The following is a 136,450-nucleotide window of genomic DNA, read 5'->3' as shown; positions in this document are numbered from 1 at the left end:
CTCCTGTGTCGGTGCTGGGGAGGGCGGGTGTGGTCTGGGTGATGATCTGTTAATGCACCTGAAGCAGTCTCCTCTCCTGACCTTCCCTTTGCTGCGTAACCAGCTCCTTCCGATCTGTTACACGGGTCCTCTAGTCTCCCCATAACAGCTCAGTGTCTGTGAACCCGTGCAGTATTCCCTGTGCTTCAGCCCTACCAGTGAAGCTGCATCACTTCATGTTTCTGGTTTGTTTGCTCCGCTAGCGGCCCAGCAGAGATACAAGCAGGAACAGTTCTTTCCACTTTATTGCCATCCTTGTTTGCAAAACGCCTAAAACACCCCTTGCCCCTCAGTGCCCTTCTGCTCTATTGTTCAGTTATTATTAGTCCCTTATTCCCAGTCTGTGCCTCACTGCAAGGAGGAGGCCTGATCGGCTTGGCCAGCTGCTGTCTCTCTACAGTGGTGTGCGTGATCACAGACCACTCTGAACACCCCTCAGTCACAGACCACTCTGAACACCCCCCCAATCGCAGACCACTCTGAACACCCCCCAATCACAGACCACTCTGAACACCCCTCAGTCACAGACCACTCTGAACACCCCTCAATCGCAGACCACTCTGAACACCCCTCAATCGCAGACCACTCTGAACACCCCTCAATCGCAGACCACTCTGAACACCCCTCAGTCACAGACCACTCTGAACACCCCTCAATCGCAGACCACTCTGAACACCCCCCAATCGCAGACCACTCTGAACACCCCCCAATCGCAGACCACTCTGAACACCCCTCAATCGCAGACCACTTTGAACACCCCTCAATCGCAGACCACTCTGAACACCCCTCAATCGCAGACCACTCTGAACACCCCCCAATCGCAGACCACTCTGAACACCCCCCAATCGCAGACCACTCTGAACACCCCTCAATCGCAGACCACTCTGAACACCCCTCAATCGCAGACCACTCTGAACACCCCTCAATCGCAGACCACTCTGAACACCCCCCAATCGCAGACCACTCTGAACACCCCCCAATCGCAGACCACTCTGAACACCCCTCAATCGCAGACCACTCTGAACACCCCTCAGTCACAGACCACTCTGAACACCCCTCAATCGCAGACCACTCTGAACACCCCCCAATCGCAGACCACTCTGAACACCCCCCAATCGCAGACCACTCTGAACACCCCCCAATCGCAGACCACTCTGAACACCCCTCAATCGCAGACCACTCTGAACACCCCTCAATCGCAGACCACTCTGAACACCCCTCAATCGCAGACCACTCTGAACACCCCTCAATCGCAGACCACTCTGAACACCCCTCAATCGCAGACCACTCTGAACACCCCCCAATCGCAGACCACTCTGAACACCCCTCAATCGCAGACCACTCTGAACACCCCCCAATCGCAGACCACTCTGAACACCCCTCAATCGCAGACCACTCTGAACACCCCCCAATCGCAGACCACTCTGAACACCCCCCAATCGCAGACCACTCTGAACACCCCTCAATCGCAGACCACTCTGAACACCCCCCAATCGCAGACCACTCTGAACACCCCTCTCTCTCTCTCTCTCAATTCAATTCAATTCAATTCAATTCAGCTTTATTAGCATGACAATAAAAAATAATTGTGTTGCCAAAGCCCCGGGCATAAACAACTAAAATATATAAACATATATTTTAATATTAAACAGTATCCCTCCTTCCTCTATATTGAATAACTCCCTCCATCCCTCTATATTAAACAGTGTTCGCTGTTTGTCCCTCAGGCTATGATAGGTCATCATGTCTTCAGCAGCCAGTATGGCTGTGTGTTTGTCTTCCCCCAGCAGGGTTTGCCTGTGTCGGCCTTTTTCAGTGGTCAGGTTGTGGTCACTGAGCCGGTATTTGGTCAGGATCTGCCTCTGCTTTGTGTTTCTGAGAGTTACCAGGTATTCTGCCAGGGTGTCATTTCTATGTAGGGTCTGACAGCACTGTAGTTTGTTTTGTGTTTTAGTGTTTGCATCCCAATGGTCCAGATAGGAGTGTTTCAGGTGTTTTATAATTTGGTTTACACTAATTGGAATTGTTTTTGCAGTGCTGTCCTGAAGCTGACTGATGTCAGTGTTGCTCAGCTCAGTGAGCTTCAGGACCAGCTGGCTGAGGGGACTCTCTTCTGAGCTGTTCGCTCTTTCTCTCTCACTCTATCATTCTGTGTGTGTGTGTGTGTGTGTGTGTGTGTGTGTGTGTGTGTGTGTCTCTCTCTCTCGGTCATATCTGTGTGTGTCTCTCTGTCTGTCTGTCTGCATCTTTCTCTCTCTCGTCTTTGTGTCTGCATCTTTCTCTCGGTCATATCTGTGTGTGTCTGTCTGTCTGCATCTTTCTTTCTGTCTCGTGTCTGTGTCTCTCTCTCTCTCTCTCTCTCTCTCTCTCTAACACCGGTCTCTCTGCTTGAGCAGGGGAGCTGCGGCACATCACCAAGCTGAAGCCGTGGAGCCTGTTCGACGTGCTGCTGGAGAAGTACGGCTGGCCGGCCGAGCAGGCGGCCCACTTCACTGACTTCCTGCAGCCCATGCTGGAGCTGGTGCCGGAGAAGAGGGCGTCGGCAGGGGAGTGCCTCACCCACCCCTGGCTCAGCTCCTAGCAGCAGTCCCCCTGAGGCAGGGGCCCGACCCTGCTTCTGAGAGACACGCCCTGTGCCCCGCCCTCCCCCCCCCCCCGCCCACACACACGCACGCTTCCTGAGCGGAGCAGGACAGCCATGCTCAATGATGCAGACGTTCCAGTCTCTCGTTTCTGTGCACGGCGTGCTGGAGGGGAAGGGAGTTGTGAGGGGGGCAGCACTCCCACCCCTCTCTGACACTTTAAACAGGCTCACTTGGTTTTCTCTCTGTCTCTGTGTGTCTTGTGTTGTTGTGTGCGTGTGCTAAAAAAACAAAAAAACAGCGTGTCAGATTTCTGAACCTAGTTAACAAAGAAAATAATTTTCCAAGTGTTTTTGGCAGTTTTTTGTAACGATTTCTGTATATTTTAGCTAATAATGTATTAAATCCTGCAGTGTGGCAGAGAGTGAGGTGGAGGGGCTGGGTGCTGCAGGGGCAGCGGGTGGATCACAGAGAGCACGCTTTTCCACAGGACCAGCAATCATAAGCTGCGTTTGCATGTTCCTGATATTGCCTGTATTTGAATGGGGCTGTTACAGGTTTCTGACCTTGATCGCAGCAAAGCAGTGCATACACACAATTCTGTGATGCCATTTGACTTTCCATTTGAATAAAAGGGAAACAGCAACACGCTAAAGGGGAGAGGGGGGATGGCAAGGCTGTCTCTCACACACACAGCCCTCCACTCAGCTCCTGAGTCGGAGCAGGACGGGTCTCTCTCACACACACAGCTCCTGAGTCGGAGCAGGACAGGTCTCTCACACACACAGCCCTCCACTCAGCTCCTGAGTCGGAGCAGGACGGGTCTCTCTCACACACACAGCTCCTGAGTCGGAGCAGGACAGGTCTCTCACACACACAGCCCTCCACTCAGCTCCTGAGTCGGAGCAGGACGGGTCTCTCTCACACACACAGCTCCTGAGTCGGAGCAGGACAGGTCTCTCACACACACAGCCCTCCACTCAGCTCCTAAGTCGGAGCAGGACAGGTCTCTCTCACACACACAGCCCTCCACTCAGCTCCTGAGTCGGAGCAGGACGGGTCTCTCTCACACACACAGCCCTCCACTCAGCTCCTGAGTCGGAGCAGGACAGGTCTCTCACACACACAGCCCTCCACTCAGCTCCTAAGTCGGAGCAGGACAGGTCTCTCTCACACACACAGCCCTCCACTCAGCTCCTAAGTCGGAGCAGGACAGGTCTCTCTCACACACACAGCCCTCCACTCAGCTCCTGAGTCGGAGCAGGACGGGTCTCTCTCACACACACAGCCCTCCACTCAGCTCCTGAGTCGGAGCAGGACGGGTCTCTCTCACACACACAGCTCCTGAGTCAGAGCAGGACGGGTCTCTCACACACACAGCCCCTCCACTCAGCTCCTGCGTCAGAGCAGGATGGGTGTCTCACACACACAGCCCCTCCGTCGGAGCAGGATGGGTCTCTGACTGTCTTCCTGTTAAACATTATATCTTGTGCTTTCCTCACACACACCCAGGGACATGCAATCCGCAGACAAGCGAAACTCAACCTCCCCAGCACTGCATCCGCGTGGCAGAGCGAGCAGCACTCAGCAGCTCTGTCTCTGCTGAGTGCTGCTCTCTCTGCCATGCGGATGCAGTGCTGGGGAGGTTGAGTTTCGCTTGTCTGCGGATTGCATGTCCCTGGGTGTGTGTGTTTGCATAAGCGGAGCCACTCAGTGATAACTCTTTGCAAGCCTGACCCAGAACTGTGGCCTGCAAGCAGTTTTACCAGATTGAGACCTCTGGTAGTTCTGAGGTGTACTGCAGCTGAGCCCGCTCTTCATAGACCATTCCAAGCCAGAGCTGTGCTGGCCGTCCCCCATCATGAATGGCTCCGGCAATCTTGTATTATAGCGGAGGTATGGTTCTACAGTGACTAAATGGAGTATGATGACAAATAACACTGTAAGTGTAGAGCTGCTATTTTGTCACACAAAAAATCCTTTGTATGGTATTTTATTTTCCTTTCTTGTAAAGTTAACAAAGAGATAATATTGAAAAAAGTACAAGTTTGTACGTGATGTGAAGCTGAAGGGTGAGGGGTGTTCAAGAGTCCTCAATCTGTGGCACAGTGGTCTTCTCATTGCCCCGTTACACACACATTGCATTCCATGCCCCCCAGTAACATTACAAGAAGGGTGCCCTGGTCTGTACCTGTGTCAGGGGTTCACGGTGCCCTGGTCTGTACCTGTGTCAGGGGTTCACGGTGCCCTGGTCTGTACCTGTGACAGGGGTTCACGGTGCCCTGGTCTTTGTAACTGTCGGGGAGTCACGGTGCCCTGGTCTTTGTAGTGTTGTATATAGATATTATTTTTTCATGATGTTAAACTGCATTCCTGGAGCGTGTCTGCTGGCAGCGTAGCGCCCTCTAGTGCGCGGGGGAGTGGCTCCTGATTGTCACCTACCCTTTTGAATCCCCCTAAACTCTCCCTCATTCCAATTGTCCATTTGCCTATTTTTGCAATAACCTAGATGGTGAACTATTTCTAAATGAAATCTCTGGTGTTGTGACAGTAATGTGTGTGTGTTGAGGTGCTCCTGTTTGTCTAATGCACTGTTTGGGGGGTTGATTTTGCCCTCCCCCTCTATGAACTGTGCTGTTCACTGGAATGTGTGTGATCAATTAAACTATTTGCAATAATACTACTAATAATAGTAATAATATGAATGCTAGTAATCTGAATGACACATCTCACAGCAGACTCTCCTGCTGTCACTCTTTCAGCCATGCCGTCCGTTCATCCTGACACACACAGAGACGGCGACTCTTTCTTTTGTGGTTTTCATTGACAGATTTAATAAATTGAAGTTGAAACCAAACGCTGACAGGCTGGAGCTTTGTTCTTAAAGGGAGCTCGTTGACAGGCTTCTGAAATTCAGTGTGCGGGGAGGTGCAGGACCTGCCTGTCATGTGTCTGTTGTCAGTGAGGAAAGGGGAGTCCAGGAGACGCATGGAGTCGCGTGACAGCTGGACTCAAACTGGCTGCACAGTAAAGTACTGCACCAGAACCCACACCCGAGCCCTGCTGCGTTTCAGTCCAAGCTGGGTCTCGTGCCACAGCTAGGAAACGAGCTGATTGCTACAACTGACCTGCTTACAAAAAAGGGCAATACTTCATTGTAGTGATTAGCCAGGTAAATAACATGCACAATAAAGAGTCAGAACAGTACTGAAGAACGCACAATAACACTCACTTAGAAACCACATGCACAACGAACAGAACAGTACTGAACGCAAAATAACACTCACTTAGAAACCACGTGCACAACGAACAGAACAGTACTGAAGAACGCAAAATAACACTCACTTAGAAACCACGTGCACAACGAACAGAACAGTACTGAAGAACGCACAATAACACTCACTTAGAAACCACGTGCACAACGAACAGAACAGTACTGAACGCACAATAACACTCACTTAGAAACCACGTGCACAACGAACAGAACAGTACTGAAGAACGCACAATAACACTCACTTAGAAACCACGTGCACAACGAACAGAACAGTACTGAACGCAAAATAACACTCACTTAGAAACCACGTGCACAACGAACAGAACAGATCAGATGCCAGTTTAAACATGGCTTTGTGCAGAAACACTGGCGTGAAACAGGTCATCATCAGGGCAAGTTCTTTCAACACTGAAAAGCCAGGTATGTGAAATTAAATTCAAGGTGTTTAAACTCCAAATCTATTGCACTTTCTCAATGCCAAACACATGGAGAGATACACTGTCTGCACTGCTCAGAGAAATGATCTGACCCAAACATGGAGCACCAGTCAACACAACCACATGGGTCCAGCTTGCATTCGCCTCGTCACACTGCTACATGACTTTATATTTCAACAGGACATTATGAGCACAAGAACACACTTGAAGGTGACAGACACAAGGCACTTGGACCGAGTTACATACATATAGAGCAGGGGTGGCCAGCCCAGGTCCTGGAGAGCCACAGTCCAGCAGGCTTTATAGGTAACCCTTAAATCATCCACTTCTGAACAATGTAAGTTAGTGTTCAATTAAATCAAGAGGGGTCGGCTGCTGATATAGAGGCTAGCGCAGGAATGCTACAGATCCCCAGAGCTAATCTCAAAACATTCTGCTCCAGAGCTTTCTGCTGGTATGCCCCAGAAGCCTGGAATGCCCTCCCAGGTGAAATCCGACATGCAGACTCAACTCTTTCTTGTGGTCGGCTACTGAAAACCCATGTGCTCAGAACTGTCCTTTTGTTCTTTTTATGTGGCTCTGCCATGTGAACACATGAAGGGCGCTGTATAAATGATAGAGAGAGATAGATATAGAGAGAAGTCCAGGAGTGCTTGGACACAGCAGAACCCACTTACACTGTCCAGTACGACCAGTATATTAAATCGTCCCAGTTCAATAATTCTGCTACAGATTGCCCTGCCAGATTTAGAGCTGGAACGTGGCCTCGTGATTCTTTACATTAGGGGTTCTAATTTTTTTTTGCTGGGCCCCCCTTTGGAAATGTTTCAGGCTGTGACGCCCAGTGTGATCTTATCAGATGACTGCACACACTACATCACAGTGTGATCTTATCAGATGACTGCACACACTACATCACAGTGTGATCTTATCAGATGACTGCACACACTACATCACAGTGTGATCATATCAGATGACTGCACAGACTACATCACAGTGTGATCTTATCAGATGACTGCACACACTGCATCACAGTGTGATCTTATCAGATGACTGCACACACTACATCACAGTGTGATCTTATCAGATGACTGCACACACTACATCACAGTGTGATCTTATCAGATGACTGCACACACTGCATCACAGTGTAATCTTATCAGATGACTGCACACACTACATCACAGTGTGATCTTATCAGATGACTGCACAGACTACATCACAGTGTGATCTTATCAGATGACTGCACACACTGCATCACAGTGTGATCTTATCAGATGACTGCACACACTACATCACAGTGTGATCTTATCAGATGACTGCACACACTACATCACAGTGTGATCTTATCAGATGACTGCACACACTGCATCACAGTGTGATCTTATCAGATGACTGCACACACTACATCACAGTGTGATCTTATCAGATGACTGCACACACTGCATCACAGTGTGATCATATCAGATGACTGCACACACTACATCAGTGCGAGATCATATCAGATGACTGCACACACTGCATCACAGTGTGATCTTATCAGATGACTGCACACACTACATCACAGTGTGATCTTATCAGATGACTGCACACACTGCATCACAGTGTGATCTTATCAGATGACTGCACACACTGCATCACAGTGCGAGATCATATCAGATGACTGCACACACTGCATCACAGTGTGATCTTATCAGATGACTGCACACACTACATCACAGTGTGATCTTATCAGATGACTGCACACACTACATCACAGTGTGATCTTATCAGATGACTGCACACACTACATCACAGTGTGATCTTATCAGATGACTGCACACACTGCATCACAGTGTAATCTTATCAGATGACTGCACACACTACATCACAGTGTGATCTTATCAGATGACTGCACAGACTACATCACAGTGTGATCTTATCAGATGACTGCACACACTGCATCACAGTGTGATCTTATCAGATGACTGCACACACTACATCACAGTGTGATCTTATCAGATGACTGCACACACTACATCACAGTGTGATCTTATCAGATGACTGCACACACTGCATCACAGTGTGATCTTATCAGATGACTGCACACACTACATCACAGTGTGATCTTATCAGATGACTGCACACACTGCATCACAGTGTGATCATATCAGATGACTGCACACACTACATCAGTGCGAGATCATATCAGATGACTGCACACACTGCATCACAGTGTGATCTTATCAGATGACTGCACACACTACATCACAGTGTGATCTTATCAGATGACTGCACACACTGCATCACAGTGTGATCTTATCAGATGACTGCACACACTGCATCACAGTGCGAGATCATATCAGATGACTGCACACACTGCATCACAGTGTGATCTTATCAGATGACTGCACACACTACATCACAGTGTGATCTTATCAGATGACTGCACACACTACATCACAGTGTGATCTTATCAGATGACTGCACACACTACATCACAGTGTGATCTTATCAGATGACTGCACACACTACATCACAGTGCGAGATCATATCAGATGACTGCACACACTGTATCACAGTGCGAGATCATATCAGATGACTGCACACACTACATCACAGTGTGATCTTATCAGATGACTGCACACACTACATCACAGTGTGATCTTATCAGATGACTGCACACACTACATCACAGTGTGATCTTATCAGATGACTGCACACACTGCATCACAGTGCGAGATCATATCAGATGACTGCACACACTACATCACAGTGCGAGATCATATCAGATGACTGCACACACTGCATCACAGTGTGATCTTATCAGATGACTGCACACACTGCATCACAGTGTGATCTTATCAGATGACTGCACACACTGCATCACAGTGCGAGATCATATCAGATGACTGCACACACTACATCACAGTGCGAGATCATATCAGATGACTGCACACACTGCATCACAGTGCGAGATCATATCAGATGACTGCACACACTACATCACAGTGTGATCTTATCAGATGACTGCACACACTGCATCACAGTGCGAGATCATATCAGATGACTGCACACACTACATCACAGTGTGATCATATCAGATGACTGCACACACTGCATCACAGTGCGAGATCATATCAGATGACTGCACACACTACATCACAGTGTGATCTTATCAGATGACTGCACACACTGCATCACAGTGCGAGATCATATCAGATGACTGCACACACTACATCACAGTGTGATCATATCAGATGACTGCACACACTGCATCACAGTGCGAGATCATATCAGATGACTGCACACACTACATCACAGTGTGATCTTATCAGATGACTGCACACACTACATCACAGTGTGATCATATCAGATGACTGCACACACTACATCACAGTGTGATCTTATCAGATGACTGCACACACTACATCACAGTGTGATCTTATCAGATGACTGCACACACTGCATCACAGTGTGATCTTATCAGATGACTGCACACACTACATCACAGTGTGATCTTATCAGATGACTGCACACACTACATCACAGTGTGATCTTATCAGATGACTGCACACACTGCATCACAGTGTGATCTTATCAGATGACTGCACACACTACATCACAGTGTGATCTTATCAGATGACTGCACACACTGCATCACAGTGTGATCATATCAGATGACTGCACACACTACATCAGTGCGAGATCATATCAGATGACTGCACACACTGCATCACAGTGTGATCTTATCAGATGACTGCACACACTACATCACAGTGATCTTATCAGATGACTGCACACACTGCATCACAGTGTGATCTTATCAGATGACTGCACACACTGCATCACAGTGCGAGATCATATCAGATGACTGCACACACTGCATCACAGTGTGATCTTATCAGATGACTGCACACACTACATCACAGTGTGATCTTATCAGATGACTGCACACACTACATCACAGTGTGATCTTATCAGATGACTGCACACACTACATCACAGTGTGATCTTATCAGATGACTGCACACACTACATCACAGTGCAAGATCATATCAGATGACTGCACACACTGCATCACAGTGCGAGATCATATCAGATGACTGCACACACTACATCACAGTGTGATCTTATCAGATGACTGCACACACTACATCACAGTGTGATCTTATCAGATGACTGCACACACTACATCACAGTGTGATCTTATCAGATGACTGCACACACTGCATCACAGTGCGAGATCATATCAGATGACTGCACACACTACATCACAGTGCGAGATCATATCAGATGACTGCACACACTGCATCACAGTGTGATCTTATCAGATGACTGCACACACTGCATCACAGTGTGATCTTATCAGATGACTGCACACACTGCATCACAGTGCGAGATCATATCAGATGACTGCACACACTACATCACAGTGCGAGATCATATCAGATGACTGCACACACTGCATCACAGTGCGAGATCATATCAGATGACTGCACACACTACATCACAGTGTGATCTTATCAGATGACTGCACACACTGCATCACAGTGCGAGATCATATCAGATGACTGCACACACTACATCACAGTGTGATCATATCAGATGACTGCACACACTGCATCACAGTGCGAGATCATATCAGATGACTGCACACACTACATCATAGTGTGATCATATCAGATGACTGCACACACTGCATCACAGTGCGAGATCATATCAGATGACTGCACACACTACATCATAGTGTGATCTTATCAGATGACTGCACACACTGCATCACAGTGTGATCTTATCAGATGACTGCACACACTGCATCACAGTGTGATCTTATCAGATGACTGCACACACTGCATCACAGTGTGATCTTATCAGATGACTGCACACACTGCATCACAGTGTGATCTTATCAGATGACTGCACACACTGCATAGGAACGCTGCATGAAGCAGGGGCATGTAATCATGAAGCCTGCAGTCAGTGGCACCGCAGCCTTTCTAGAAGTGGGGAGTAGCAAAGGCGTTCAGGAATAAATGCATCATATTTTTAGCTGATTTAAAATGCACTTTTATTTCAACCAAACATCTCAACTGTAAAATAAATAACCAGGATTACAAAATGAAACCATGGCATAATATTAGACCCACACAGGTGGAAGTCTGTAAATCAACAGCAAGCCTGGCATTCGTGTGACTTGTGTTTCGCTTCACGACGGTCGTTCTGTGTGAATTAAGATTTCATTTTGCCATCAGAAATGGAGCAGAGCATGCAGACTTGTATATAGTATCAGCAGAGTCTACTTTAGACTCCTCTGATTTATAAACAATGGCTGTTTCTTTAAGTTCCACTTTCAAAGTCTCTTCTTCAGGGGTATGTAGACATTAGAAACGTGTCACTGTCTGAAATGTACGTCTTACCTTTCGCAGACAACAGGATGTAATTCTGGGAGCTGCAGGTACTTGCAAACAGAGTTCCCAAATATTGTGACAATAATCACAACACTGTCCAAGGCTTGTGACAATAATCACAACACTGTCCAAGGCTCGTGACAATAATCACAACACTGTCCAAGGCTTGTGATAATAATCACAACACTGTCCAAGGCTTGTGAAAATAATCACAACACTGTCCAAAGATTGTGATAATAATCACAACACTGTCCAAGGCTCGTGACAATAATCACAACACTGTCCAAGGCTCGTGACAATAATCACAACACTATCCAAAGCTTGTGATAATAATCACAACACTGTCCAAGGCTTGTGATAATAATCACAACACTGTCCAAGGCTTGTGATAATAATCACAACACTGTCCAAGGCTTGTGACAAATTGAGAAAGTGTGAAACAAAAAAAAGCCTGAACATTTTAAAGTTTTTTTTTTTTTTTTTTACAGTGAAGGATTATGTGGATTTGTGCTGGAATGTAATGTTAAGGATCTTAAGGTTATGTCAGTATTTGTTGTGATCCTGCGTCGGGAGCCCGTTTGAGAAGCGCTGCTCTTCACACAATGCACTGAAACGGTTCTAGTCTGGTTTCCTGGCTGTTAAATGAAGGGCGTGTCTGGCTTTCATCATAGACCAGGGTCTTGGTAGGTGGCTACATTTGTTACAGTATTATTATTTGTTCATACTGTCCAATTACTTTGATTCACTAGATTTTCTGCTTTACCATAATCTGACACTAGAGGGAGACAATATTTTACATAAAAATCCAGAGCAACAGGACTGGGAAGCTACTAACAACCAAACGAGCAAGATGGGCTGAATGGTCTCCTCTCGTTTGTAAACTTTCTTATGTTCTTATGACACGCCCACACTTCTGGAATTTACAGCGTTTCTTAGGTCCAGGTTTAAAGAAAAACATCTGCTTAATTACAGGACTTTACTTACAAGCACATGAAGACCTAGGAAGGACAACACACGTGAAGAGCAGTTATAAACCTGAGCCGAGGGGCTGGGAGGGAAGCAGTGTGGTGTAGTGGTGAGAGCGGAGGAGCTGGGAGGGAGGCAGTGTGGTGTAGCGGTGAGAGCGGAGGGGCTGGGAGGGAGGCAGTGTGGTGTAGTGGAGAGAGCGGAGGGGCTGGGAGGGAGGCAGTGTGGTGTAGTGGAGAGAGCGGAGGGGCTGGGAGGGAGGCAGTGTGGTGTAGTGGAGAGAGCGGAGGGGCTGGGAGGGAGGCAGTGTGGTGTAGTGGAGAGAGCGGAGGGGCTGGGAGGGAGGCAGTGTGGTGTAGTGGAGAGAGCGGAGGGGCTGGGAGGGAGGCAGTGTGGTGTAGTGGAGAGAGCGGAGGGGCTGGGAGGGAGGCAGTGTGGTGTAGTGGAGAGAGCGGAGGGGCTGGGAGGGAGGCAGTGTGGTGTAGTGGAGAGAGCGGAGGGGCTGGGAGGGAGGCAGTGTGGTGTAGTGGAGAGAGCGGAGGGGCTGGGAGGGAGGCAGTGTGGTGTAGTGGAGAGAGCGGAGGGGCTGGGAGGGAGGCAGTGTGGTGTAGTGGAGAGAGCGGAGGGGCTGGGAGGGAGGCAGTGTGGTGTAGTGGAGAGAGCGGAGGGGCTGGGAGGGAGGCAGTGTGGTGTAGTGGAGAGAGCGGAGGGGCTGGGAGGGAGGCAGTGTGGTGTAGTGGAGAGAGCGGAGGGGCTGGGAGGGAGGCAGTGTGGTGTAGTGGTGAGAGCGGAGGGGCTGGGAGGGAGGCAGTGTGGTGTAGTGGAGAGAGCGGAGGGGCTGGGAGGGAGGCAGTGTGGTGTAGTGGAGAGAGCGGAGGGGCTGGGAGGGAGGCAGTGTGGTGTAGTGGAGAGAGCGGAGGGGCTGGGAGGGAGGCAGTGTGGTGTAGTGGAGAGAGCGGAGGGGCTGGGAGGGAGGCAGTGTGGTGTAGTGGAGAGAGCGGAGGGGCTGGGAGGGAGGCAGTGTGGTGTAGTGGAGAGAGCGGAGGGGCTGGGAGGGAGGCAGTGTGGTGTAGTGGAGAGAGCGGAGGGGCTGGGAGGGAGGCAGTGTGGTGTAGTGGAGAGAGCGGAGGGGCTGGGAGGGAGGCAGTGTGGTGTAGTGGAGAGAGCGGAGGGGCTGGGAGGGAGGCAGTGTGGTGTAGTGGAGAGAGCGGAGGGGCTGGGAGGGAGGCAGTGTGGTGTAGTGGAGAGAGCGGAGGGGCTGGGAGGGAGGCAGTGTGGTGTAGTGGTGAGAGCGGAGGGGCTGGGAGGGAGGCAGTGTGGTGTAGTGGTGAGAGCGGAGGGGCTGGGAGGGAGGCAGTGTGGTGTAGTGGAGAGAGCGGAGGGGCTGAGAGGGAGGCAGTGTGGTGTAGTGGTGAGAGCGGAGGGGCTGGGAGGGAGGCAGTGTGGTGTAGTGGTGAGAGCGGAGTGGCTGGGAGGGAGGCAGTGTGGTGTAGTGGAGAGAGCGGAGGGGCTGGGAGGGAGGCAGTGTGGTGTAGTGGTGAGAGCGGAGGGGCTGGGAGGGAGGCAGTGTGGTGTAGTGGTGAGAGCGGAGGGGCTGGGAGGGAGGCAGTGTGAAGATATATTTTGTTAGCTGCAATTACTTTTGCCACAGTAACAGAACGCTGTGATGCCCCCTAGTGTTCCACGAGAGCCCTACCTTTCTATTGTGGTCTTTGTTCAAGCATTTGTACAAGTTAACCCTCGGCCTGTCAGTGTAACGGGAGCAGCGGCGCTTCCTTACTTAGCTCTCGTAGGAAGGCGAGGGCGCCGGTACAATCTGCTGTCATTGTGTCCAACACTGAATCACAACTGAAGAACTCTCTCGGTCTTGAAGGATTTCCAAAAAAGTACTTTCTGGGGTTCTGTAATAAAAGCATGACTGTGTTTTCATTCATTTAAGTGTGAAAAGGGTTTACTCACTGTCGCTTCCTGAAGCAACATCCATCACTACGACCTGCATCTCCAATCCAAACCTGCACTCCAATGCAGTCTGTCTGTCTGTCTTTCAGACACAGACACTGCACTCAGGATCCTCCCCAATCAGAATCTCATGGAACTCCAAACACAGAACATGGTATAAAACTGACATTACTGTGATTTATTATCATGAATCATGAAAATAACCAACCAGCGCTGCGTGGGACAGTATCTCTCTTAAAAAAAAAAAAAAAATTCAAATGTAGACTCTCCCACTACTTTCAAAGAGAACATACAGCTTTGCAAAGAGAGCTTTTTATATTTACAATATTCCAAAAAGGAATGGATGGAAGCAATTTTACAAGCATTAAAAAGAAAAAATATAAGAAAAGCATTATTTACACAATTTTCTGTGGAAAGATGTAAGAAACAAATTTATACATTAAATTACATTTCTACAAATAACCATTAAAATCCAAAAATAACCTGCAACATCACGCCTAGAGATGTGAGGTATCCACTCTTCATCCCAGTCTAGTGTGCACACACACACACGCACGCACACAGACCGCAGACACACGCTCGCTCGCGCACACACACGCACACGCACGCACAGACCGCAGACACACGCTCGCTCGCGCACACACACGCACACGCACGCACAGACCGCAGACACACGCTCGCTCGCACACACACACGCACGCACACAGACCGCAGACACACGCTCGCTCGCGCACACACACGCACACACACACAAGAGCACTGAGTCTGGGGCAAGGGAGAGAATGAAGATCAGCTGCACTCACGTTTCGCTGTGTACAGATTTAATTACATACAAGAGTAGAAAAAGAGATTCACTAAACGAGCCTCTAAAAGCAACAATTAAATCTGAAACACTCAGCGATAAACAAAAAAAAGATAAAACGAAGGTAACGAAGAAACTGGAATGTCAGAGAGGTGCCGAGTTTCTAATACTGCAGGACAGACAGACAGAGACGAGCGAGAGAGAGAGAGAGAGTGGACAAAAATAACAAACCCTGCTGAGCAGGAGGAAGGAAGGGAGGGAGGGAGGGAGAGGGTGAGAAATAATGAGCTCTGGGGTTCACTTGTTTTTTGTTGTTTTTTTATACAAAGTCTTTTTTTCTTTTAAAAAGTACCTTCCCGGGTACATATAAAATATTTACAGCTTATTTTACATGACATTTAAAATTCTTCTTGCTGAGCGTTCCTCCTGCGTTGCTCAATGCCAGCCAGAGCCCAGGTAGCTGCTGGGCTGGAAGGTGCCGGCAGTGCGGGGCACGGCAACCAGCTGCTGCTGTGGAGGGGGAGGCAGGGGCACCCCCTGCTGGTGTGTCTGGTACCCTGCAGCAGAGCTGGGGTTTGGTCCTTGTGTGGGGAGCAGGGGGGTGTGGATCAGCGTGGGCCCGTGGGCGGGGAAACTAGCCACAGTCTGATAGTGGTGTGTGATGGAGGGGGGAGGGGGAGGCGGAGGGGGAGGGGGCACGGAGCTCAGGACGTGCTGTTGGAGGAGCAGTGGGGGGGAGGGGTGCAGCGAGGGGGCGGGGGAAGGGGGGTGGTGGTGAGCAGAGGAGGGGGAGGGGGCTGTCAGGGTGACGTGCAGGAGCTGCGGGGTGCTCTGGGGCTGCAGGTGAGGGTTGGGGGGAGGGGGAGGTGGGGGTGGAGGAGGGGGGGCGGTGGAAGTGGCAGGCCCCTGGGCTGGGAGGTAGTGCCCGGGTGGCCCTGACTGCAGGAGGTGTGGGTGTGGTGTGTGCGGGGCGTGTTGCAGGTGGTGGATGCTGGGAGGCAGCAGGGCGGAGGGCTGTGGTGCCCCCTGTTGCAGGAGAGGCTGGCCAGGGCCAGCAGGGAAGGCGCTCACCTGCTTGAGCTGCCCGCTGTACCCGGGGAAGCTGCCCGCGGCGGGAGGGGCCTGCACTGGGAAGTACGCAGCGCTGGCAGGGGCAGGAGGGGGCGGCGGAGGGGGCGGGGGGACTCCCTGCTGGTTATACTGGCTGTACAGGGCAGGACTGCCCTGCTGCTGCTGTGCTGGGGCAGCAGCGTGCTGGAGGATGGCTCTCTGCCCCCTGAAGGGGGAGCCCTGCGGGGAGAGCAGCAGCGAGGGGCCGGGGTGGGATGCCTGCAGGGGGGTGGAGGGTTTGGGGGTGCGCTCACTGAGAGGGGAGGAGGAGACGGGCCCAGGAGGGCAGTGCAGTTTGGAGGGGGTGAGCGGGGTGGCTTTCTGTTCCCAGTGCTGGCTGGTTTTGCAGGGGGGCTGGGTGGAGGAGGAGGAGGGGGAGGGGGGAGGGGGTTTGGGCTGGCTGTTGCTGCTGACGCTCTCTGGGCCCCCCTCGGGCTGCGGATCCAGCTTCACTGGCACCTTCCCGGCCAGCTGGTGAGGAGCAGACTGGGCTGGAGAAGAGGGCTGAGGAGAGAGAGAGGAGAATGCTGAGTATCCTGAGAACAAACACACAATGATTCAGACAGACAAAAAGATAAACAGACATGCAGTTACAAACACACAGGCACACGCACAAACACACACACATACACGCAAGTGGTACACACACTGACAACCACAGTGACAAATACATGAGCGCACACACGCCCACCCACCCCACTTGAGGACTAGGAGGAACCAAAAGGGTTTCCCTGCAGGGTTTCGAATGGGTGTTTGTTTAGGTAAGGGGAGCAAGCATCAAAATAACTTGGAAGACCATAAACATTAAAGCTAAGTGATACTTGCACGGCCAAGATACTGGGGTGCAGTGCAGAGGTGTAGGAGTGCAGTGCAGTGTAGGAGTGCGGTGGTGCACTACAGTGTAGGAGTGTGCTGGTGCAGTGCAGGGGTGCAGTGCAGTGCAGGGGTGCAGCGTACCTTGCAGTGCGCTGGGGGGCTCTTGCAGGATCTCTGTGTGCTGCTGGGAGACGCACACTCCTTCACTAGCGCCCCCGTCGGCTCAGGGCCCTCCCACTCGGGACCATCTGCAAACAAGACAAGAAAAACACTGAGTGTTCAGGGATCCATTAGAGATGGCGACGAAAACCAACACAAAAAACAGCAGTGCAGGGAGTCAGGGCAGTGCACTGAGACACAGAGAGCACTGCAGTGCTAGAGAGCAGTGCAGGGAGTCAGGGCATTGCACTGAGACACAGAGAGCACTGCAGTGCTAGAGAGCAGTGCAGGGAGTCAGGGCAGTGCACTGAGACACAGAGAGCACTGCAGTGCTAGAGAGCAGTGCAGGGAGTCAGGGCAGTGCACTGAGACACAGAGAGCACTGCAGTGCTAGAGAGCAGTGCAGGGAGTCAGGGCAGTGCACTGAGACACAGAGAGCACTGCAGTGCTAGAGAGCAGTGCAGGGAGTCAGGGCAGTGCACTGAGACACAGAGAGCACTGCAGTGCTAGAGAGCAGTGCAGGGAGTCAGGGCAGTGCACTGAGACACAGAGAGCACTGCAGTGCTAGAGAGCAGTGCAGGGAGTCAGGGCAGTGCACTGAGACACAGAGAGCACTGCAGTGCTAGAGAGCAGTGCAGGGAGTCAGGGCAGTGCACTGAGACACAGATACCAGCATATCACACCCCACCCTTCCTGGGAGGAAGAACATCCCCAGACAGACAGTGACTGAGCAGAGAGGGTGTGAGTGTGATGCTGGTGCAACAGCACATGTGTGTGTAACTGTGTTAGTCTGTTCAAGATAAACTGATGCACAAAATATAGCATTCTAATAGTCTAGCACTGTGGGGAGCTTCTGAATATGTATTTAAACAATGACTATTCTGATCTCTCTTTGAAGCAGACATGCCTTACTTTTCACATTCATGTGCGGGTCAGCTTGTACTGGGTTAGGAATCAATGAAATGTTTCCTGGAGGACAGCAATACAAACACGTGAGTAAGTGAGTGAGTGAGTTTGATCGGGGGAGGGAGGGAGGGAGTGAGTGAGTGAGTTTGATCGGGGGAGTGAGAGAGGGAGTGAGTGAGTGAGTTTGATCGGGGGAGTGAGGGAGGGAGTGAGTGAGTGAGGTTGATCGGGGGAGGGAGGGAGGGAGTGAGTGAGTGAGTTTGATCGGGGGAGTGAGAGAGGGAGTGAGTGAGTGAGGTTGATCGGGGGAGTGAGGGAGGTTGATCGGGGGAGTGAGGGAGGGAGTGAGTGAGTGAGTTTGATCGGGGGAGGGAGGGAGGTTGATCGGGGAGTGAGGGAGGGAGTAAGTGAATGAAGTTGATCGGGGGAGGGAGGGAGGGAGTGAGTGAATGAAGTTGATCGGGGGAGGGAGGGAGGGAGTGAGTGAATGAAGTTGATCGGGGGAGGGAGGGAGGGAGTGAGTGAATGAAGTTGATCGGGGGAGGGAGGGAGGGAGTGAGTGAATGAAGTTGATCGGGGGAGGGAGGGAGGGAGTGAGTGAATGAAGTTGATCGGGGGAGGGAGGGAGGGAGTGAGTGAATGAAGTTGATCGGGGAGGGAGGGAGGGAGGGAGTGAATGAAGTTGATCGGGGGAGGGAGTGAGTGAATGAAGTTGATCGGGGAGGGAGGGAGGGAGGGAGTGAATGAAGTTGATCGGGGGAGGGAGGGAGGTTGATCGGGGGAGTGAGGGAGGTTGATCGGGGGAGTGAGGGAGGGAGTGAGTGAATGAAGTTGATCGGGGGAGGGAGTGAGTGAATGAAGTTGATCGGGGGAGGGAGGGAGGGAGTGAGTGAATGAAGTTGATCGGGGGAGGGAGGGAGGGAGTGAGTGAATGAAGTTGATCGGGGGAGGGAGGGAGGGAGTGAGTGAATGAAGTTGATCGGGGGAGGGAGGGAGGGAGTGAGTGAATGAAGTTGATCGGGGGAGGGAGGGAGGGAGTGAGTGAATGAAGTTGATCGGGGAGGGAGGGAGTGAATGAAGTTGATCGGGGGAGGGAGGGAGGGAGTAAGTGAATGAAGTTGATCGGGGGAGGGAGGGAGGGAGTGAGTGAATGAAGTTGATCGGGGGAGGGAGGGAGGGAGTGAGTGAATGAAGTTGATCGGGGGAGGGAGGGAGGGAGTGAGTGAATGAAGTTGATCGGGGAGGGAGGGAGGGAGGGAGTGAATGAAGTTGATCGGGGGAGGGAGTGAGTGAATGAAGTTGATCGGGGAGGGAGGGAGGGAGTGAGTGAATGAAGTTGATCGGGGAGGGAGGGAGGGAGGGAGGGAGTGAGTGAATGAAGTTGATCGGGGGAGGGAGGGAGGGAGTGAGTGAATGAAGTTGATCGGGGAGGGAGGGAGGGAGTGAGTGAATGAAGTTGATCGGGGAGGGAGGGAGGGAGGGAGGGAGTGAGTGAATGAAGTTGATCGGGGAGGGAGGGAGGGAGTGAGTGAATGAAGTTGATCGGGGGAGGGAGGGAGGGAGTGAGTGAATGAAGTTGATCGGGGGAGGGAGGGAGGGAGTGAGTGAATGAAGTTGATCGGGGAGGGAGGGAGGGAGTGAGTGAATGAAGTTGATCGGGGGAGGGAGGGAGGGAGTGAGTGAATGAAGTTGATCGGGGAGGGAGGGAGGGAGTGAGTGAATGAAGTTGATCGGGGGAGGGAGGGAGGGAGTGAGTGAATGAAGTTGATCGGGGGAGGGAGTGAGTGAATGAAGTTGATCGGGGGAGGGAGGGAGGGAGTGAGTGAATGAAGTTGATCGGGGAGGGAGGGAGGGAGTGAGTGAATGAAGTTGATCGGGGGAGGGAGGGAGGGAGTGAGTGAATGAAGTTGATCGGGGGAGGGAGTGAGTGAATGAAGTTGATCGGGGGAGGGAGGGAGTGAGGGAGTGAATGAAGTTGATCGGGGGAGGGAGGGAGGGAGTGAGTGAATGAAGTTGATCGGGGGAGGGAGTGAGTGAATGAAGTTGATCGGGGAGGGAGGGAGGGAGTGAGTGAGTGAATGAAGTTGATCGGGGAGGGAGGGAGGGAGTGAGTGAATGAAGTTGATCGGGGGAGGGAGGGAGGGAGTGAGTGAATTAAGTTGATCGGGGGAGGGAGGGAGGGAGTGAGTGAATGAAGTTGATCGGGGGAGGGAGGGAGGGAGTGAATGAAGTTGATCGGGGGAGGGAGGGAGGGAGGGAGTGAGTGAATGAAGTTGATCGGGGAGGGAGGGAGGGAGTGAGTGAATGAAGTTGATCGGGGAGGGAGGGAGGGAGGGAGGGAGTGAGTGAATGAAGTTGATCGGGGGAGGGAGGGAGGGAGGGAGTGAATGAAGTTGATCGGGGGAGGGAGGGAGGGAGTGAGTGAATGAAGTTGATCGGGGGAGGGAGGGAGGGAGTGAGTGAATGAAGTTGATCGGGGGAGGGAGGGAGTGAGTGAGTGAATGAAGTTGATCGGGGGAGGGAGGGAGGGAGGGAGGGAGGGAGTGAGTGAATGAAGTTGATCGGGGAGGGAGGGAGGGAGTGAGTGAATGAAGTTGATCGGGGGAGGGAGGGAGTGAGTGAATGAAGTTGATCGGGGGAGGGAGGGAGGGAGTGAATGAATGAAGTTGATCGGGGGAGGGAGGGAGGGAGTGAGTGAATGAAGTTGATCGGGGGAGGGAGGGAGGGAGTGAATGAAGTTGATCGGGGGAGGGAGGGAGGGAGTGAGTGAATGAAGTTGATCGGGGAGGGAGGGAGGGAGTGAGTGAATGAAGTTGATCGGGGGAGGGAGGGAGGGAGGGAGTGAATGAAGTTGATCGGGGGAGGGAGGGAGGGAGTGAGTGAATGAAGTTGATCGGGGGAGGGAGTGAGTGAATGAAGTTGATCGGGGAGGGAGGGAGGGAGTGAGTGAATGAAGTTGATCGGGGAGGGAGGGAGGGAGTGAGTGAATGAAGTTGATCGGGGGAGGGAGTGAGTGAATGAAGTTGATCGGGGGAGGGAGTGAGTGAATGAAGTTGATCGGGGGAGGGAGTGAGTGAATGAAGTTGATCGGGGGAGGGAGGGAGGGAGTGAGTGAATGAAGTTGATCGGGGGAGGGAGGGAGGGAGTGAGTGAATGAAGTTGATCGGGGAGGGAGGGAGGGAGTGAGTGAATGAAGTTGATCGGGGAGGGAGGGAGGGAGTGAGTGAATGAAGTTGATCGGGGAGGGAGGGAGGGAGTGAGTGAATGAAGTTGATCGGGGAGGGAGGGAGGGAGTGAATGAATGAAGTTGATCGGGGGAGGGAGGGAGGGAGTGAGTGAATGAAGTTGATCGGGGGAGGGAGGGAGGGAGTGAGTGAATGAAGTTGATCGGGGGAGGGAGGGAGGGAGTGAGTGAATGAAGTTGATCGGGGAGGGAGGGAGGGAGTGAGTGAATGAAGTTGATCGGGGGAGGGAGGGAGGGAGTGAGTGAATGAAGTTGATCGGGGGAGGGAGTGAGTGAATGAAGTTGATCGGGGGAGGGAGGGAGGGAGTGAGTGAATGAAGTTGATCGGGGAGGGAGGGAGGGAGTGAGTGAATGAAGTTGATCGGGGGAGGGAGGGAGGGAGTGAGTGAATGAAGTTGATCGGGGGAGGGAGTGAGTGAATGAAGTTGATCGGGGGAGGGAGGGAGGGAGTGAGTGAATGAAGTTGATCGGGGAGGGAGGGAGGGAGTGAGTGAATGAAGTTGATCGGGGGAGGGAGGGAGGGAGTGAGTGAATGAAGTTGATCGGGGAGGGAGGGAGGGAGGGAGGGAGTGAGTGAATGAAGTTGATCGGGGGAGGGAGGGAGGGAGTGAGTGAATGAAGTTGATCGGGGGAGGGAGGGAGGGAGTGAGTGAATGAAGTTGATCGGGGAGGGAGGGAGGGAGTGAGTGAATGAAGTTGATCGGGGGAGGGAGGGAGGGAGTGAGTGAATGAAGTTGATCGGGGAGGGAGGGAGGGAGGGAGTGAATGAAGTTGATCGGGGGAGGGAGGGAGTGAGGGAGTGAATGAAGTTGATCGGGGAGGGAGGGAGGGAGTGAGTGAATGAAGTTGATCGGGGGAGGGAGGGAGGGAGTGAGTGAATGAAGTTGATCGGGGGAGGGAGGGAGGGAGTGAGTGAATGAAGTTGATCGGGGGAGGGAGTGAGGGAGTGAGTGAATGAAGTTGATCGGGGGAGGGAGGGAGGGAGTGAGTGAATGAAGTTGATCGGGGAGGGAGGGAGGGAGTGAGTGAATGAAGTTGATCGGGGAGGGAGGGAGGGAGGGAGGGAGTGAGTGAATGAAGTTGATCGGGGGAGGGAGGGAGGGAGTGAGTGAATGAAGTTGATCGGGGGAGGGAGGGAGGGAGTGAGTGAATGAAGTTGATCGGGGGAGGGAGGGAGGGAGTGAGTGAATGAAGTTGATCGGGGAGGGAGGGAGGGAGTGAGTGAATGAAGTTGATCGGGGAGGGAGGGAGGGAGGGAGGGAGTGAGTGAATGAAGTTGATCGGGGGAGGGAGGGAGGGAGGGAGTGAATGAAGTTGATCGGGGGAGGGAGGGAGGGAGTGAGTGAATGAAGTTGATCGGGGGAGGGAGGGAGGGAGTGAGTGAATGAAGTTGATCGGGGAGGGAGGGAGGGAGTGAGTGAATGAAGTTGATCGGGGAGGGAGGGAGGGAGGGAGGGAGTGAGTGAATGAAGTTGATCGGGGGAGGGAGGGAGGGAGGGAGTGAATGAAGTTGATCGGGGGAGGGAGGGAGGGAGTGAGTGAATGAAGTTGATCGGGGGAGGGAGGGAGTGAGTGAGTGAATGAAGTTGATCGGGGGAGGGAGGGAGTGAGTGAGTGAATGAAGTTGATCGGGGGAGGGAGGGAGGGAGGGAGGGAGGGAGTGAGTGAAGTTGATCGGGGAGGGAGGGAGGGAGTGAGTGAATGAAGTTGATCGGGGGAGGGAGGGAGGGAGGGAGTGAATGAAGTTGATCGGGGGAGGGAGGGAGTGAGTGAATGAAGTTGATCGGGGGAGGGAGGGAGGGAGTGAGTGAATGAAGTTGATCGGGGGAGGGAGGGAGGGAGTGAGTGAATGAAGTTGATCGGGGGAGGGAGGGAGGGAGGGAGTGAATGAAGTTGATCGGGGGAGGGAGGGAGGGAGGGAGTGAATGAAGTTGATCGGGGGAGGGAGGGAGGGAGGGAGTGAATGAAGTTGATCGGGGGAGGGAGGGAGGGAGTGAGTGAATGAAGTTGATCGGGGGAGGGAGTGAGTGAATGAAGTTGATCGGGGGAGGGAGTGAGTGAATGAAGTTGATCGGGGAGGGAGGGAGGGAGGGAGTGAATGAAGTTGATCGGGGAGGGAGGGAGGGAGTGAGTGAATGAAGTTGATCGGGGGAGGGAGGGAGTGAGGGAGTGAATGAAGTTGATCGGGGAGGGAGGGAGGGAGTGAGTGAATGAAGTTGATCGGGGGAGGGAGGGAGGGAGTGAGTGAATGAAGTTGATCGGGGAGGGAGGGAGGGAGTGAGTGAATGAAGTTGATCGGGGAGGGAGGGAGGGAGGGAGGGAGTGAGTGAATGAAGTTGATCGGGGGAGGGAGTGAGTGAATGAAGTTGATCGGGGGAGGGAGGGAGGGAGTGAGTGAATGAAGTTGATCGGGGGAGGGAGGGAGTGAGTGAATGAAGTTGATCGGGGAGGGAGGGAGGGAGTGAGTGAATGAAGTTGATCGGGGGAGGGAGGGAGTGAGTGAATGAAGTTGATCGGGGAGGGAGGGAGGGAGTGAGTGAATGAAGTTGATCGGGGGAGGGAGTGAGTGAATGAAGTTGATCGGGGGAGGGAGGGAGGGAGTGAGTGAATGAAGTTGATCGGGGGAGGGAGGGAGGGAGTGAGTGAATGAAGTTGATCGGGGGAGGGAGGGAGGGAGTGAGTGAATGAAGTTGATCGGGGGAGGGAGGGAGGGAGGGAGTGAGTGAATGAAGTTGATCGGGGAGGGAGGGAGGGAGGGAGTGAATGAAGTTGATCGGGGAGGGAGGGAGGGAGTGAGTGAATGAAGTTGATCGGGGGAGGGAGGGAGGGAGTGAGTGAATGAAGTTGATCGGGGGAGGGAGGGAGGGAGTGAGTGAATGAAGTTGATCGGGGGAGGGAGGGAGGGAGTGAGTGAATGAAGTTGATCGGGGGAGGGAGTGAGTGAATGAAGTTGATCGGGGGAGGGAGGGAGGGAGTGAGTGAATGAAGTTGATCGGGGAGGGAGGGAGGGAGTGAGTGAATGAAGTTGATCGGGGGAGGGAGTGAGTGAATGAAGTTGATCGGGGGAGGGAGGGAGGGAGTGAGTGAATGAAGTTGATCGGGGGAGGGAGGGAGGGAGTGAGTGAATGAAGTTGATCGGGGGAGGGAGGGAGGGAGTGAGTGAATGAAGTTGATCGGGGGAGGGAGGGAGGGAGGGAGTGAGTGAATGAAGTTGATCGGGGAGGGAGGGAGGGAGGGAGTGAATGAAGTTGATCGGGGGAGGGAGGGAGGGAGTGAGTGAATGAAGTTGATCGGGGGAGGGAGGGAGGGAGTGAGTGAATGAAGTTGATCGGGGGAGGGAGGGAGTGAGTGAGTGAATGAAGTTGATCGGGGGAGGGAGGGAGGGAGTGAGTGAATGAAGTTGATCGGGGGAGGGAGGGAGGGAGTGAGTGAATGAAGTTGATCGGGGGAGGGAGGGAGTGAGTGAGTGAATGAAGTTGATCGGGGAGGGAGGGAGGGAGTGAATGAATGAAGTTGATCGGGGGAGGGAGGGAGGGAGTGAATGAAGTTGATCGGGGGAGGGAGGTTGATCGGGGAGACTGACCTGCCGAGGCCTCGCTGGGGCACAGCGCTGGCATCTTGAGCTGCAGGTGCGAGACGGGTTTGGAATGAGATGAAGGTGGAGTCTGCACATGAAACTGAGGCCATGGAGAGGAGGCAGGGCTGGGAGGAGGCGACTCGGCCCCTGAAACCAAGAGAGAGCCGGGGAGCGTTAGAGGAGGAGGAGGAGGAGGAGGAGGGGAGACAGCAGAGCTGGTGCAGCAACACAGGGGCCAGCTCCACATAAACACAGGGGCCAGCTCCATATAAACACAGGGGCCAGCTCCATATAAACACAGGGGCCAGCTCCATATAAAAACACAGGGGCCAGCTCCATATAAACACAGGGGCCAGCTCCACATAAACACAGGGGCCAGCTCCATATAAACACAGGGGCCAGCTCCATATAAACACAGGGGCCAGCTCCACATAAACACAGGGGCCAGCTCCACATAAACACAGGGGCCAGCTCCACATAAACACAGGGGCCAGCTCCACATAAACACAGGGGCCAGCTCCACATAAACACAGGGGCCAGCTCCATATAAACACAGGGGCTAGCTCCACATAAACACAGGGGCCAGCTCCATATAAACACAGGGGCCAGCTCCACATAAACACAGGGGCCAGCTCCATATAAACACAGGGGGCAGCTCTTTGTTTGTTTGTTTGTTTGTGGAGAATGCAGTTTTATTTTGCAGGGGTGGGTTTCCAGTTTAAAGATGAAAGCGAGTTCCCTGCGAGAGCTGGCTGGGTCCCTGCTCTGGTTCACTCACCTCCATCCTTGTCTTTCCGGTGGTCGCTCAGCAGCAGTGCTCGCTGGTAGCTCCTCTCCCTCGCCTGCTCCACCGATGTAGAGGACGTCCTGAAAGCCACAAGAGGAGACTCAGACCACCTGTCTCTACCCTGCCTCCTCACACCCCCTCTGCAATGTGTATGTAGTGCTGAGAACAGCAGGATAAGAATGGTCCCCCACACACTGTACAACAACCAGGACAACAAAACTGTGTGTGTGTGTGTGTGTGTGTGTGTGAGTGTGTCAGTGTGAATGTGTGTGAGTGTGTCAGTGTGAATGTGTGTGAGTGTGAATGTGTGTGTGTGTGAGTGTGAGTGTGTGCGTGCAGTGAGTGTGCGTGTGAGTGTGTGTGCAGTGACTGTACATGTGCATGCAGTGAGTGTGCGTGTGTGTTTGAGTGTGTGCAGTGAGTGCGAGTGTGTGCGCGCTCTCCTCCTGTGTGAATCTCGGGTGTGTATGCAGGGATGATAATAATACTGCCGCTGCAGTTTGCTCCATTCCTAGTTCTGCTATGTTTAAGACACTCCTGAGCTTGTTAGCTACACACACTGTGGCTAATCAAGTGCCTATTAAAACTTGGAATGGGTGAAAACTGCTCTGCAATAGGAGTCTGTCAGTCTCAGTGTGTTTAGAAATCTTGTCAGCTGACATACCACTGTCCCTCTCTCCCCTCCGTCTCCTCCTGGGGGGGCTCCTTGCTGTCGGAGGGGTTCTGGGTCTCGGGGGCTGGGGGTGTGTGAGGAGGCTGGGCAGGGGGCGGGGCCTCAGGTTGCATCTCTGCAGCGACACAGACTTCCACCACATTGCTGTTGCTGCAGAATCCAGCCAGAGGAGGCGCTGTGGATCGCGGAGACATGCACATGGGGGAGAAGCTCTCCTGCTTGGAGCCGCTCCCGCGTGCCTCCCGCTGCCGCTTGCGATACTCCAGCAGAGACACCTGGGGGAGAGAGACAGGGAGAGTGGGAGGGAGAGGGAGAGGGCTTCAGACTGACTGCAATGAACCAGACTACTACTACAGCAGAACCTCAACCAAGAAACACAATAATAAAGCACAGTGAAAGCATGGTACAGCATAGGTAAGCAATGGAAAGCACAGAGAGGTATGGTAAAGCATATGAAAAAACAGAACCCAGGGTAAACTATGGTCAATGCAGAGTACAACCATGGAAAAGCACACACACACTGTGACAGTACAACCATGGGAAAAACACACACACACTGTGACAGTACAACCATGGGAAAAACACACACACACTGTGACAGTACAACCATGGAAAAGCACACACACACACTGTGACAGTACAACCATGGGAAAAACACACACACACTGTGACAGTACAACCATGGAAAAGCACACACACACACTGTGACAGTACAACCATGGGAAAAACACACACACACTGTGACAGTACAACCATGGAAAAAACACACACACACTGTGACAGTACAACCATGGGAAAAACACACACACACTGTGACAGTACAACCATGGGAAAGCACACACACACTGTGACAGTACAACCATGGGAAAAACACACACACACTGTGACAGTACAACCATGGGAAAGCACACACACACTGTGACAGTACAACCATGGGAAAAACACACACACACTGTGACAGTACAACCATGGGAAAAACACACACACACTGTGACAGTACAACCATGGGAAAAACACACACACACTGTGACAGTACAACCATGGGAAAAACACACACACACTGTGACAGTACAACCATGGAAAAAACACACACACACTGTGACAGTACAACCATGGGAAAAACACACACACACACACACACTGTGACAGTACAACCATGGGAAAAACACACACACACTGTGACAGTACAACCATGGAAAAGCACACACACACACACTGTGACAGTACAACCATGGAAAAGCACACACACACTGTGACAGTACAACCATGGAAAAGCACACACACACTGTGACAGTACAACCATGGGAAAAACACACACACACTGTGACAGTACAACCATGGGAAAAACACACACACACTGTGACAGTACAACCATGGGAAAAACACACACACACACACACACACACACACACACACACACACACACTGTGACAGTACAACCATGGAAAAAACACACACACACTGTGACAGTACAACCATGGAAAAGCACACACACACACACTGTGACAGTACAACCATGGAAAAACACACACACACTGTGACAGTACAACCATGGAAAAGCACACACACACTGTGACAGTACAACCATGGGAAAAACACACACACACTGTGACAGTACAACCATGGGAAAAACACACACACACTGTGACAGTACAACCATGGGAAAAACACACACACACACACACACACACACACACACACACACACACACTGTGACAGTACAACCATGGAAAAAACACACACACACTGTGACAGTACAACCATGGGAAAAACACACACACACACACTGTGACAGTACAACCATGGGAAAAACACACACACACTGTGACAGTACAACCATGGGAAAAACACACACACACTGTGACAGTACAACCATGGGAAAAACACACACACACTGTGACAGTACAACCATGGGAAAAACACACACACACTGTGACAGTACAACCATGGGAAAAACACACACACACTGTGACAGTACAACCATGGGAAAGCACACACACACTGTGACAGTACAACCATGGAAAAGCACACACACACTGTGACAGTACAACCATGGAAAAGCCCCCACACACTGTGACAGTACAACCATGGGAAAAACACACACACACTGTGACAGTACAACCATGGGAAAGCACACACACACTGTGACAGTACAACCATGGGAAAAACACACACACACTGTGACAGTACAACCATGGAAAAAACACACACACACTGTGACAGTACAACCATGGGAAAAACACACACACACTGTGACAGTACAACCATGGAAAAGCACACACACACACACACACTGTGACAGTACAACCATGGGAAAAACACACACACACACACTGTGACAGTACAACCATGGGAAAAACACACACACACTGTGACAGTACAACCATGGAAAAAACACACACACACTGTGACAGTACAACCATGGGAAAAACACACACACACTGTGACAGTACAACCATGGAAAAGCACACACACACACACACACTGTGACAGTACAACCATGGGAAAAACACACACACACACTGTGACAGTACAACCATGGGAAAAACACACACACACACTGTGACAGTACAACCATGGGAAAAACACACACACACACACACACTGTGACAGTACAACCATGGGAAAAACACACACACACTGTGACAGTACAACCATGGGAAAGCACACACACACTGTGACAGTACAACCATGGGAAAAACACACACACACACACACACTGTGACAGTACAACCATGGGAAAAACACACACACACACACACTGTGACAGTACAACCATGGGAAAAACACACACACACTGTGACAGTACAACCATGGGAAAAACACACACACACTGTGACAGTACAACCATGGGAAAAACACACACACACTGTGACAGTACAACCATGGAAAAAACACACACACACTGTGACAGTACAACCATGGGAAAAACACACACTGTGACAGTACAACCATGGAAAAAACACACACACACACACACACACACACTGTGACAGTACAACCATGGGAAAAACACACACACACTGTGACAGTACAACCATGGGAAAAACACACACACACACACTGTGACAGTACAACCATGGGAAAGCACACACACACACACACACACTGTGACAGTACAACCATGGAAAAAACACACACACACTGTGACAGTACAACCATGGGAAAAACACACACACACTGTGACAGTACAACCATGGGAAAGCACACACACACACACACACACACACTGTGACAGTACAACCATGGAAAAAACACACACACACTGTGACAGTACAACCATGGGAAAAACACACACACACTGTGACAGTACAACCATGGAAAAAACACACACACACTGTGACAGTACAACCATGGGAAAAGCACACACACACTGTGACAGTACAACCATGGAAAAGCACACACACACTGTGACAGTACAACCATGGGAAAAAAACACACACACACACACTGTGACAGTACAAGCATGGGAGAAGCACACACACACTGTGACAGTACAACCATGGGAAAAACACACACACACACACACACACACACTGTGACAGTACAAGCATGGGAGAAGCACACACACACTGTGACAGTACAACCATGGGAAAAACACACACACACACACACACACTGTGACAGTACAACCATGGGAAAAACACACACACACTGTGACAGTACAACCATGGAAAAAACACACACACACTGTGACAGTACAACCATGGGAAAAACACACACACACTGTGACAGTACAACCATGGGAAAAACACACACACACTGTGACAGTACAACCATGGAAAAAACACACACACACTGTGACAGTACAACCATGGAAAAGCACACACACACACACACTGTGACAGTACAACCATGGGAAAAACACACACACACACTGTGACAGTACAACCATGGGAAAAACACACACACACACACACACTGTGGACAGTACAACCATGGGAAAAACACACACACACACTGTGACAGTACAACCATGGGAAAAACACACACACACACTGTGACAGTACAACCATGGAAAAAACACACACACACTGTGACAGTACAACCATGGGAAAAACACACACACACACACTGTGACAGTACAACCATGGGAAAAACACACACACACTGTGACAGTACAACCATGGAAAAAACACACACACACACACACACACACTGTGACAGTACAACCATGGGAAAAACACACACACACACTGTGACAGTACAACCATGGGAAAAACACACACACACTGTGACAGTACAACCATGGAAAAAACACACACACACTGTGACAGTACAACCATGGGAAAAACACACACACACTGTGACAGTACAACCATGGGAAAGCACACACACACTGTGACAGTACAACCATGGGAAAAACACACACACACTGTGACAGTACAACCATGGGAAAAACACACACACACACACTGTGACAGTACAACCATGGAAAAAACACACACACACACACACACACTGTGACAGTACAACCATGGGAAAAACACACACACACTGTGACAGTACAACCATGGGAAAAACACACACACACTGTGACAGTACAACCATGGGAAAGCACACACACACACACACACACACACTGTGACAGTACAACCATGGAAAAAACACACACACACTGTGACAGTACAACCATGGGAAAAACACACACACACTGTGACAGTACAACCATGGGAAAGCACACACACACACACACACACACACACACACACTGTGACAGTACAACCATGGAAAAAACACACACACACTGTGACAGTACAACCATGGGAAAAACACACACACTGTGACAGTACAACCATGGAAAAAACACACACACACTGTGACAGTACAACCATGGGAAAAACACACACACACTGTGACAGTACAAGCATGGGAGAAGCACACACACACTGTGACAGTACAACCATGGGAAAAACACACACACACACACACACACACACTGTGACAGTACAAGCATGGGAGAAGCACACACACACTGTGACAGTACAACCATGGGAAAAACACACACACACACACACACACACTGTGACAGTACAACCATGGGAAAACACACACACACACACACACACACACACTGTGACAGTACAACCATGGGAAAAACACACACACACTGTGACAGTACAACCATGGGAAAAACACACACACACACACACTGTGACAGTACAACCATGGGAAAAACACACACACACTGTGACAGTACAACCATGGAAAAAACACACACACACTGTGACAGTACAACCATGGGAAAAACACACACACACACACACACACACTGTGACAGTACAACCATGGGAAAAACACACACACACTGTGACAGTACAACCATGGAAAAAACACACACACACTGTGACAGTACAACCATGGGAAAAACACACACACACACACACACACACACACACACTGTGACAGTACAACCATGGGAAAAACACACACACACTGTGCAGAAATAAGGGTCTCCATGCATGTGGAGATCTGAAGTATGTAAGACATGCATGAGGAAGGTAGAACATCCTGTAACCCTTTCTAGGACTCGGGGTTTGCACAGTTCTGCTACAAACCCCTAGGTGTGTCTTCTAACAAGCATCTAGAAAGGTATCATAAATCTGATTTTGGCTTTCTTATTAATGCATTAAAATTTTGAATAACTAAAAATCAGATAGCCAGTTACTTAGCTCCAACTTTTCAGAGCCTAATTCAAAACACAAGCTCTGCTGGTTGAGTATTTCACACATACGACAGGGATAGAAATAAGACTCCCATTGCACAGCAGACTGGTTTGCTATTTTAACCCTTTGCGGTCCATTGTCGGACTGGGTCCGACATCATTATAGCAACGCAATAAACGGGTTTCTAGTCGTTTTTTCTCCGGAAAAAGCCGAGAAAACCATTCAATTGCCGAGTGGGAGCGACAGGAGCCAAAACAAGTCGGGGGGGGGGGGGGGGAAAAGGCGTATCTCATGAATAGGCATACATGGTATCAGGTATCAGATAACGGGGCGTTCATAGTAAACAAGCTGGCTGAGTGCGTCAGCACACAGAGACTATCATGGACATTTGCAGAGCTTTTTTCAGATGTTATAGTAATAAAATAATGACTTTGATCGCAATATTGAGGAGTTTGGTGATAAAACGAGTGATCCGGAGATGATTGATCGGTATGTACGACTATTATTTTTATTATTATTTATTTCTTACATAGATGAAAGCGATAGCGAAAGAAAGGGTGTGGCGGGGCTGGAGAAGCCTAGTGAGTGCTTTGTTGATATGCAGGGCCATTTAAACCTGTTTGACTGTGGAAAAAAATACATTTTAAACAGCGCGTCTAAAATTAACTGCACGTGTGAAAATAAATTGGACCTGACGCGCCTGACACGCACTTAATAAATGGACTGCAAAGGGTTAATAAGACAGATCCTATATACAATGTGGCTAATCAAGCTCCTAATCAACCCTGGAATGGGTGAAACTGCTATGCAATAGGAGTCTTGTTTCCATCCCTGTACTATATAATCCCATTGCCCTTTCTTTTTTCTGTTAGGGACTTCAAACACAAGGGGGATCTAGACACTGCAGTGCTGGATTTGATGTCAGACCAGATAAAGCTCGGAACACATCCTGCGTGTCTTGCTTCGGAGCGGAAAGCTCTTCTCCTGGCAGCAGGAGATAAGAGTGGCTCACCTTCTTCTTCTGGGGGGGGTTGTGTGGCGTGCCGCCCCCGTCGGCCAGACCCTCTCCCCCCAGGGCTCGCGTGTAGGCCCCCTCCTCCGCGCAGGGGTAGTACAGGGCTCCCTCACTGTAGGGGGCGCCGGCGAGCTCGCTCACTCGGAAGCCGCCTCCCAGCTCCAGGGTGTGCGAGGGGGTCAGGTCCCGCAGGTTGGAGTTGACAGGGGAGAAGGTGAGGCTGCTCCTCTCAGGACTCTTCATCCAGACGGACCCCCCCCTGGCAGTGAACAGTGCCTCTCCCTGGGCCGCTGGGTCACAGCGCTCAGAGGCCGGGGCAGGGACAGGGGCTGGGGAGTCTGTGCGAGGAGGTTCACTGCTCTCTGACACTGCTAAGAGCTCCACTGTCCCCTCTCCTCCTCCTCCTGTTCCTGCTCCCCCACCAGAGTCTATTGTTTCTGGGGCCACGACGCCCGCCCGGCTGCATTCAGTCCTGCCGGGGCGGGGGCTCAGAGTGCCGCAAGTCTTTATCTCCAGCAGAGCCGACTCTGGCAGGCTGGAGCTCCGGACAGGGGGCAGACACAGCAGTGAGGGCGGTCTCTCCAGTCTCTGCACAAAACACACACACACAAAATCACATTGCTGACGTCATCCCAACTTCCACCCTCACACACTTCACCCCTCACCCCCTACCCCCCTCACCTCTTGCAGGCTCATTCTCCGTTTCACTTCAGGAGAGCTGTCCGGGGACGAAACATTCTGCAGAGACAGACAGACAGAGCCGTCAGTTCAGTTCCTTTCTCGCACACACACAGATTCTCATTGAAGTCACAAGTCTTAATGTTTCCTTCGTTGTTGCTTTATAAAACCATTTCAGCAGGGTTGCAGCTGGTGGCTGTCAATCTGAGCTCTTTCTAGACCTCTTCCTAAGCACAGAACTCGGTCCCGTCTCAATGAAAGGGAATGAATATGTTAAAGTGCATCTCTCACACACATTGATACACACACACACACAGACAGACACACACTAACACACACACACACACACACACACACACTCTTATATACTACTTATATAGCAAGGAATATCAAAGCACAGCAAAGTCGTTTTTTTAATACAAAAACATGTTGTGAGGAACATCAACAGTGCATGCAGTAATGAAATGAGACACATTTTAATGCACTCTAAAGTCAAATTACAGACACCTCTTAAAGCATGACCTTTTCTTGCCATATTTATTAAGCTTTTACTCCAGTGAAAAGTTTGCACGTTTATTTTTTGAAACTAGCAGGAAATCAGTTTGATGCAAGTAGCAGTATCCGTGAGCTGGTGATTGTGTTGAATGGATGCAGCGGTCCAGATCTCACCTGGAAGCTGGTGCTGGCAGAGTGCTGGCAGGACGTGGACGGGGTGAAGCTGGTGCTGGCAGAGTGCTGGCAGGGCGTGGACGGGGTGACGGGGGAGTACACCGGCTTGTAGCCGCTGCGGCCCGTCTCGTCCTCGGGCTTGGCGCGCGGCGGTGTGGTGAACAGGGCGGGGTCCACGCTGTCCGTGTGTGTGGGCGTGGCGTAGGGGGAGGCGCTGGGCGTGGAGCTGTCTGACAGAGCCGTGTCCAGGGGGCAAAGCCTCCGCTTCTTCAGGGGGGTCGGCAGCTCTGAGGAGGGGAGAGCACAGCGAGAGAGTCACCACGAGGAGGGAAATGAGATCACAGCACGGGAATGAGAGGGAATCCACACACAATCACCGCATCAGATGAGCCGCAAGCAGGGATAGAATGCAGTGAGAATGACAGAGAACACACAGTAACAGCACAGCAGAGTGTAATAAAGCACAGTGAAAGCAAGGGCAAGTGTAATACAGCACAGTGAAAGCCAGGGCAAGGGTAATACAGCACAGTGAAAGCATGGGCAAGTGTAATACAGCACAGTGAAAGCCAGGGCAAGGGTAATACAGCACAGTGAAAGCCAGGGCAAGGGTAATACAGCACAGTGAAAGCCAGGGCAAGGATAATACAGCACAGTGAAAGCCAGGGCAAGGGTAATACAGCACAGTGAAAGCAAGGGCAAGGGGAATACAGCACAGTGAAAGCCAGGGCAAGGGTAATACAGCACAGTGAAAGCCAGGGCAAGGATAATACAGCACAGTGAAAGCCAGGGCAAGGGTAATACAGCACAGTGAAAGCCAGGGCAAGGGTAATACAGCACAGTGAAAGCAAGGGCAAGGGTAATACAGCACAGTGAAAGCAAGGGCAAGGGTAATACAGCACAGTGAAAGCAAGGGCAAGGGGAATACAGCACAGTGAAAGCAAGGGCAAGGGTAATACAGCACAGTGAAAGCCAGGGCAAGGGTAATACAGCACAGTGAAAGCCAGGGCAAGGATAATACAGCACAGTGAAAGCCAGGGCAAGGGTAATACAGCACAGTGAAAGCCAGGGCAAGGGTAATACAGCACAGTGAAAGCAAGGGCAAGGGTAATACAGCACAGTGAAAGCAAGGGCAAGGGTAATACAGCACAGTGAAAGCAAGGGCAAGGGGAATACAGCACAGTGAAAGCCAGGGCAAGGGTAATACAGCACAGTGAAAGCAAGGGCAAGGGTAATACAGCACAGTGAAAGCAAGGGCAAGGGTAATACAGCACAGTAAGGGCAAGGGGAATACAGCACAGTGAAAGCAAGGGCAAGGGTAATACAGCACAGTGAAAGCATGGGAAAGCTTAGAGAGGTATGGTAAAGCAAATGTAGAAAACAATGGGACAAATCATGGGAAAACCGTGCAGATTACAGTTGTAAACTTTTATAAGAGAGGGCATGACCACACAGTTTGAAAAAACATAAAACACAACCCACAGTGGCATTGTGATTACTGCTGGTAATGAGAACAAGCTGTCAGTCCAGCCTGGCTAATCACACTGCAGTGCACAGTGGCATCCGATTACTGACTCGAACTGCCTTACCTGCTAGGTTGCAGCCCCCGTTGATGGACAGGGGGCTGTCTGTGTCCCCGTTGATGGCCGGGCTCAGAGGCCCCTCGCTGGACAGCAGGGCGCTGAACATGCTGACAGCAGCCGGACAGTTCTCCTCCTCCAGTGCCTGCTTCAGCCAGCGCTGCAGAGAGACCAGAGACACCAGTGAGCACTGCACAGGCACAGTGCAACACTCTCGCACACTCACACACAAATCCTAAACATTTTGATGTTATATACAAATGTAAAATGTGTTTTTCTTTAGTTGGTAAGTGACATGTCGAAGTGCATACCTGTTGAACCACAGGACAGCTCAGCAAACAAGGTACCTGTGTAGCATTAGCTAGGGGGCCTGGGGAGCGGCAGGGAGAGGCTGGGAGCCCGGGGAGGGGCAGGGGCACCTACCTTCTTGCAGGAGCCAGTGGAGGTGGCGATGGGGTCGGGTAGCTCTCTCCTGCGCCGGCTGCTGCTGCCGGTGCTGCTGCGCTCCGCCAGAAAGGGGGAGGTGAAGCGGATATAGTGCTTGGGAGTGCTGTAGACGTGGGGACTGTAGGCCAGGCCGGGCAGGGAGTTGAGCTGGGTGGCCAGAACCTCGGGGTCTGTGGTGATGCGCAGGGGCCTCTCTGGGGGCAGCTCGGGGGTCCTGGGGGCCCGCTCGCTCTTCTCCTGCTTATCACTCAGCCACTCGCTCACTAAGTGCTGCCACAGACCAGGGAGGAGAAACACAGTTAGAGGAGCGGCATTGTACAGCCAAGCGACAGCATGCACTCACACACAGTGTCCTCTGCTGTTTTGCCACTAAGCAAGGCAGGGTTTGAACCCACTGATGTGTTTGTGATGATTAAATAACTAGCATTGCTAAATAACTACATACTGCTTGTAATTCTCAAAAACAAACATGAGGAGATCCCTATACTATGACATCACCAGCACTGTAACCTAATAGCACGACTTAGCGTGGAAGGGAAAAGGCAAAAGTGTACAGATACCCTCTATTTCATTTCACAGCTGTATAGCCACATACAGCAGGTAACACCACAGCTATGAGCACCAGTCGTATAAGGTTGTGTACGTGGCAAAGTGAACAGGACAAGATTGAAAGTACATGGGGTGATAGAGATGACTTTGTATAATATCTGTTACAACCATGGGGTTATAGAGTTAGAGCTGTAGCTATTCAGGAGATTCAAGAGGACATCCTTCACTCCTGTTCCTGAAAGAATAACCCCCAGTGCAGGTAGATCTCACACCCCTCTTCTGTAACTGTTTAAAACTAGGCTACCATTATATCACACCTAGAGGTATAATTGCAATAACTGTGTATTTCTGTATTACTAATAATCTCTGAATGCTAATCTTTGAATAACGTAATCTTAATAAATAAGATTGACTGACTTAACTCTCTGTTGTCAAGTATCATCAATAACATAGATTAATTCAAAGCAAAATTCATATAACTGCTTCCACATCCTTAGACGCATCCCTGTTTGGTGTTGCTCGTTGAGGCTGACTGCAGCCCTGCCTACCTTTTTAGTTTTGGGGTACTTGGGGGCAGCCTTGCTGGGCGCGGGGCAGGCTTCAGGGGCGATGCTCTCGGGCTGGCCCCCCGGCTCTGCCTCTGTCTCGGGGAGGGGTGTGGAGGGGTCAGCCTCTCTCTGCTCCGCAGGGGTGTCCCCCCCCTCGCCGGGCGAGCCGGGCGCCAGGTCCGAGCAGGTGCTGATGGTGCGGTGGCGCCGGCGTTGCTGCCCAATGTGTGTGCGGCTCCGTGAGAAGCTCTTGCGCTGCTTGTTCCGGCTCACCTTTGCCGGAGTGGGCTTGCTGGCCGGCTCCTCCTTCACAGGCTCCTGCTGGAGGGGGGAGTTACAGCATCAAGCACTTATCCAGGGACAGGAGGGTCTACAGAGGTCTGTGTTACACAACTGTTACATAATGTACCGCTATAGTGTGAAGATAATTACTTTTTTTTTTTTTTTTTTTTTTTAAATCAAACCAAGCAAACCCACAGAGACTTTTTAGTCATTCCTATGATCCGATCAGTCACTTTGAAGAAACGCTTTTATTGCCACTGGTCAGACTTGTATAGCATGACATTACCCCACAGCAAGACCCTGAACACAGCACCAGTCAGCACATTCTCGTTTGGCTTAGAGCTTAGAATGAGACATCACAGCCCCGATTACAGTCTCAGCTCTTCGTACCACTGCCTAGTTCCTACCGATAATACAAATACTTTATCCCACTTCCTGTAAGCGAGTGGACTCCTCTAACAGAGACGTGCCAGTATGCCTAGGCAGCAGGCAGGCGCTCCCATTTCATCCCTGAAAGATTGATGAGGCGCAAGAGGCTGCCCATTGTTTCCCCTGCCCTCCCGAGTTACACAGAGCCCCGTTTAAACAGAAAGCAGCTCCTTCCGATAGCATCAGTGCAGCCTGCTCTGCTGGAGGGGTCTCCATAAACTCAGTCAATCAATAAGAGACTCTGTTCTGCAAAAGCATCTGTCCAACCTTCTGCTCTGCAATCTCTATATCTCTATAGGGCTCCACGTTCTACAGTCCCTCCACACAATTCAAACACAAGGAAATCATTTATTGCTGAGTAAAACTCCAGTACCGAGTGCACTGATGCTAGATAATCATTTCTGTTTATTCGACCACAAAACACACACCCCTTCGTGCTCAGAAAACACCATGCTTCTTATGGGTAACTCAAACAATCCACTTATGAGTGAAGCCAAAAACTCGTATCCCTCGGTGCTTGTCTTCCCTCCCTCACTGATGATGTTTGCTTCGGCCCCCCGGGGTGTACCTGCAGCGGGGTGTCCAGCTCGGGCGTGGGGGGCTCCTCCTTGATGTCCGGCTTGGTGGTGCCGATCCTCTCCAGCGCCTGCTCCCGGCGCTTCTCTCGCTTCTCCAGACGCGCAAACGCCTGCAGGATCGCCTCCATCTTGCGCTCTTCCCTGGTCTGCAAGGGAGGGAGAATAGAGAGGCTGTGAGCAACCCTGCATCGCTCCGATGGGTTTGACAACCCCCACCCCCACCCACCCAAGCAAAGGGGGAAAAGCAGACGAAAAAAACATCATGGTAAAAGCAAAATTACAGTATGCTAGAGTAAAGAAATCTGCACCAATGAGCGACACTGAAAACATTGCATTTCAAAAACATTTTCCACATTAACCACCCAAATCCTCTTAATGTCGGGGGGCATAACCTGAAACAACGTGCACCCAATGAAACGGGGCTCCGAAATCAGAAACAAGGGCCTCGTACCCAGACTGACTCTTTAGCTCTACCGCACTGCTAGGCATGGCTGCTCACCATGCTATTTACTGGACTAGTGGTAAAAGCCGGGGACTGGGAGCTAGGGGGCCCTGGATTCGGATCTCAGTTCAACCACTGTCACTTTACCTCCTTGTGCCTCAGTCCCATCCAGCTGGAGCCCCCTGTGGAATCAAGATGGGACATCTCAGCTGGGCTATCCTGGATAGTTTTAAACAAAAATACTTGATTTTAGAAGGCACAGTCCTACATGCACTGAAGACTAACTCACTTTTCTATAATGCCTGGAGCTCCCAGAAGACTCCAGGCCACAGGGTTTGACTCAAGTTCCTATACAGTTGTGTCATCGGAACAGTCGTTACAACACCAGTGTACTAGTATTGAGAAAGACGGCTCTGACATAGTGAGGTCACAAGATCTAGTTCTGCAGACTGGCCTCAGACACTCACTCACTAGCACAGTTCACACATTACCAATAGAGACGGACTGAATTAGGAACACACAGTGCTGTACACAAGGGGATCCTCGTCTTGTTCAGAGACACAGTTTGTACTCATTTTAGTATACTTTGGGTCAGGATGTAAAATAAAAAAAATAGTGTTACTGACATTAGAAGAATTTGTTACGTTGATCTTAAACATGGCTACAACATGGGGTTAAACACTGCCTTAACAGGAATGCGAATGACCTAGTGTGGTGCCCCCTATCAAGCTACATGAATTCAATGGAAGCCCCTTGAGAGCCAACAGGCACAACTGTTCCGGCTGTACAGTCCAGGTGCACACATACCACAATATAACAGGCCGAAAACTACCTGACACAGGGGCTCCCGAGTGGCACATCCAGTAAAGGCGCTCCGCGCGGAGTACAGGATGTGCCCTATAGCCTGGAGATCGCAGGTTCGAATCCAGGCTATGTCACAGCCGACCGTGACCGGGAGTTCCTAGGGGGTGGCGCACAATTGGCTGAGTCGGCGGGGGGGTTGTGAGCGACGAGCCGAGGATACAGATAATTATTGGACATGCTAAATTGGGGTGAAAACCGGGGTAAAATAATTGGCGACGACTAAATTAAAAAAAAAAAAAAGAAAACTCCCTGACACAAGATATAACCCCACCCTCAGCAACAGAGCTTCCTCCAGCCTGCTTCGAGTACCTTCACCTCGCTGACACCAGCAATACCAATTACCAGGAACAAAGAGAGAAAGACAAACCATTCGATTTTCTAAGGGTCATGGCAGCTAGGTAATCCCATGGGGCTTCTGGGAAATGTAGTCCAGCTGGTTAAGATGGTACAGTGATGTGGGAGTGCAGCCTGGTAATCAAACTTCCATCCCTAATCCTAAACATTCCTGTGCAGGCCAATGAGGTGAAATAGCATCGCTTTCTGCTGTATTACTTGAATATACCCAGCAGACAGGCCTCTGTGGCTTCAGTGTGAGCAGTCCAGCACAGCGTGCCACTGCTCAGTGCAGCTCACAACGAGGCGGGCTCAAGGGCACTTCCTTTCTGAACAAGTGGGGCAGTCTGAAGACCAGTGAACATTTAGAGAATGATTTGGACTGCTTTCTATTGAAAGGGAATATGAAGGTAGACAGCCCACTGCTGTGCACAGTCTGAATCTCATTTAGGGAACAATTCGGACTGCTTTCTATTGACAAGGAATATGAAGGTAGACAGCCCACTGCTGTGCACAGTCCGAATCTCATTTCCTTTAAAACATTATTATACTGTAACCCCCCCTTGGATGCCAATAGCTTTTACAAAAAGTGGAAAATGTTTTATACAGCAGTGGTGGAAGTAAAGCTCCCACTGCTTGGCAGTTTGAGCCAATCCGGTTCCTTTTAAGAGCATGTTTAGACACTCCAGATACACTGTGTCTGTTTAAACTCTTACAAACCCCGCAGTGGCTCAAACTGCTATGCAATGGGAGTCCTATTCCCATCCCTGTTCAGCCTAAAAGAATTGACACTAATAAACAAAACAAGGAGAGCTCAGCAATAGTACAGAGAAAGCAAGCTGCTCGGTGCTGCCTGTACAATCCCCGTCTGGGTCAAAAACACTAAGAAAACCAAAAACAACAGCAGCAGCAGCAAAGAGAATCACTGTGAAGCTCGACAGCAAGACTGGAGACTGGAGTCTGTCCTCTAGCTCTTCTCTACATGATCACTTCTGTTTTCTATCAGTACAGCACTCCCAATATGGCTTTGAGAGGCGCAGCTCTGCGAGTCCTAAAACATCATGTAGAACGAGGGGCAGAAACCTCTGCAGTATACCTCTCCTGTGCTTAAGTTTGAAATCATTCTCTAGGGAAGCAGTACTACATTCCACAGTTTAAAATATAGAAAATAATATTATACAGTGCCCTCCACACTCCAGGAGTCTACACAGTGCCCTCCACACTCCAGGAGTCTACACAGTGCCCTCCACAATCCAGGAGTCTACACAGTGCCCTCCACAAGCCAGGAGTCTACACAGTGCCCTCCACAATCCAGGAGTCTACACAGTGCCCTCCACAATCCAGGAGTCTACACAGTGCCCTCCACAATTCAGGAGTCTACACAGTGCCCTCCACACTCCAGGAGTCTACACAGTGCCCTCCACAAGCCAGGAGTCTACACAGTGCCCTCCACAAGCCAGGAGTCTACACAGTGCCCTCCACAAGCCAGGAGTCTACACAGTGCCCTCCACAAGCCAGGAGTCTACACAGTGCCCTCCACAAGCCAGGAGTCTACACAGTGCCCTCCACACTCCAGGAGTCTACACAGTGCCCTCCACACTCCAGGAGTCTACACAGTGCCCTCCACACTCCAGGAGTCTACACAGTGCCCTCCACAAGCCAGGAGTCTACACAGTGCCCTCCACAAGCCAGGAGTCTACACAGTGCCCTCCACAAGCCAGGAGTCTACACAGTGCCCTCCACAAGCCAGGAGTCTACACAGTGCCCTCCACAATTCAGGAGTTTACAGTGCCCTAAACAATCTGTCTGAATCTGTGATAGTGATTGAAGTACTGGCTATTCCTTGCTGCTAGCTGTGTCATGGGCACTCTATTTGCTATGTGAATAATGACTCCCTGAATACAAAGGACTGAGCCAGCGAAGAGCGAGACAGTCCACGTCAGAGCTGGGGTCAGAGAGCAGCAGCAGTAGAAACAGCAGAGGCGTGAAGAGAGCGCTGGCTCAGTGACTAACGTACACACACACAGGCACGCACACACACACTCGCACGCACACCGAGACGCTGCACAACACTAACTATCTGAGAAGCCTCAAAATCAGTACAAACTATTAAGGGGGAAAAAGCAGCAAAACAGCAGCAACTAGTGAGAAAAAAAGAGCGGCGCAGCTATGGCCAGGCCCCAGCACAGCTTGGATTGTTTGGGTTTGAAAGCAGCCTGTCGACTTACCATCTTCCTCCTCCTCTCTGCAAGCTGTTCCTCTGACTCCATGTCTACTTCACTGCTAACAGGAGTTTTTTCTTCTATATCGGCAATAATATCTGGCTCCTGCAAGACGGAAATGACCTCTATCACGGCTTGGCTAGTCTGGCTACAGGCTAAAAGGGGAAAGGGGAGAGAGGGAATAGGCATGGAGGACAGGGTAGGATAGGAGGGGAAGCAGCTATAGATACAGACAGTGGAGTGGTGTCTAGTGTGAGCTGGCAAAGGGCACAGGGACTGCCCGGGACACTTAACCAGGGGCCAGGGCCACGGCGTGCAGGTCAGGAAGGACTGTGTGCCACTGGCAGACAGGCCACTCTGTCTATGGAAGTGAGGGGGAACAGGAGTCCCAGTGCTCAATAAAATCGGGGAGGGGGGGCTAGCTAATGACGAGCATACAGAGAAAAAAACAAAAAACTAAAAAAACAGGTTGTGCTAATTCCAGGCTGAAGGCAACTGGAAATGGATCAGGAGTCTATGAAGCTTTCCAGATTGCCTTCAGCCTGGAATAACCCTGACCTGGCTGCTTTGCATCTCGCACACAGACCTGTGCGGTCGCTCAAGGCAGCCTGTACTGTGCTGCACACTCACCATCAGGCAAGCAGCTCAGGACTGCAGATCCAGCAGGCTGGGAAAGACAGTTTACTGTAGCTTTGTGCAGCTCTTCACAGCGAGGGACATTCAGCCTCTGGGTACAGAACAGCTGGGGAAGCCCAGTGCAAAAATCGGTCTCTCCAAACCAAACCAAACCTGCCAATGCAGGTGACCATAGCTCCCCTGGGTTCAAATCTCAGAAACAAGTACTCCCGAGACAGACTGACCGCGGGTAGGATTACGGGAGAGGAACTGCTGTTCCCCTGGAACAGGAGCAGGGATTGGGAGCGGATCACTGACAGTTCAGGGCAACGCATTCAAGGTATGGAAAGAAAAACGGCTTCAACAAAGCAGATTGTCCAGGGCTGTCCAGCCTGCTCAGTCTCACGAAAGCACACCTTGAGTAGTTAGCTTCCTGACTAGAAAGAAGGAAGGAAGGGAGGGATGATTGGGGGGTGATAGAAGTAAGGAAGGGGGGGATGATTGGGGGATGATAGAAGTAAGGAAGGGAGGGATGATTGGGGGATGATTAGAAGTAAGGAAGGGAGGGATGATTGGGGGATGATAGAAGGAAGGGGAATCTTACAAACAAGCATGGAGACCAGACAGAGTTAATTCCTGGGTCTGACAGAGAGGCAAAGAAATGAGTACCTGTGGAAACACAAGCATGCGATTGCACTGGGCCTTGTGCTATAAACCTGTGAAGAGATGAGGGTGGGGAGGAGAGGGAGATGTGAAAGGAGATACAGTGAAGAGATGAGGGTGGGGAGGAGAGGGAGATGTGAAAGGAGATACAGTGAAGAGATGAGGGTGGGGAGGAGAGGGAGATGTGAAAGGAGATACAGTGAAGAGATGAGGGTGGGGAGGAGAGGGAGATGTGAAAGGAGATACAGTGAAGAGATGAGGGTGGGGAGGAGAGGGAGGTGTGAAAGGAGATACAGTGAAGAGATGAGGGTGGGGAGGAGAGGGAGGTGTGAAAGGAGATACAGTGAAGAGATGAGGGTGGGGAGGAGAGGGAGATGTGAAAGGAGATACAGTGAAGAGATGAGGGTGGGGAGGAGAGGGAGGTGTGAAAGGAGATACAGTGAAGAGATGAGGGTGGGGAGGAGAGGGAGGTGTGAAAGGAGATACAGTGAAGAGATGAGGGTGGGGAGGAGAGGGAGATGTGAAAGGAGATACAGTGAAGAGATGAGGGTGGGGAGGAGAGGGAGGTGTGAAAGGGGATACAGACAGTGAAGAGATGAGGGTGGGGAGGAGAGGGAGATGTGAAAGGGGATACAGTGAAGAGATGAGGGTGGGGAGGAGAGGGAGATGTGAAAGGAGATACAGTGAAGAGATGAGGGTGGGGAGGAGAGGGAGATGTGAAAGGAGATACAGTGAAGAGATGAGGGTGGGGAGGAGAGGGAGGTGTGAAAGGAGATACAGTGAAGAGATGAGGGTGGGGAGGAGAGGGAGGTGTGAAAGGAGATACAGTGAAGAGATGAGGGTGGGGAGGAGAGGGAGATGTGAAAGGAGATACAGTGAAGAGATGAGGGTGGGGAGGAGAGGGAGGTGTGAAAGGAGATACAGTGAAGAGATGAGGGTGGGGAGGAGAGGGAGGTGTGAAAGGGGATACAGACAGTGAAGAGATGAGGGTGGGGAGGAGAGGGAGATGTGAAAGGAGATACAGTGAAGAGATGAGGGTGAGGAGGAGAGGGAGATGTGAAAGGAGATACAGTGAAGAGATGAGGGTGGGGAGGAGAGGGAGATGTGAAAGGAGATACAGTGAAGAGATGAGGGTGGGGAGGAGAGGGAGGTGTGAAAGGAGATACAGTGAAGAGATGAGGGTGGGGAGGAGAGGGAGATGTGAAAGGAGATACAGTGAAGAGATGAGGGTGGGGAGGAGAGGGAGGTGTGAAAGGAGATACAGTGAAGAGATGAGGGTGGGGAGGAGAGGGAGATGTGAAAGGAGATACAGTGAAGAGGTGAGGGTGGGGAGGAGAGGGAGGTGTGAAAGGAGATACAGTGAAGAGATGAGGGTGGGGAGGATAGGGAGATGTGAAAGGAGATACAGTGAAGAGATGAGGGTGGGGAGGATAGGGAGATATGAAAGGAGATACAGTGAAGAGATGAGGGTGGGGAGGAGAGGGAGGTGTGAAAGGAGATACAGTGAAGAGATGAGGGTGGGGAGGAGAGGGAGATGTGAAAGGAGATACAGTGAAGAGATGAGGGTGGGGAGGAGAGGGAGGTGTGAAAGGAGATACAGTGAAGAGATGAGGGTGGGGAGGAGAGGGAGGTGTGAAAGGAGATACAGTGAAGAGATGAGGGTGGGGAGGAGAGGGAGATGTGAAAGGAGATACAGTGAAGAGATGAGGGTGGGGAGGAGAGGGAGATGTGAAAGGAGATACAGTGAAGAGATGAGGGTGGGGAGGAGAGGGAGGTGTGAAAGGAGATACAGTGAAGAGATGAGGGTGGGGAGGAGAGGGAGGTGTGAAAGGGGATACAGACAGTGAAGAGATGAGGGTGGGGAGGAGAGGGAGGTGTGAAAGGAGATACAGTGAAGAGATGAGGGTGGGGAGGAGAGGGAGATGTGAAAGGAGATACAGTGAAGAGATGAGGGTGAGGAGGAGAGGGAGATGTGAAAGGAGATACAGTGAAGAGATGAGGGTGGGGAGGAGAGGGAGATGTGAAAGGAGATACAGTGAAGAGATGAGGGTGGGGAGGAGAGGGAGGTGTGAAAGGAGATACAGTGAAGAGATGAGGGTGGGGAGGAGAGGGAGGTGTGAAAGGAGATACAGTGAAGAGATGAGGGTGGGGAGGAGAGGGAGATGTGAAAGGAGATACAGTGAAGAGATGAGGGTGGGGAGGAGAGGGAGGTGTGAAAGGGGATACAGACAGTGAAGAGATGAGGGTGGGGAGGAGAGGGAGATGTGAAAGGGGATACAGTGAAGAGATGAGGGTGGGGAGGAGAGGGAGATGTGAAAGGAGATACAGTGAAGAGATGAGGGTGGGGAGGAGAGGGAGATGTGAAAGGAGATACAGTGAAGAGATGAGGGTGGGGAGGAGAGGGAGGTGTGAAAGGAGATACAGTGAAGAGATGAGGGTGGGGAGGAGAGGGAGATGTGAAAGGAGATACAGTGAAGAGATGAGGGTGGGGAGGAGAGGGAGGTGTGAAAGGAGATACAGTGAAGAGATGAGGGTGGGGAGGAGAGGGAGATGTGAAAGGAGATACAGTGAAGAGGTGAGGGTGGGGAGGAGAGGGAGGTGTGAAAGGAGATACAGTGAAGAGATGAGGGTGGGGAGGAGAGGGAGGTGTGAAAGGGGATACAGACAGTGAAGAGATGAGGGTGGGGAGGAGAGGGAGATGTGAAAGGGGATACAGTGAAGAGATGAGGGTGGGGAGGAGAGGGAGATGTGAAAGGAGATACAGTGAAGAGATGAGGGTGGGGAGGAGAGGGAGGTGTGAAAGGAGATACAGTGAAGAGATGAGGGTGGGGAGGAGAGGGAGGTGTGAAAGGAGATACAGTGAAGAGATGAGGGTGGGGAGGAGAGGGAGGTGTGAAAGGAGATACAGTGAAGAGATGAGGGTGGGGAGGAGAGGGAGGTGTGAAAGGAGATACAGTGAAGAGATGAGGGTGGGGAGGAGAGGGAGATGTGAAAGGAGATACAGTGAAGAGATGAGGGTGGGGAGGAGAGGGAGGTGTGAAAGGAGATACAGTGAAGAGATGAGGGTGGGGAGGAGAGGGAGGTGTGAAAGGGGATACAGACAGTGAAGAGATGAGGGTGGGGAGGAGAGGGAGGTGTGAAAGGAGATACAGTGAAGAGATGAGGGTGGGGAGGAGAGGGAGATGTGAAAGGAGATACAGTGAAGAGATGAGGGTGAGGAGGAGAGGGAGATGTGAAAGGAGATACAGTGAAGAGATGAGGGTGGGGAGGAGAGGGAGATGTGAAAGGAGATACAGTGAAGAGATGAGGGTGGGGAGGAGAGGGAGGTGTGAAAGGAGATACAGTGAAGAGATGAGGGTGGGGAGGAGAGGGAGATGTGAAAGGAGATACAGTGAAGAGATGAGGGTGGGGAGGAGAGGGAGATGTGAAAGGAGATACAGTGAAGAGATGAGGGTGGGGAGGAGAGGGAGGTGTGAAAGGGGATACAGACAGTGAAGAGATGAGGGTGGGGAGGAGAGGGAGATGTGAAAGGGGATACAGTGAAGAGATGAGGGTGGGGAGGAGAGGGAGATGTGAAAGGAGATACAGTGAAGAGATGAGGGTGGGGAGGAGAGGGAGGTGTGAAAGGAGATACAGTGAAGAGATGAGGGTGGGGAGGAGAGGGAGGTGTGAAAGGAGATACAGTGAAGAGATGAGGGTGGGGAGGAGAGGGAGGTGTGAAAGGAGATACAGTGAAGAGATGAGGGTGGGGAGGAGAGGGAGATGTGAAAGGAGATACAGTGAAGAGATGAGGGTGGGGAGGAGAGGGAGGTGTGAAAGGAGATACAGTGAAGAGATGAGGGTGGGGAGGAGAGGGAGATGTGAAAGGAGATACAGTGAAGAGATGAGGGTGGGGAGGAGAGGGAGATGTGAAAGGGGATACAGACAGTGAAGAGATGAGGGTGGGGAGGAGAGGGAGGTGTGAAAGGAGATACAGTGAAGAGATGAGGGTGGGGAGGAGAGGGAGGTGTGAAAGGGGATACAGACAGTGAAGAGATGAGGGTAGGGAGGAGAGGGAGATGTGAAAGGGGATACAGTGAAGAGATGAGGGTGGGGAGGATAGGGAGATGTGAAAGGGGATACAGACAGTGAAGAGATGAGGGTGGGGAGGAGAGGGAGATGTGAAAGGAGATACAGTGAAGAGATGAGGGTGGGGAGGAGGGGGAGATGTGAAAGGAGATACAGTGAAGAGATGAGGGTGGGGAGGAGAGGGAGATGTGAAAGGAGATACAGTGAAGAGATGAGGGTGGGGAGGAGAGGGAGGTGTGAAAGGAGATACAGTGAAGAGATGAGGGTGGGGAGGAGAGGGAGGTGTGAAAGGAGATACAGTGAAGAGATGAGGGTGGGAAGGAGAGGGAGATGTGAAAGGGGATACAGACAGTGAAGAGATGAGGGTGGGGAGGAGAGGGAGGTGTGAAAGGAGATACAGTGAAGAGATGAGGGTGGGGAGGAGAGGGAGATGTGAAAGGAGATACAGTGAAGAGATGAGGGTGGGGAGGAGAGGGAGGTGTGAAAGGAGATACAGTGAAGAGATGAGGGTGGGGAGGAGAGGGAGATGTGAAAGGAGATACAGTGAAGAGATGAGGGTGGGGAGGAGAGGGAGATGTGAAAGGAGATACAGTGAAGAGATGAGGGTGGGGAGGAGAGGGAGATGTGAAAGGAGATACAGTGAAGAGATGAGGGTGGGGAGGAGAGGGAGATGTGAAAGGAGATACAGTGAAGAGATGAGGGTGGGGAGGAGAGGGAGATGTGAAAGGGGATACAGTGAAGAGATGAGGGTGGGGAGGAGAGGGAGATGTGAAAGGAGATACAGTGAAGAGATGAGGGTGGGGAGGAGAGGGAGATGTGAAAGGAGATACAGTGAAGAGATGAGGGTGGGGAGGAGAGGGAGGTGTGAAAGGGGATACAGACAGTGAAGAGATGAGGGTGGGGAGGAGAGGGAGGTGTGAAAGGAGATACAGTGAAGAGATGAGGGTGAGGAGGAGAGGGAGATGTGAAAGGAGATACAGTGAAGAGATGAGGGTGGGGAGGAGAGGGAGATGTGAAAGGGGATACAGACAGACAGTGAAGAGATGAGGGTGGGAAGGAGAGGGAGGTGTGAAGGGATAGACAGACAGACAGTGAAGAGATGAGGGTGGGGAGGAGAGGGAGGTGTGAAAGGAGACAGACAGTGAAGAGATGAGGGTGGGGAGGAGAGGGAGGTGTGAAAGGGGATACAGACAGTGAAGAGATGAGGGTGGGGAGGAGAGGGAGATGTGAAAGGGGATACAGTGAAGAGATGAGGGTGGGGAGGAGAGGGAGATGTGAAAGGAGATACAGTGAAGAGATGAGGGTGGGGAGGAGAGGGAGATGTGAAAGGAGATACAGTGAAGAGATGAGGGTGGGGAGGAGAGGGAGGTGTGAAAGGAGATACAGTGAAGAGATGAGGGTGGGGAGGAGAGGGAGGTGTGAAAGGAGATACAGTGAAGAGATGAGGGTGGGGAGGAGAGGGAGGTGTGAAAGGAGATACAGTGAAGAGATGAGGGTGGGGAGGAGAGGGAGATGTGAAAGGAGATACAGTGAAGAGATGAGGGTGGGGAGGAGAGGGAGGTGTGAAAGGAGATACAGTGAAGAGATGAGGGTGGGGAGGAGAGGGAGATGTGAAAGGAGATACAGTGAAGAGATGAGGGTGGGGAGGAGAGGGAGATGTGAAAGGGGATACAGACAGTGAAGAGATGAGGGTGGGGAGGAGAGGGAGGTGTGAAAGGAGATACAGTGAAGAGATGAGGCTGGGGAGGAGAGGGAGGTGTGAAAGGGGATACAGACAGTGAAGAGATGAGGGTAGGGAGGAGAGGGAGATGTGAAAGGGGATACAGTGAAGAGATGAGGGTGGGGAGGATAGGGAGATGTGAAAGGGGATACAGACAGTGAAGAGATGAGGGTGGGGAGGAGAGGGAGATGTGAAAGGAGATACAGTGAAGAGATGAGGGTGGGGAGGAGGGGGAGATGTGAAAGGAGATACAGTGAAGAGATGAGGGTGGGGAGGAGAGGGAGATGTGAAAGGAGATACAGTGAAGAGATGAGGGTGGGGAGGAGAGGGAGGTGTGAAAGGAGATACAGTGAAGAGATGAGGGTGGGGAGGAGAGGGAGGTGTGAAAGGAGATACAGTGAAGAGATGAGGGTGGGAAGGAGAGGGAGATGTGAAAGGGGATACAGACAGTGAAGAGATGAGGGTGGGGAGGAGAGGGAGGTGTGAAAGGAGATACAGTGAAGAGATGAGGGTGGGGAGGAGAGGGAGATGTGAAAGGAGATACAGTGAAGAGATGAGGGTGGGGAGGAGAGGGAGGTGTGAAAGGAGATACAGTGAAGAGATGAGGGTGGGGAGGAGAGGGAGATGTGAAAGGAGATACAGTGAAGAGATGAGGGTGGGGAGGAGAGGGAGGTGTGAAAGGGGATACAGACAGTGAAGAGATGAGGGTGGGGAGGAGAGGGAGATGTGAAAGGAGATACAGTGAAGAGATGAGGGTGGGGAGGAGAGGGAGATGTGAAAGGAGATACAGTGAAGAGATGAGGGTGGGGAGGAGAGGGAGATGTGAAAGGAGATACAGTGAAGAGATGAGGGTGGGGAGGAGAGGGAGATGTGAAAGGGGATACAGTGAAGAGATGAGGGTGGGGAGGAGAGGGAGATGTGAAAGGAGATACAGTGAAGAGATGAGGGTGGGGAGGAGAGGGAGATGTGAAAGGAGATACAGTGAAGAGATGAGGGTGGGGAGGAGAGGGAGGTGTGAAAGGGGATACAGACAGTGAAGAGATGAGGGTGGGGAGGAGAGGGAGGTGTGAAAGGAGATACAGTGAAGAGATGAGGGTGAGGAGGAGAGGGAGATGTGAAAGGAGATACAGTGAAGAGATGAGGGTGGGGAGGAGAGGGAGATGTGAAAGGGGATACAGACAGACAGTGAAGAGATGAGGGTGGGAAGGAGAGGGAGGTGTGAAGGGATAGACAGACAGACAGTGAAGAGATGAGGGTGGGGAGGAGAGGGAGGTGTGAAAGGAGACAGACAGTGAAGAGATGAGGGTGGGGAGGAGAGGGAGGTGTGAAAGGGGATAGACAGACAGACAGTGAAGAGATGAGGGTGGGGAGGAGAGGGAGGTGTGAAAGGGGATAGACAGACAGCTCTCCTCGTCTGTGTACCTGGTTGTTGGAGATGGAGAGCCGCAGGGGGGACAGCTTCCTCTGCTTGATGTTGTCCGGCGCTGTCTTGGTCTTCCCGGCCGGCCCCTCTCTGTCCGGAGACCCGTCCTGGTTCTGCCCGTCCTTCTCCTTCTTGCCTTTGCGCCGGCGCGTCTCGTAGCCGCTGTTCAGGTTCTCTGTGGGCTCCGTGTTGTGCTTCAGGATCGGGCACTCGGGGTTCCCCTTCAGGCACGCGCAGTCCACCTTGTATTTGCTGAGAGGGAGAGCCAAGAACAGGGGCCTTCACTTCATATACAACCAACTCTCTTAAAAAGAGTGGCAAAGAGGCTAACGCCATTATCTAGCTTGAAACTGAATGTTGCAGCACCACCTACAAATAACTGACACTGTCCTGTCCCCTCCCCCTTGAGTGGACTGAATACTGTGTGCAAATAAAAAAAAAAAAAAAAAGGATGGGGAATCCTGAGTGGCGCATCCAGTAAAAGGAGTGCAGGGTGCGCCCTATAGCCTATTCCACTGCCGACCGTGGATGGGAGCTCCCAGTGGTTATTCCAAATTGGGGAGAAAATTCTAAAAACAATTGGCGACTACTAAATTAATACAAAAAACCAAAAACAAACAAACGAAAAAAAATTAACAAATTAAAAAATTGTACGCGAATAGATCAAAAAATAAATAAATCTAAGAGATGAACCTTTTCCAAACAGGCTTTCACAAATATCAGATTCAGATTTGCGCTGGCAAGGCTGAAGATGGGAGATGCAGAAGCACAGTCTTCTTTTCTAAGTACGGACACAGGGCCCTTTAAACCAGGTCCTGGTGGCACCGGGACACACTCACCAGCTGCTGTAGTCAAAGTCGAAGCCGATGGAGATCTCGGATCCCTTTGGAATGCTTCGGATGGAGTAGATGTACAGGTGGAGCATTCCTTCTTCCATCACGTGACGCACCTGCGGGCAACACAGGTAATATTCCCACATCACACCTTACTAATGGAACAGGCGCATTCGAACTAACTTATACAGGGGAGTTTAAACAGGACTGAGATTCTCTTACACGACACAGAGAGTCTCTTGCACGACACAGCGAGTCTCTTGCACGACACAGAGAGTCTCTTGCACGACACAGCGAGTCTCTTACACGACACAGCGAGTCTCTTACACGACACAGAGAGTCTCTTACACGACACAGAGAGTCTCTTACACGACACAGAGTCTCTTACACGACACAGAGAGTCTCTTACACGACACAGCGAGTCTCTTACACGACACAGCGAGTCTCTTACACGACACAGCGAGTCTCTTACACGACACAGCGAGTCTCTTACACGACACAGAGAGTCTCTTACACGACACAGAGAGTCTCTTACACGACACAGAGTCTCTTACACGACAGTCTCTTACACGACACAGAGAGTCTCTTACACGACACAGAGAGTCTCTTACACGACACAGAGAGTCTCTTACACGACACAGAGAGTCTCTTACACGACACAGAGAGTCTCTTACACGACACAGAGAGTCTCCTACACGACACAGAGAGTCTCCTACACGACACAGAGAGTCTCTTACACGACAGAGAGTCTCTTACACGACACAGAGAGTCTCTTACACGACACAGAGAGTCTCTTACACGACACAGAGAGTCTCTTACACGACACAGAGTCTCTTACACGACACAGAGTCTCTTACACGACACAGAGAGTCTCTTACACGACACAGAGAGTCTCTTACACGACACAGAGAGTCTCTTACACGACACAGAGAGTCTGTTTCACGACACAGAGAGTCTGTTTCACGACACAGAGAGGTGGTTCTAAGTTTGAGATTGGAGCACAGCCACTGTGAGGGTCAACCCTTTGGTTCCCAGCACACTGTACTGGAGCATGTTCTCTGCTGGGAACTGTACCTAAAACACCACAAGACCTTTGTTTCATATCAGCAGTTTACAGACTTCAGGATTCTTTGTGTGCTAGGATCCCCTTTTAAACAAGGCTTTGGTCTCAATGTGTACCTTCCTGTTTAGATAAATAACAATGACAATAATGAATGAATGAATGAATGAACGAACGAACTGCATTAACTCTGCAACGTTACATGTTGTTAACACATGTTGTACAGCAAAGCTTCTGAATCTCTAGAGTGAACCAAGGGCTGAATGCAGGGCGATGTGACTGGACCTCTAGAGTGAACCAAGGGCTGAATGCAGGATGATGTGACTGGACCTCTAGAGTGAACCAAGGGCTGAATGCAGGATGATGTTACTGGCAGCTCAGCTCACCTCAGCGTTGGGAATGCAGGAGCGTCGGATGAACCTGGCTTCATTCCCGAAGGTCCTGGCATCCACACACATCTCCAGCCCATGGAACTTGGAATAGAACAGGACGAAGGGGTACGGCCTGCATGGGAGGGGGGTGGGAGCACAGTGAAAACCCTGCCTGTCTCTCTCACTCACTCACACACACACACACTTATACTTGCCCCTGCTTACAGAATAAACATCCTTCTAATGAAACTTGAATAACAGCTCACACTCTTGCACCCCTCCAGTGTCTAGAGATAGAGATAGAGATATATTATATATATATATATATATATATATATATATATATATATATATATATATATATATATATATATATATACACAGACATGCTCAAATTTGTTGGTACCCTTACAGCTCATTGAAATAATGCTTCATTCCTCCTGAAAAGTGATGAAATTAAAAGCTATTTTATCATGTATACTTGCATGCCTTTGGTATGTCATAGAATAAAGCAAAGAAGCTGTGAAAAGAGATGAATTATTGCTTATTCTACAAAGATATTCTAAAATGGCCTGGACACATTTGTTGGTACCCCTTAGAAAAGATAATAAATAATTAGATTATAGTGATATTTCAAACTAATTAGTTTCTTTAATTAGTATCACACATGTCTCCAGTCTTGTAATCAGTCATTCAGTCTATTTAAATGGAGAAAAGTAGTCACTGTGCTGTTTGGTATCATTGTGTGTACCACACTGAACATGGACCAGAGAAAGCAAAGGAGAGAGTTGTCTGAGGAGATCAGAAAGTAAATAATAGACAAGCATGGTAAAGGTAAAGGCTACAAGACCATCTCCAAGCAGCTTGATGTTCCTGTGACAACAGTTGCAAATATTATTAAGAAGTTTAAGGTCCATGGAACTGTAGCCAACCTCCCTGGGCGCGTCCGCAAGAGGAAAATCGACAGCAGATTGAACAGAAGGATAGTGAGAATGGTAGAAAAAGAGCCAAGGATAACTGCCAAAGAGATACAAGCTGAACTCCAAGGTGAAGGTACGTCAGTTTCTGATCGCACCATCCGTTGCTTTTTGAGCGAAAGTGGGCTCAATGGAAGAAGACCCAGGAGGACTCCACTTTTGAAAGAAAAACATAAAAAGCCAGACTGGAATTTGCTAAAATGCATATTGACAAGCCAGAATCCTTCTGGGAGAATGTCCTTTGGACAGATGAGTCAAAACTGGAGCTTTTTGGCAAGTCACATCAGCTCTATGTTCACAGACGAAAAAATGAAGCTTTCAAAGAAAAGAACACCATACCTACAGTGAAACATGGAGGAGGTTCGGTTATGTTTTGGGGCTGCTTTGCTGCGACTAGCACAGGGTGCCTTGAATCTGTGCAGGGCACAATGAAATCTCAAGACTATCAAGGCATTCTGGAGCGAAACGTACTGCCCAGTGTCAGAAAGCTCTGTCTCAGTCGCAGGTCATGGGTCCTCCAACAGGAAAATGACTCAAAACACACAGCTAAAAGCACCCAAGAATGGATAAGAACAAAACATTGGACTATTCTGAAGTGGCCTTCTATGAGTCCTGATCTGAATCCTATCGAACATCTATGGAAAGAGCTGAAACTTGCAGTCTGGAGAAGGCACCCATCAAACCTGAGACAGCTGGAGCAGTTTGCTCAGGAAGAGTGGGCCAAACTACCTGTTAACAGGTGCAGAAGTCTCATTGAGAGCTACAGAAAACGTTTGATTGCAGTGATTGCCTCAAGGCTGTGCAAAAAAATATTAGGTTAGCGGTCCCATCATTTTTGTCCATGCCACTTTCATTTGTTTTATTATTGACAATATTATGTTGAATAAAAAATCAAAAGCAAAGTCTGATTTCTATTAAATATGGAATAAACAATGGTGGATGCCAATTACTTTTGTCAGTTTCAAGTTATTTAAGAGAAAATTGTGCATTCTTCGTTTTTTGTGGAGGGGTACCAACAAATTTGAGCACGTCTGTATATATATTTACATTACTATTTTGTTTTCTTGATGTGTGTGGAGCATCTGCATCTCTGACAAGCACCCTGCAAAGGGGTTTGTTCCTGGTTAAACGTGTTCTTTGGGTTCTATGGGTTCTATCCTTTTTCTGTAATGTGTACAGAAAAAAAATAAAAATAAAAACTGCAATCAAGACATTAACCCCGGTGCTCACTCTTCCCACCTCTACTAGTCTTCAGACAGGAAAAGATTGATCTGAAGCAGCCCGGGAGATACCCCTGTGTGTGCGCCAGTGTCCCAGAATACAGCAGCCCCATGACACTGGAACAGCCAGCCTGAATGTTATAAAAAGGACTTGCTATCTAGTGGCTACTGAGAATGCTTCCTCTCCTGCCCTGACTCGTCTGCAGCGTGAATGTCTCGCTGTGTATCTGTTGCACAGACTGACGGAGGCACACACCTATTGAAGAAGTAACCATTGGCCTCGAACTGCTGGCGCAGCATGAACTTCCCCCGGTACTCAATGATCAGGGTGTCGGGGGGGAGGTCTTTGGCAGCCTTCAGGATCTTCTTGTTCTTCTGCACCTGACTCTGAAAGAGAGGAGGCAGGGAGGGGGAGGGGGAGAGGCATCGCGGTAACAATCAAGCTCTCTGTCTCTCTCTCTGCTGGTATGAAGACCAGCACACTCAAAGCAGCAGCACTGGTGTTTCTGTGTTTCAGTGTCTCTAAGTGCGTGTGTGTGTGTGTTGGTGTTGGGGTGTGTGTGTTGGTGTTGGTGTTGGGGTGTGTGTGTGTGTGTGTGTGTGTGTGTGTGTGTGTGTGTGTGTGTGTGTGTGTGTGTGCATGCATGCGTATGCGAGCACTGTGTCTCTGAGAGGATGCCTGTACCTCGACTGGGGGCTTGAAGCCGGTGTTGTTGCTGGTGTTGAAGTGGGCTTTGCTGCCATCTCCAGTCTCCCCCAGCCCCAGGGCCAGCAGGCTCTGCACGTCCTCGCTGTACTGGTTGCTGCTGGCCTCCTCGTAGCGGTCCATCCATGCCTTGATCTTGTTCTCCCACATGCAGTTCGGAGGGTCAGCGGGGTCCACCTCCGGGGCAGAGCCCTGAGAGAGGGGAGAGACAGGGTCAGCTTCATTAGAGGAAGCCACTGAACACTTAGGAAACATACTGAGAGAGGGGAGAGACAGGGTCAGCTTCATTAGAAGAAGCCACTGAACACTTAGGAAACATACTGAGAGAGGGGAGAGACAGGGTCAGCTTCATTAGAGGAAGCCACTGAACACTTAGGAAACATACTGAGAGAGGGGAGAGACAGGGTCAGCTTCATTAGAGGAAGCCACTGAACACTTAGGAAACATACTGAGAGAGGGGAGAGACAGGGTCAGCTTCATTAGAGGAAGCCACTGAACACTTAGGAAACATACTGAGAGAGGGGAGAGACAGGGTCAGCTTCATTAGAAGAAGCCACTGAACACTTAGGAAACATACTGAGAGAGGGGAGAGACAGGGTCAGCTTCATTAGAGGAAGCCACTGAACACTTAGGAAACATACTGAGAGAGGGGAGAGACAGGGTCAGCTTCATTAGAGGAAGCCACTGAACACTTAGGAAACATACTGAGAGAGGGGAGAGACAGGGTCAGCTTCATTAGAGGAAGCCACTGAACACTTAGGAAACATACTGAGAGAGGGGAGAGACAGGGTCAGCTTCATTAGAGGAAGCCACTGAACACTTAGGAAACATACTGAGAGAGGGGAGAGACAGGGTCAGCTTCATTAGAGGAAGCCACTGAACACTTAGGAAACATACTGAGAGAGGGGAGAGACAGGGTCAGCTTCATTAGAGGAAGCCACTGAACACTTAGGAAACATACTGAGAGAGGGGAGAGACAGGGTCAGCTTCATTAGAGGAAGCCACTGAACACTTAGGAAACATACTGAGAGAGGGGAGAGACAGGGTCAGCTTCATTAGAGGAAGCCACTGAACACTTAGGAAACATACTGAGAGAGGGGAGAGACAGGGTCAGCTTCATTAGAGGAAGCCACTGAACACTTAGGAAACATACTGAGAGAGGGGAGAGACAGGGTCAGCTTCATTAGAGGAAGCCACTGAACACTTAGGAAACATACTGAGAGAGGGGAGAGACAGGGTCAGCTTCATTAGAGGAAGCCACTGAACACTTAGGAAACATACTGAGAGAGGGGAGAGACAGGGTCAGCTTCATTAGAGGAAGCCACTGAACACTTAGGAAACATACTGAGAGAGGGGAGAGACAGGGTCAGCTTCATTAGAGGAAGCCACTGAACACTTAGGAAACATACTGAGAGAGGGGAGAGACAGGGTCAGCTTCATTAGAGGAAGCCACTGAACACTTAGGAAACATACTGAGAGAGGGGAGAGACAGGGTCAGCTTCATTAGAGGAAGCCACTGAACACTTAGGAAACATACTGAGAGAGGGGAGAGACAGGGTCAGCTTCATTAGAGGAAGCCACTGAACACTTAGGAAACATAAGTCAATCAAATCTAAATAAAAAAAACAGACCAAAAATTGCTATTAACACACTTAACTTGCTTTTATAGAACCTGTGTTCAATTAAATGTTTAGAGTTCTTCGTCACTGCCATTCTAAGTGTGAGATCTACACTATCAGAGATCAGTGTAATATCTGCGTAACACATTCCAACAGGGACATGACTTACAATAAACCTCACAGACTGCCTGAGCCAATTACACCAGGGGGTTAGATCTGAAGTACCACACTGGTAACGCCTGCCAAGATGAACATCTCCGACCCTGATGTAGCAATGCTGATGCTAATACTTACTGTCAAGAACCCGATTGTGATTAGAGTAGAAGAAAATACAACTCATAAAAAACACTTCGTCCTCCAGTCAACATCAGTGCTCTAGAAATTCTTCGATATATTTTACTGTTGATTTCATGATGCTGTTTATTACCTTGACTCTGGAAGATTTGCGAGATCCTTCCCGGAAGGCCTGAGACACAGAGAAAGTTACAGTGAGCAGCCTGCATGTTTCAATGCACTGCAGAAATTCAGAGCCACACAGGAAGAAAACAAATGACTGAGTACTAATAGCGATAAACAGCAGTGAGCACACACACTTTCAAATATCCCACGGAAAGTTATGTTACATTGTTAAGATGCGTCTAGCGCTGAGGTTCTCCCAGGTAGCTGCCCTGCCAGTCACACACACAGAGGGACGGACAGACAGACAGACACATGCAGGGCGAGCGAGCCTCACCTTCTTGTTCTTGGCTGCATTCTGCTCCTTGTCGCCGCTCTTCTTGCGTTTCTTGTCGCTGCCCTTACTAACACGGGCTGCGGTCAGGGTGATGGTGGTGGGCGTGTGCTGGAAGGCAGTGTACAGCTCCATGGGCACTTCGTCCCCGCTCTCAGTCGCACTCGTGTCGCCATCTTTAAGGGGACACACACACAAATGCTGCAGTAAGCTGCTCTGTCTTACAATCTCTATTACAGAGGCAGGAAAATTCAACAGCATTTTTTTTTCTAAAGCCGTGCAATCATTGTCTTCACTCACCTGACATATTTTCCCTTTTTCTTGTCTGCAGCAGAATGGCCCTGTCTCGGTCCAAGTTCCTGCAACCAAACACAGCCCATAATCAGATCTGTGTGCAAACCCAGCTTACAGCAGAGCGACTGTGCAGCAGAGCAGGACACAAACAAACAAACAAACAAACAAACAAACAAACAAACAAACAAACAACCCACCCACCCAACAAGCAGAGCAGGACACAAACAAGCGCACAAGCGCTGACAAATACTGACACGGACTTTGTGGAATATTCAAATACGAGTTCCAGTGCTGACTGCTGACGAGAATGTCATTTTACAATGCTCTCCTTCTCATACGATGACTGAATCATTCCAGTTAGCTCCTGATGCCATTCGAATTAAATTATTCAAGCAGCTAAAAAATGTACCGTACGTGAAATTCAGATCTGGCATCAAATAATATTCTATTTATTGTTATTGATTTATTATACCCGGGTCTTTAAACCACCTGTCTCAGCACACAACACCTGTGGAGGATCAAAGGTATTTAACCTACTGTTAAGCCTCCAGAGGTCAAATGATTATTAACTGTAAAGGATCCCCACAGTATAAACCAGACTCCAGCCCCTGGGTGACCATGCAGAAGCTCCCTTGCTATTCTTCTTGCTTGTTTTTGCACAGAAGGCAGAGTTTGTGAAACAGGGGCTGATGAGAGCAGACAACAGGGGGCTTGAAGAGCAAGCAGAGGGGTGAGGGACTGAGCCAGACATCCTTCAATGAAAGAGGATTAGAGAGACACAGGGAAGGGGATTTGTTAACAGGAATACAAAGAGAGGGGGAAGAGAGAGCGAGAGAGCGGAGACAGGCACACACACACAGACACACACGCACAGGACTGGGCAGGGAGATGCAGTAAGAAAAGCAGCAGCACACGTGTGCAGCAGCTGAAGCACAACACTCCAGGTGACTCATGAGATATCAACTCCGGTCTCCTGGGAGACTCCCTCAGCAAACAAACAGGTCCTTCTGCAAACAAAACAGCAGGAGCTCTTTATAGAATTGCCAGCTATCGGCTGTCCTGTCCTCCTAACCGCAAGCACTGCAGCAGCACCCTTTCCAACACCGCGGGACTGATCAAGATGTCTGGGAGAGAAAACCTTTCTCCAGTGTGCCCCAATATGCACATAACAACTTGGGGGCTTCTTCAGCGTACAACACCAGAGCTATTTAAGCTATTGCAGGGATAATAACTGCATGGTTTACTATGGGTTTAATAAGACACATCAGAGCTTGCTACATACACACTGTGGCTAATTAAGCTTGTAGCAAAACCTAGAACGGGTGAAACTGCTGTGCTGTATGTCTGATTGCAGTGCTGTCTGCTGGCTGCACTCACCTGGGCTGACAGCGCTCACACAGGTAGGTGTCGGGAATGTGTTGCCTGTCGATCCCCATGCAGTCTATGTGCTGCCAGACACTGCAAACAAGACAAACGACATCATGAATGAACATACCAGAGCTGTGGCAATAAAAACAAACAATCCCTGGAGACCCCAGCTGCAGATTGAGCTGCCGAGCGCGTGGGGGTGCAGAAACAGGTAGAGATTGCTGGGGGTCGTGTGTATCGATACTGTGCGAGCACGTGGGGGTGCAGAAACAGGTAGAGATTGCTGGGGGTCGTGTGTATCGATACTGTGCGAGCACGTGGGGGTGCAGAAACAGGTAGAGATTGCTGGGGGTCGTGTGTATCGATACTGTGCAAGCACGTGGGGGTGCAGAAACAGGTAGAGATTGCTGGGGGTCGTGTGTATCGATACTGTGCAAGCACGTGGGGGTGCAGAAACAGGTAGATTATTGGGTGTCGTGTGTATCGATACTGTGCAAGCGCGTGGGGGTGCAGAAACAGGTAGATTGCTGGGGGTCGTGTGTATCGATACTGTGCGAGCACGTGGGGGTGCAGAAACAGGTAGATTGCTGGGGGTCGTGTGTATCGATACTGTGCAAGCGCGTGGGGGTGCAGAAACAGGTAGATTGCTGGGGGTCGTGTGTATCGACACTGTGCGAGCACGTGGGGGTGCAGAAACAGGTAGAGATTGCTGGGGGTCGTGTGTATCGATACTGTGCGAGCACGTGGGGGTGCAGAAACAGGTAGAGATTGCTGGGGGTCGTGTGTATCGATACTGTGCGAGCGCGTGGGGGTGCAGAAACAGGTAGAGATTGCTGGGGGTCGTGTCGACACTGTGCGAACATGTGGGGGTGCAGAAACAGGTAGAGATTGCTGGGGGTCGTGTCGACACTGTGCGAGCGCGTGGGGGTGCAGAAACAGGTAGATTATTGGGGGTCGTGTGTATCGATACTGTGCGAGCACGTGGGGGTGCAGAAACAGGTAGATTATTGGGTGTCGTGTGTATCGATACTGTGCGAGCACGTGGGGGTGCAGAAACAGGTAGATTGCTGGGGGTCGTGTGTATCGATACTGTGCGAGCACGTGGGGGTGCAGAAACAGGTAGAGATTGCTGGGGGTCGTGTGTATCGATACTGTGCGAGCACGTGGGGGTGCAGAAACAGGTAGATTGCTGGGGGTCGTGTGTATCGATACTGTGCAAGCACGTGGGGGTGCAGAAACAGGTAGAGATTGCTGGGGGTCGTGTGTATCGATACTGTGCAAGCACGTGTGGGTGCAGAAACAGGTAGAGATTGCTGGGGGTCGTGTGTATCGATACTGTGCAAGCGCGTGGGGGTGCAGAAACAGGTAGAGATTGCTGGGGGTCGTGTGTATCGATACTGTGCGAGCACGTGGGGGTGCAGAAACAGGTAGAGATTGCTGGGGGTCGTGTCGACACTGTGCGAGCGCATGGGGGTGCAGAAACAGGTAGAGATTGCTGGGGGTCGTGTGTATCGATACTGTGCAAGCGCGTGGGGGTGCAGAAACAGGTAGAGATTGCTGGGGGTCGTGTGTATCGATACTGTGCGAGCACGTGGGGGTGCAGAAACAGGTAGAGATCGGCAAGGGGTGTGCGACTGTGTCGTCTGCTTACAGTGCCTAGCACTGCCTTTCTAGTTCTGACTAAAAATAGGGAAACAATTTATAAAAGTGAAACAAGTACAGAGCGCATCAGGGCTCGGGAAACTCCAACACTTTGACTCAGCCTACGCTGTTACCAGGTTATGACTCAAATCCTGACTGACTTTTTCCACTATTGGCTGTAGCACTGAGTGACTCATTGGGGCAAGCGTCTCCTTTACACAAGGCTATATTTCAGCAGGTCCCCTCTATGTGTGCATGTGTGAATCTCTGCGTGCGTGCGTGCGAGTGTGTGAGCGAGTTACCTGCACTTGTCACAGCAGATCATGTATCCATCGTCGTGTGTGAAGCCGCAGATGCAGCGGGTGACGTCGGTCCCGTAGCTGCTGTCCTCAGAGGTGCTGATGGTGGTGGCACTGGAGGTCTCATCGAAGTGTGCCGCGCTGGAGAAGAGGCTCACGTCGTTCTTGCTGATCAGGACCGCCGGCAGGGGCGAGGCGGGGGGCGTCGGTGGGGGGCGAGCACCATAGTTGTGGTCCTGGAGAACGGAGGGGGGGGGGCATGTTAGAATAAACCAACAACCACACATAGGAATCAGATTATAATTCACTACCAAGTCAAGGCAACTGCAGCTCTAACCACTGCATCCCTGCCTCCCTCCCAGTCCCTGAGACGCTACACCACCCCCCAACCACTTCCCAGTGGATCTGGACACTAGCTCCTGGTCCAGAGATCATTGGCACTCCTTTTAAGGGCTGCTGCTCAGCCCGTTAGACCGTCTGTGATAAAAGAAAAATCCACCAGTAGGTGGGGGCTTCCCCGCTCTCCAACACGAGAGAGAGAGAGAGAGAGAGAGAGAGAGAGAGAGAGACAGAGTGAGAGAGAGAGACAGAGTGAGAGAGACACAGGAAAGCTGCAAGTTTCACAGGACACAAGCGATATTCTTCTAAAGCTATATCATCTTCATCACAAACTTGTCTACACAGCATCTGCTGCGAGAGAGGCAGGGTCTGGAGCCTGTCAGTGCAGCAGCAGGCAGTATGAAAGCACAGAGCTCCATCGGGCTAGATTTGGCAACCTTGATTAACATTGCCAGGCTTTTAGATTTGACCACCTTGATTAACATCGCCAGGCTTTTAGATTTGACCACCTTGATTAACATCGCCAGGCTTCTTAAAGGGAACACATTAGTTCATATCCCTTGTCAGAGTGCAGAGTGAATTTCTTATTTTTTTTGTGTAATCAAATGTAAAATTACAAATAATTTTGGACAAAACCTGAACTGGACGAGGGAAGTGTGCACGTTTCACTCCACATGGCCTCTTTGTATCCAGCCTGCCGTGCCCTGGCTTGTGACAACTGTCTCCTAATAGTCTGAGCTGTGACAGTGCGGGCAGCACTGAGCTCAGGAAACTGAGCAGGGAAAGCAGCAGAACAGAAGACACGTCTCCAGAGCAAAATCATTCAAAAATAATAAAATAAAATAATAAATCAGGAGGGCTATACAGAAGAGAACTAACAGTCTTATCCCACAGATTATTTTTCTTGCTTGCTGGGGGAGTTCATACTGGATTTAAATTTGCAGTAGCAAAAGTTTTGGGGCAACCACCAATTTCAACGTCATCAAGCCAACTGCTTGCATTTAACAGGTTTTAAGTGAAAAAGAAAGAAACAGAAGAGGAAATGTTTAATTCAGCACATGACATTGTGGGACAACTCTGTTTACACCAGGTAGCTCTCAATAATCGGACAGTAACATCACACAATGTTCAACCCCCCCCCCCCCCCCCCGCCCCCCGCCCCCCGCCCCCCCATACATACCGCGTATGGCAGACCGATATAGCTGTGAGAGTGGTGAGAACTGCTGGTGTAGATCTGGTGTGGATAACTGTTGGACTTCTCAACTACCACTGAGCTAGCTTCTACGGATTCAGGTCTGCAAGGGAAAGAGAAAGAGATAAACACAAGGAGTTAGTGATGCACCTTCCAATCAGGTGCTGCTGGCTCACACAGTAGGGAAGATACCAGAGGACAGATTCCAGCAATCAGGACAGGCTACAGAGCCACTGATCAGCAGCACTGCCAGAACAGCAGCAGGGGCCCTGTGCCCTTGGTGGAGTCCACTGACCACGGCAGGGAGCCGGGGTGAGAATCCAGCTAGCACTGAAAGGACACCCCCCTTAAAAAAGAATTGGTTTCAGCCTCGTCGGCACAGAGACGCATGAGAGGAAAGCATTCTAAAACAATGTCTTTAAAACCTTTCAGCTGCCAGCAGGCTGGAAAAGCAGAAGTGTTGAAGGTGCGCTCCCAGCTCCGGTGTGGCCCGCCTCGACTCTTCACCGGGCACCGAGTGGCAGACAGACCCCCTTGCTCAAGCTAGCTTGCTCTACAAAGCCTGGCTACAGTGCTTATATAATATGGTGGGGGGATTAACAGATAATCAGCAAAGCGCAATCAGCAGCAATCCATGCTGTGCAGCCAACTGCTCGGCCGCCGCAGAGACTAAACGCACTGAACTGCCACCTCGGCGAGAGGAGCAGGACTGCCAACGCTGCCAGCTTGTGCAGTAACATGCACGCTGGGATAAGAGACGCTCCCTGTTACCAGGAAGCTCAATCGAAGGACTCCGGTTCCAGTAACATGGATCAGATACTGTCCGAGTGCAGTACAAAGTCTGCCAGAAAAGGAAGCATCTGCCTGGAGATCATTTCAAAGGCAATTAACACCAGGCCTGTCGATCCGTATTAGGGTCAATGAGATCCTGCAGTCTGGACTGCGGTATCCAGCAACTAGTCTAGTCTGGACTGGACTGGACTGGACTGTACAACAAGAACCTCCACTCATCTCAGTAAACACAGCCAGCCAGCTTTGTTCTGCACTGCCTAGTTACTGTATACAGGGTGCTGGGTACAGATCTCAAGCAACACATATGAACACTGCAGATATGCTTTGGCTTGTCTATTACGGTACCAATGCAACTTTAACATGCATCTTGCTTGTACTGTACACAAGCACAGTTCACAGGGCTTGAATTTCATTTTTGTGCGCTGGGGGGGATTTCCAAAAATTTAGGGGGCAATGGCAAAAAAAAAATAAAAAAAAAATATATAAAAAATATAAAAAAACTTACATATATATATATTTTTTTAACTGCATCATCATTCACACTGGAGTTGCTTTAAAATAAGCTGCTTTCAGGAGCCCTACAGCTGTTCATCACTGCATTGCTTTTGCCATTGCCAGACGTGAAGGTTTTGCTGCAGCAGAAGGTGCTTTTCTTTTTAACCAGCGCTCCAGTTCTTTTTTTTAACTCTTTACACTCAGCCCTATTTCTGCCTGTTTTTCACCGTTTTCATTTATTTATGTTAAACTGCTGGATAGTTTGTACTGCATGCATGTAACAATGTCAACCCAGGGGACTTCTTTGACCTGAAAAAAGAAACAAGGACCAGGGGTCACAAATGGAGATTAGATAAAGGGGCATTCAGAACAGAAAATAGGAGGCACTTTTTTTACACAGAGAATTGTGAGGGTCTGGAACCAACTCCCCAGTAATGTTGTTGAAGCTGACACCCTGGGATCCTTCAAGAAGCTGCTTGATGAGATTCTGGGATCAATAAGCTACTAACAACCAGGGCCAGGGTGTCCTCGGCTCACCGCGCACCAGCGACCCCTGTAGTCTGGCCGGGCACCTGCGGGCTTGCCTGTAAGCTGCCCAGAGCTGCGTTGTCCTCCGACGCTGTAGCTCTGAGGCGGCTGCACACTGAGTCTGCAGAGTGTAAAGAAGCGGGCGGCTGACGGCACACGCTTCGGAGGACAGCTTCGCCCCTCCCGAGTCAGCACAGGGGTGGTAGCGGTGAGCTGAGCCTAAAAATAATTGGGCATTTCAAATTGGGGAGAAAATAATAAAAACTGATTGGCAACGACTACATTTTTAAAAAAAAAATTTTTTATGCAGGATCAGGCATATTATATGCGGTAGAGATGAGAATATATGTTATAAAAAAAAAAAAACACCAAAAAGAGGAGATGGCAGGAGTGTGCATGCTAGAGTGCTGTGCAGTGCAGCGGGCACACTCCGCTATACCAACTCGGACACACCACCGATACTGCCATGCAGATACTTCAGAGCCTAATCTAACCAAACTAGCATTCCTGCTAGCACAACTTAGGGCAAAACTAACTATTAATTTGACCTTCAGAAAGATAGAGGCATAGACCCCCATATACTGCAGTTGTGGAATATTTATTGGTGCGAGTGTGTCAGTGTGTGAGTGTCAGTGTGTGTGCTTGTCAGTTTGTGTGTGTCAGTGTGTGTGTATATATACACACACACACACACACACTTTGGCACTTGTTATCTTGTAGCTATACAGCACCAGCAGGTAAGTCCTTGATTGTAGTGTAAGTAAGCCGAGCGGGTATACATTTCAACAGGGCGTGACAACGCAGCTGCAGTATCACCAGGGGTCACCAAAGAGAACCGCAGCTGCAGTATCATCAGGGGTCATCAAAGAGAACCGCAGCTGCAGTATCACCAGGGCTCAAAGAGAACTGCAGCTGCAGTATCACCAGGGGTCACCAAAGAGAACCGCAGCTGCAGTATCATCAGGGGTCATCAAAGAGAACCGCAGCTGCAGTATCACCAGGGGTCATCAAAGAGAACCGCAGCTGCAGTATCATCAGGGCTCATCAAAGAGAACCGCAGCTGCAGTATCACCAGGGCTCAAAGAGAACCGCAGCTGCAGTATCATCAGGGGTCATCAAAGAGAACCGCAGCTGCAGTATCACCAGGGGTCATCAAAGAGAACCGCAGCTGCAGTATCATCAGGGCTCATCAAAGAGAACCGCAGCTGCAGTATCATCAGGGCTCATCAAAGAGAACCGCAGCTGGCTTAGTACAAACACATTTCAAACAGACAGCGCAGTGCAGTGCAGGCATGCACAAATAAATAGAAAAGCTAGCCATCCTGGTTTCAGTTCATTGTTCAGTACTTTATTGCTATGTTAGACAGGTTAAAGTCCACAGGTGCAAACAGGAGAAGGTTGCCGAGTCCAGAGAACTGAACACTTCGGTGCAATAAAACGACCCCAGTGTCTGTCTGTCACTTACAGCCACAATAAAGACCACGGTACTGTGCTGTGCATCCCTGAAAATGAGACTGGGTGGGACTTTACGAGTCGTGGGTGTCTGTGGAGCAGTGAGCAGAGCCTGGCTGGGACCTGCCTGCGGAGCTCCAGCACACAGACTAGCAGAGCGCTCTGCAGTGACTGGAAGGAGATCTCCATCGCGGGCCTGTCTCTGTCAGACTCGCTCCTCTGTCTGCTCTTTCTTTTTGACAACTACATGGCACAGGAAGCAAGGAAGAAGACAAACAAACACATTCTCACTCACACACAGTTCACTGCTTATATGGGAAGGGTGCATTTTTTTTTTTTTTTTATATACATTGAAAGGTTGGTGAATTGCTTTGCCAGTGAACCCAGTACTGTGGTAACTGTTTTAAAAGTTGTACAGCTACTAAGCTGTGATAGAAAATGTGAAATCTGAATTTTACCAACAACCTTGGGACCTGAAGGTCCCTTGAGTGGAACAGAAATACTGAAGCGACGTAGAAGATATGTGCACTGGCAACCACAGCATGATCTGCCTCCCTGAAGCTCCCTGCTCGCCTGGGGGAGAGAGGCTGAGGCACAGGGGGGGACCGGTTCAAGGTTTCAAATTCAATGTTTAAATGAAGATTCATTCAACATAATCCCCCTCCACCTCCTCCTCCTCCTCCTCCTCCACGCACACAGGCTTCCTGTCTGACACTGCTGAGCTATGAAAAAATAAAATCATCATGTCAAAGTTGGTCTGTCTCTCGCGGTGCTTTCCTGTGTATGAGAATGTGTGTTTTACTGTATGTATGTATATTCAGTTATTAACACCATTTCAAAGATGCAAGAAGGGCTGCATTGAAGCAATACACTGTCTATGCAAAAAACAACAAAAACCCAAACTAAGAACATGAAGAAAAAGAAACAGACGGGCTCCAGCCTCTCTGGATTAGCTGCTAATTGTTCAGCAGCTGAAAAGGAGACTGTGAGGTGTGTGGAGCGGATCAGAAGCCCAGTACTCAGGGTCTGTACTGTACCAGCACCCAGCACTCTGGGTCTGTACTGTACCAGCACCCGGCACTCGGGGTCTGTACTGTACCAGCACCCAGCACTCGGGGTCTGTACTGTACCAGCACCCAGGGTCTGTACTGTACCAGCACCCAGTACTCGGGGTCTGTACTGTACCAGCACCCAGCACTCGGGGTCTGTACTGTACCAGCACCCAGCACCCAGGGTCTGTACTGTACCAGCACCCAGTACTCGGGGTCTGTACTGTACCAGCACCCAGCACTCGGGGTCTGTACTGTACCAGCACCCAGCACTCGGGGTCTGTACTGTACCAGCACCCAGCACTCGGGGTCTGTACTGTACCAGCACCCAGGGTCTGTACTGTACCAGCACCCAGTACTCGGGGTCTGTACTGTACCAGCACCCAGTACTCGGGGTCTGTACTGTACCAGCACCCAGTACTCGGGGTCTGTACTGTACCAGCACCCAGCACCGCTGTGCAAACCAACAGCTCACACCGCGCCTCACCTCACCACACCTCCCGCCTCAAGGACATAAAAATAGAAACCGACAATTTAAGAACAGGTTTATTTAACTGACATCAACCTCTTCGTATTTAACACGTTTCATACTGGATATACCAGGTGGCTTGATCCATCCCTGTTTAATGAGGCACTGTGTGATTGGCAAGCTGCCGTCAGACTGCACTGTAACTGTTGTACGCACGCACGCACCCACGCACTGACACACACACACACTGACACACACACACTGAGACACACACACACTGACACACACAAACACGCACAGACACACACACACACACAAACACGCACACACACACACAAACACGCACAGACACACACAAACACGCACAGACACACACACACACACAAACACGCACAGACACACACAAACACGCACAGACACACACACAGACACACACAAACACGCACAGACACACACACACACAAACACGCACAGACACACACACACACACAAACACGCACAGACACACACACAAACACGCACAGACACACACACACAAACACGCACAGACACACAGACACACACAAACACGCACAGACACACACACAAACACGCACAGACACACACACACACAAACACGCACAGACACACACACACACACACAAACACGCACAGACACACACACACACACACAAACACGCACAGACACACACACACAAACACGCACAGACACACACACACAAACACGCACAGACACACACACACAAACAAACACGCAGACACACACACACAAACACGCACAGACACACACACACACACAAACACGCACAGACACACACACACACACACACAAACAAGCAGACACACACACACACACACAAACACGCACAGACACAAACACGCACAGACACACACACACAAACACGCACAGACACACACACACACACACAAACACGCACAGACACACAGACACACACACAGACACACACGCACAGACACACCCCCTACACTTAGCATGCATAACAACAATAAATAGAACTATGAAGAGCCAAAATAAATAGACACTGCAGAAATTAACTGTAATGTCAAAGACAGGTGGAGCCAACAGGGAGGTGGAGAGGAGCTCCACAATTCAGCTAGGATGCAAGTGCTGACACACACACACACACACACGAGAGCGCACACACGCACGCACACACACACGAGAGCGCACACACGCACGCATGCGGCTTGTCATTTTCCTGCATGGTTGGGAAACAATTCCTGGTAGCAGCCTGGAACACACTGGATGCGTTGGAAACAGGAACGGCACAAGCACACCGGCTACACAGCCCAGTGACTGAATCACATTCCCTGAACTGCAGAATGAGGAATCTGCAGGATGCAGCAAGGAAACACAAGGAAAAACACGTAGGCTGCAGTATAAGCAGCGAGAGATGCTACAGTCCTCGAAAACAAGTCTCTGTTAACAGTGAGATTCACCCATGACTTCATAAACACTCAATCATGAATTCTGAGGAAGTCAAATCCACACAAACAGCTGAAAGGGGACCGACCTGTGCGATAATAACAGCCAAACTCAGAGCCGAGGTTTATAATGACTAGTACAGCATCTTCCTCCTAACCAGGTCAGTACCGAGAGTGAGCTGGGGGCCTGGTCTCTCCTCCACCTGCTGTTGGTTCAGACTAGCGTAACACTGAGACAAAGATTATTAAACAGAAATGGAGCAGCGCCGCTCTCACAGTGCACAGCAGCCAGATACAGTCCAGCCAGTGATCACAACAACAACAATATGAGAGCCTGGGAACAGAGCCCCCCACTCCTCTACAGCATGGGAGCTGCCGGGGGAACTGAAGTGCCGCAGGTTCAGTTTCTCAGGTTCTCAGCTGTGGTGACTCAACAGTGACAATACTGTACAATTCCATGCGGAAGCACGTTACTTCCGGTTCCTTCAACACAAACAAGGCTTGGATTGAATGCTTTGTATTGTTTGCACTCACGCATGCTAGGGATTAGTATGTCCCGTCCAGCAGCCATGTTACAGCGTATGACAGTGTGGAACTGGAATGTGAAACACAAAGCCCCGCTGAGAACAAATGTAATATGAACAGAGTTACTGAAGCAACACGAAACGTACTGCAGTTACAAGGATGGGAACCTGGAATCAGGTACTATGGTGGGGAAACTCAACAGAAACTGGTCAAACTGCTTAGGGGGGAGCACCTGTCATCTAATCCTGGTTTCACCACGTGGGGCTGTAATAAGTGAGAAGTGCCAATTAGTGCCTTCACAGCGTGAAGTGTGTGTGTGTGTATGTGTCTGTGAGCGTTCGTGTATGTGTGACAGTGTGCATGTATGTGCGTGTGAGCGTGCGTGTATGTGACTGTGTGTGTGTGTGATGGTGTGTGGATGTGAGTGTGGATGAAACAGTGTGGGTCTCTGTGTGTGACAGTGTGTGAGTGACGGTGTGTGTGTGTGACAGTGTGCGAGTGTGACGGTGTGTGTGTGTGTGACAGTGTGCGACTGACAGTGTGCGAGTGTGACAGTGTGTGTGTGTGACAGTGTGCGAGTGTGACGGTGTGTGTCTGTGTGACAGTGTGCGACTGACAGTGTGCGAGTGTGACAGTGTGCGAGTGTGACAGTGTGTGTGTGTGACAGTGTGCGAGTGTGACGGTGTGTGTCTGTGTGACAGTGTGCGACTATGACAGTGTGCGAGTGTGACGGTGTGTGAGTGACGGTGTGTGTCTGTGTGACAGTGTGCGAGTGTGACAGTGTGTGTGTCTGTGTCTTGTGCACGTCCATCGCTATCAGGCCTGGGCTCTTGCACAGGAGACTGGTTTTGCCCCCTTGGCGCAGACAATGGTGCATTCAGCTGTAACCCACGGAGCAGGGCTCGTTCCTACAGACCTTTAGAGAGGGCAATCAAATCTTGCACACTTAAAAAAACTGCTCCATAAGTTCACTGTCATGAAATCTAATACAGGGGAGAGAGAATCAACCAGCAACACGATTTCTCTTTCTGTCACAAGTGCAACAGCAGTAACACAGTTCAATTGCTTTTGTGTTCCAGTCTAGAGACAAAAGCAATGCATCTGTATTATTATACTGAGCCTTCTGCTCGCACTTCAGCAGACCATGACAGCACTCAAAACCATAACCTGCAATGACAGCACGCCATGATTTATTAGCATGTCTCATCAAAGCGTTTCTCTTCATCTTCAAGGAAATGCATGCACATGGATTAGGGAGTGGTTAAAATGTAGAAAACAGAAAGTACTGATTAGAGGAGAAACCTCAAAATGGAGTGAGGTAACCAGTGGTGTACCACAGGGATCAGTATTAGGTCCTCTGCTATTCCTAATCTACATTAATGATTTAGACTCTGATATAGTAAGCAAACTCGTTAAATTTGCAGACGACACAAAAATAGGAGGAGTGGCAAACAATGATGCAGCAGCAAAGGTCATTCAAAATGATCTAGACAGCATTCAGAACTGGGCAGACACATGGCAAATGACATTTAATAGAGAAAAGTGTAAAGTATTGCATGCGGGCAGTAAAAATGTGCATTATAAATATCATATGGGAGATACTGAAATTGAAGAAGGGAACTATGAAAAAGACCTAGGAGTTTATGTTGACTCAGAAATGTCTTCATCTAGACAATGTGGGGAAGCTATAAAAAAGGCTAACAAGATGCTCGGATATATTGTGAGAAGTGTTGAATTTAAATCAAGGGAAGTAATGTTAAAACTCTACAATGCATTAGTAAGACCTCACCTAGAATATTGTGTTCAGTTCTGGTCACCTCGTTACAAAAAGGATATTGCTGCTCTAGAAAGAGTGCAAAGAAGAGCAACCAGAATTATCCTGGGTTTAAAAGGCATGTCGTATGCAGACAGGCTAAAAGAATTGAATCTATTCAGTCTTGAACAAAGAAGACTACGCGGCGATCTGATTCAAACATTCAAAATCCTAAAAGGTATAGACAATGTCAACCCGGGGGACTTCTTTGACTTGAAAAAAGAAAAAAGGACCAGGGGTCATAAATGGAGATTAGATAAAGGGGCATTCAGAACAGAAAATAGGAGGCACTTTTTTACACAGAGAATTGTGAGGGTCTAGAACCTACTTTCTTATGTTCTTATTTATTACAGAGCAGTTCTTTTAGTAAAGCCATTGCACTACAAGCTACAGGAAAACTCAGAACAATACAAGCTACATCGCACCGGACTACAAGTAAAATCCCATGCTTATTTATTTTACTTTCCACAGACCAGGACTTCTGTCATCTCTACTGGCTACATGTTCTGCTATTTGACTTGAAAGTCATAGCCCTTTAACTCAATACCAGACAGGACAGAGCAGTGATCTTGGCAATGGGCTGTTCAGATTCAAGACTAAGAGGACCGAGATGACAGAAAGCCTTGACTCTCGCCTTCATGCAACGCCCACCCCTAAACTTCAGACAATACTAGCAACTAAAATAGATAAATAAATCAAATAAATAAACTGCAACACCACAATGATACAGAACGCACATGACAGAGCATTCAAGAAGAAATGAAATTCTAAAGAGAGAATTCTATTCTTCTTTTCCAAGGTCCTGCCCATTCTAATACACAGACAAAGCGCAGGTACACCGCACGCACGCTAATCGCCTGTTGTGATATTGATCCATTTAAAAGCTTCTTCATGTAAAGTGGATTGAGAGCAGTGCAGCGGTCCCGCCACCCCAGGGACCCTGGCTCCAGGGTTTAAACACCATGCTGTGTTGAGAGTAGCACCAGCAAGACACACTGCTGCCCGAGTCCAACCTATCATGTGTGTGTGTGAGTGCGTGCGTGCGTGTGTGTCACTGTGTGTACTTCACAGGGCTCACAGAACTAGAGCTCAGAAGCAGAGGTGTGGCTAGTAAAAAAGAAAAAAGAACAAACACACCTTCAATTTGTACAAATCAACCAAACTGTGGCATGAGGCTGCTAGAAACAGCGACAGAAAAATGTTAAGTGAGTCTGTGATCAGACTGGTGCAAATGAGTTTTTAAGAAATTACACACGGCTAAAACAACACCACCCGCCGAAGCCCAGCCTTATTAAGCAGGCTGGGCTCATTAACAGGAGGGACCCTGACAGCAGGCAGATCACACTCAACAACATGACACAGAAAGAAAAGGAACCTACAGTATGAACACACACAGCCCCCGCTAGAAGACCATGTGCAGTACGTGCCATCACTCGACTCTGCAGTAAGGAGCACTCGACACAGTCCGATCCGCAGTGACAGCACTGAGGGATTCACGCTGTGCTTCAGCCCTGCTGGCAGACACCTGCTCCTGGGAACAGGACAGGTACACAGCTACTCCACTCCATTATTACTGCTCTCTTAATATACAAAGACAGGCTTCATTTCTTAGGAATCACCCCTACAGAGGCAACTTCTACAGCCCACAGAGTTCCCGTCAAAGCAGGGGAATAACACGATTAAATCCAGTACTAGTATTAATAAAAATCAAAACAAACACTCTCACACACACGGCAATGGGAACACTTCACAAACCCCTTTCTCTCTCTAGTTTGTTCGAGCTACGGTAGTTCTACACTTCCTCATACTGTAGAGCCCAACCTCATGTCTATTCTTTCATTCAGAGCTACAGGACAGCTACTGCACATGTCCTAATGCTGAATGGTTAAAGTCACTACCCCCCTCTATACCCAGCACTGAACCCCAGAGACACAATCCGTACCTGGCAGACTCTCCGGCAGCACACGGCTCTGTCCTCGCTCGCTCTTCAAAAGGGCTGGAGCTGTGCTCTAGTGAAGCTGTCTCTCTACTTCCTCTTGCAGTGTGTGCTACTGCAGCGCGAGAGTGAGGCAGCCTGCAAGAGAGGCGCACACACACACACACACACACACACACACACACACACACCCCCACCCTGCGGACCTGCCAGCGCAGGCATGTGATCTGCACTGTGCTCGACTCCTCCCCTTGTTTTTCTCATTCTCCCTTGCTCAGTGCGCCTGTGTTGGCAGGGATTGCATCACTCTCCCTCTCTCTCCCACAATGGGGTTTGGAGCAGTGTCAGCAGAGGCATCAGTGTAATGGCAGAGAGAGAGGGAGAGAGGGAGAGAGGGAGACAGAGTACAAGAAGGAAGAGAACTTCAAGTTCCTATCCCACAGTTTCAAGATACTAAAAAATAGGTTGTTGGGCCGGGGGGGGGGGGGGGGGGAGTTGGGGGGGGGCGAATCAAATATCTACACAAATGTATTTCTCCCTTTAAGGATTATCAAAGTACTGTATATATCCAAACACAAAGAATGACTAATGAAACTGTTCTGTTTATTTATTTATGAATGTAATCTCTATGTTGGTTCTGACCAGTAAAGTGCTTTGAACCATGAGACAGAGCAGAGCTGCTTGTATCTCAAAGGTTCTGCAGTCATTCTGAGAAAGCAGGGGGGGCATCCTGTTGATTCACCATTCACAAAATGAACAGCAGCAGCGCTTATCACTCGCATTAATGCCATCAATCAGCTTCAATGTAATGATACGTGGCTCGAGTCTCAGAACTACGTGGATATCTCAGGCGTTCACAAATTCTAGCAGCGGAAATTAGGAGGTCTGATTCGACACAATGTTGCTCGTTTTAAGCACCATCTTTTAACATTCGTCCCATCTCACAATGCTGGACACTGAATCCTTTAACATTCGTCCCATCTCACAATGCTGGCCACTGAATCCTTTAACATTCGTCCCATCTCACAATGCTGGACACTGAATCCTTTAACATTCGTCCCATCTCACAATGCTGGCCACTGAATCCTTTAACATTCGTCCCATCTCACAATGCTGGACACTGAATCCTTTAACATTCGTCCCATCTCACAATGCTGGACACTGAATCATTTAACATTCGTCCCATCTCACAATGCTGGCCACTGAATCCTTTAACATTCGTCCCATCTCACAATGCTGGACACTGAAGTTAAACGGATGACACTCGCTTAAACAATGAATGTAAAAGTATTTCATAATCTGGGCAATTCATTTCAGCAACTATCCCCCCTATGGTAGGTCCATTAAAGAGGAAACATCCTCCAATGAAACCTCCTCTTTCATTTTGTAAAAGTTTTAGCATGTATTAATTTGCCAGGTTACTGTTTGTATTCCACACACACACACACACACACACACACACACACACACACACACCCTGAATGAACCCTTTTAATATCACCCATGATCATCATCACTGTTTAAAACTGATGTCTAATAACGTCTCAGTGAAGTGACTGTAGCACTGAGCAGTCACGAGTCACCAAATCAGGCAAGATAACAGCGAGATGGGGTCAGTTTCAAGGACTGAGCGTGTTACCGAAATCAGAACCCGCTAAGCAATAGTCTGTTTTAAAATAGTTAAGCAGCTAGTCCTGACCATCAGTAACGGCTGGTTGTCTATTTTGGCTCCTGACCAGTTTGGGTGTGAGCGCAGTTTAACCCCTTCTGTAAGTGAAGCGCGGTGCTTGTGAACTTGTGAACAGGATATCTAGCTGAGGAAGCAGGGCTGGGTGGAGTCAGACAGACTCACACAATCAGCTCACACCGCTGGTTAATCAAGGGACCTGCTCTACTTTCATCACCATCACAGCTGTTTTGTTTGTAAATGTAAACCCATGGCATGTTGAGAACACCCTGCTGAAGACTGTAGAGCACAGAGCAGTAAGGGAGCATGGAGGCTTTTCCTTCCAATTGCAGCTTGCCTTTGTTAGCTGTTGAGAGGGTTGGCTTTTAAGATACCTACCAACCCGGCCCCACAGAGCCAGCATCCACAACCTGCATGAGAGACGCGCAGCTGTGCTGCAGGCCAGCGGTCAATTCCAATTCATATTGACTGCAGTCACAGAGTCATTGCACTGGAACCTTGGCACACCTACAGAACTGCAATTGGAATTCTAGAATTGATCGATTACAGTTCAGTTATGCATTTCTTTGTCAAATCATCGTTACTGTTGTATTTTCAAACACTTTTAGTGCCCCCGCTTGTTTTAGTATGTGTGTGCATTTGTACCTGTGATTCCTGCTGGTTATTCAGAATACAGACAGTGAGCATGTTAATGCGTGGAGCTGTTTATGGTACTTTATTGTAATTGCAGTTAGAATTGTAATCACTGCAGCATGTTGTGTAACTGCAGTTGTAATGGAACAAAATAGCATTGCAAGTGTAATAGCAATTCCAGCACCCAATTGTGCTGTAGCTGTAACTGTGATGAGAACCGGCCCCAGGTCTGCCGTGGTGTACGGTATGTGTCCAGTCTGCAGACAGGAGGACAGACAGCTGGCCAGCGACCCTCGAGCTCCTGGCACCCAGGGGAGGGGCGCAGCCTGGTTGCTAGGGGCAGCTGCTGCTACACGGGGAGCGCTGATGACGACAGTGAGAATATTAATTCACAGCACTGGAACCAGCCAGCTTTGCTGCATCAGTCTTTACCCTGATGAGGACAGCTTTCACTGAGGTGGCCTCATGCAAGCCACTTGACATCCTTTAGTTCCAAAACAAAACTTAGACTCGGTACAATAGGGACAGACCAACTCGTGACACCCCACATGGTGCACTGAGCAGCTCAGCTTTCCCGCAGGGGATCATGTTTCCATAACTGCTATGCAATGGGAGTCTTGTTTTCATGTCTGTACTGGCCACTTACAGTAGACTTGTATATTAGACATTGCATATAAATGAATATTCTACCTGTTGAATAACATGGGTCCTGGTCGCATGTGGAGCAGCAGTACAATAGCCTGGCCCTGCAGCCCGGGTCACTGCAGAGACACACACAGAGCTGCGGACTGTGTCCCTGTCTGACATCTGCTCCTGTATCTGAATCCAGCAAAGCACTGCCACAGCCTGCTCCAAACACACTCCACACCATTCCCTTTCCACCCAGATCAAGATCAAGCTCCGCAGGGCTAGCACTCAGAGACAGAGACACAGAGAGACAGGCACACACACACACACACACACACACACACACACACACACACCCACCAAGATCAAGCTCCGCAGGGCTAGCACTCAGAGACAGAGACACAGAGAGAGACAGGCACACACACACACCAAGATCAAGCTCAGCGGGGCTAGCACTCAGAGACAGAGACACAGAGAGACAGGCACACACACACACACACATACACACACACACACACACACACACACACACACCAAGATCAAGCTCCGCAGGGCTAGCACTCAGAGACAGAGACAGAGACAGGCAGGCACACACACACACACACACACACACACACCCACCAAGATCAAGCTCCGCAGGGCTAGCACTCAGAGACAGAGACACAGAAAGACAGGCACACACACACACACACACACACACACACACACACCAAGATCAAGCTCAGCGGGGCTAGCACTCAGAGACAGAGACACAGAAAGACAGGCACACACACACACACCAAGATCAAGCTCAGCGGGGATAGCACTCAGAGACAGAGACACAGAGAGACAGGCACACACACACACACACACACTCCACACCATTCCCTTTACACCCAGATCAAGATCAAACACTACCACAGCAGCGGAGCTCTGCGGCGCTAGCACTCAGAGACAGATACACAGAGAGACACTCGAACAATCCATCCGACACACAAAGGGCTTCAATAACCCCAGCAGTCCCTGTCGCTCAAAACATGACTCCCCCAGTGGCCATTCATTGTGTTTTACTGACATACTGAACAGCTGGAAAGACAGCAGAATACTGCAAGTTAATTCTCTTGAAATGTAACCCACACTGGAGAATGAAAGCGGTATCATTCACAAATCATTAGCAGGCGCAATGCTGGAGGGATGGAAATAAGACTCCCATTGCATAGCAGTTCCATCCCTGGATTTACTGTGAGTTTAATAAGACACACCTGAGCTTGTTACCTATACACACTGTGGCTAATCAAGCTCATAGTAAAATCTGGAATGGTTGAGACTGCTATGCATTAGGTGTCTTATTTCCATCCCTGCAATGCTATAGCCATCCCAAGCAAATACTGGTGGGCTAATGCCTTAGGAATGCCAAAGCTGCAGGAAGGAGGACACAGTGCTCAGCCCACAGCTTGCCCCTCCGTGGAGAAGGGGAGGGGGCTGTCTTACTATCCTTACAAGGGATAAACAGCGGAGCAGATTTCAGTCTTGCCAGACAGATCCACAGGAAAACAGGACAGGCTGTGTTTACCAAGCAGCAGCAAATGTAAAACTCAATCATTCAAAGGATTTACAAGAGAGAAATCCAACTGACATCAAAGCAGAGTCGCCAGGGGGTGTCCTACAGACATGAAAGAGTAGCCTACAGAAGAACATTAGAATAAAATATTGGGCATGACAGGAAAAGTACCAATCAGTGCATCACAGATTCCCTTCCAGTATCGCTGGGCTGCCCTGCAGAAAGCTGCAGTGACCACGCTCCTCCATGGAAAGCTGCAGTGACCACGCTCCTCCATGGAAAGCTGCAGTGACCACGCTTCTCCATGGAAAGCTGCAGTGGCCACGCTTCTCCATGGAAAGCTGCAGTGGCCACGCTTCTCCATGGAAAGCTGCAGTGACCACGCTCTCCATGGAAAGCTGCAGTGGCCACGCTTCTCCATGGAAAGCTGCAGTGACCACGCTCTCCATGGAAAGCTGCAGTGACCACGCTCTCCATGGAAAGCTGCAGTGACCACACTCTCCATGGAAAGCTGCAGTGACAACGCTCCTCCATGGAAAGCTGCAGTGACCACGCTCCTCCATGGAAAGCTGCAGTGACCACGCTCTCCATGGAAAGCTGCAGTGACCACGCTCCTCCATGGAAAGCTGCAGTGACAACGCTGCTCCATGGAAAGCTGCAGGATTAAACATCTTAAACCAGTTTAACCTTATCAGATTGTTTATTTCCGTAACCACTCAAAGAAAGCCCTCCATTAGTGTTGTTATGTTTTTGATGCACTACAGCATTACTGTGTGTGAGACGACACGTGTGCAACATTTCTGTGTACAGTACTGAAGACCCGTCCCCTCAGGTGCCTCTCTCTTCCCTTTCATTGTTCTCAATTTGGTCACTTCCACGTCTAAACAGTTTGCGCTGAATGCAAACTGGCACAGAGTCCTACCTTGGCAGCTTGGATCTTGAAAGTCACCCAACCTCAAATGTGGCTGCCAAATTAGCAGTGCGATGAGAGCCCATCGTTAAGCAAGGTTTACATTGTCATAGTGTGGGTATGTTTTGACACCTGCTGTGTATCTTAATCCAACCATCGGGGGCGGGAAATGACTATACTTGCTATAGCTGACAATGTGTTTCATAACCTGCAGTACGTTTATTACTGCAGTTTCTATGTAAACCCCTTTATTTGTAAACTGCTTAATACAAGCCCTTTCCATGACCTCAAGCAGCTTGGACAGGATGCAAGTTGCTCACAGACTGTACTCGTGATTCAGTAGTAAAGTTGCAGATGAATTTCAGGAAAACCCTATCCTGAGAGCAATGCATTCAAAGGTGGCAGGACAGCAGAAACAAACGAAGAGACACTGTACTCACTCTGAACCTGCAGCCATTTCCAAGTATGAGGTTCCTGTTGTATCAACCCCAATCGGGATCACTATGCTCATGACGTTCGCGTCTGAAAAATTTGATTCCTACGGGGTCCTAAGCATTGGTATCCAAAACACTGAGGCATGCCAGCCACAGTGCTCATTGCAAACATCTAAGTGCATCCACAAAGCCTGCAGAGACACAAGAGGAGAGACGGGGTTAGTGATCATCACAACACTGCATTACAGGGGAGAGAAAAGCACAGATCAATTCAAAGTGCAGTACTGTGCACACAGTGTACCCCCACACACACTACTGCAACAACAATACATACAGTGGCACACAATCAATGACCCATCGCTCATTTGCAAGGTGCTGCTGAAGTGAAGTCACACAGAAGACAGGTGAACAGCTGTGGGTCTGGTTATCAGAAATGCTATGAAGCATTTACATTATAAAAGAGAGGAGGGGAGGACTTTCAATGCAATGCCTTGATAATCCACAAAATGTCGAAATTGGATCTAGATTCCAGCTGCATTAGCTTTTCTGTAAAACTATTCAGAGAAAAAAATTGCTGCCAAATAACAGATAATTAAAAAAAACAATGCAAAACTGAGACATGCACGAGGATTACATCAATGAATTTATTTATGGAGAATTTCCATGCATGTTTCTATGTCCTGTAAATGGCAGAAGGACAATGGAAAGGGAGGCAGGCAGGCACATGACGCAGTTGTGTGTACGCAGCCGCACCCATGAGAACACTGATGTAAACAGTGCTGGATTTCTTTTCCCAAGCTGCTTAACAGCACAGGCCTGTTATTTATAGAGGTGGATATTATAATATTATAATCATGCTGTGCTGACTGCACTGTCAGCTGTGACAGGCTGGCGTGGAGGAACGGAAAATCTTCACAATGATTGGCAGTGTCAGAGCACAACCAGCCCACTTTCTTCCAGCTCTGCCCTTTCTCACAGGGTGACTGCAAGCTGACAGTGCTGCGCTGGGTTAATGCAGTAGCAGCTGACAGTGCTGCGCTGGGTTAATGCAGTAGCAGCTGACAGTGCTGCGCTGGGTTAATGCAGTAGCAAGCTGACAGTGCTGCGCTGGGTTAATGCAGTAGCAGCTGACAGTGCTGCGCTGGGTTAATGCAGTAGCAGCTGACAGTGCTGCGCTGGGTTAATGCAGTAGCAGCTGACAGTGCTGCGCTGGGTTAATGCAGTAGCAGCTGACAGTGCTGCGCTGGGTTAATGCAGTAGCAGCTGACAGTGCTGCGCTGGGTTAATGCAGTAGCAGCTGACAGTGCTGCGCTGGGTTAATGCAGTAGCAGCTGACAGTGCTGCGCTGGGTTAATGCAGTACCAGAGACAGATCTAATCACTATTATTATTAGTATTATTATTATCCACCATACAGAGCACAGGACAGCCTGGTTTCTTTTAAAGTTCCACAGAGACCCAGAACGAAGGGGAAACCATTACAATCACTAAGCTGCATTCATTTTTATATTTGTTGCTTCATTGCTATATTGTTTTATTTTAATGAAGACATTCACTAGCCACTTGTAAGTTTCATAGTAGAATTATCAATCCAGTTGATTTTTTTGTATTAGGCCTATTATAATAAAATAAAATCATAAAAAAAAGGAAACAAAATCTAGGCTTAATTTGAAGCGGCTGTCTTGGAGCTGAGGTGCTGAAGAGCGCGTTGCTGTGCTGGGTCACCATGGAGTTTGTGTGTAATGACACGGGTCATTGTCTACAAAGACCCCTTTACATTCAGATATTAACAAGTGTAGCCCCCTTCCCCGCTCCTCCCACACCCCAGCTGCCATGACAACGCTGCAGCCTCGTTCCCAGCTGGGATGATCTCCCAGTGTGGAAGTGGGAGCTCCATCTCTGCTGCTACTGTAGCACAGCAGCCTGCAGCAGAAAAGCCCATGCTCTCGTGCTGTACACCTCCTAACCATAGAGGCAGTCAAACAAGGCACCGACTCCCTGGATTATTCCTTTAGTCCATTCTCACATTTTTATGTAAAGTGTTAACCCTGTTCTCATTTTCACAGCTTGCTGTCAATTATGTTTCTTTTGAAATTAAGAGGATTCTTTAATCAAATGTCACTGCAAGCGACTCAGATCCTAGTGTAAACAAAAACAGGGCTGCATTGCACAAGTACAGCTCCGTGCAGAAAACAAGAGAACCACCGGAGCTCCGCGGGGCTGCGCTGCACAAGAGAACCACCGGAGCTCCGGGGCCTGCGCTGCACAAGAGAACCACCGGAGCTCTGCGTTTCTTCAAGACAGCTAAACAATAACAGCGTGCTTCACATATATGTATTTGTGTGTCTGTGCGTGTGTCATTGTTACTGCAGCACCTCATCCCGTGAGACGGCACTTTAATTGAGGCACACAGGTCAGCTGACATCTCCTCTTGTTAAGCGGTCCCCCGATCCTTCACTGTAGAACCAGTTTCTAGTCCCCGCTGTTTGTAGATGGCTATGGTGGTTGTCCACAGGCTGTAGTAGAAGCATTTCCCAGAATGTCTTCTTTAGAGTAATGTCAAAACAACATCAAACGTTTTATTTATTTATTTTTGAAATTTAGAGCACCCAATTATTTTACCCCGGATTCTCTCCCCCTCACCGCAGCAATTCCCCACACAGCTCAGGAGAACTGAAGGTTCAGCGGACGTCCTCCGATCCCACGAGCGAGCCAGCTTCCTCTTCTACACCCAGGAACGAGAGAGCGGCTGTCTATCCACACTGCTGGAATGGTTTATTCAGCAGAGACTGTAACCTGCCACAGTGACATCCTATTAAACACATTCATCTACACTGCAGAGAAGGCCTGGACTGGACTGTACCTGCCTGAACAACTGATGCACAGAGGCAGGATGGTACTGGTTTGTTTCTCAGGGCTGGGTAGTTTCAGGTCTATGGAGAACTGGTTTTGGTAAAAATGTATTTAGTTTTTTTTCTGGTTTTGGGAACATTTAAATAGCCGGTGTGCAGGATGCTGTTCCAACCGATTTCAATGCAGAATTGGAACCTCCTCCTAGCAACGATAGAGCTCACAGCACAGATTATATTTATCAGTGCAGCAGCGGTGGTACACCCACTTTTATCATCTTCTACAAACTGTTACGCAAGGTGTGAAACACTGCAATTAGAGCAGCACTCGGCAAACTTACAACTAAAAGAAACACTGTGGAACCCGCTGCAAGAAAAGAGAGAGCAAGCCGGAAAGCACAAAAAAAAAAACACAGAACAATCCTTAGACCAACATGAACAGTCAGGAGCGTCACTAAACAAAGGGGTGGCTGCTAACAGAGGCTGTGAGGAGCAGACCTGCTACTGCACTGTACAGCACAGTCAGGAGCGTCACTAAACAAAGGGGTGACTGCTAGCAGAGGCTGTGAGGAGCAGACCTGCTACTGCACTGCACTGCACAGCACAGCACAGTCAGGAGGGTCACTAAACAAAGGGGTGGCTGCTAGCAGAGGCTGTGAGGAGCAGACCTGCTACTGCACTGTACAGCACAGTCAGGAGGGTCACTAAACAAAGGGGTGGCTGCTAGCAGAGGCTGTGAGGAGCAGACCTGCTACTGCACTGTACAGCACAGTCAGGAGGGTCACTAAACAAAGGGGTGGCTGCTAGCAGCGGCTGTGAGAAGCAGACCTGCTGCTGCACAGCACAGTCAGGAGCGTCACTAAACAAAGGGGTGACTGCTAGCAGCGGCTGTGAGGAGCAGACCTGCTACTGCACTGTACAGCACAGTCAGGAGCGTCACTAAACAAAGGGGTGGCTGCTAGCAGAGGCTGTGAGGAGCAGACCCGCTACTGCACTGTACAGCACAGTCAGGAGCGTCACTAAACAAAGGGGTGGCTGCTAGCAGAGGCTGTGAGGAGCAGACCTGCTACTGCACTGTACAGCACAGTCAGGAGCGTCACTAAACAAAGGGGTGACTGCTAGCAGCGGCTGTGAGAAGCAGACCTGCTACTGCACTGTACAGCACAGTCAGGAGCGTCACTAAACAAAGGGGTGGCTGCTAGCAGCGGCTCTCTATGGATCTGACACTATAAAAGCAAAGCCAAACATGTGGCCAGCCCCCCAGATATTATTAATGAGCTGTCGCTTGCTCCTGCCAATCAGCAGAGTGGGAGGAGCCGGGGGGGGGGGGGGGGGGGGGGGGGGCTCAGTGTTTGTCACACAAGAGCAAACTCAACATAACTCACACAACAGACAGGCAGTTAGCCAGGAGAGCACTCTGGACTGCAATTTAAAACTAACGGCTCCATCAAGAACAGGACATGCAGTTGCCTATACTGATTAGCTGGACAGATACCTAGACGCTAACTGACATATCTGAAACTAACAGATATAAAACCCCACCACCCCATTACATATATTCTAGAACAAGCAGGTCCAAATTAGAATTTCAAACCAAGCTCCGTGCTGCAATGGGTGGCTCTCATATTGCAGAGCACGCCCCTGTGGGTCAGCAATGTTTCTGATGCATGAACTCCAACACTATCCTCACAGTCTCAGCAATGCACCGGTCCACCAGCCTCATGTTCTTCTGAATGAGTCAAATGGAGAATGCTCAAACAGATGCCATTTCAAAGGAAGAAGCGCTGCCGTAGTGTAGGAGGCCCTGGACCTCGAAGTGCAGCGCTGGAGAGAGCGATTCTTTTCATCCTGTCAGGAAACCTCAGCAGAGCATGCTGGAGCTGGAGAGACCCTTTCAAACACGTCACACGTGAGCTTGCAATGCAGCTCCAGCACCTAACACAGCACAAGCACTGCAGGGATCTGGACAGCTTTAATCACTTCTACATAAATACAACTTTTATTGTTCATTAGCATTGAATACATTTCAATAGAACATGTAGAACAGTGTCAGATTTAAAACAAGCAGTGATCCGAGCCTTGTGAAAAAGGATGCATGGATCACTGTTCACATTTTAAAGTCATTCAAAGTGAGGCTTTACAGGTAGGTTTTCCCATTTCTATTCAGATCCAGCCATATCATCTTACATTTTACTGTGAATTATTCCATACAAAGATACACTAACATTTTACACAACACTGTGCAGTCACTGCCAACAGCTTTGCCATGCACTTGAACCCACCTCTCCCCAAGTACACAATTGCCACACAAACAAGCTTTCTACACCCATCACATGTACATCATCACATTGTCCTGTTCTGCTTCCGGTATCAAGGCAGCTACTGGAAAAACAAGCATTAAACACATCAGTCCAAGTCCAGTGCACATGCATGCCACTAGGATGCTGGGAAACGTAGTTGAGCAGTAAAGTTGAGCCAGACAGGAGCGTGGCTGTTAGTCTGGGAGTTGACGTCCAGCCGCAGAGCAGCCATGAGGAAAGCAGGGGGTCCGACGGAGAGCCGCGGACGCCACAGTTTAAGCGGACGAGTCTGCCTTGTCTTCCCCCCCCCCCCGTTGGCACAAGTTAGCACAGGTCCGTGTGTCCAAGTAAGGGGGAGTGAGGGGAGGGACGCTCTCTCAACTGTAAAGAAAAAAGGTAGGAAGGGTTCAGTCCCCTTTACCAGCAGTGGACAGTGAGCACTGATCTCTAGTGAGATACAGCAGGGAGAGAGACAGTGAGCCACCCCTGCTGCTTCAATAACCCTCTCTACACAGCGCTTCACTCCACAATGCATGGATACGGTCTGCTCACTCTACCAGCTGATCTAAACACTCCCTGGCCTCTCAAAAATGAATCGCCTTCTGCACCGACAGTTGGCCACTCCTACTGCGTAACAGGAAGTGCAAACAAAACCCGTCCACTAAGAACTCATAACCCAGCTACCCATTAAGCCCATTACACTGCAATCTTCAGGAACAGCACATTCTCCTGGGGTCATGTTTTACTTGCATGCACTGTCCCAACCTCCACTCTATAAATAAGACCCAATTCTGCATGGTAAACATTTACATGAATAATGAACGGAGACAGGCTGGCATTGCTTCAGCTTGACATGCTCACATTGTTATGAATGTAACTCTGAAGCAGAGCGTCAGCACCCTCACTCAACAGACCATCTGAGGAGATTGCATTCTGTCACATCTTCTCATGACACCCCTTGCCTGGGAAGCTGTGCTGAATCCTGAGGGAATTACAAACAGGTCCCTCCCCCTTCCTTCTGCAACAGCAGTGCCTCTGACCCGGAACTGGAACTGGACGAAGACACAGCAATCAATAGGATTATTCTCCAAGCGTTACTGCATGCCTTGATATACAACACTCAAGACATCTTGTGGGAATGAATACACGCACCACACCACACAGTTATGATTACAGGATCTGTAGTTAGACTTCTAATTCAAAGCATTAGAGCGTAACGGGGCATCCTGATGCGCAGCCAGTGTTAACCCTGAAGACTGCAATTCAAGTGCTCTGTAAAGCAGCTCTGTTCAGAACACAACATCAGGCTGATCTTTACGAGCGTCCGACTCAAACACAGAAACCGGTTCTCAACCAGCCTGATGAGCAGAAGCAACAACTAGACCAACACACAGGCCAATTCTGTGAAGCATTTTCAAGAACGTCAGCGTGCTTTTCTTTACAAAAATGACCAAGAGCTTTGGCAGGCTGTTACTAGCCGAGGCGGTCAGGAGCAGCGTGGCAATGCCTGCTCTATACCTCACAAGAGGTGTGGCATCACATTCCTAGAAAGATAAAGAACATGCACCAGGTCCGGCTGCTTTGCTCCAAGTACTGCCGACAGGAGAAAGGTGCAGCATGTGTCAGAGTGCAGAAACCTGGGGTATCAAACAGCAGAGCCATCCCTGCAGAAACAATGTAGCCCCCAGTTACTGGGCTCTTACTAATGCTTATCAACACGGGACCCTTCAAGGGAATGCAGAAACCCATTGCCATCTGCGCTAGCCCCACTCAGATTACACTGCGAGCCTCGGCTTGAGCCGGAACTCTGTGAACGAGGGGAGCCTGGAGTATGTTTGCAGTTTGAACGCACTGTGTTTTATCATGCTGCGCTGCAGTGCAGCGCAGTGGAGTGGACATGGTTTGAACACACAGGTATTTTCATGGCTGTGGAAACAAGCAGCGGCTCACCGTCAGAGGGCCAACCTCCATCAGATATCCAATGTTAAAGCCACGCTGAATTCCAGACAGCAATTTATTCCAGTATCAAAGTATTTAAGTTGCAGCAGAAATCTGCCTCAGTCAGTCATCGCTGCCTGTCCCTTCCATTTGGAGCACAGACCAGCTACTCACACCTTATTACCCAGTAAGAGATGTATCTCCCGTTAACAAGCCTCACAAATCAGACCAAGTCATCTGGGTTATTACAGTCTCTGTCCGGTACAGCACGGTCTGCAATGTATCATTCATTACCAGGTTATTACAGTCTGTCCGGTACAGCACGGTCTGCAATGTACCAGGTTATTACAGTCTCTGTCCGGTACAGCACGATCTGCAATGTACCAGGTTATTACAGTCTCTGTCCGGTACAGCACGATCTGCAATGTACCAGGTTATTACAGTCTCTGTCCGGTACAGCACGGTCTGCAATGTACCAGGTTATTACAGTCTCTGTCCGGTACAGCACGGTCTGCAATGTACCAGGTTATTACAGTCTCTGTCCGGTACAGCACGGTCTGCAATGTACCAGGTTATTACAGTCTCTGTCCGGTACAGCACGGTCTGCAATGTACCAGGTTATTACAGTCTGTCTGGTACAGCACGGTCTGCAATGTACCAGGTTATTACAGTCTCTGCCTGGTACAGCACGGTCTGCAATGTACCAGGTTATTACAGTCTCTGCCTGGTACAGCACAATCTGCAATGTACCAGGTTATTACAGTCTCTGCCTGGTACAGCACGGTCTGCAATGTACCAGGTTATTACAGTCTGTCCGGTACAGCACGGCCTGCAATGTATCGTTCACAAATTGCCAGGCGCTTAGTGATTGCAATCCCTGATGCAATCCAATTCAAGCGGAGAGTCTCTGCTCTGTTCTTGTCACTGCCAATGCCACCTGGCTATTTCCAGCGCTGCTCAAACACTAAAAGCTGGGACTTGTGCTCAGTTTTGCTTTCTTAGTCTCAGACTGCCGGAAACTCAGCTACGTGTTGGAACAATTAGTTTGGGGCTGAGGAATGCACTCACAGTGCGAGCTCACTGTTGTCACTGGAAGCGTAGGCTGATTTCATGGAGGTGGGATTGTGCTGGCTTAGGAGGGACAGGGGCTTGTTTATCTGCAGTATGGGCCAACATGGCTACAACAAGATCAGGCGCTCTGAACTTTGTTTATGTCTGATAGACCTTACTTTGCTGGACTGCAGTTTCCTCCAGGGCACGGGCACACACACACACACACGGGCACACACACACACACACAGGCACACACACACACACACAGGCACACACACACACACACAGGCACACACACACAGAGTTAAGTGTCCAGCAGGGCAGCTGCTGCTGAGACCAAAGTTCAGAACTACTGCTCGAAAACTCTGCCTGTAAATTATTAACATGGCACGTGGAATCAGGAGCCAACTATGGCCTCAGTCATACCACAAGTTTCAAGTGTAGTGCACTGCCAGCCATGACACTCTGGCTTCCCTGTCTGTAGCCAGCAGGCTGAAACAGGGAGAAGTATTCTAGCTGACCAGCTACAGTGTTTTTTTAACTGCATGTCTGCAATCTGCATACCATTTCACAGAAAAACAAATTTTTTTATGTAATACCCTGCTGTTAGGCAACCACATTAAAACCTCCAAAAAATGGATCCAACACCAAACTAGCAGTGTTTAAAATCCAGAACAGAATGTGTATTGCCACAGAATCTGATTAAACACAACAATGTCTTTCTTTCAACATGTAAGATAACTCACTCTCTTGTATTTCACTGCCTTACGCTAGAGTGATTGAGCTGCTTCAAACAAACAGAGCGAGCAGCACTGACAGAGCCTCCTCTCTCTCTCTCTCTCTCTCTCTCTCACACACACACACACACACACACACACACACACACACACGTCTCGCTGTTACTGCTATTAGCGGAGCTGCCACAGACCTTAGAACAGAAAGCCAGCTTGGCACACTCACTGCACCTTAACAAAACACTGCACCAATAGGACTCAGAGTATTAGATTTACACAAATCAGTAAGTCAGCCACGTTTACACATTTGTGCCGGAAACAAGCAAAGAAAGTAAAACTCAACATTTCCGCAATTGTGTGATTCAACTCAGCACTGCAAGCCATTTAATGAAGCCACTCGGACGTCTCATTTGTGGTTAAAGCATTACAAATCTAACAGATAAACATGTTCTAGGGCAGACGGCAGGCGTATGTACTACACACTTTTAAATGTGGCACCCTTACAACAAATCTCAATTCTCATAGCGCTTTAAAACCCTACATTAACCCCCGACCAGGACTTCACACTTCAGGTGCCTCCAGACAGCGCCCCCCCCCCAAACCCTCACTAGCAGGAAATGAGAGCACAAGAAGCAGCTAAAAAGGAGCTTTCATCACAGCTAAGCACACCAGCTGTGCAACGCTGCAATAAACCAGCAGCAGCGCTGCAAGCCTGCTGTCCACAGAGCTCTTTGTGTCTCCTTCTGCACAGACGCTGTGGGACTGGGAGGCCGAGGGTGTGTGATCTTCACATTGACATCCAGAGGGGTGAGGTGGGGGCTGGCCACCTGTCCAGGCTGCAGTGGGGAAGGCAGATCAGACTGGAGCTGCTGTAGAAATGACCAGCACAGGGAGCGGTTTGCTACTGGAAACAGAGATCCGGGCGCTCTCAGCAGTGCAGGTCCTGGGAAGATGAAGCGACGCTCCTGTTTACAACAGAGTGCAGCACTGGTGTAAACGTTTAGCACTTCACACAGGGAACGTCCAGGAGATTGCCTGCAGGTGGAGTGCAGGGTCTCCGGAGGGGGTTAGTCTCGCAGGAGATTGCCTGCAGGTGGAGTGTAGGGTCTCCGGAGGGGGTTAGTCTCGCAGGAGATTGCCTGCAGGTGGAGTGTAGGGTCACCGGAGGGGGTTAGTCTCGCAGGAGATTGCCTGCAGGTGGAGTGTAGGGTCTCCAGAGGGGGTTAGTCTCGCGGGAGATTGCCTGCAGGTGGAGTGTAGGGTCTCCGGAGGGGGTTAGTCTCGCAGGAGATTGCCTGCAGGTGGAGTGTAGGGTCTCCGGAGGGGGTTAGTCTCGAGGGAGATTGCCTGCAGGTGGAGTGTAGGGTCTCCGGAAGGGGTTAGTCTCGAAGGAGATTGCCTGCAGGTGGAGTGTAGGGTCACCGGAGGGGGTTAGTCTCGCAGGAGATTGCCTGCAGGTGGAGTGTAGGGTCTCCGGAAGGGGTTAGTCTCGCAGGAGATTGCCTGCAGGTGGAGTGTAGGGTCTCCGGAGGGGGTTAGTCTCGTAAGCAAACCTACCGCGACAACCAAATACAAACTGACACCTTTCCACGTATGAAAAACAAGTTTCATTATGTATTTAGCTGTTAATGTTTTTAAAAGATAGTTATAAAAACTACAACAATCAATTAAGAACAAGTGTTGAATTTCATAGAGATTTAATCTGGTAAACATTTTGTTAAAGAAATTATGACCTGCCCAATGGTGCTTTTAAATAAAATGATTCAGAAAATTTAATTGTGAAAATGCACACATGGTCTTGTGATCTATTAAAGAGATGAATTACGTCAAATACAATATCCTGCGCTATCATTGGCAGGTCTGTGCTATAGTTATTCTGTTCAACGGTTTTGCCGCAGCAGCCACCAACAAAGACTGTACTACAAGACCCCAGACAAACCCTACAGCCAGTGACACCCGTGCTCTCATGCCAGCACTGACCATTCATCTTTGAGGAATTTGAAGCAGAATAAATGAATCTACTTAATTGTGGAAGTGTGTCTCTGCTGAATGTTCCAGTGCGGACGAAGAGATCATTTTATATCTCTGGTAAGCAACTGCACTCACAGCTCGGAGCTGCTGAGCAATCTGCACACGGATCCCCTACAGCCCAGTCCTGCTCTGCAGCTGTCACAGCACTGCCTTGATCTGTAAAATCTGGCAGTGAAGTCTCCAATGTTGGATGCAGTTGTTTTTTTTTCTTCTGTTTAGTTGGAGAGTTAAATATACTAAATCCCCTTTTGTTCCTTTTCACAAAGAAGTTGTATTTTTATCAGTGTGTGTAACCATATGATCACTGACAAAGCCAGTCTAAAACGCAGAGAGATAGATAAATACCCCCCCACCCCGCTGCAGTGTCTAATCCAAGTCAAAACAATAACCTGCAAACTCTGCTACAATTATTTTTAAACAAAGGTTATTCGACTGTATATCGAGATAGCGATGCAAACGTCGGAACGCTGGGATTAAAGCTCTCTTAGGCGGTTCCTCCAAACGGGAAGGGTGTACTGCGAGGATACTGGGGCTGTCATTTTTTGCAGCAGTCTTTACCACACACGCACACGCACACACACACGCACACACACACACACACAGCAGTGTGGACGCGTACATTTTCTAAGGGGGCGGGGCCCCGCTGTTTTAAATAGACCAGACGCTATATAGAGAAAGGAAGCAGAACTAAAACGGCGACTTTAGAAACGACGCATCTTAGAAACCAGCTAGAGCGGCTTGAAATCGTGCTAATATGTTCAATAGCATGTATTATGTGTGAAACGCTGCAGTGATAGACCCACGTACACAAGCAGGGGTGTGGAGACCCAAACTGATTCAATTACCACAACATCAAGCCCGGGCCGCCATTTTTACAGCACTTTCCTGGGGACAAAAGTAACACTGTACTACCATCAGGGACAGCTCGCATTGAAACAACCCTGAAGGGGCTTTCACTGTACCCACTGTACCCACTACACACACAAGCTGTACCCACTACACACACACACACAAGCGATTACCGTTAACAACACCTCACTGGTACGACTACAAAAACAATAGCACAACTACGGAGCTGTGCTTGCAAGAAGGAAGAAGAAACGATCAATCCACAGAAACCGCTAATCCTGTATTCAGAAGGAGCGCGATTGTTGTTTTCTTGCGGTGAGTGAAAACAGGAGTTCATTGCTATTAAAACCCGGAGGTGTTTTCATTTTGTACACAAACATATCTGGCTTAAAATGGAGACTTGTACCAAGTCCCAGTTATGTGGCTATACTGTATTGTCCCCATCCATACAGACAGTGTTCAATATTATAATGTGTGTATGCCTGCCTCCCCTCCCCCACATTTGCAGCAGTACAGCTTATCTTCAGAATTCAAATACGATTTCCATATTAATAGCGAGGGGGGCTCCCAAGAATAGCCTTTGCAAATAAAGATCATTAAAAGCGAACCCCCCTTTTGTCCGGGATACAGTCATTTATTATATTATAATGCGCACTATAGAAGAATCGGTCCAGGGAGCACAGTACATAGAAAATAATTATGAATCCGTTTTTTCTTTAAAAAAAAAAAAATAAATACAATAAAATAGAGTTGGCACTCAAACAATGTTAGAGCCGATGGTTTGGGGGCTGCCAACCCATTACATACATACACACACACACACACACACATTATATATATAATATATATATATATATATATATATATATATATATATATATATATATATATACACACACACACACACACACACACGTTTCTGTCACGTCTGGAGATTATATTACACGCACGATTTATGATTGTAAATAATCTCGTTCTTCAAAATAATGATTTTACGCGAAACAAATGCTAAGTCGGACATATTTAAAAACAAACATGAATTTAGACTCTGCAAAAGCGGCAGCAGCCTTTAAGTATTTGTTTCTATATATGTTTATTAAGTCTGACCAAGCGCCATAAACCCGCCATATTATGAACCACAGCATCACAATCCATGTCATTACTGCCCTTGTTTCATTCAACAGAAAACACCACGAAACACCTCGGTTTGAAGATAAACAAGCAAGCCACACTGTTTTACACAATACAAAACTCTTACTATTTACACAATACGAAACTCTTACTGTTTTACACAATACAAAACTCTTAGTGTTTTACACAATACGAAACTCTTAGTGTTTACACCAGGTTAATGTAACACAGCATTACTAGCACTGCTGACAACAGACAGACCGCACAGTGCAGCCGGAGAGACCCACTTGTGAGCGTTTTATTGATTTATTGATTTATTTTATGATAAACATGTTGACGTAAGAAAGTAAATATCTTACCTTAAATGTCCACAAGAGATAATGTCAACAAAACAGGGGAGTCGGAGGAAAAACCCCTCCTGAGCCTCCGGAAAACCAAAACAATACACCACCTCCACTGCGGATTTTACTATAACAAAGAGAAACAAGCAAGCAGCCCCCAGACACACCCCCCCTACTCGTACAGCTGCTGCTGCAGTTCAACCCGAGCCCGCTATCTGGAGGTTTTCTGCGGAGAAACGTGTTGTAATTGCTTGACTTTTCTTTAGTCTCTCTCCTTGTCTTATCACAGAGTCTCCTCTCCTACCTAGTTGCAAAAATGGCGGCTCAGGCAGGAGTGACGTGGCCCCGCCCCCCCTGCCCCGACCCCGCCTCCACACCCCGCGGGGTTCACCCACCCACGACCGCAGGGGCGCCGGCAGCGAGCGGGCAGGCGCGCCCCCGCCGTTGCTGTGCGTGCACACGCGCGGTTAGGTAACGGCTGGTTTCCCCACTGCGAAATAAAACGACGCCATATTTGTGAGGGGCAACTTGGTAACACACGCACAAACCAACAAAACAACCAATGGAAAATATGTACAGCCAATGGGGCTGCCATCTTTATGAGGGCTTTATAGTATATGACTTGCATAATCCACAATTCTGCCTAGACACTTCCTCCTTAACATCAGGAAAAGATTAGTAAGAACATTTAATTCTGTTTCCCCTTGCTGTTTTCCCTTCAATATAACCGCTAGTTCCCTCGTTCCTGTAACAGTCTCGGAGTGCACTAATTAGTTCAGTTTTCATTCAAGTTCAGTTCTGCATCAGCACATCTATCTGCCCATGAGTTGTGGAGTGGCTCCTATTGGGCAGCCGTGCTGTCAGTCTTGGATGTGATGGCCCCTGATTGGTTGGTCATTGCACACAGCTGGTTGCTAGTACAGTACTTGCAAGGATTTTGAGAAGTTTGCGAAGTAGAAAATAAGATCTGATTCTCTCACTCTGTGGCAACAACCGAATATTTTGAGTTATGAACCAATGGGCTCTCGCTGGCTTTACCTGCCGCCAACATAACTATCGTCCAGATACAATTACTGAGCGTGGAGTGACTCACGCTGGTTCAAGAGATAATTATATATATATATATATATATATATATATATATATATATATATATATATATATATAAACCACCAATCATAAAACAAAACAAAAACATTTCTGTATTCATAAAACAGGGGAACGTGTTTTTATTTTCACTGCATGAGAATTCAAACGATGTACTTGTGTTACGTGTATAAATTCAAACTTGTATAGCAACACGGCGCATGTGAGTCACGTCGACGCATCACGTATTCCTCTACCCTGCCCAGCTACAGGGTTTCCCAGCCCCAACTGCAGACTGCGCTGCGCATGCGCTTTACAACATATAAAATCTGCTGGCCAGTGCTCCGTACCGATTGAGCAGAGAAGTCATTTTGGGAAAAAAAAAAAGGAAGAATGTCTTTGGAGTAGAAACTGCCCGCCCGAAACAAACAAAAACAAAACAAAAAAAAAAAAACACCTTCAACCGAAATATTGGATGTTCTTCTCTTAGGCTTGATAAGGTGAAAATGTGTAAATAAGTGTTTTTTATGTTTTAAAATATGTCTGTACGTATAAATTTACATAGAATACGATTGACATGTGTTTTTGTTGTGTGAGATCAACAGTTCGCGTGGTGTGTGGGGTATTTAAAAGCTTGAATTTTAAGTGTTTGTTTTTCAGTAACGTACGCTTTGTGTAGTTCGCGAAATGGCGCTGCTCTGTTGTCTACGAGTCGTAGTACGACCACACCCTGTCTCTGTCGCTTTAAGATTGACAACTAATGTATCCAATGAAAAACGTTTTGCCAGTTTTCGGGCAAGATAATTGGCTGTCGATGACATCATGTAGTAGAGAATGTGGGCGGGCTCTGAGCTGCAAGGGGAGAGTGGCGCGAGCGGAGGTCCTGCGGGCGCCATTAGATGGAAGTGTAGGTATCGGAGTGATGTGTAGCCACAGATTTTGTTACTGTTTTATTTACCTACACATATATAGAAGTTTAAGCGAAATGTGTGTATATAACGCCACGTTCTGTTAGTGTCGTTTTATATCGACAAAACGGGATGTCGTATCTTCAATGTACAAGCAGTGGTTGTTTCGGAGACGGAGAAGCTGTTGTACAAGATGGCGCCTGAGGCTCCCTGTGGGGTTCGTCGAGAGCGAGCAGCGCGGGGGCGAGACTCGGCGCGCTCCCGGCACCGAGCGTGGGCACGAGCGATGGGCAAGAAGCCAAGACAGGAGCTTGAACTTACTGTTTTTAACCGTGCGTTTTATAAAACAACGGATTTCGGTGAATCATTAAGTCTTTACTACTCAAGTATATAATTGCATTGCATGCTTTTTCCGATGTGTGTGTGTGTTTGTGTGTGTGTGTGTGTGTGGGGGGGGGGGGCTCCGATCGCTACGGTTCTTGGCAACGTGGTATGTTTACTGCGTACGCCATTTTGTTGGAGTACACTGTCTGGCAGAGGGGCTTGTTTTTTTTTTTTTTAAAAAAGCCAGCCTTAGAAAAGGATTCCATTTGCAATTGTGACGCCTGGCTTCGAACAGTGGTAGAGTAGTACATGTTATGTGGTATTCACTGTTTATTTACTTGTTTACCACATACTGTAACTAAGTTTATAATGTTAAATGCAGTTTAAAAGCAAAATCATCGCAATGCATCGTGAGCCCTATTGCACTGTACCCGCACAGACTGCGAGAACTGCTATGCAGTTTATTTGATCTGCACCCCCCCCCCCCCAATTCTCTAATAGAACAATCTGCCACTAATCATGGCAGTGTCCTGTGCTGTAGGCAATAATGGTGCCCAGGCCACAACAGTCGTACCTGCCATCTTCAGAAAAGTGTTGTGACTGAGCTGTGGTGCAAGTTGAAGGGCTTTGCGTTGGGACTGGGAGCTGTGGTGCAAGTTGAAGGGCTTTGCGTTGGGACTGGGAGCTGTAGGTCAAGTTGAAGGGCTTTGCGTTGGGACTGGGAGCTGTAGGTCAAGTTGAAGGGCTTTGCGTTGGGACTGGGAGCTGTGGTGCAAGTTGAAGGGCTTTGGGACTGGGAGCTGTAGGTCAAGTTGAAGGGCTTTGCGTTGGGACGGAGCTGTAGGTCAAGGCTTTGCGTTGGGACTGGGAGCTGTAGGTCAAGTTGAAGGGCTTTGCGTTGGGACTGGGAGTTGTAGGTCAAGTTGAAGGGCTTTGCGTTGGGACTGGGAGCTGTGGTGCAAGTTGAAGGGCTTTGCGTTGGGACTGGGAGCTGTAGGTCAAGTTGAAGGGCTTTGCGTTGGGACTGGGAGCTGTAGGTCAAGTTGAAGGGCTTTGCGTTGGGACTGGGAGCTGTGGTGCAAGTTGAAGGGCTTTGGGACTGGGAGCTGTAGGTCAAGTTGAAGGGCTTTGCGTTGGGACTGGGAGCTGTGGTGCAAGTTGAAGGGCTTTGGGACTGGGAGCTGTAGGTCAAGTTGAAGGGCTTTGCGTTGGGACGGAGCTGTAGGTCAAGGCTTTGCGTTGGGACTGGGAGCTGTAGGTCAAGTTGAAGGGCTTTGCGTTGGGACGGAGCTGTAGGTCAAGGCTTTGCGTTGGGACTGGGAGCTGTAGGTCAAGTTGAAGGGCTTTGCGTTGGGACTGGGAGCTGTAGGTCAAGTTGAAGGGCTTTGCGTTGGGACTGGGAGCTGTAGGTCAAGTTGAAGGGCTTTGCGTTGGGACTGGGAGCTGTAGGTCAAGTTGAAGGGCTTTGCGTTGGGACTGGGAGCTGTAGGTCAAGTTGAAGGGCTTTGCGTTGGGACTGGGAGCTGTAGGTCAAGTTGAAGGGCTTTGCGTTGGGACTGGGAGCTGTAGGTCAAGTTGAAGGGCTTTGCGTTGGGACTGGGAGCTGTGGGTCAAGTTGAAGGGCTTTGCGTTGGGACTGGGAGCTGTGGGTCAAGTTGAAGGGCTTTGCGTTGGGACTGGGAGCTGTGGGTCAAGTTGAAGGGCTTTGCGTTGGGACTGGGAGCTGTGGTGCAAGTTGAAGGGCTTTGCGTTGGGACTGGGAGCTGTGGTGCAAGTTGAAGGGCTTTGGGACTGGGAGCTTTAGGTCAAGTTGAAGGGCTTTGCGTTGGGACGGAGCTGTAGGTCAAGGCTTTGCGTTGGGACTGGGAGCTGTAGGTCAAGTTGAAGGGCTTTGCTTTGGGTTAAAACCTGGAAGTTGCGATCTGTGTTTTGGTGTACTACTAGTATGCTTTTGTAATGTTTTCATTTCACATCAATACCTTGGAATACCATGGTGTTCAGTTTAAGTCTAGATGCTGTATGTCCTTGAAAGGTTATCCTATATTGGTTCGAGTGCATTTGAGTTCTACTCAACCCTGATAGACAGCAGTGAAGCTCCGTGTGTAGCTGCTTGTATTGAATGTCACACCCCACCATGTTGAACAGCTCCGTTTCCTCATTTTAGAAGATGCAGACATTCATTTGAATGTATTTATTTTATCTTTTGAAATTGTTTTAAGGCTGGGGCAATGCCTAATTTTTTATTATCAATATATCATTCTCCAAAAAAGCAGATGCAGATTTATCAAAGTTATGAAAGCAACAAAGAACCTGCAGTAATACAGGTGGAGCTGTTGATTACTGTGTAATGTTGCTAGTAATGCTTTAAAAACTATTATGCATATTGCATTGATTACATCAGTTTGTGCATATAGTAATTACAAAATAACATTTTTTAAATTTTTACCTTATTCATGTTAATTTGTACCAGTTGGGGGTCAAAGCAAAATCCAATAAAAATAAGTTGTTTAAATCCCCAGCAAGGTCAGAGTAACAATCAATCAAGAGAAAAAACTCATTTAAAAAAAAAAAAGAGGTTATCGCTGTCCACAGCAGTTCAGTCACTGTCCATGGCTTATATTTGAATTGTGTTAAGGAACATGGTCGGGTCCACATTTTGTTTTCATTGAAGCAGTGACTGGCAATTGCTTACAATCTGCCCAGCATTGCTGAATACCTGCTCACTAGGGCTGCCGCTGCCAGCGTGCTTCACGCTTCTGACCAAAGACACGACGTTAGGGACGATCTTGGTTGTTTTTCTTCATTTTTACTCTGGGGTAGTTCAGATGAATAAATGCAGATTTTGTTTGAAGTTTTGTAGGGTGCCATCTTATTAAATGGTCTCGCAGATGAGTTGTGTTAGTGGAGTATCCCAAACGTTACTTTCTGTCTGTCTTTAGGCACGGAAGGCATTGTATTTGTAGCTCGGTTGATACAGTATTTGTAATTGTAGCACAGCGCTCTTAACTTGCTCTGTTACTTTGAAGACTCCTGCACAGATGCAATCCCCTCAGTAAAACTCCCAGGGGTGGGGCAGCGAGGAGAAGGGGAGCTCAATTGCATGCAGATTCAGGGAGTCACAGCTGAGGGGAGCAGAGGAAGCGCTGCGCTTAATGCAAACAGTAATTATTGATTTACAAATTTAATAAAAAATTAAAAGCTTTGCTTAAACCCTTTACACAGAAACGATGCACAGGCTTAACTATCGATAGTCAAACGATAAGTCGATGCATCGCCTCAGCCTTACAATTGTTACATCTCCTCATTCACAAACATGACCTCCAATGCTCTTCTCATTTCTTGGTGCATTAGTGCTGTGTTTCTACAGTGTGTAAAGTGCCTGCCGAGTGAGAAGGTTGTTGGCAGCAAGATGGCTAAGTGGGAGGTACCATAGCTGCTGAAGGAGGAGATGCAGGCTGCTGGATTGGTTAGAGAGAGCCCGGATCTCCCCACCTGTGCCACCCACACACTGAGGGCTCATTAGCACTGGTGTGCCTTGGTGCACTGAGCTGCTCTCACAGAGGGATGTGCCTCAGCTGGCCTGCATTACTGTTTGTCACAGGAAGAGCTTCAGACTTCTGACTGCCCCATGAAACCACCATTACATTACAAAGAAATATGGAAAGGGTTGGGTGAAGGCCCTTTCATTTCTCCAGACAGCTTTTTGGTCTTGTATAATACTAAGACAATACCAACGAAGTGTGACTCCTGCAATGTAAAAGAAGGCACAAGCCCAGTCTGCCCACTCTTGTATGTAGGTCAGGCTCAAAGGATGTCATACACTGTTTATATAGAAGGAGCTTGAGGAATGGTTTCTGGACTGTTGTTGTAGTTTCAGTAAAACAACCTATATGTAACTGACAGGTCTGAATACATTTGAGGGGAGTAACAGGTTATAAAAGGCTCTCTTTCTCAGGTATATTAAAAATGATCAGGTGACGACCTGTCTCCTAAACCAAAACAATAACTTCAGCCTCTTGTCAACATGTTACTACGTCTATCATGTATTAAAATAAGCCCCCAGTCCTGGCACTGTAACCCAGGTGCTGGCACCCAACCCATAAAGCAGGCAAGTATGTTACAAAGATTGTGTTGCCACTGCTGGCAGGCGCTGTTATGTGCGAGTGGAACACAAGCCTCATATTGTACAAGTTGCTTCATGTCTGGCTGCAGTGCATCATTGCCTGTCAAACTTGCTGTGATCAGCATTACCATTGCTAAGCACCCACATCAATGTGTCCCGTCCCTGATCTTGCTGTGATCAGCATTGCCATTGCTAAGCACCCACATCAATGTGTCCCGTCCCTGATCTTGCTGTGATCAGCATTGCCATTGCTAAGCACCCACATCAGTGTGTCCCGTCCCTGATCTTGCTGTGATCAGTATTGCCATTGCTAAGCACTCATCAGTGTGTCCCATCCCTGATCTTGCTGTGATCAGCATTGCCATTGCTAAGCACTCATCAGTGTGTCCCGTCACTGATCTTGCTGTGATCAGCATTGCCATTGCTAAGCACCCTCATCAGTGTGTCCCGTCCCTGATCTTGCTGTGATCAGCATTGCCATTGCTAAGCACCCACATCAGTGTGTCCCGTCCCTGATCTTGCTGTGATCAGCATTGCCATTGCTAAGCACCCACATCAGTGTGTCCCGTCCCTGATCTTGCTGTGATCAGCATTGCCATTGCTAAGCACCCACATCAATGTGTCCCGTCCCTGATCTTGCTGTGATCAGTATTGCCATTGCTAAGCACCCACATCAGTGTGTCCCGTCCCTAATCTTGCTGTGATCAGCATTACCATTGCTAAGCACCCTCATCAGTGTGTCCCGTCCCTGATCTTGCTGTGATCAGCATTGCCATTGCTAAGCACTCACATCAATGTGTCCCGTCCCTGATCTTGCTGTGATCAGCATTGCCATTGCTAAGCACCCTCATCAGTGTGTCCCGTCCCTGATCTTGCTGTGATCAGGTTTGTTTTTCTCTATATATTGTAAAGAGTCTTTCAAAAGAACATGTAGTAGTGTGTATATTAAACACAACTCCATCTTAAAAAGAGCACTGCAGCCCTATTCCAGATTGGAGGAGTCTCTAAATCACACTGATCTCTGTATAGTCATCATTGAAACACTCCTCACAAAGTATTTCTCTAAATGCGTGTAGAACAGAGTTGTTATAGTGTTGATTTGGAATGAAGCAGATGTAATAATGCTGCAGAGTCTTAACTGAGCCTTTAACAGTGAGATACTAAGTTTATGAGATTAAGAACCGCGCTGGGCCCTGGAAGATGCCACATGTGTGTTTGTTCAATAAAGGGTACTACTGGAAGAAAATCAATTCTGGTCCTGCATTTAAAACACTCGGGGTATAATGTGATGATTGAACAATTGTTATCTCACAGAAGCTGCTGGTGTTGAAAGGGAGTTTCCATCAGGCTGAAGTGCTTTTACTGCTGAGATTCAATTCAGGTTATTTGAAGGCTTAAATAACTGGGAATGGTGGCGATTAACAAACAGTTTTGTAAGCAGCTTTTTATAAAAGTAAAACAATAAAACCCACAAAGGGTTTACAATGCATTCTCCTGTCTGAACAGCTACAGCATATAACAGAGGCTTGTGATGAAACTTGGGTTAGGAAATGATTTACTGCTTTAATGATTTACTGAGTGCATCTCAGTGTGGGGCTATAAGCAGCATGTATGTATGTATGTCACACTTCCAGTTTGAATTACACCAAGAGAACCACTGACTGAAACTTTGATTTTATTAGAGCAGGCTACTAAATCTGAGGTGGGCTCCAGATGGATGAACGCTGGATGTCACAACGTTTTGCAGCTGTGTTCTAGGAGGCTGTGTTGTCCAGTGGTTAAAGACACAGGCTTGGACCCAGGAAGTCCCCGGTTCAAATCCCAGCTCACACACTGTGTGACCCTGAGCAAGTCACTTAACCTCCTTGTGCTCCGTCTTTCGGGTGAGACGTTGTTGCAAGTGACTCTGCAGCTGATGCATAGTTCATACACCCTAGTCTCCTATCTTGTAAAGTGCTTTGTGATGGTGGTCTGCTATGAAAGGTGTTATATAAAATAAAGAGTATTGTTATTACTGGTGGTACTGGTGTCATGATTACTTTGAAATCGGGTGTAACTCCAGTCTTGTTGCAAAGTACTGATTCAGTGTAGCTTCCATCCAGGTGAATCACTGATATGAATCTGTCACAACAGTGTCAAGTTGAGACTGGCAGAGCCCTGGACTGAGCTGGGCTGCACCTGCTTTCCAGGATATACTGCAACATGAGAACATGCAAGCTCTAAAAATGTACTGAATTAAAAATGAAACCCTGTGTCGTGAATCTCTTCTGGACTGTCGATCCAAAAAAACACTGGCAACATGACCTTAGTAAAATGTGGTAGTGGTGAAACATGTCAAATATGTTACGAACTGAAACTCCTCTGAAAGATTATTGAGAGTAGCCCAGTTTTTGCTAAGTTGGTCTGCAGATCCTAATGCCATGTGCTGGACAGCGTTTCCCTTGGATACCTGCTTCGTTTGTATGCAGAGTGAGTGACCCAATAAGAGACTTCCCGCATAATCACAAGGCATGAAGATGAGCCTGATGCTCAAGTGTATGATCCGTCCACACCCAGTAAGTGACACTGCAGAGTTTTATAAAAGCTGTTTTCAGACATGCCAGCTACCTGGGCGTTTACAGATCGCATTATTTGTAATTGACAATGCCAACACAGATCGCATTATTTGTAATTGACAATGCCAACACAGATCGTATTATTTGTAATTGACAATGCCAACACAGATCGTATTATTTGTAATTGACAATGCCAACACAGATCGCATTATTTGTAATTGACAATGCCAACACAGATCGCATTATTTGTAATTGACAATGCCAACACAGATCGTATTATTTGTAATTGACAATGCCAACACAGATCGCATTATTTGTAATTGACAATGCCAACACAGATCGCATTATTTGTAATTGACAATGCCAACACAGATCGTATTATTTGTAATTGACAATGCCAACACAGATCGTATTATTTGTAATTGACAATGCCAACACAGATCGTATTATTTGTAATTGACAATGCCAACACAGATCGTATTATTTGTAATTGACAATGCCAACACAGATCGTATTATTTGTAATTGACAATGCCAACACAGATCGTATTATTTGTAATTGACAATGCCAACACAGATCGTATTATTTGTAATTGACAATGCCAACACAGATCGCATTATTTGTAATTGACAATGCCAACACAGATCGCATTATTTGTAATTGACAATGCCAACACAGATCGTATTATTTGTAATTGACAATGCCAACACAGATCGTATTATTTGTAATTGACAATGCCAACACAGATCGTATTATTTGTAATTGACAATGCCAACACAGATCGCATTATTTGTAATTGACAATGCCAACACAGATCGTATTATTTGTAATTGACAATGCCAACACAGATCGCATTATTTGTAATTGACAATGCCAACACAGATCGCATTATTTGTAATTGACAATGCCAACACAGATCGTATTATTTGTAATTGACAATGCCAACACAGATCGTATTATTTGTAATTGACAATGCCAACACAGATCGTATTATTTGTAATTGACAATGCCAACACAGATCGTATTATTTGTAATTGACAATGCCAACACAGATCGTATTTGTAATTGACAATGCGTTTACAGATCGCATTATTTGTAATTGACAATGCCAACACAGATCGTATTATTTGTAATTGACAATGCCAACACAGATCGCATTATTTGTAATTGACAATGCCAACACAGATCGCATTATTTGTAATTGACAATGCCAACACAGATCGTATTATTTGTAATTGACAATGCCAACACAGATCGCATTATTTGTAATTGACAATGCCAACACAGATCGCATTATTTGTAATTGACAATGCCAACACAGATCGTATTTCGTAACATGATATCTGAAGGGCAATATTGACATAATTGTGCGCAGCATTAATACTACAGCCCGAGTCCCCGGACTGTCCGTTAAGTAACATTAAATAAGCCATCAATATCAATGAGACTCATGAAATGAACTGCAAGCCGAATACGTCTTGGAGCCCAAGCGTGTGTGCAACAAGATCCGACCCCCCACGGACTGCACGCCCACAGCATTACACTGCTGAGACACTGACCCTTTCAACATCTGCCGCGGCACTACATGCTATTAATAGCGGAGACACTTTCATTTTCACTGGGGAGGATTCAAAGTCAAAAGAAATCATTGGAAGCAGTTAACCGACCTACCTGCGCACCGACACAATGAACACGGGCTGAATGTCAGGTACGACGCCACATTCGAGCCATATCTGTATACAGAGAGAGGCTGACACCGATTCTCATTTCAAACTACAACGCCCTGCACAGATGACTTTACATGCCCAAATCCCTAAACCTGGCGTCTAGCAAACACATGCAACGCCGTGACTGCCAGTACAGAGACGATGACATCCAGTATTGCAATCATTTTAAAAACAGTAAATACTGCAGCATGACTGACGCCTCTGCCACGTGCTTTGTGTTGCAGAACGCGTGTTTAATAGTCTGTTTGGTGTCCCGCGCGACACGTCTTGTAAATCGCATTGATTATGTGTTGCTGATTGATTGAAGACCCAGCGCCGAACAAAACAGGAAACCGCACAAAATAACTGAAGCATCTCCGCAGCTGCATTGAAGCGTTTCCTGTTGTTCTGCGGCACCTTCAACCACCTCTTCCGGTCCATTGTATCATGATGACTGTGAAGATAATGCACAGCGACGCCTAGTGCACAGAGGTGGAATTACAGTGCGAGTGAGCACTCCGCCCTCTAGTGTATACAGATAGACACTGTCCTCACAGTACCGAGAGAGTTTACTTCAGCACAGCCTGATATGATAACTAAAGTGTAGTTAAGCATTCAAACCACGGGCAGACTGGAGTCACCTGGATTTGAGAGCACACTGCCCCCTAGCGCCCATATCTAGCCACGCAAGGCTGAATAAAGACCGATGGTTGCTGCCGGTCATGTTTTGAAGCACTGTGCGGATCTATTGCAGTGGTACGTTATCTCATGAGTGAGGCTGCACTGCAGGGATTAGATTATCTTCTGTCAACAGAGGAGGGAAAAGAACACATCGATAAAGACAACTAAAATAACTGTGTAAAGCATGAGATGAAGCCTGCTTGACACACCGCTGTTGTGTTTGCTATGTACACTAATTATGAGAATGAGCGAGAAAGGAAAGGGGCTGTGATAAGCACATCGTGAGTGTTAAGTGTTCTGTTTGTGTCTAACTGTCGTTATAGAAGGCTAACCTCCGGGAGCTGTAGCTAAACCTCCAGCAATCAAACCCGGACTCCACTTCACCCTTGTGCACGAATAACCCTGTAAATCACCACGTTCACTGAGAGCACTCACTGTGCACTTGGGACCGTGGTGTGTTTGTGTGGGTCTTGTTTAGTCTATTATTATTTCAGGACTGAACCCCGTGGTTTGCCTGAGTGATACACATCGTTGTGTAGAGCCAGGTATTATTATTTGTCAGCAAATAAAGAGCTGCTTTTTCACCGTGAACTGTGTTGTGTCTCTCATTCCTGAGCATCCCCGCTGCACCTGTGCACTACAAACCACTTTGCAACAGGCCCTCTTTATGTTTAATAGCAGTTCATAGCACTTCATTGGTAGTGTGTTGGGGTCTCTTTTTATAACAGAATGATTTTTTGGGGCCACACAAGATAACATCTATTAAGAGACGTCCTAAACACAATGTAATGACTTGCTATAAAATGCCTTTATTTATACCACAGCAACGCCACTCTCCCTGTGCATCACTCCACAGCAATGCCACTCTCCCTGTGCATCACTCCACAGCAATGCCACTCTCCCTGTGCACCACTCCACAGCAATGCCACTCTCCCTGTGCATCACTCCACAGCAATGCCACTCTCCCTGTGCACCACTCCACAGCAATCAAACTCTCCCTGTGCACCACTCCACAGCAATGCCACTCTCCCTGTGCACCACTCCACAGCAATGCCACTCTCCCTGTGCACCACTCCACAGCAATGCCACTCTCCCTGTGCATCACTCCACAGCAACGCCACTCTCCCTGTGCACCACTCCACAGCAACGCCACTCTCCCTGTGCACCACTCCACAGCAATGCCACTCTCCCTGTGCACCACTCCACAGCAATGCCACTCTCCCTGTGCATCACTCCACAGCAATGCCACTCTCCCTGTGCATCACTCCACAGCAATGTCACTCTCCCTGTGCACCACTCTACAGCAATGCCACTCTCCTAGTGCATCACTCCACAGCAATGCCACTCTCCCTGTGCACCACTCCACAGCAATGCCACTCTCCCTGTGCACCACTCCAGTGAGGCAAGGCTGTGCACACCATTTTCCAAATCTATTGTGCTTCTGTGCTCTGCCCCCCTGTGGCCTGACAGTGGCACTGCCAGCTCTGCGTGGTGTGTACAGTTCGATGGGTATTGTGCTTCTGTGATTGTGCTCTGCCCCCCTGTGGCCTGACAGTGGCACTGCCAGCTCTGCGTGGTGTGTACAGTTCGGGGGTATTGTGCTTCTGTGATTGTGCTCTGCCCCCCTGTGGCCTGACAGTGGCACTGCCAGCTCTGCGTGGTGTGTACAGTTCGATGGGTATTGTGCTTCTGTGATTGTGCTCTGCCCCCCTGTGGCCTGACAGTGGCACTGCCAGCTCTGCGTGGTGTGTACAGTTCGGGGGTATTGTGCTTCTGTGATTGTGCTCTGCCCCCCTGTGGCCTGACAGTGGCACTGCCAGCTCTGCGTGGTGTGTACAGTTCGGGGGTATTTGACGTGCGTTTGGCATTAACTCAGTCCCAGAATAGCAAGTTGTTTATACAGTGAAAACTTTTATTAAGTAGAAGGGCTTTGTGGAAAATGATGATTTTTCATTTTAGTTTTAAACTTTAATGGGATATTTACACTGGAATATACAAATGACCATAAAGTCAATAGAATGAACACCTTTGTTTTTTACAGAGTGCTTAAACGTGACGTGGAAGTGACGTCCCCCCAGTGCAATGACTGCTAACACGCCCCTCAGCCTCTGTTTACAATGCAGTGAGTGCAGTATCAATGCACAGTGTGCTCTGGAAACACTGGAGTAGAACACACACACACACACACACACACACACACGCACCACACACACACACACGCACCACACACACACACGCACACACCACACACACACACGCACACACCACACACACTCACACACACCACACACATACGCACACACACCACACACACGCACACACACACCACACACACACTCACGCACCCCACACAAACACACTGTGACGGGGTACTGCCCCGTCTTTATGATCAATGTTGGGACTGGCAGGGAGGGGGTTAAAATTCCTCCCTGCCAGGAAAACATGTGAGAATGTGGCTGGAGCCCTAATTGACTAATCAGCAATTATTGATTAATTGGGCTCCAGCCACAGGGGATAAAAGCCAGGGGAGAGGCCCTGGCTAAGAGAGAGTTGAGAAGAGAGTTCTAGAAGCAAGAGCGTGTTTGTATGTGCTGTTTTTCTGTTCCAGTGAAGGCAACGCCCAGCCTGGAAACTTTATTTTGTAAGTTTTTGATTTGTGTTGGTATTTTGTGTTTGAAATCTTTTTGTTTGGCCCTTGTGCTGGTTTATTTTGTATTTTTGTTTATTAAAAATCTTTATTTTGAACTTTATACTGTCTCTGAGTCTCAAACCTCGGTCAATCCTGTCACACGCACACCACACACACACACCACGCACACCACACTAACACACGCACACCACACTAACACACACGCACACTCTCATACACACACACCACACTAACACACGCACACGCACGCACACACAGGTACTTACTGCTACCCTCAGAAATCTGTACAGAAGATGTAATACTGAACAGAATGGAGTATGATGTTGGTATTTACTGTACCCGGAATATCTCACTATTTTGACAAATTATGGTAAAATGTTATATTTAAATTACCGTTTTTAACCCTTTTATCATAAAATAATGACATACTTATCACAATATAACTGTTTCTGTCTGTCGATCCCTCCTACAAGCACACTGGAGGCGGGACACAGCGCCTTGTTCCATTCTGCTGGTTTGATCAGCCTGTACTGGGATGAGCCACACGGTGTTGTAGAGCATTGTACAGCACTGTGGAATGAACCTGCATTGTATAACCCACCCGTCTTTGCTCTGAGGTGCTGCTGCAGTGCAGGGAGTTCCTCGCTGCTGTATAGCGCTCTGCATATCCCAGCTGTGGTTTATCGCAGCACGGCACAGACGGGTCGATGCAGCGTTCGCTCAAGCGGAAAGTTTGACCCCTTTTGTTTCTAAAGAAAAAATGCAATAACTGTTGGAAGTTACAAAACGATTGAGAAATGTCTTTGGTGCCCAACGGGAGCCCTTCTTGCACGAACAATCTCTGAAACAGTCACAGGTTATTCTTTTGATTCCTTTTAGGAAACAGAAAGGCCCGCCTCCGCACGGCCGCGCTGGCGAGGCATCCTCAGACATGGCAGTCACAGCACACAACAAACAGAGAAACCAATGGCAACCACAAGCATACTGCTTAGAATCAGAATGCTGCCATCTAGGGGGGCCACACAGTACTGCACGTCTCGGTGGATGTGGGAGTTTGTCTTGATTTGACTCTCTCCTTTACAGATCCTTCCAGGCTGTGACACACTTCCGTATTGAAGAGATGGGAGGCGGGCAGGATCGCTGGGGTTTGTTTAAATGAGAATGATCCTGGTTAACAGAGAGAGCAGCCTGTGATCACTGCAGAGGCTGAGTGCTGGGGCTCACCTGCTGTTCAAGCACTTCATTAAACGTCAGCATGGCTTCCATTGATTCTCATTAGCGATTGTGTGCAGAATGTCTCTGCTGTGCTGCCTCAGTACTGCACCTTCGCTTTGCTTGGCTCCCTGTTTGTCAGGCCTGGGTTTTCCTGTATAGGGGCCCTTCACTGATTCACTGTTTTCAATATATATACACACATATGGTTTTTCATTTGGTGTGCTAAATAAAGAGGATGCACTGTATAAGGGTTAGTAAATGGAAGGGTTGTAATACATCTTCCTTGAATTGCTGTGCTTGTTCGGTACATTCTTAACAATCAACAGCTTTGTATCTGGAACTGTTTTCAGATTGCCCCATGCTTCATGTTTGATATCACACAGTCACATGACTCAGAGGAGACACAGCTACTGGACAGGTAGTTCAAAGGCTGAGTCTCTGGGTCACATGATTACGGGGATCCATGCTAAAAGGAAGGTTTGAGGAAATCACTGTAACTGAAATACCATGAACACAACCAATAGATGTCTTTACAATACTTCAAGAGCCAGAACTCAGTACTGCACTGGGGATCTGAGAGCCAGCGCATTCAATACAGTACAGTATAGAGAACTCAGTACTGTGGATCTGAGAGCCAGCACATTCAATACAGTACAGTATAGAGAACTCAGTACTGTGGATCTGAGAGCCAGCACATCCAATACAGTACAGTATAGAGAACTCAGTACTGTGGATCTGAGAGCCAGCACATTCAATACTGTACAGTATAGAGAACTCAGCACTGTGGATCTGAGAGCCAGCACATTCAATACAGTACAGTATAGAGAACTCAGTACTGTGGATCTGAGAGCCAGCACATTCAATACAGTACAGTATAGAGAACTCAGTACTGTGGATCTGACAGCCAGCGCATTCAATACAGTACAGTATAGAGAACTCAGTACTGTGGATCTGAGAGCCAGCACATTCAATACAGTACAGTATAGAGAACTCAGTACTGTGGATCTGAGAGCCAGCACATTCAATACAGTACAGTATAGAGAACTCAGTACTGTGGATCTGAGAGCCAGCACATTCAATACAGTACAGTATAGAGAACTCAGTACTGTGGATCTGAGAGCCAGCACATTCAATACAGTACAGTATAGAGAACTCAGTACTGTGGATCTGAGAGCCAGCACATTCAATACAGTACAGTATAGAGAACTCAGTACTGTGGATCTGAGAGCCAGCACATTCAATACAGTACAGTATAGAGAACTCAGTACTGTGGATCTGAGAGCCAGCACATTCAATACAGTACAGTATAGAGAACTCAGTACTGTGGATCTGAGAGCCAGCACATTCAGTACAGTACAGTATAGAGAACTCAGTACTGTGGATCTGAGAGCCAGCACATTCAGTACAGTACAGTATAGAGAACTCAGTACTGTGGATCTGAGAGCCAGCACATTCAATAAAGTACAGTATAGACAACTCAGTACTGTGGATCTGAGAGCCAGCACATTCAATACAGTACAGTATAGAGAACTCAGTACTGTGGATCTGAGAGCCAGCACATTCAATACAGTACAGTATAGAGAACTCAGTACTGTGGATCTGAGAGCTAGCACATTCAATACAGTACAGCATAGAGAACTCAGTACTGTGGATCTGAGGGCCAGCACATTCAATACAGTACAGTATAGAGAACTCAGTACTGTGGATCTGAGAGCCAGCACATTCAATACAGTACAGTATAGAGAACTCAGTACTGTGGATCTGAGAGCCAGCACATTCAATACAGTACAGTATAGAGAACTCAGTACTGTGGATCTGACAGCCAGCACATTCAATACAGTACAGTATAGAGAACTCAGTACTGTGGATCTGAGAGCCAGCACATTCAATAAAGTACAGTATAGACAACTCAGTACTGTGGATCTGAGAGCCAGCACATTCAATACTGTACAATATAGAGATCGCTATACTGGGGATCTGAGAGAGCCAGATAATTCAATACTGTACAGTATAGAGAACTCAGTACTGGGGATCTGAGAGAGCCAGATAATTCAACATTGAGAAGTAAATGTAGGGTAGGTGAATGTTATCTTGTTTTTTTTTTTACATATATCAAAGTCTGTAATGTGCATGATACCACAATGACGTAATGGTCGTTGTTTTTGTGTTGTTTTAGTTTTTTTCATATTGATCTAACGCTACGCTATACAAAGTCAGCTCTAAGTATTTGCTGTCTCCCGCAGTGAGGAAGCCTGCCGGTCTCAATGATGGGTGGGCTGCTGCCAGGGGGCGCTGTTGTTAAAGCCTGGGAGAGCGGCGGCTCTCTCACGCTCTCTCACGCTCTCTCACGCTCTCTCACGCTCTCTCACGCTCTCTCAGCTCTCCAGAGCCGCGGCCTGCCTCCTTCATGATCACCATCTACTGAGCGGCAACAAGACCTGCAAGAAAACAAATTCACAGCAGAGTTTCAGTTAAACTGCAGAGCGTTGAAAATATCAATGCCTCTCCCAGACGTGCTTCCACAAGCCAGAAATGAACACTCAGGCAGGGCAGGGGCGCCCAATTCAATGAAAGCATTCCAAACCTGGCTGGGACACAGGGCTGCAGTGAGAGAGACACACACAACACCAGGATGGAATGGAAGAAGCTGGTTTGATTCTCCTGTGGGCTGGGCATGCAGCTTACAGCAGAGCATGCAGTGAGAACAGTGCAACACGCGCAGGACTGCATCGCCCGATTAATACAGACCAGCAGGGTATCTGTACAGATCTCCAGAAGCAGGCTCTGTTAATTACTGAACCAGCACTGCAGCAAAGGGCTTTCCACTGCGAGAGGAGCACCACGGCTGTACACTGCTGTTATGCTGTCTGTATTTTTGAAAGCTACTTCAGTAAAATGGCTGTGTATGAGATGCTGTTATCTCGAGGGCTATTATCCTCTGAAATCCTCACAGCGCAGGCAGATTGTATCGTCAGTATCTTCTAGATAATTATACACTGCCTCCGCTCTCACCACTACAGCACACTGCCTCCCTCCCAGCCCCTCCGCTCTCCCCACTACACCACACTGCCTCCCTCCCAGCCCCTCCGCTCTCACCACTACACCACACTGCCTCCCTCCCAGCCCCTCCGCTCTCACCACTAGACCACACTGCCTCCCTCCCAGCCCCTCCGCTCTCACCACTACACCACACTGCCTCCCTCCCAGCCCCTCCGCTCTCACCACTAGACCACACTGCCTCCCTCCCAGCCCCTCCGCTCTCACCACTACACCACACTGCCTCCCTCCCAGCCCCTCCACTCTCTCCACTACACCACACTGCCTCCCTCCCAGCCCCTCCGCTCTCACCACTAGACCACACTGCCTCCCTCCCAGCCCCTCCGCTCTCACCACTACACCACACTGCCTCCCTCCCAGCCCCTCCACTCTCTCCACTACACCACACTGCCTCCCTCCCAGCCCCTCCACTCTCTCCACTACACCACACTGCCTCCCTCCCAGCCCCTCCGCTCTCACCACTACACCACACTGCCTCCCTCCCAGCCCCTCCGCTCTCACCACTACAGCACACTGCCTCCCTCCCAGCCCCTCCGCTCTCTCCACTACACCACACTGCCTCCCTCCCAGCCCCTCCGCTCTCTCCACTACACCACACTGCCTCCCTCCCAGCCCCTCCGCTCTCACCACTACACCACACTGCCTCCCTCCCAGCCCCTCCGCTCTCACCACTAGACCACACTGCCTCCCTCCCAGCCCCTCCGCTCTCTCCACTAGACCACACTGCCTCCCTCCCAGCCCCTCCGCTCTCTCCACTACACCACACTGCCTCCCTCCCAGCCCCTCCGCTCTCTCCACTACACCACACTGCCTCCCTCCCAGCCCCTCCGCTCTCACCACTACACCACACTGCCTCCCTCCCAGCCCCTCCGCTCTCTCCACTACACCACACTGCCTCCCTCCCAGCCCCTCCGCTCTCAGCCCCTCCGCTCTCCCCACTACACCACACTGCCTCCCTCCCAGCCCCTCCGCTCTCACCAGAGAGAGAGAGAGAGAGAGAGAGAGAGAGAGAGAGAATCAGGGCTGATCTGGAATCCTGGCACCAGCGCCTCACAGCACCCCCTTGTGCACGGGCTGTGCAATGTCAGCATGTTTAAGCGCTAACTCATCCTGCTTCATACCTTGCTTTCTGTTAAGCATTTCCATTATCTGTGGAGACAAAGAAAAAGAAATCAAACACAAATGATTCCTCACTCCGACACCTTGTACATTCCTCTCATTCTACCCATCACTGTGTTCTGGGCTGGGTGTCAGAGAGCTGCAGTGATGGAGCCCCATCACTGTGTTCTGGGCTGCGTGTCAGAGAGCTGCAGTGATGGAGCCCCATCATTGTGTTCTAGGCTGCGTGTCAGAGAGCTGCAGTGATGGAGCCCCATCACTGTGTTCTGGGCTGTGTGTCAGAGAGCTGCAGTGATGGAGCCCCATCATTGTGTTCTAGGCTGCGTGTCAGAGAGCTGCAGTGATGGAGCCCCATCATTGTGTTCTGGGCTGGGTGTCAGAGAGCTGCAGTGATGGAGCCCCATCACTGTGTTCTCGGCTGGGTGTCAGAGAGCTGCAGTGATGGAGCCCATCATTGTGTTCTGGGCTGCGTGTCAGAGAGCTGCAGTGATGGAGCCCCATCATTGTGTTCTGGGCTGTGTGTCAGAGAGCTGCAGTGATGGAGCCCCATCATTGTGTTCTAGGCTGCGTGTCAGAGAGCTGCAGTGATGGAGCCCCATCATTGTGTTCTGGGCTGCTTGTCAGAGAGCTGCAGTGATGGAGCCCCATCATTGTGTTCTGGGCTGGGTGTCAGAGAGCTGCAGTGATGGAGCCCCATCACTGTGTTCTGGGCTGGGTGTCAGAGAGCTGCAGTGATGGAGCCCCATCATTGTGTTCTGGGCTGTGTGTCAGAGAGCTGCAGTGATGGAGCCCCATCACTGTGTTCTGGGCTGGGTGTCAGAGAGCTGCAGTGATGGAGCCCCATCATTGTGTTCTGGGCTGGGTGTCAGAGAGCTGCAGTGATGGAGCCCCATCATTGTGTTCTGGGCTGGGTGTCAGAGAGCTGCAGTGATGGAGCCCCATCACTGTGTTCTGGGCTGGGACCTGTCCCTGTCTGCACCCTGCTCTCTCTCACCCCTATCCAGACAGCTCCTCTCTGTGAGCCTGCAATCACAAAAGCTGCTCAAAGGAACATTTAATGAGCAATTAGGAAAGTGTCATGCGTCAGGCAGGCCTGTTAATTGCATGAACTTCAAACATAAAAGGCTGCTGACCTACATTCAGCAGGCAGGAGAGACAGCTCCTTCAGTGCAGCCGCTGCAAACCCAACCCTGAGAAATATGTTATCCTGAATGTCATCCACTAACCACATGCCCAGGAACAATTCTTAGTGCCCTGTTTCCATTTGCTTTTACAGGTGAGGCCTCTGGCCTGATTGAAGTGAATTGGACCCGGTGCTGGTACCCACCCTTGGTGTCGGCCAGCAGCTCGTCTGGCAGCAAGCTGTTCTGCCGGTTCCCCAGGACGAAGGCGAGGAAGGAGAGGATGAGCGCGTCCAGGATCCCCATGATAGCCAGGATGTAGGCCCAGCGCATGGAGCACGCCCCCAGGGTGTACTTGTCTGTGCGCTCGCCACACATGCGCCTCACCTCGTCAGAGTCCCAGCCATCAGGGAAGATCAGACAGCCCAGCACCAGACAGGCCGCTGTGAGGAGGGAGAGGGGGAGAGAGGGGGGGGGGAGGGTGTGAGAGGGAGAGAGGAGAGGGAGAGAGAGGGAGAGGAGGGAGACAGGAGAGAGAGAGGGGGAGAGAGAGAGGGAGAGAGATGGGAGAGGGGAAGGGGAGAGAAAGAGAGCGAGAGAGGGGGGTGTGACAGGGAAAGGGGGGAGAGGGAGAGAGAGAGGGAGAGAGAGAGGGAGGAGAGAGACGGAAAGGGAGAGAGGAGAGAAAGAGATGAGAGGAAGAGAGAGAGAGGGGGAGATGGAGAGAGAGAGGGGTGTGAGAGACAGGAGAGAGGGAGGGGGATGGAGAGGGAGAGAGGGGACAGAGAGAGAGATGGGAGAGGGAAAGGGGAGAGAAAGAGAGCGAGGGAGGGGGAGAAGGAGAGAGAGCAAGAGAGGGGGGGTGTGAGCGGGAAAGGGGGGAGAGGGAGAGAGAGGGGAGAGGGATGGAGAGAGGGAGAGAGAGGAGTGTGAGCATAGGCGTGATTTACACGGGGACTCTGGGGACATAGCGTGTACTATCATATACTGTGTTTTATTGCATTGCAGTGCTGTATTCAGCACCATGGCCAGCTCCAGCTCCTGCCTGCATGGCTGCTCACGGGGCCCACCCTGCAGACTGACAAAAGGAGAGGCATTGCTCTCGGGGCAGCCCCAGAGAAACTCTCACTCTCACACATTTACTAGCTGGGAATGCAGCAGTTAATGAACCTGACAAAACAGGAGGCGAAACCTGACAGGCACACACGCACGCAAAACAGTGCGTGCATGTGTGCGTGTGTGTGTGTGTATGTGTGTGTGTGTGTGTGTGTGTGTGCATGTGTGTGTGTGTGTATGTGTGTGTGTGTGTATGTGTGTGAGTGTGTGTGTGTGTGTGTGTGTGTGTGTGTTTATAACTGTCTGAGCTGTCAGGAGGGGGGTGCTCTACCCCAGGAGTCACAGGTCAGAGAGTTCACACCCTGGAGGTTAGAGCCTGCCCAGGCTCCTGTGGCTTAACTCATTCCCAATCACACAGCATTCAGTCCAGGCTTTAATGAACTGTGCGCCCCTCAATCACTGAGAACCCCTTCTCTCTTCCTAACACACCGCAGTCAATCAGGACCATCTCACTAGGCATCTAACTGAGATCTGCTCTTGCAGCACACAGTCTCCCGGTAACAATGTGGTAAAGCACAGTAAAGCACGCGTAGGGCAGCGAGCACAGCCCCAGGAGTGAGCGCACAAACGCAGGGCAGCGAGCACAGCCCCAGGAGCGAGCGCACACACGCAGGGCAGCGAGCACAGCCCCAGGAGCGAGCGCACACACGCAGGGCAGCGAGCACAGCCCCAGGAGTGAGCGCACACACGCAGGGCAGCGAGCACAGCCCCAGGAGCGAGCGCACACACGCAGGGCAGCGAGCACAGCCCCAGGAGTGAGCGCACACACGCAGGGCAGCGAGCACAGCCCCAGGGGCGAGCGCGCACACGCAGGGCAGCGAGCACAGCCCCAGGGGCGAGCGCGCACACGCAGGGCAGCGAGCACAGCCCCAGGGGCGAGCGCGCACACGCAGGGCAGCGAGCACAGCCCCAGGAGGGAGCGCGCACACGCAGGGCAGCGAGCACAGCCCCAGGGGCGAGCACGCACACGCAGGGCAGCGAGCACAGCCCCAGGGGCGAGCGCGCACACGCAGGGCAGCGAGCACAGCCCCAGGAGTGAGCGCGCACACGCAGGGCAGCGAGCACAGCCCCAGGAGCGAGCGCGCACACGCAGGGCAGCGAGCACAGCCCCAGGGGCGAGCGCACACACGCAGGGCAGCGAGCACAGCCCCAGGAGCGAGCGCACACACGCAGGGCAGGGAGCACAGCCCCAGGAGTGAGCGCACACACGCAGGGCAGCGAGCACAGCCCCAGGAGGGAGCACACACACGCAGGGCAGCGAGCACAGCCCCAGGGGCGAGCGCGCACACGCAGGGCAGCGAGCACAGCCCCAGGAGGGAGCGCGCACACGCAGGGCAGCGAGCACAGCCCCAGGAGCAAGCACACACGCAGGGGGCAGCAGTGTGAAAGCTGAACACAGAGCTCAGTTACTTACTATACCACTGACTGATGGAAATGGATCCAATTTAAATAGCTTCCCCAGAGAGACCAGGGCGATCTGAATTACTGTTGACCTTATCAGCTATGCAGAGTGGCCCGGAGAGAGCAGGGGGGCAAATCAATGAGGGGGCCGGGGGCAGGGCAGTTCAACAGCAGAAATGTCTCACAGTAAGCTCTTCACAAGATTTGACTCTCAGTCTCAAAGGGAGAAGGGAGGCTGCTCAGGTCTCACCTCTCTCTGCCAGCCAGCAGGGGGCACTGCACTGTCAGAGGGCTTGAAGAGTGACAGACACAAACTGAACAGGAATACTTTGCACGAGCCCTTGCTGTAGGTTACTTAATACAACTACTACTACTAACAGTAATAATAAGACTTCTCTGGTCTGTGTTTAGGGTTTTGTATGTTTATTGTTCTTTCTCATACATTGTAATTGCTTTGGCAAAACGTGTTTATTCCGGTCATGCCAATAAAGCTTATTGTCCTGCCAAGCTCAGCTCAGCGTACAGGATTGATATCTCTGTCCTGACAGGCTCAGCTCAGCGTGCAGGATTGATATCTCTGTCCTGACAGGCTCAGCTCAGCGTGCAGGATTGATATCTCTGTCCTGACAGGCTCAGCTCAGCGTGCAGGATTGATATCTCTGTCCTGACAGGCTCAGCTCAGCGTGCAGGATTGATATCTCTGTCCTGACAGGCTCAGCTCAGCGTGCAGGATTGATATCTCTGTCCTGACAGGCTCAGCTCAGCGTGCAGGATTGATATCTCTGTCCTGACAGGCTCAGCTCAGCGTGCAGGATTGATATCTCTGTCCTGACAGGCTCAGCTCAGCGTGCAGGATTGATATCTCTGTCCTGACAGGCTCAGCTCAGTGTGCAGGATTGATATCTCTGTCCTGACAGGCTCAGCTCAGCGTGCAGGATTGATATCTCTGTCCTGACAGGCTCAGCTCAGCGTGCAGGATTGATATCTCTGTCCTGACAGGCTCAGCTCAGCGTGCAGGATTGATATCTCTGTCCTGACAGGCTCAGCTCAGCGTGCAGGATTGATATCTCTGTCCTGACAGGCTCAGCTCAGTGTGCAGGATTGATATCTCTGTCCTGACAGGCTCAGCTCAGCGTGCAGGACATGCACTCTGCAAACCAAGAGCCCTGCCAAGCAAGTGGCCTCAAGAAACAACAAGAGGAATGCAAACACTGTGATATACCAATACTGTCTGAACATTGTATTGAAATCTATGATTACAACACTGAGTGAATATGGAGTGAGCGTCTATGATTACAATACAGAGTGAATACAGAGTTAGCGTCTATGATTACAATACAGAGTGAATATGGAGTGAGCATCTATGATTACAATACAGAGTGAGCGTCTATGATTGCAATACAGAGTGAATATGGAGTGAGCGTCTATGATTACAATACTGAGTGAATATGGAGTGAGCGTCTATGATTACAATACAGAGTGAATATGGAGTGAGTGTCTATGATTACAATACAGAGTGAATACAGAGTGAGCGTCTATGATTACAATACAGAGTGAATATGGAGTGAGCGTCTATGATTACAATACAGAGTGAATACAGAGTGAGCGTCTATGATTACAATACAGAGAGAATATGGAGTGAGCGTCTATGATTACAATACAGAGTGAATATGGAGTGAGCATCTATGATTACAATACAGAGTGAATATGGAGTGAGCGTCTATGATTACAATACAGAGTGAATATGGAGTGAGCGTCTATGATTACAATACAGAGTGAATACAGAGTGAGCGTCTATGATTACAATACAGAGAGAATATGGAGTGAGCGTCTATGATTACAATACAGAGTGAATATGGAGTGAGCGTCTATGATTACAATACAGAGTGAATATGGAGTGAGCGTCTATGATTACAATACAGAGTGAATATGGAGTGAGCGTCTATGATTACAATACTGAGTGAATATGGAGTGAGCGTCTATGATTACAATACAGAGTGAATATGGAGTGAGCGTCTATGATTACAATACAGAGAGAATATGGAGTGAGCGTCTATGATTACAATACTGAGTGAATATGGAGTGAGCGTCTATGATTACAATACAGAGTGAATATGGAGTGAGCGTCTATGATTACAATACAGAGTGAATATGGAGTGAGCGTCTATGATTACAATACAGAGTGAATACAGAGTGAGCGTCTATGATTACAATACAGAGTGAATATGGAGTGAGCGTCTATGATTACAATACTGAGTGAATATGGAGTGAGCGTCTATGATTACAATACAGAGTGAATATGGAGTGAGTGTCTATGATTACAATACAGAGTGAATACAGAGTGAGCGTCTATGATTACAATACAGAGTGAATATGGAGTGAGTGTCTATGATTACAACACTGAGTGAATATGGAGTGAGTGTCTATGATTACAACACTGAGTGAATATGGAGTGAGTGTCTATGATTACAATACTGAGTGAATATGGAGTGAGTGTCTATGATTACAATACTCCACCAGCCACCAGCAGGGTGTGCACTAACAACTCCACCAGCAGGGTGTGCATGAACAACTCCACCAGCAGGGTGTGCATGAACAACTCCACCAGCAGGGTGTGCATGAACAACTCCACCAGCAGGGTGTGCATGAACAACTCCACCAGCAGGGTGTGCATGAACAACTCCACCAGCAGGGTGTGCATGAACAAAAAGGTGGGTGGGCGACAGGGTTTCTCCAGGTAAATAAACAGCTGTGGATTCATGGATGTGTTCTGAGAGTCTGGGGATTCAGGGATGTGTTCTGAGAGTCTGTGGATTCAGGGATGTGTTCTGAGAGTCTGTGGATTCAGGGATGTGTTCTGAGAGTCTGTGGATTCAGGGATGTGTTCTGAGAGTCTGTGGATTCAGGGATGTGTTCTGAGAGTCTGGGGATTCAGGGATGTGTTCTGAGAGTCTGGGGATTCAGGGATGTGTTCTGAGAGTCTGGGGATTCAGGGATGTGTTCTGAGAGTCTGGGGATTCAGGGATGTGTTCTGAGAGTGTGGATTCAGGGATGTGTTCTGAGAGTGTGGATTCAGGGATGTGTTCTGAGAGTCTGTGGATTCAGGGATGTGTTCTGAGAGTCTGTGGATTCAGGGATGTGTTCTGAGAGTCTGTGGATTCAGGGATGTGTTCTGAGAGTCTGTGGATTCAGGGATGTGTTCTGAGAGTCTGTGGATTCAGGGATGTGTTCTGAGAGTCTGTGGATTCAGGGATGTGTTCTGAGAGTCTGTGGATTCAGGGATGTGTTCTGAGAGTCTGTGGATTCAGGGATGTGTTCTGAGAGTCTGTGGATTCAGGGATGTGTTCTGAGAGTCTGTGGATTCAGGGATGTGTTCTGAGAGTCTGGGGATTCAGGGATGTGTTCTAGGAGTCTGGGGATTCAGGGATGTGTTCTGAGAGTCTGGATTCAGATTTTTTTTTAAGTAAAACATTTGTAAGATGGTTCATCGTTTCAATAGCCCCAAATTTGTCTTGAAGAGCTGCAGTCAATTTCTCGAGGGAAACTTCTGAATCTAATTCCCAGGGGCCAGTGTAACAGGGAGGAGGCTGAGGGTGAACCGGCAGCCACGCACACTGCAAGCGAGCATCTTAACCACTATGCAATAAGGTCCGGGCTCATCTCCCTTGGGTACAGAACTCATCTCACCCACAGGGGTCAGTGTCTGTAACGGCAGTGCATCACACAATGCTGCCCGTTACGCCAGGAAACCTCCAGGGTCTGTTACTGCAGAGATGCACTCGTGGAAAATCAAAAGCTAATACCATGGCTTTTATATGCCATTAAAAAAGTATTTAAATAAGTTTAATAAATGACTTCCCATGGTTTACTGTGGTATATGTCCTTGTAAAAGCAGAGCCCACAGCCCAACATACTGTCAGGACAATTCAGAGCTGATTATCTTCTCTGTTTCCAAAGAGGGTTAGGGGTTTGTTACTGTGTTTCAAATCACTCTCTAACTTTACTGGAATGTTTGTAATTAGGGCATGCTTGTGCAATTAGAAACCAGAAATATCTGCTCTTTATAACCTCTCATTTATCTAAGTGATTGATTTACTGTATCAGGTAACACAGATGCACAGCATTTACAGGAACCTGATGCACAGTACTTACAGTAACCTGATGTATTTACAGGAACAGGGGCACCCTGCCTGCCAGGACCTGCCGACTGCACTCCAATCCCACTGCCTGTCTGCTGCTGACAGGGCCCTGTGCGCGGTTAGAGCTCTCCGCAGTGAATTACAGGGAGACAGAGTCTGTCCGCAGGGCCGGGTTAATCACCGAGTGCGCGGCACAGTGCCGTTCAGCACAAGCATCTCATTCAATTGGACTCCTCGCACTCTGACATGCTGTAATAAACAGACTGCACTGGAAGATGTTAAATTTCTGTCAGGTGAGCCGAGGATTGAAGAACAAAAGGCGAGGGTATTCTTGATAAATCCTAAGAATATCTGAAGATTCACTTGAAGCAAACAGTACGGCACAGGAAGCCAACATGGTTATGTTAATTGGGCCGATGTAACTGTGATGTGCCAGAAGTCTTTTAATCAGTTTGTTTAGTTTAGGACTTGTCTGCATTTTCTTTGGTGTTGTTTCTGTACTCAACGGTTTGAAATTTTCCACAATTGCAGCAGTGTGCATCCTGTGTGCATTTCATTGAGAGCTGTGAGGAGGTGACTGCAGCAGCGTGCATCCTGTGTGCATTTCATTGAGAGCTGTGAGGAGGTGACTGCAGCAGCGTGCATCCTGTGTGCATTTCATTGAGAGCTGTGAGGAGGTGACTGCAGCAGCGTGCATCCTGTGTGCATTTCATTGAGAGCTGTGAGGAGGTGACTGCAGCAGCGTGCATCCTGTGTGCATTTCATTGAGAGCTGTGAGGTGACTGCAGCAGCGTGCATCCTGTGTGCATTTCATTGAGAGCTGTGAGGTGACTGCAGCAGCGTGCATCCTGTGTGCATTTCATTTACATGTTTATTTATGTGTAATGTATTTTAATTTCTTGTTTGAAAAGTTGTATCCTGCAGGTTAAGCCCACTAAGCTGCACCTCCCAGTTTGTAGCACAAGGGGAGGGGGCTGGGGCTGACTGAGACACCCCACACTGCAGAAGAAGGGAGGGGAGGGGCTCCAGTGACAGATCCAGTGTGTTTGCTCTTCCTGTTGCAGGAGCCACACTGTGATGAAAGGGATGCTTGACACGTTGGGAACTTTGATAAGGTTTGATTCCTTAGAGCTTGCTGAAAAGGTCTGTGTGCGCGCTTGTGTGTGTGTGAGCGTGTGTGTGAGTGCGCTCTGCCAAACGCTGTATTAAAAATTCTTAAAATGTTCTAAAAGCCTTGAAACTTAGGGTGTTATCGTTAAAGAAACGAGAATCACTGCTCAGCTTTGAAAAGAGGGACTTTATCCTTAGTGTTGCTTTTCAGGTCAAGCTGTCTCACAGAGCTTCCTTCAAATGGGAAAGAAAAGAACTCATTGGAGACACTCCCTCGAGGAGCTCCAGATCATCGGCAGATAAGCCAGGGCTGTGCTGGGAGTGAAGGGAGGAACGAAAGAAAAGAAAAGAAAGGAAAAGAAAAGAAATCATCAGTACCCCAAGAAACAGACAGAGAGAGAGACAGAGAGAGAGAGAGAGAGAGAGAGAGAGAGAGAGAGAGAGAGAGATTTTGGCTCGAGTCTCGTTGTGAATCAGTGGATTCTGGCTCCCGTCTCGTTGTGAATCAGTGGATTCTGGCTCCAGTCTCGTTGTGAATCAGTGGATTCTGGCTCCAGTCTCGTTGTGAATCAGTAGATTCTGGCTCCCGTCTCGTTGTGAATCAGTGGATTCTGGCTCCCGTCTCGTTGTGAATCAGTGGATTCTGGCTCCCGTCTCGTTGTGAATCAGTGGATTCTGGCTCCCGTCTCGTTGTGAATCAGTGGATTCTGGCTCCAGTCTCGTTGTGAATCAGTGGATTCTGGCTCCCGTCTCGTTGTGAATCAGTGGATTCTGGCTCCAGTCTCGTTGTGAATCAGTGGATTCTGGCTCCAGTCTCGTTGTGAATCAGTGGATTCTGGCTCCCGTCTCGTTGTGAATCAGTGGATTCTGGCTCCAGTCTCGTTGTGAATCAGTGGATTCTGGCTCCCGTCTCGTTGTGAATCAGTGGATTCTGGCTCCCGTCTCGTTGTGAATCAGTGGATTCTGGCTCCCGTCTCGTTGTGAATCAGTGGATTCTGGCTCCCGTCTCGTTGTGAATCAGTGGATTCTGGCTCCCGTCTCGTTGTGAAAGTTAGACCGGGTTATTTGAATTGTGTTAAGGAACATGATGGGGTCCACATTTTGTTTTCATTGAAGCAGTGACTGGCAATTGCTTACAATCTGCCCAGCATTACTGAATACCTGCTCACTAGGGCTGCCGCTGCCAGCGTGTTTCACGCTTCTGACCAAAGACACGATGTTAGGGACGATCTTGGTTGTTTTTCTTCATTTTTACTCTGGGGTAGTTCAGATGAATAAATGTGGATTTTGTTTTTTTAGGGTGTCATCTCCAGAGGTCGCGTTTACGCAGAATTCTGCGTTATATACGCAGGACATTTTAATAAAACACAAAACAATAACAGCAGCGTGTTTCTAAAACGCAGTTGTAAAAGACACCTTTCCCCTTTTCATCCCTATCCAATAATTTTGTTTATATTACAAAGTAGTTTTATGCAATGAAATGTGTAAAAATGGTTCCACTGCTCCCTGCATCCTCTTTAAAATAAAACCCCAGCGGAGGTCTCAGCATCCCATGTAGCACTGCGCACGTCCCTGGTTTAGAGCGACTCAGTAAAGTGTATGAGAGCATCTCACCTGTTCACTCTCAGCCAAGAATCCAGACAAGTAAAACACATGCTCACAAATCATGGATGAGGCCTGCAGGGGTTTTATTGAGAACTATTCCGACATCTTTCCTGCTTCTGCAAAACTTGCAGCAATTGCAATTGTGATACCTGTATCCTGTGTACCAGCAGAGCAAGATTTTAGCTGTCAGAACAGAGTGCAGACCAGCACACACTCTCGTTCACGTTTACATTTTGGACTTGGGTGCTAAAAGGAAAATTTAAACAGCAAAGCTGTAAATAGTTGTGATGTTGACAGCTACCCGCAGACACTGGTATATGTTCTACAACACTGATTTTTACATCGTGAACGGGGGATTTTCAAAAGAAAGCGTTTCATGGTAAGCTTGTCTTTATATCTATTTCTACTACTATTATTTATACCGTGTACTGTTTTGCACGTTAACTTCGTTAATCTGAAATAGTTCAGATTTATGGAGTCACACCTGAGGGGAGCACAGAAGCTCTGCGCTTAATGCAAAAAATAATTACAGATTCCAAATTTAATAAAAAATAAAAGCTTTGCTTAAACCCTTTACACAAAAACGATGCACAGGCTTGACCGTCGCTAGATGTAAAACGATAGGATGCATCGATACATGGAAGCATCGCCTCAGCCTTACTCAGATGAGAGTATCACCGCGGTATTGGAAGGGATACAAGCAGATAGCAGGGGCCCGGGGTATTAATGACACTTTGTTGAGCCAATGATTAATCATTCACTACCACTGGCTGGGACATTTCTGCTTTGTTATTTTACTTCAGAATAAAACTGGATTTCTGCAATGGACTCTAGCCAGTGTTCATGCTATACTGCCCATAGCTGTCACCTTTCAAACTCTGCTCAACAGTCAATTCTGCAGCACAATCTCAGCCTAACAGTGAAGCCAGTCAGTGGATTCAGAGGAACACTGTGGAGTCATACAAATAACAACCTGCCATGGCTGGAGGGTCGAGTGGATTCAGAGGAACACTGTGGATTCATACGAATAACAACCTGCCATGGCTGGAGGGTCGAGTGGATTCAGAGGAACACTGTGGATTCATACGAATAACAACCTGCCATGGCTGGAGGGTCGAGTGGATTCAGAGGAACACCGTGGAGTCATACAAATAACAACCTGCCATGGCTGGAGGGTCGAGTGGATTCAGAGGAACACTGTGGAGTCATACAAATAACAACCTGCCATGGCTGGAGGGTCGAGTGGATTCAGAGGAACACCGTGGATTCATACGAATAACAACCTGCCATGGCTGGAGGGTCGAGTGGATTCAGAGGAACACTGTGGAGTCATACGAATAACAACCTGCCATGGCTGGAGGGTCGAGTGGATTCAGAGGAACACTGTGGAGTCATACAAATAACAACCTGCCATGGCTGGAGGGTCGAGTGGATTCAGAGGAACACTGTGGATTCATACGAATAACAACCTGCCATGGCTGGAGGGTCGAGTGGATTCAGAGGAACACTGTGGAGTCATACAAATAACAACCTGCCATGGCTGGAGGGTCGAGTGGATTCAGAGGAACACCGTGGAGTCATACAAATAACAACCTGCCATGGCTGGAGGGTCGAGTGGATTCAGAGGAACACCGTGGATTCATACGAATAACAACCTGCCATGGCTGGAGGGTCGAGTGGATTCAGAGGAACACTGTGGAATCATACAAATAACAACCTGCCATGGCTGGAGGGTCGAGTGGATTCAGAGGAACACCGTGGATTCATACGAATAACAACCTGCCATGGCTGGAGGGTCGAGTGGATTCAGAGGAACACCGTGGATTCATACGAATAACAACCTGCCATGGCTGGAGGGTCGAGTGGATTCAGAGGAACACTGTGGATTCATACGAATAACAACCTGCCATGGCTGGAGGGTCGAGTGGATTCAGAGGAACACTGTGGAGTCATACAAATAACAACCTGCCATGGCTGGAGGGTCGAGTGGATTCAGAGGAACACCGTGGATTTATACAAATAACAACCTGCCATGGCTGGAGGGTCGAGTGGATTCAGTGACTGGTGTGTTTAAGAAAGATCGTAATCCTCTTCTGATTTTAGGCCACTTTGCGTTTTGCAGCAGCAGTGTAATTGTACTGAGATCATTCTGCTGCCCTTGGTTGGGCTGCCCTTGGCTGTTCTGCCTCATGCTGTCTGCTGCTGGATTACCAGAGCCCAGTCAATCAATGCCGCACTGCAGCCTCCTCTAGACCATCCGCAGCGCGATGCCCAGCCAGCACTGGGCTCGGAGCCCAAAGATTACCTCCCACTGGGAAGGGGGTGTGGGGGAATAGAGCACACAAGGAACCGGGCTGCACAGGGAGCTGTAATTAGACATGCGATCGTGCTGCTGCTGTTTGAAGTGGTTGTTGTGTGAGTGCTCTCTCTACGATCTCCGCTTCACAGCCACCATGAGCCTGCCTGGCAGAGAAACAGACAGCCAGCAGCAATTTGTATTTTGAGGGGGAGCTTTCACTCTGCCCACTACGCAAATTCTACCAGGCCCAGATCAGAGAGCCTTACTCATCCTTACTGATCAATCACACTGCCTACACTGCGCCCTGAACGCGACCTCAAGCAGCAAGCTGGGGATTTGAAAATGGAACAAAAGATGTTTCCAGGGCAGATTCGCTGAGCCTCTTTCCCAGGCATGGCGAGCTCTGTCCTCTTTCCCAGGCATGGCGAGCTCTGTCCTCTTCCCAGGCATGGCGAGCTCTGTCCTCTTTCCCAGGCATGGCGAGCTCTGTCCTCTTCCCAGGCATGGCGAGCTCTGTCCTCTTTCCCAGGCATGGCGAGCTCTGTTCTCTTTCCCAGGCATGGCGAGCTCTGTCCTCTTTCCCAGGCATGGCGAGCTCTGTCCTCTTTCCCAGGCATGGCGAGCTCTGTCCTCTTTCCCAGGCATGGCGAGCGCTTTCCTCTTTCCCAGGCATGGCGAGCTCTGTCCTCTTTCCCAGGCATGGCGAGCTCTGTCCTCTTTCCCAGGCATGGCGAGCGCTTTCCTCTTTCCCAGGCATGGCGAGCGCTTTCCTCTTTCCCAGGCATGGCGAGCGCTTTCCTCTTTCCCAGGCATGGCGAGCTCTGTCCTCTTTCCCAGGCATGGCGAGCTCTGTCCTCTTTCCCAGGCATGGCGAGCGCTTTCCTCTTTCCCAGGCATGGCGAGCGCTTTCCTCTTTCCCAGGCATGGCGAGCTCTGTCCTCTTTCCCAGGCATGGCGAGCTCTGTCCTCTTTCCCAGGCATGTCGAGCTCTGTCCTCTTTCCCAGGCATGGCGAGCGTTTTCCTCTTTCCCAGGCATTGACCCTCGTTGTTGGAGACCTGATCGTTTTTTTGTTTGTTTCTTGTAAATCATTTTTACTGTGTTTGACCTGCACTGGAACCACCGGCCGGTACCGCCTGATCTTTCTCGAAAAGGGTCCAGGAGAACCATCTGGCTGCACCGGTCTACTGCTCTAATTCTCAATCTCATTCCCCTTACGAACTTTACCTTTATTGACAGGGCGGATGGACACACACACTCACAGAGAAACAAACTCACACACACACACACACTCACAGAGATTCAAACTCACACACACACACACTCACAGAGATTCAAACTCACACACACACACTCACAGAGATTCAAACTCACACACACACACTCACAGAGAAACAAACTCACACACACACACTCACAGAGAAACAAACTCACACACACACACTCACAGAGATTCAAACTCACACACACACACTCACAGAGAAACAAACTCACACACACACACTCACAGAGATTCAAACTCACACACACACACTCACAGAGAAACAAACTCACACACACACACTCACAGAGAAACAAACTCACACACACACACTCACAGAGATTCAAACTCACACACACACTCACAGAGAAACAAACTCACACACACACACTCACAGAGAAACAAACTCACACACACACACTCACAGAGAAACAAACTCACACACACACACTCACAGAGATTCAAACTCACACACACACACTCACAGAGAAACAAACTCACACACACACACTCACAGAGATTCAAACTCACACACACACACTCACAGAGACGCAAACTCAAACACACACACACTCACAGAGATTCAAACTCACACACACACACTCACAGAGAAACAAACTCACACACACACACTCACAGAGATTCAAACTCACACACACACTCACACAGAGATTCAAACTCACACACACACTCACACAGAGATTCAAACTCACACACACAGATTGACACAGTCAAACTCACACATAAAAACTCAGAGATACAAACTCAGTCACACACACAAAAACACAAAGAGTCAAACTCACACACACAAACTGACACATAGTCAAACTCAAACGCAGACAAGCTCCTAAATGTTTTCCTGAAGGCAGAGCGATGTGCAGGCTCGGTAAACTAGCTGAGTAAGTCAAAGCTCTGCTGAGCTCTCACTGCGTTCTTCCTGAATTATTAACTTGGTTTTTATTAGCCCCAGAGAAAACAACAAGGACTGTGTGATAAAGACAACGTGCCTGTGCCACCAGAATGCAGAGACAATACCAAAGAGAGGCAGGAATCGAGCGGGCGGGAGTCACGCTCTGATACTAAAGCTCTGGAATCTCAGGACTCGTTTCCCAGTCCAGTCTGGCTGCTAGAATCTCAGGGAGGGTTTATTCAAGTGATTTGATCAGAGGTGCTTTTCAATACCTCTTAAGAAGAAGATTAGGCAAAAAAGGTCTGTTTATGGAAAAGCATTTTTTGAAATATTGCCCTTCCATAATTCTTCTTCGTTATGTTAGAGCATGTTCAGTTTAATTTCCTATATAACATTTGCTTTGTAGAATCTGTGTGTGCGTTTTAAAACACATTGTTACAATTATTAATATGTTATCCCTCTGCTTTGTATAACCCAAACAGCATCCACACCCAAACAGCATCCACACCCAGACAGCATCCACACCCAGACAGCATCCACACCCAGCAGCATCCACACCCAAACAGCATCCACACCCAGACAGCATCCACACCCAAACAGCATCCACACCCAGCAGCATCCACACCCAAACAGCATCCACACCCAAACAGCATCCACACCCAGCAGCATCCACACCCAAACAGCATCCACACCCAAACAGCATCCACACCCAGCAGCATCCACACCCAGCAGCATCCACACCCAAACAGCATCCACACCCAAACAGCATCCACACCCAAACAGCATCCACACCCAGACAGCATCCACACCCAGACAGCATCCACACCCAAACAGCATCCACACCCAAACAGCATCCACACCCAGCAGCATCCACACCCAAACAGCATCCACACCCAGCAGCATCCACACCCAAACAGCATCCACACCCAGCAGCATCCACACCCAAACAGCATCCACACCCAAACAGCATCCACACCCAGCAGCATCCACACCCAAACAGCATCCACACCCAGCAGCATCCACACCCAAACAGCATCCACACCCAGACAGCATCCACACCCAGACAGCATCCACACCCAAACAGCATCCACACCCAAACAGCATCCACACCCAGCAGCATCCACACCCAGCAGCATCCACACCCAGACAGCATCCACACCCAGCAGCATCCACACCCAGACAGCATCCACACCCAGCAGCATCCACACCCAAACAGCATCCACACCCAGACAGCATCCACACCCAAACAGCATCCACACCCAAACAGCATCCACACCCAAACAGCATCCACACCCAGCAGCATCCACACCCAAACAGCATCCACACCCAGCAGCATCCACACCCAGACAGCATCCACACCCAGCAGCATCCACACCCAGACAGCATCCACACCCAGCAGCATCCACACCCAAACAGCATCCACACCCAGACAGCATCCACACCCAGCAGCATCCACACCCAAACAGCATCCACACCCAGCAGCATCCACACCCAAACAGCATCCACACCCAGCAGCATCCACACCCAAACAGCATCCACACCCAGCAGCATCCACACCCAAACAGCATCCACACCCAGCAGCATCCACACCCAAACAGCATCCACACCCAGACAGCATCCACACCCAGCAGCATCCACACCCAGCAGCATCCACACCCAGCAGCATCCACACCCAGCAGCATCCACACCCAAACAGCATCCACACCCAGACAGCATCCACACCCAGCAGCATCCACACCCAGCAGCATCCACACCCAGACAGCATCCACACAAAGCAGCATCCACACCCAGACAGCATCCACACCCAGCAGCATCCACACCCAAACAGCATCCACACCCAGCAGCATCCACACCCAGCAGCATCCACACCCAAACAGCATCCACACCCAAACAGCATCCACACCCAAACAGCATCCACACCCAGCAGCATCCACACCCAAACAGCATCCACACCCAGCAGCATCCACACCCAGACAGCATCCACACCCAGACAGCATCCACACCCAGCAGCATCCACACCCAAACAGCATCCACACCCAAACAGCATCCACACCCAGACAGCATCCACACCCAAACAGCATCCACACCCAGACAGCATCCACACCCAAACAGCATCCACACCCAGACAGCATCCACACCCAAACAGCATCCACACCCAGCAGCATCCACACCCAGCAGCATCCACACCCAGACAGCATCCACACCCAAACAGCATCCACACCCAAACAGCATCCACACCCAAACAACATCCACACCCAAACAGCATCCACACCCAGACAGCATCCACACCCAAACAGCATCCACACCCAGCAGCATCCACACCCAGCAGCATCCACACCCAGCAGCATCCACACCCAAACAGCATCCACACCCAAACAGCATCCACACCCAGACAGCATCCACACCCAAACAGCATCCACACCCAGCAGCATCCACACCCAAACAGCATCCACACCCAAACAGCATCCACAACCAAACAGCATCCACACCCAGACAGCATCCACACCCAAACAGCATCCACACCCAGCAGCATCCACACCCAGCAGCATCCACACCCAAACAGCATCCACACCCAAACAGCATCCACACCCAAACAGCATCCACACCCAGCAGCATCCACACCCAAACAGCATCTACACCCAAACAGCATCCACACCCAGACAGCATCCACACCCAGCAGCATCCACACCCAGCAGCATCCACACCCAGACAGCATCCACACCCAAACAGCATCCACACCCAGCAGCATCCACACCCAAACAGCATCCACACCCAGCAGCATCCACACCCAAACAGCATCCACACCCAAACAGCATCCACACCCAGCAGCATCCACACCCAAACAACATCCACACCCAAACAGCATCCACACCCAGACAGCATCCACACCCAAACAGCATCCACACCCAGCAGCATCCACACCCAGCAGCATCCACACCCAGCAGCATCCACACCCAAACAGCATCCACACCCAAACAGCATCCACACCCAGACAGCATCCACACCCAAACAGCATCCACACCCAGCAGCATCCACACCCAAACAGCATCCACACCCAAACAGCATCCACAACCAAACAGCATCCACACCCAGACAGCATCCACACCCAAACAGCATCCACACCCAGCAGCATCCACACCCAGCAGCATCCACACCCAAACAGCATCCACACCCAAACAGCATCCACACCCAAACAGCATCCACACCCAAACAGCATCCGCACCCAGCAGCATCCACACCCAAACAGCATCCACACCCAAACAGCATCCACACCCAAACAGCATCCACACCCAGCAGCATCCACACCCAAACAGCATCCACACCCAAACAGCATCCACACCCAGCAGCATCCACACCCAAACAGCATCCACACCCAGCAGCATCCACACCCAAACAGCATCCACACCCAGACAGCATCCACACCCAGACAGCATCCACACCCAAACAGCATCCACACCCAAACAGCATCCACACCCAGCAGCATCCACACCCAGCAGCATCCACACCCAGACAGCATCCACACCCAGCAGCATCCACACCCAGACAGCATCCACACCCAGCAGCATCCACACCCAAACAGCATCCACACCCAGACAGCATCCACACCCAAACAGCATCCACACCCAAACAGCATCCACACCCAAACAGCATCCACACCCAGCAGCATCCACACCCAAACAGCATCCACACCCAGCAGCATCCACACCCAGACAGCATCCACACCCAGCAGCATCCACACCCAGACAGCATCCACACCCAGCAGCATCCACACCCAAACAGCATCCACACCCAGACAGCATCCACACCCAGCAGCATCCACACCCAAACAGCATCCACACCCAGCAGCATCCACACCCAAACAGCATCCACACCCAGCAGCATCCACACCCAAACAGCATCCACACCCAGCAGCATCCACACCCAAACAGCATCCACACCCAGCAGCATCCACACCCAAACAGCATCCACACCCAGACAGCATCCACACCCAGCAGCATCCACACCCAGCAGCATCCACACCCAGCAGCATCCACACCCAGCAGCATCCACACCCAAACAGCATCCACACCCAGACAGCATCCACACCCAGCAGCATCCACACCCAGCAGCATCCACACCCAGACAGCATCCACACAAAGCAGCATCCACACCCAGACAGCATCCACACCCAGCAGCATCCACACCCAAACAGCATCCACACCCAGCAGCATCCACACCCAGCAGCATCCACACCCAAACAGCATCCACACCCAAACAGCATCCACACCCAAACAGCATCCACACCCAGCAGCATCCACACCCAAACAGCATCCACACCCAGCAGCATCCACACCCAGACAGCATCCACACCCAGACAGCATCCACACCCAGCAGCATCCACACCCAAACAGCATCCACACCCAAACAGCATCCACACCCAGACAGCATCCACACCCAAACAGCATCCACACCCAGACAGCATCCACACCCAAACAGCATCCACACCCAGACAGCATCCACACCCAAACAGCATCCACACCCAGCAGCATCCACACCCAGCAGCATCCACACCCAGACAGCATCCACACCCAAACAGCATCCACACCCAAACAGCATCCACACCCAAACAGCATCCACACCCAAACAGCATCCACACCCAGCAGCATCCACACCCAGCAGCATCCACACCCAAACAGCATCCACACCCAAACAGCATCCACACCCAAACAGCATCCACACCCAGCAGCATCCACACCCAGCAGCATCCACACCCAGCAGCATCCACACCCAAACAGCATCCACACCCAGCAGCATCCACACCCAAACAGCATCCACACCCAGCAGCATCCACACCCAGCAGCATCCACACCCAAACAGCATCCACACCCAGACAGCATCCACACCCAGACAGCATCCACACCCAAACAGCATCCACACCCAGCAGCATCCACACCCAGCAGCATCCACACCCAAACAGCATCCACACCCAGACAGCATCCACACCCAGCAGCATCCACACCCAAACAGCATCCACACCCAGACAGCATCCACACCCAAACAGCATCCACACCCAGACAGCATCCACACCCAAACAGCATCCACACCCAAACAGCATCCACACCCAGCAGCATCCACACCCAGCAGCATCCACACCCAAACAGCATCCACACCCAGCAGCATCCACACCCAGCAGCATCCACACCCAAACAGCATCCACACCCAAACAGCATCCACACCCAGCAGCATCCACACCCAGACAGCATCCACACCCAGACAGCATCCACACCCAGACAGCATCCACACCCAAACAGCATCCACACCCAAACAGCATCCACACCCAAACAGCATCCACACCCAGCAGCATCCACACCCAAACAGCATCCACACCCAAACAGCATCCACACCCAGACAGCATCCACACCCAAACAGCATCCACACCCAGCAGCATCCACACACAAACAGCATCCACACCCAAACAGCATCCACACCCAGCAGCATCCACACCCAAACAGCATCCACACCCAGACAGCATCCACACCCAGCAGCATCCACACCCAGCAGCATCCACACCCAGCAGCATCCACACCCAGCAGCATCCACACCCAAACAGCATCCACACCCAGACAGCATCCACACCCAAACAGCATCCACACCCAGACAGCATCCACACCCAAACAGCATCCACACCCAGCAGCATCCACACCCAAACAGCATCCACACCCAGACAGCATCCACACCCACAGCATCCACACCCAAACAGCATCCACACCCAAACAGCATCCACACCCAGCAGCATCCACACCCAGCAGCATCCACACCCAAACAGCATCCACACCCAAACAGCATCCACACCCAGCAGCATCCACACCCAAACAGCATCCACACCCAGCAGCATCCACACCCAGACAGCATCCACACCCAGACAGCATCCACACCCAGCAGCATCCACACCCAGCAGCATCCACACCCAAACAGCATCCACACCCAGCAGCATCCACACCCAAACAGCATCCACACCCAAACAGCATCCACACCCAGACAGCATCCACACCCAGCAGCATCCACACCCAGCAGCATCCACACCCAGACAGCATCCACACCCAAACAGCATCCACACCCAGCAGCATCCACACCCAAACAGCATCCACACCCAGCAGCATCCACACCCAAACAGCATCCACACCCAAACAGCATCCACACCCAGCAGCATCCACACCCAAACAACATCCACACCCAAACAGCATCCACACCCAGACAGCATCCACACCCAAACAGCATCCACACCCAGCAGCATCCACACCCAGCAGCATCCACACCCAGCAGCATCCACACCCAAACAGCATCCACACCCAAACAGCATCCACACCCAGACAGCATCCACACCCAAACAGCATCCACACCCAGCAGCATCCACACCCAAACAGCATCCACACCCAAACAGCATCCACAACCAAACAGCATCCACACCCAGACAGCATCCACACCCAAACAGCATCCACACCCAGCAGCATCCACACCCAGCAGCATCCACACCCAAACAGCATCCACACCCAAACAGCATCCACACCCAAACAGCATCCACACCCAGCAGCATCCACACCCAAACAGCATCTACACCCAAACAGCATCCACACCCAGACAGCATCCACACCCAGCAGCATCCACACCCAGCAGCATCCACACCCAGACAGCATCCACACCCAAACAGCATCCACACCCAGCAGCATCCACACCCAAACAGCATCCACACCCAGCAGCATCCACACCCAAACAGCATCCACACCCAAACAGCATCCACACCCAGCAGCATCCACACCCAAACAACATCCACACCCAAACAGCATCCACACCCAGACAGCATCCACACCCAAACAGCATCCACACCCAGCAGCATCCACACCCAGCAGCATCCACACCCAGCAGCATCCACACCCAAACAGCATCCACACCCAAACAGCATCCACACCCAGACAGCATCCACACCCAAACAGCATCCACACCCAGCAGCATCCACACCCAAACAGCATCCACACCCAAACAGCATCCACAACCAAACAGCATCCACACCCAGACAGCATCCACACCCAAACAGCATCCACACCCAGCAGCATCCACACCCAGCAGCATCCACACCCAAACAGCATCCACACCCAAACAGCATCCACACCCAAACAGCATCCACACCCAAACAGCATCCGCACCCAGCAGCATCCACACCCAAACAGCATCCACACCCAAACAGCATCCACACCCAAACAGCATCCACACCCAGACAGCATCCACACCCAAACAGCATCCACACCCAGCAGCATCCACACCCAAACAGCATCCACACCCAAACAGCATCCACACCCAAACAGCGTCCACACCCAGACAGCATCCACACCCAAACAGCATCCACACCCAGCAGCATCCACACCCAGCAGCATCCACACCCAGCAGCATCCACACCCAAACAGCATCCACACCCAGCAGCATCCACACCCAGCAGCATCCACACCCAAACAGCATCCACACCCAGCAGCATCCACACCCAGCAGCATCCACACCCAAACAGCATCCACACCCAGCAGCATCCACACCCACACAGCATCCACACCCAGCAGCATCCACACCCAGCAGCATCCACACCCAAACAGCATCCACACCCAAACAGCATCCACACCCAGCAGCATCCACACCCAGCAGCATCCACACCCAGCAGCATCCACACCCAAACAGCATCCACACCCAGCAGCATCCACACCCAGACAGCATCCACACCCAGCAGCATCCACACCCAAACAGCATCCACACCCAGCAGCATCCACACCCAAACAGCATCCACACCCAGCAGCATCCACACCCAGCAGCATCCACACCCAAACAGCATCCACACCCAAACAGCATCCACACCCAGCAGCATCCACACCCAGACAGCATCCACACCCAGACAGCATCCACACCCAGCAGCATCCACACCCAGACAGCATCCACACCCAAACAGCATCCACACCCAAACAGCATCCACACCCAGCAGCATCCACACCCAGCAGCATCCACACCCAAACAGCATCCACACCCAAACAGCATCCACACCCAGCAGCATCCACACCCAGCAGCATCCACACCCAGCAGCATCCACACCCAAACAGCATCCACACCCAGCAGCATCCACACCCAGACAGCATCCACACCCAGCAGCATCCACACCCAAACAGCATCCACACCCAGCAGCATCCACACCCAAACAGCATCCACACCCAGCAGCATCCACACCCAGCAGCATCCACACCCAAACAGCATCCACACCCAAACAGCATCCACACCCAAACAGCATCCACACCCAAACAGCATCCACACCCAGCAGCATCCACACCCAGCAGC

The 136,450-nt window shown here is 49.6% G+C and overlaps 3 protein-coding genes and 1 long non-coding RNA gene across 16 annotated transcripts in view; 2 read left to right on the top strand and 2 right to left on the bottom strand.

Annotated features, from left to right (window-relative positions):
- Positions 1–5,478, top strand: part of LOC117414719 (SRSF protein kinase 2-like) — a 96,560-nt gene extending 91,082 nt beyond the window's left edge. For all 6 annotated transcript variants that reach the window (XM_059027788.1, XM_059027789.1, XM_059027784.1 and 3 more), the window contains one exon: positions 2,436–5,478. In XM_059027788.1, coding sequence (XP_058883771.1) covers positions 2,436–2,620 — 185 coding nt within the window. In that variant the 3' untranslated portion in view covers positions 2,621–5,478. The remainder of the gene's footprint in view (positions 1–2,435) is intronic.
- A 9,321-nt stretch (positions 5,479–14,799) lies between these two features.
- kmt2e (lysine (K)-specific methyltransferase 2E) lies at positions 14,800–94,043 on the bottom strand. Of its 7 annotated transcripts, none has more exons than XM_059027777.1 (27): positions 93,738–94,043; positions 80,501–80,685; positions 64,147–64,261; positions 62,631–62,863; positions 60,697–60,777; positions 59,326–59,384; positions 59,029–59,201; positions 58,723–58,761; positions 56,656–56,868; positions 56,227–56,357; positions 53,789–53,906; positions 52,349–52,458; positions 51,509–51,761; positions 43,027–43,125; positions 39,749–39,820; positions 39,150–39,305; positions 37,871–38,191; positions 36,750–37,043; positions 36,336–36,486; positions 34,750–35,036; positions 34,084–34,140; positions 33,400–33,990; positions 26,713–26,996; positions 26,040–26,128; positions 25,268–25,408; positions 17,517–17,623; positions 14,800–17,063 (listed from the first exon to the last, which is right to left on the bottom strand). In XM_059027777.1, the coding sequence occupies exons 2-27, from the start codon at positions 80,569–80,571 to the stop codon at positions 15,885–15,887; spliced, it is 5,424 nt and encodes a 1,807-aa protein (XP_058883760.1). In that variant the 5' UTR covers positions 80,572–80,685; positions 93,738–94,043; the 3' UTR covers positions 14,800–15,884. The 7 variants fall into 7 exon arrangements, with proteins under 7 accessions (XP_058883760.1, XP_058883761.1, XP_058883765.1 ...); XM_059027778.1 differs by having other exon boundaries at positions 37,871–38,188; XM_059027782.1 differs by lacking the exon at positions 25,268–25,408.
- A 1,271-nt stretch (positions 94,044–95,314) lies between these two features.
- On the top strand, positions 95,315–102,174 carry LOC131737564 (uncharacterized). Its single transcript, XR_009329216.1, has 2 exons — positions 95,315–96,072; positions 101,843–102,174. It is a non-coding gene; the product is annotated as an uncharacterized LOC131737564 (long non-coding RNA).
- A 9,100-nt stretch (positions 102,175–111,274) lies between these two features.
- The window catches only part of LOC117415543 (LHFPL tetraspan subfamily member 3 protein-like), a 39,908-nt gene continuing 14,732 nt past the window's right edge, over positions 111,275–136,450 (bottom strand). The window contains exons 2-4 of one of the 2 annotated variants that reach the window (XM_034026040.3): positions 114,471–114,707; positions 113,146–113,173; positions 111,275–111,405 (exon numbers count right to left, since the gene is read on the bottom strand). In XM_034026040.3, coding sequence (XP_033881931.1) covers positions 113,157–113,173; positions 114,471–114,707 — 254 coding nt within the window. In that variant the 3' untranslated portion in view covers positions 111,275–111,405; positions 113,146–113,156. The remainder of the gene's footprint in view (positions 111,406–113,145; positions 113,174–114,470; positions 114,708–136,450) is intronic. The other variant, XM_034026039.3, reaches the window with a different exon arrangement.

This window comes from Acipenser ruthenus, chromosome 7 (assembly GCF_902713425.1).
Source record: "Acipenser ruthenus chromosome 7, fAciRut3.2 maternal haplotype, whole genome shotgun sequence".
Lineage (NCBI taxonomy): Eukaryota > Metazoa > Chordata > Actinopteri > Acipenseriformes > Acipenseridae > Acipenser > Acipenser ruthenus.
The sequence above is the reverse complement of the archived record's forward strand: the minus strand, read 5'-3'. Positions and strand labels throughout refer to the sequence as shown.

Excerpts from the sequence above, each read along its gene's own strand:
- kmt2e (XM_059027777.1), bottom strand. The coding sequence starts at position 80,571 with ATGAGCATAGTGATCCCGATTGGGGTTGATACAACAGGAACCTCATAC. Across the intron at positions 58,762-59,028 it reads ATGCAGCCAAGAACAAGAAG|GCCTTCCGGGAAGGATCTCG; the intron begins GTGAGGCTCGCT and ends TCTGTGTCTCAG. Across the intron at positions 34,141-34,749 it reads CTGCCAGCACCAGCTTCCAG|AATGTTTCGTCCCCGGACAG; the intron begins GTGAGATCTGGA and ends CTGTCTCTGCAG.